General features: G+C 40.5%; 8 protein-coding genes and 2 long non-coding RNA genes across 16 annotated transcripts in view; 4 read left to right on the forward strand and 6 right to left on the reverse strand.

Moving 5' to 3' along the window:
- Positions 1–421: 421 nt before the first annotated feature.
- Positions 422–2,399, forward strand: LOC306840239. The gene is made up of 2 exons (XR_013781300.1): positions 422–1,465; positions 1,652–2,399. It is a non-coding gene; the product is annotated as an uncharacterized lncRNA (long non-coding RNA).
- On the reverse strand, positions 2,111–9,327 carry slc25a37 (solute carrier family 25 member 37). The gene is made up of 4 exons (XM_079369379.1): positions 8,995–9,327; positions 5,021–5,249; positions 4,635–4,691; positions 2,111–3,836 (listed from the first exon to the last, which is right to left on the reverse strand). The coding sequence occupies exons 1-4, from the start codon at positions 9,187–9,189 to the stop codon at positions 3,307–3,309; spliced, it is 1,011 nt and encodes a 336-aa protein (XP_079225505.1). The 5' UTR covers positions 9,190–9,327; the 3' UTR covers positions 2,111–3,306.
- Positions 9,328–11,754: 2,427 nt separating this feature from the next.
- On the reverse strand, positions 11,755–17,828 carry entpd4 (ectonucleoside triphosphate diphosphohydrolase 4). Of its 3 annotated transcripts, none has more exons than XM_079349956.1 (13): positions 17,662–17,828; positions 17,228–17,341; positions 16,936–17,133; positions 16,637–16,842; positions 16,326–16,476; positions 16,115–16,218; positions 15,742–15,801; positions 15,338–15,468; positions 14,586–14,752; positions 14,165–14,489; positions 13,934–14,019; positions 13,656–13,817; positions 11,755–12,958 (listed from the first exon to the last, which is right to left on the reverse strand). In XM_079349956.1, the coding sequence occupies exons 2-13, from the start codon at positions 17,233–17,235 to the stop codon at positions 12,724–12,726; spliced, it is 1,833 nt and encodes a 610-aa protein (XP_079206082.1). In that variant the 5' UTR covers positions 17,236–17,341; positions 17,662–17,828; the 3' UTR covers positions 11,755–12,723. The 3 variants fall into 3 exon arrangements, with proteins under 3 accessions (XP_079206082.1, XP_079206081.1, XP_079206080.1); XM_079349955.1 differs by having other exon boundaries at positions 15,314–15,468; positions 17,666–17,827; XM_079349954.1 differs by having other exon boundaries at positions 15,314–15,468; positions 17,662–17,827.
- Positions 17,829–18,116: 288 nt separating this feature from the next.
- LOC306827860 (uncharacterized protein) lies at positions 18,117–23,474 on the reverse strand. Its single transcript, XM_079349941.1, has 5 exons — positions 23,291–23,474; positions 22,084–22,377; positions 21,804–21,970; positions 20,169–21,367; positions 18,117–19,479 (listed from the first exon to the last, which is right to left on the reverse strand). The coding sequence occupies exons 1-5, from the start codon at positions 23,307–23,309 to the stop codon at positions 19,086–19,088; spliced, it is 2,073 nt and encodes a 690-aa protein (XP_079206067.1). The 5' UTR covers positions 23,310–23,474; the 3' UTR covers positions 18,117–19,085.
- A 2,787-nt stretch (positions 23,475–26,261) lies between these two features.
- Positions 26,262–26,455, reverse strand: LOC306831726. Its single transcript, XR_013780115.1, has 2 exons — positions 26,402–26,455; positions 26,262–26,335 (listed from the first exon to the last, which is right to left on the reverse strand). It is a non-coding gene; the product is annotated as an uncharacterized lncRNA (long non-coding RNA).
- Positions 26,456–27,205: 750 nt separating this feature from the next.
- On the reverse strand, positions 27,206–35,444 carry gda (guanine deaminase). Of its 3 annotated transcripts, XM_079366349.1 has the most exons (15): positions 35,371–35,440; positions 35,210–35,291; positions 34,427–34,515; positions 34,147–34,318; positions 33,833–33,920; positions 31,201–31,306; positions 30,519–30,546; positions 30,308–30,415; positions 30,033–30,140; positions 29,841–29,938; positions 29,498–29,565; positions 29,011–29,157; positions 28,610–28,728; positions 28,494–28,521; positions 27,206–28,404 (listed from the first exon to the last, which is right to left on the reverse strand). In XM_079366349.1, exons 4-15 carry the CDS (start codon positions 34,306–34,308, stop codon positions 28,331–28,333), a joined length of 1,134 nt encoding a protein of 377 aa, XP_079222475.1. In that variant the 5' UTR covers positions 34,309–34,318; positions 34,427–34,515; positions 35,210–35,291; positions 35,371–35,440; the 3' UTR covers positions 27,206–28,330. The 3 variants fall into 3 exon arrangements, with proteins under 3 accessions (XP_079222475.1, XP_079222474.1, XP_079222476.1); XM_079366348.1 differs by having other exon boundaries at positions 35,210–35,444; XM_079366350.1 differs by lacking the exon at positions 35,210–35,291 and having other exon boundaries at positions 35,346–35,402.
- Positions 35,445–37,517: 2,073 nt separating this feature from the next.
- cUnh9orf85 (chromosome Un C9orf85 homolog) lies at positions 37,518–41,728 on the reverse strand. The gene is made up of 4 exons (XM_079365732.1): positions 41,495–41,728; positions 41,201–41,307; positions 40,313–40,426; positions 37,518–38,698 (listed from the first exon to the last, which is right to left on the reverse strand). The coding sequence occupies exons 1-4, from the start codon at positions 41,594–41,596 to the stop codon at positions 38,461–38,463; spliced, it is 561 nt and encodes a 186-aa protein (XP_079221858.1). The 5' UTR covers positions 41,597–41,728; the 3' UTR covers positions 37,518–38,460.
- Positions 41,729–41,957: 229 nt separating this feature from the next.
- Positions 41,958–56,731, forward strand: abhd17b (abhydrolase domain containing 17B, depalmitoylase). The gene is made up of 4 exons (XM_079365719.1): positions 41,958–42,581; positions 44,096–44,572; positions 53,728–53,907; positions 54,307–56,731. Exons 2-4 carry the CDS (start codon positions 44,106–44,108, stop codon positions 54,524–54,526), a joined length of 867 nt encoding a protein of 288 aa, XP_079221845.1. The 5' UTR covers positions 41,958–42,581; positions 44,096–44,105; the 3' UTR covers positions 54,527–56,731.
- A 1,243-nt stretch (positions 56,732–57,974) lies between these two features.
- cemip2 (cell migration inducing hyaluronidase 2) lies at positions 57,975–81,394 on the forward strand. The gene is made up of 24 exons (XM_079347743.1): positions 57,975–58,227; positions 60,406–60,757; positions 60,864–61,004; positions 61,093–61,660; positions 64,863–65,032; positions 65,731–65,922; positions 66,755–66,924; positions 68,533–68,745; positions 69,816–70,021; positions 71,188–71,257; positions 71,901–72,029; positions 72,784–72,872; positions 73,789–73,920; positions 74,141–74,176; positions 74,442–74,597; positions 76,123–76,300; positions 77,330–77,545; positions 77,765–77,976; positions 78,151–78,333; positions 78,448–78,667; positions 78,762–78,863; positions 78,985–79,130; positions 79,302–79,408; positions 79,515–81,394. The coding sequence occupies exons 2-24, from the start codon at positions 60,424–60,426 to the stop codon at positions 79,712–79,714; spliced, it is 4,170 nt and encodes a 1,389-aa protein (XP_079203869.1). The 5' UTR covers positions 57,975–58,227; positions 60,406–60,423; the 3' UTR covers positions 79,715–81,394.
- Positions 81,395–97,294: 15,900 nt separating this feature from the next.
- trpm3 (transient receptor potential cation channel, subfamily M, member 3) overlaps positions 97,295–130,323 on the forward strand; it is a 136,864-nt gene continuing 103,835 nt past the window's right edge. For 2 of the 3 annotated variants that reach the window (XM_079347712.1, XM_079347713.1), the window contains exon 1: positions 99,859–100,611. In XM_079347712.1, the coding sequence (XP_079203838.1) occupies positions 100,411–100,611 (201 nt within the window). In that variant the 5' untranslated portion in view covers positions 99,859–100,410. Of the gene's footprint in view, positions 97,484–99,858; positions 100,612–130,323 lie in introns of those variants that run through there. The other variant, XM_079347711.1, reaches the window with a different exon arrangement.

The following is a 130,323-nucleotide window of genomic DNA, read 5'->3' on the forward strand; positions in this document are numbered from 1 at the left end:
TTTAATACAATAACATGTATTTCAGGGCCCTTAAATAAAGTGATGCTGGTGCAGTTAATTTTGTGTTAATTGCAGAGATACTGGACGTGAAAAACATGAGATGGATTCCATAAGAGCATAAGCAGAATAAAAAAAAAAAAAGGTGTTGGCAGAGTGATTAAAACTGGAAGTTCAAGGTTGTTGGTTCATACTGTGAAATGGTTAGAATAAGAGCTGAGAGGTAAACAGTGTCAACCTCTGTCCTTTAAACAATACTATACTGCCCTCTTCTGGAACTAAAGAGTTCCTGCAGGATAAAAGTTTTAAAGAATTGTTTCTCACAAATCTCAACATAACTATTTTATCCTTCCCTTTAACTTGATTAAGTTATGAAGATAGACATTAGTCTTTAGACATTAAGCTTTGTAAAGTGTACCCCACATATGCTTTTTGGTGCTTAGGGAACTTATAAACTCAAAGCAAACTATCGTCTATTCGTCTTTGAAGGTCATCCAGTCTAATAATATTTAGCATACAATTCAATGTAACTCTGTCTGTTTTGTCTAATTTCTTGTTTGGCTGGGAAACATTTACTTTAGTCATTTTCTGATTAAAGCTTCACTGACTGAAACTACTGGTGGCTGTGCTTACTGCGGCAAGTATAAAAACAACTTACATAATAATGATTCTGATGAAGACAGGACATAAGTTTAAATAGATATGTATATTGATTTAGATCACAATGAAACACAAAAAACAAAGCATGCCTCACTTGCATGTTTATTTCGGCTCCAGTGTTACAAACTGTAGCAGCATTATTACAATCATTTCATATTTGCATGGTCAAACTTCCAAGCATTCCTGTTGTGGAGATGGCAAAACAATCATACCAACTTCCACCTCCATCACTTGTGCGTACATAGCATTTAAATATTTACATCATGGATAACTTCACAAATATAATAATAGGAGCTCTGTCTCCTTCAAAATGTCAGAATCTATTACAAACACTACTATGACACAGTTTGAGAATTTCAATTCACTATCCTCGATGAACACCTCAACAGAGTATTGGAGATAGGCCAGCAGAGTGAGTGAAAGCACAACTCTGGTGGATTTATGTTAATGATCCGAACACAATGAAGGCAATAAACAAACCTGACTTGTTAGGTTTTGATAAATAATTGTATACGTCTATGGAATTCAGGCTGTTTCTCCATCTACATTCTTTAAAAAAACACTTCCACTAGTCTTGGGATATTCAATTAATTTAAATAGTCTAACCACCTTGGTCAATAAATTCAAAATCGGGCTACGTTATTTCGTAATTCAATTCACTTAAAGTTATTTCTATTCATATCTGCCTCCAATATTGCCACAGTTGCAGTATCTTGGAGATGTGATACCATAATCAATTAGTTTCAAAGGAATCACCAGGTTTCATTTAAGTAATCAATAAATGAAAACAAAGCAGAGCTGGCAGAACGTGTGATGTCAGACCAAGCTAGCAACATAACAGCAGTCAGTGTTTCTCCAACAATGCTATTCATATTTTCTTCTAATCGCTCATGTACTGGAGGGAAACTCTGTCCTAGTAAAGTTAGGGTCAGAATGGAATTGTTTTTTTTGTTTTCTTTTATATTCAATTCCGTCAAATACTTGAGTGAGGGAGCAGAGATTGTGCAGACACCATCCAGCCTGGAGAGCCATATTCAAGATGCAGAACAGGTTAGTGAATTAAAAAAGCACACACATTGGAGCAAAATGTCAAATGACAGCTTGCAAGTTAGCAAGTAACAGGCATCATAAAAGCAGGTTAAATGATAGCTCTATAGTACAGGATGCATGTCTTTGGTATATTAACAACGACTCTTCAGCGCAGGCAAATGTTTCTAAACGGTTTGTGAGAGGGATGGAATCTGATGAACTCTCAACTCCACCAAAGGAAATATTTAAAAAAAACCTCCAAAATTAAAAGCAAATAAATGTGGCTGCTTGTTAGATTACATCAATATTTGGAGGAATGTCTTGATTACTGAATGGAAAATAGAATTGAGGCGTCAGAGAGCAGATCACACAGGAAATATGGAACTACAACATGACGAGAAAAAAAAAACATAAAAAGCAAAGCCCACTTACAAGATGATTTAATCTTGTGGTTAAAGCAAAAAGTATTTTTCTTTTTTTTTTTTTTAAAGTTATGATTCCACATTTTTGATCACAGAAAGTATACTCATACACTTCTACTCTGAAAATATCATATATACAATCTTTGACTTTCAGGTCACAATATGACACATGAATGAACCAGGCCACTCAAAAGCTAAGATAAGGCCGTTTTCTCAAGTAACCGCCGTTTTTTTGATCCACCTTTGGATCTGCATCATGAAGTCTTATAAAATATATATTCTTTTTTTTTTTTTTAATAATCAATACATAAACAAGCTGCCAACCTTCTGTGACAGGTATGATTCTTTAAATAAGAATATTGTTGTGCGTGATTCAGAAACAGTGGTAGGGCTGCGTTTCACAAGGTAAATAATGCGGCCTCTACTGCCAGCACATCTTCATACCAGACGTGACATCTTCAGAGGAAATGGTGCTTTCAACATAAAGTATAAGAAAAAATAAAATAGAGCTGCAGCTGATTTTTTTCTTTAACATTTAGTGCAGAGTATTTTAAAACAGAACTCAGCAAAATGAGCTCAGTTTCGACAGATGCGACCAGTTACAACCAAAAGAACAGAGAATATTGCGCTCAAAACGATTTCCGTGTGAAACGAGAACGGAAGAGGAAATAAATGTGGAAAAATTACAAGCAGTGTTTAATATTTACGAGGCACTTGGAAGGAGCAACTGTTCCAGTAGCCGCGGAGTGAATGAACGGAATGTGTTGTAATGCGTTCTCTTATAAATACTCAAGCAAATAAAATAAACAGCACTGTGGGTCTTCCGCATCCATAAAATGCAAGCCTTGCAAAAGCTAACAAAAATAAATAAAAAGTTCCAATATTAAGAACTATAAACATCATTCAAGACCACTTCATTAGGTTGGAAAACAGATGAAAGAGTTTGGAGAGTTGATGTGTTTGTGGAGTGAAGGAGGAGGAAAAGTATGACCATTTCATCCTTTAACTGTCATCTAAAAGAGAAGTAGTATCTGTTGCATTCCCTGTGTGCAACTTCATCTTAACACACAGACTTAAGAAGGAGAACAATAAGGAGTGCCATTGTTTGCTGTTCTCCACCATGACAACTTCCTTGTTAGACATGGTCACTTCCTCTTCTGGTCTATTCTAGGTGTGCTTTTCTCCAGCACACGTTCCATTACACCTGTCTAGGTCCTGCTTCTGATTCCAGGTGCTGTTTTGTCAGGAAGTACTTGAAGAACTCGTACACCGACCAGGCGATGGCAGTGGAAGGCATCTGGTAAATAATCCGAGCCTGAACCCCTTTAAAGAAGGCGGCAAGACCACCAAGGCGGTACACAGTCCGGAAGGCGTTGATCATTCCTGATAAGTGTCCGCTGATGTTCACGGAGCTGAGCGCTACATTTTCCTGTGTGTTGAGCAGAGTTTTACAAACGTCAAGGGGAGTGGTAATTGCTGCAGAAATTGCGCCCGCGGCCGCTCCCGATACGATGTGGCTGCCAGGATGGTAATGTCTGTGTGGGTTAAGCTGTTCCTGCATCAGCTCATAAGTGATGAAGTGAACAGCCTGGAAAGGGATGTTCATGGCCAGCTGTGTGCTGTAGCTGCGATAGAAAGCTCCAACACCTTCGGTGCGGGTTACGGTCTGAATGCAGTCCATAAGTCCTCGATACGGAGAGTTGTACATCTGCATCCTCTGTTTTATCACTGAGGGAGAGAAAAAGAAAAAAAAAAAAGATTTGTGTTTAAATGCTTATCACGTACATTTTCCATGACCTGATCAGCTGTTAAATCACAACACACTCTCGTGACAGACCAAAGTCTGTGTGAATTGGGGAGTCGGAAAAAGAGCACGCAAATGTGGCATTTTGATGACATGATACAATACAACCCACCAACAATTAGCACATAACTCAAAGATGAAGAAGGTAGCAGCTGATCTACAGCATATACGTTACTGTGATGGTGAAGGATACAGTGATGGTGAAGGAATTCATTAAAACTTACTGTTGTCAAGAAAAGCAATACTACTGCTGGACATGCATGCTATATGTCAGAATAGAAACCTATGCTGTTATGTCTTTGTATTTTTTTGTCCCCCTTATTTAATTAATGTAAACTTGCTCATAGCCGTTATTTTTTTCTTTTTTGCTATTGATGCGGTTTATATTCCCTGTTTCTTGGAGCTGTTGTGACACCCAAATTTCCCCCATTGGGGGATCAATAAAGATTATCCTTATCCTTATGTGACACCTCCTCTGCTCATGGAGTGTCAACATACAATCTGAGTAACTATAGTTTTAAGTGGAATCACTGATTTAAAACAGCAGTCTCATTTTTAAAGCTCTTATGTGTCTAGTTTTCGTCTACGTTGATGATCCTCTTTGAACAAAGTGGTACCCTTTAACTCTCTTCAAAAAAAATAAAAAAAAATCTTTTAGAGAGTAACTTCAAGCTAATCCTGTTAAGTGTGAGAAAAACCTGTCTATGTATGTTTTGTTTTACCTTCAGCTGGGTTCATGACGGCATCATGGAGAACAGTTGCCACACTACCTGCCACACCTGTTAGAGCATAAAAGAACGGGTCAGGGCGAAATAAATTGACTGTGTTAAAAGGAATTCAAATATCAAATTCATCTGCCAAACTTTTGTTTCGGTCAGGTTGAATTCAGTTTCTTTTCCGGTAATTAAATGCCAAAAACCCCCTTGTGTTTGTATCTTCGCATCCCAGATTTAGACTTTCCATGTTTGGAAAATGGCGTTGTTTGCCACTGTAAACAGGACATGACATTCAAAATACTTATCCAAACTACACTGCTTGGGGTCATGGTTTTTGGCTTAGCTTAAAAGCAGTAAGTAGGACAACAAAGTGAGACACGGGAACCTTTTACCATTGGCTAAATGACTGTTGCCTCCGTTCTGAATGACGTCGCTCAGTGAGCGTTTGACCCGCTCATAGCATGCAAAGTAAAGAGCGTGAGCTGGTCCTGCTCCCATCATGGTGATGTTGAGTCCCCTGAGTGGCCTGAAGACCCCCTCTGTGTGGACGATCCTTTTCAGAGCCGAATACACGCTCCTGTACCGTGCATTCGGGTCCGGCTGCAGGCTCTGCATCCTTGTCTAAAAACATTTAAAAAAAACAAAGACGAATATTTAGATCCGTTTGTTATTTGTTCCAATATGGTTGGATGTGATAACAGTTGGAGAACCCCGACACGTGACTCTCAGCTGCTTTAAAAGTGGGCACCTGGTGTCAATAGCGATTCTGAATGTATTGTTCTCCGTCACATTGTTCTGACAGTAAGTGTTATTGGCAGCAGTGAGGTCCTGACTGAGTGATGCATGTCTCTCCCATAGCTGGTGTGCGAGGCTGTGGCAGTCTCTTTGTTTAACTCCACCATGCCAAGTTATCCACACACCACAAAGCATGTTTTTATTTGTGAAGAGATCTGGGGCTGCTTCAGGAGATAGGCCCAGTCTATCTCCCTCAGCATGTTCCCATGCGCTTCCTTCCTTAGGCTTAACAATAAAATATCACTTACATTTCCGTTTGGTACAGATTTGGGAGCTTGGGGCACACACGATTTAAGTTTTTGTGGCAGACTTTATTCACTGTGAATCACATTGTTTAAGTGAAGACAAGACAAGTGATTTCCTTCAGTCAGACTATGAAGAAAAGACAAAAGAGTTTAACTACTTTTTTTTTTTTTTAAAGATTTGTTTTTGGCTTTTCATGCCTTTATTATAGATGGAGGAAGGTGGATAGAGTCGGAAGGGGGGAGAGAGTGGGGAGAGACATGCGGGAGATGGGCCACAGGCCGGACGCGAACCCGGGCCGCCCGCGCGCGAGGACTGAGCCTCAATACGTGGGGTCGCGTGCACTGCCGCTGCGCTACCGGCGACCCCAAGAGTTTAACTACTTTTAACATCAGTTTGTTCTGAAAAAAAAAAAAAATTAGAGAATAGATTTTTATTTATTTATTTTTTAAAGGTAACACAAAGCAAACTCCTGAAAGTGTAAGCTATAGGATTTTACATTTTTTAAGTAACACTTGAGACCCAACAAAACATCTTAAGGAATTAAAAGCTTTTTACTCAAAGTTTAGCCACAACAAAATTAAATTACCTTTCTGGAAAAGACCATATTGCTAAATCATATTTAATGGTTAACATCCAAAGCTTGGTGGATGTAAAGGAAAGATTGTAGTTACTGATTTAAACAGCACACACAGCTGTTGGTTTGGTATTTCTACTGATCTGACGAGGGGTTTCTTGCATCGATTCTGAACTTCAGACAATAATGACAAGTTGGTTTGAGAAGACTTTTAAATTAGTGTCATTTATATCTCTTAACACTGATATTGCTTTCATCTCAAAAAACATTTATTTTGGCCATATAAAATGGGGACCCCACAGGTAAACTGCTGTGACGTGTGGTATGCAACTGATGACTGCTTGTGTCGAGAAATATCACGAAATTGAAAAAATATTGATAGTAATCTTTCTTTTTTTTTTTTTATTGTATAATTTATGATGAGGACTTGGCAAAAAGAGAAATGCCATTAAAATGTTGAAATAGTCAAAATGCTAAGCTGACAACATTATGAAGAAGAAACATGGGGCCAAACTATGGCTAGATGTTTCAGGATTAAATACAACAGGCCATTATGTCCAATCACCATTCGTTTCATAACAGAATGTTTTAAGTTAGGTTACGATCTTCAAGCACCAAATCAAACAGAGAGTTTTCTGTGACATCGACGGTCTACCGTTGGCTACAAATCCATTAAAGCAACAATATCTACTCCACTACGCGTCATGTCTTTTGTAATCACGTGAAGCATCTCAGTTCTGTAGCTGTGGCAGTTCACTAATCAACACAGCAGAAGAACAACTGCAGAAACACACCCATAACTGTGTGAGGCTGATTCCAAACGTGTGTAACACCGATAAGATTCGCCACCTAACATCGGTCTCCTCCCTAACTTAGAAATACAGTCAACCAACAAGTTATAAAACTCAACACAAGAAGTCCTCTTCTATGGAAAAAAAATGCACAGGATTGTGTTTGACATTTGTAAGAATTTCCATGTAGAAAAAGTCAGTCATCAGTTAAAAAGGTCTGTCATTTCAAAACGAGTTTGTTGTCACGTCCAGACACAAACGGATCGCACTGAATGGAGAAAGCTTGTGAAAAGTAAGAAATTCTCAAGAGGAAATGACAACAGTGCTTTGTGTAACAAAGGCACACGTGTCAGTTCTGAAAGATGATTAAGCGACTATGACACTGAAGCAAACATGATAAGACCGCTTTTTTGTTGCAGTGTGAAATGGAGTGGTCAGTGCCACGTTAAGCTTTTTGAGAAGCGAAATTCACCAAAAAGTATGACATTGTAAGGAAACAATAGCTGAGCAGAAGAGGAGGATTGAAGGGGCAAAGTTCACAACCACACCAACAGTTAGTAATTCATTCTGCATTGCAAATATAACTTGTAGAAGTTTAAAGATGTGCCAATCATTCAATTCACTTTTAACTTCAACAACAGATTTGAAGAACACGTGTTGTTATTTGTGCATTTATTTATTTATTTGCCAGACAGCAGTCATGCAAAGTGCTGCAGTCAGGTGAGGCCTCTCTGTCTGAACTCATGTGATCCCCACTTAGTGTTTGTATTACAAAGGCTGGTCCACCAATTGAACCTTAATATGACTGTATGAATGACATTAAACCACTTGATCCTTCGCTTGTTCAGTCATCCAGAACGCTTACAAAGATTTGTAAGCGTTCGGCCTATTTTATGCAACTCAATGTGCCAATCTCTTTTTAAAGGGGAAGTTTTAGTCGCAACATCAGAACAGACTTTTTTTTTTTTTTTTTTTAAATGTATCCAAGTTCAAACATTTTTCTCAGGATTTGGGAATTTAACAAGCTTAAGGGTATTACTTTTTGTTTACTACTGTACCACCTCCAGAACATGAAGGAACCAGGTAACATGTAGAGAAAGAAGGTGTTCCTCAAACAAATTTAACCTTCATCATTTCATTCATTTTTCTGTTTGCTAGTCCTAGTTTGCATTTTATCACCCATTACTTTGATTACAACAATAACACAGTTAAGTGTGAAGTAAAGTGCCTTGTAACCTCGGCTGGTTAAAGTAATACTTAAGATAAAATAACTTTCATGAATTTAATTGTTTTTAAAAAAGCGAGAGGCATCATGTAATATTTAACAACATGGTAAAAAAATGATCGTTCACCTTTTCGAGTGACGTCATGTTTTGATACTATGTCTTGACATGAATGACATAATTTACACTCAAGCCAGTTACTTGACCTTCACTTACCCTACATCAGTCTTAATAACTCATTGTGTTCACTTGTGTGTAGGAAGGAAGACGCTTTGACTGACGGGGAAGATAAACTGTGATTTACAGGAAATAACGAGCTCGTTATAAAAATGAAAAACACTTTATTTCCTCCACCTTCAGCTTGTTCAAATGTCACCTAGGTTAAATATAAGGTTACACTGTGTGTTCACTCAGGGGGCTACGTTAGCAAATGTATTGGGTAAGAAGCGAGGAGCAGTAAAACTGTACTGAACACAGTTTATATTTTATATAAATACTTGCATGTTAGCCTGATGAACTAGTTTGTTCAGTCTACTTGAAGGAGGGAGGCTCTCGGGCAGAAACAGAGCTAACACTGAGGCTAACTAAGGATGGGCAGCTCCAACATTTTGCAGCTAACGTGGGTTAGCAGGCGATAGCGGGCTGTCTCTCTGCGGTGCTTTTGAAGCTTGTAAGTAAATCAGCAACAATGACAAAACAAGTGCGAGTCGCTGCTAGGCTGCCTCTGTGTACGTTACCTTGACAGAGTCCACGGGGTACATCACCGTGTGCTCCAGTATGCCAGCCACCGCTCCTGCTGTCATGTGGGTCGTCACTGAGACATGAGGTGGCAAGCTCTCGTAGTCCCCGACACCATCGAAAGGTTCATCGTCTCTGCTTTCAATCTGCGACATCTCCAGTGCGACAACAACAGGCTCCGAGCTCAACTCCATGCGTGGTGAGCTCTCCCTGATGCTCCTCTGTGCAAGATAACATTAACAGAGAGAGGTGTACGCGGCGTGGACATCCACAACACCATCATATACTACTCAGTGGAGTTCCAGAGCCTGTGTGACGTGAACACATGGGGCGTGGTTTAGGGAGAACATGGACCAATCACTTTCAAACAGTTTTCAAATGGGCGGGCTCCTGGTTCGGCTCGTCCAATGAAAAGTTTTCATGCATATTTCTCTGACACTTCTTAGCCAGCCGCTGTAAACCACCGGTGACTGTGAGTTTTGAATGGGTTTGACTGAACTGAGAATGTTTGATTAGATAAGTAAGTTTGGTCTCAACTGTCCTGTTTCATAACTAAGAATTAGCTGAAGCTAGAATTATGGCGAAATGTTTGTAATTCATGGAAAATGCCCCCCACCTTCTTTACAATATGTTGGACCATTATCCGTAGAGCACATGTGCACCAGACTCATTCAGCCTCATTGTGCAAGAGAAGGGCTACTGAAAATCTTTCAGACCCCCCCCCCCCCCCCCCCACATACTGCCAATCCGGAACCAATAGGTTAGACTAATTATCATTCTGTAACCAATAACTCTTTTCTATGATGCCAGGGTACTTAATATGTGTGTGTATGATCTGTATCACCATCGGTTGGGCTATATATTATGTGAAATTCCCCTTTTTAATTAAACTTAAATTATAACCTGCCATTATAATTTCATAAATTTTATAAGGAAAATGCATAGCTTCATATTGTAGGCACAATGATACAACGATAATTATTAGTATAATGATAGGCTATAGTGACATGTGCATAAGGATAAACTTTATTGGGAAATGTGGTTGTTACAGCAGCTCTAATAAAACAGGATATATAAACAGCATCAATAGCAACAAAAAGTTTAAACAAAGAAGAAAGAAAAGAAAAGGCAAATATGAGCTCATTTAAATTAATTTAATAAAGGGAAATTTAAGATACATCCAACGTATTTTTTATTTTATTTTATTTTTTGCTTTTATTGGTCAGACAGAACAGTGGACAAAGATCAGGGAGAGAGAGTGGGATTGACAGGAACATAGGTTGGATTCAAACCCAGGGCGCTGGAGGCGCACTAACCTCTGGCCACCAGCGGCACCCTCGAACTTAATATTCAGGAGCACAGAGCCAATAATAGGTAAATAGCCTATTAATTTTAGGTACCACAAGTCACTATGCAGGATGAACTTTATTCCTGAGGTTTAGGCTATACAACAACATATTGGCAAATAATATATGCCTGGTTTGTTGTGCACTTGCATGTTAGCATCCATTTAACCCGGCATCATTATGTCATTTTCTAACTCATACTTTTGCATCATCTTTGTTCTGTGCAGCACATTACCGAAGTGATCACGTTCATTAGTTTCAGATCCTGAATAAGAAGAATTCAATTACAGTCACACGTTCAGACGTGTATAAGACAACACTACCAAAGTAGTTTGAATTCTTTACTTCCTTCATTTTAATTATTCATCAGTTGTTTTTGGCTGTTCCATCTCGTCTCCAGTTGCGGGCCTGAAGTTTATGTTTCACAGTGATATCCTCCTGGATGCCTGCTTGTGTTAAACTGAACATGCTAAAGATTCAGCGATTTATTCATGAATGCACCTACCTTTTCTATAGAAACATACAAAAGTGTAGTTTCCAATGGTTTGAATATCTGGATAATTAGATAAAATCTATCGGTTAATCACATTATTCAACTAAAATAAAACGATCCACGTGTCAACCACCATTAGCTGAAAGCCAATCTGTGGCCGTAAAGCTCACAGTAGTGTCTCTGTAGGCGTGTCAGGCAACAAGTGTGACTCAGCATTTTGGTATCCTGATCATAGAGCCACCATTTAAAGCAAGCTTTCTACAATTTAACCATGTTTGAAGAGAGAAAACGGAATTAACGCTGACTCTTTCCACTTGTAAAAGTACAGTATAAGTATTTTTTTAATAAATCGTTACTTGTTGTATCTTTTTGTTCCCGAAAAACAGAGCTCAAATATGACCTTTGTTGGGTAATAAAAGGTGTTTACAATGAAATATATTCACAATTAAAGGTTATGATATAGGCTAACATGATTAATAAGGTCAATGTAGCAATAGTTAACACAGAGCAAATTAATTAGCCTATATATGAATCGACTCTTGAATTATCTGAATTTGTCTTTATTATACACCTCTTTGTGAAATGGAAGATTTACCTTGGAAGTTTCTACCACAGCTGATTTATTTTGTGCACTTTAAATTGTTTATTTCTCAATTACTCTCTTTGAATTACCCACAGCCTTTTAAATAACTCATGGACATGCTCTGCCCTATGAGGGCTTCTCTCAGGATACCTCTGCACAGCTACAGCAAAACATTGGGATTACACCAATCGATTGATGCTCTAAAGCAGCACTTAAAATTACATCCAATCCTCCACTGAGATCAGTGATTACACTTTCTATAATAGGAAGGGTTGTGATAAAATGTCATTTTCCACTGACCATTGGTTAAAGCTTCATTCAAGAAATGTACACACCATTTTGTTGTCATGAAATGTAGTCAAGAAAGTGTACCGTAAAACCTTTATAGAGAACTTCAATGTGATAACATTTATTTAGAGTTCATCTGTGCAAACAGGTCACACGTAGACATTTCCATATAAATTAAGAGGCATGTTTAGAATGCCCTCACAGCAGTGATATGACAGCTTCTGAAAATGAAGCTCAACATAAATTTATGCAACAGTATCCAACCTCAAAGTTAGACAACCTGACACAAACATTTCAGCAGGGTTTTACAAAGGATTGATGCTCCTGACAAGAGAGCATTTGTGTTTGGAGAATTTCCCAACAGTGACAAGACATGTATTGCACTGATAGAGCCACTTAAGGCTACTTGTCTTGTTGAGGCAAAACAATTTGGGTCAAACACACGCGCACACACAAAAACAATAACCATTCAGGCTGGGAAAAGCTTCCAAACTGCATTTATAAGTGCTCCTTCCACTAATAATTAATCGTATTGCATTTGAGGATTCATCAGAAATGGCAAGTGCTTGTCATTTGACAAAAACAAGGAAAAAGATGTGAAAATACACTTTCAAAAAAGGCATAAATAAAGGCAAATGTCTCATAAATTACCCCGTTGGTACCAAGTATAGACTACACATTTATTTTTGATAGAATTTCAGCGAGCAGACGAAGTAACAATCTGTTTGTCTGTTTAATAAAGACAATAGAAGACACCTAGAGGCATTTGCCACTTGATGTTGAAAAATGGAGTTTCTGGCAAGAACATGTCTTCTAGAAGACATTTTAAAATAAACCAAATAACTTAAACAAAAACGTATATTCTTGGCTCAGGTAAGCCTGATGAAAAATCTTCCTCAGTTGTCCATTTGTCAGTCTTTTGTCCCAAGAAAGAAGTTGTTGTCAGGGCAGTGACCTCAGAGAGAAAACAAGGGGACCACGGGCTCTGCATAGTCACAGACGTTATGCTCTACAAACTTTAGAGGTTGATAGGGAGTGTGGGTGAGCCAATGCCCTCTTCCAACCACGTGACAGCGGAGGGACTGCAGCGCTGAGCTGTGCGCCGATGGATGCGCCGGAGTCGCAGTAAGTACAGCATAATAGACAACAACACAATGAAGAAACAAGCCAGGAACAAGTAGTGGTTGTTGACAAAGGAGAAACTGTGTCGCCAGTGAGAGTGCAATCCCTTCAGACTTTCCTGCTGGATGTCCCTGGAAGAAGCAAGAAGAAAAAAAACAAAAAAAAAACAATTGAATTTTAAGACTTAAGACACAGAGATGTACAGTAATTCTGTTCAAGTCATGTTCATTGTGTGTTAAGATCGAAGGTGATCAGCGTGATGATCTAACGAGTCCTGAATCAAATCCACCAAACTGCAAGCTTACACAGTGTAAGCTGATCAGAAGCGGTTCTTTTGTGTCTTTTCTTTTTTTTTTTGGAAGATTAACGCTACATGTGAGTTTATAATCTGATACGAACAGATTTTTTCAAGATTAGTCCACAAATAAAAAAAAACTGCAGGAGCATGAGATGGAAAGATACTGGTTTTGCAAAATAATGACTTCAATCATTTAAAAGGTTCAGTTTAATTTTGTCCTGGTTTATTAAAGAGCTTTGCAGAGTTTAGATTCGCAGTCCAAACATGTTTAAGAGCAGAGAAATGTCACCGCTTTTAATTACCTACTGTTACTTAATGCAACAGTAAGCTGCCCTCTGTAATAGGAATGTGCCGTGACCAATGGTAGCTCTCTAAACACTGGTCATTCCATAAACAACCATTGGTTTTGAGTCTGTAAAGATCAGCATGTGAGGCTTACAGGTCAACGATAGAAAATATATAACTATCATAACTTAAGGCCCTCATTGGTAGAACATGGCCTAATGGAGGAAAAAAAAAATCTCTCTTACCTCAAAGGCAGAAACCGTGTTCGGTAAAGAATAGCTCCCAGAGTCCACTGGACCTCCTTATCATAGACCAATAGTGCAGTCTTCAGGTTTTTGTAATTGGCGGGGAAAGAGAAGCCCGAGTGCAAAACTTCATACATCCATGCTGATTTGAAACACTGGTACCTGCAGGTGAAAAATCATAAAGCTGATGTTAATATTCCTGTCCATACTAGAAGACATTTTTGTCATGGGTGTGGTCAACTGGTTGGTTAAGCTTTAGATAATCCTGCGTGATTTACTTCAGTCTGTGAAGATCAGCATGTGAGGCGTACAAGCCAGAGGCAAAGCGTTCCCTCAGAGTCCTCCACTGGGTGGCACAGTAACTCTGAAAATGTGAAACCAGAAACATTGGAAGAGTTGTCATTGATAAGACATCAATAAAACAGTTACAGTACACAACATTCAAAGGGAATCTAGGGATGAATTGGATGTGAGCTACTCGTGATTGTTTTTTTTCATATAGTATTTACCTTGGCTGCACGACCATATTTGGAAGAGTTATAATCCCCGCCCATGCGCAGCACGTCCTCTGTGCAGTAGTAGAACTCGGAGAAGCCGTAGAACTGACTGTTGTTGTAGTCTATAGCCGGCTGGTAGATCCCACTGAGGGAGGTTTGGGTCTCATTGGTGCGGTTGAGGAACGGCTGGAGAATCTGTCGACATAGGTCGAAGTCTCCTGTGCCTCGCAGATGGAGCTTCTGTGTGGACGGCCCGATCTCATCCTGCAGGTCTGTGGGGAGACACGGGTCCAGAAGGGGAGACTCCTCTGTCTCTCCAATGTGCTGATCTAAAAGTCTGGAGGAATACAGAACATACAGTTTAACTCACGCAATGAAATCATGTAAATTGGTAGGAATTGTTCATTAAAAAACAAACAAACAAGGGTCTCACTTATTTTTGGTGGCAGTATTTTTGATGAGGTTCTCCTCATATCTCTGGCGTGCTGCATTTCCTCCAAAACCCAGGAAAGTGGACACATAAACACGATAAACATGCTCTGTTCGATGTGCGTCACACCCAAGGTTGAACTCAGCCAGTAAATTCTTTGCAACTTCCTCCTAGGGAGAAAACAAAAATCAGCCAGGGAATAACGCTTTAACACCTTTGTTATATGTACATGCAAATCTGACTTACTGTTTTTAGATGAAAGGTGTGCTCACATGCAAGACATCAAATTCAATCATTACAGCACATATGTGTGATGCCTTTTAAAATGACTGATTTTTCTTATGTAGTGTAATACATTTACATAGCTAAATGTTTAGGCTCTTTAATTCCATGAAGGGTGGAGAAATAATAAAGACGGCAAAAAGGACAAGCACTGTATGTGAAACCTGTTACTCTAACGCATGAGAAACTTCCAGCATTTAACAGTGTTGAGTACTCTCGATTTCAAAATCTAAATATCCTCAGTTTAAAAGTCCTGCTATGGAGTCATGCAGCAGGCTTACAGTATGCCTTCAATAGTGATGAATGGAGAGCAGATCATCTCCATGGCACAAAAATGGTGCATACAGGTTTAACCAGGGAATGACAAAGGTTGGAAGGAGGGAGAAGAACAAAGTGTGAGTGACCAAAACAAAGACAACACAAAAACAGAATTGGTTGTGGATAATAACCTGTTGTGGAGAAGCAAAGCTTACAGTTTTGGGCACTTCGTATGCAATTTGTGTAGAGACCCCGCCCATGTCCAGGACACCGGCAGTCCTTTTCCTCACTAGCGCCTCCTGCTGGTCACTGCCAGGGACATGAACCTCCACGACAGCTTCCCCATCTTGAAAGATTTTATCAGAGAGGTGACAGTGTTAGGCATCAGATGTATCATGTCATAAATCATGTGATTATTACAGAGCTACATTTGTTTTCATGGCACTAAAACAGCCACAAAAATTATCTTTAAAAGACGTCGGTTTTAAAGATAATCTCCTGGAAGGAGATTCTGTGACACAGCATTTTGTGAGAAACAAACTATGGATCATATGAGTAGTTTCATTTGTCATCTAAATGGCACACACCAACATACAGTAGACATTGCTTGAGTACTTACCATTGTGCACATGGTTAAACCTTCCAAGGACAAAGTTTATTCCAATCCATGCATAGACACCTGTATTGAAAGATGGCAGCTTGTTAACTTTATGTAGGCGGTTTTGTTTGTTTGTTTGTTTTTTTACAAGCACTGGTTTCAACCTTGTACTAAGATGTACAATACAATAGAGACTTCAAACCCCTAATTTAGGGAAATCAGAATTGTGTCCCATACTATTTGTTTTGTATGTCAGGAAAATCTCAACAGTAAGGAAGTCAATAATCACAAGTACATCTTACAAAGTAATCGATATTCAATTACGCTGTAACTGAAATATAATTGAGCATGCTCATTTTCAATCCTGTCTATTCTCATTACTCCCTTGATTTACCTTCCTGTTTCCCAGAAATGACTTCCACGTGGGAATCAGAGAAGAGGAAGTTGAAGTGGACAGGGATGTCTGTTCGCAGATCCTCAAGAAGTGCTTCTTGTTGACTAAAGTCAAAGAAAACATCCTCATTAAATCATGAAACATTTTGTATCTGGCACTTCTTGAAGAAGTGTGACATAATTAACAAGATGCTCATATAGCTCAACTGCACCTCTCAGGAAGGATTCTCATTCCAGCTGTGCACAGGATGTACAGTGGTGTTTCTTGGTGCTTATTTTTGGGTATGTGTTGGGCTGCAAAGCTCAACAGTGGGTAGATATAATCACTGGCTTTCTGTGGTGTTTTGGCCAGTTCGGAGATACCTAGAAGAAGAAAAATGACAACCAGCGGTTCACTGTTTTTCAGGTTACCTTATAATGGTTTGAATTCGCATAATATTTAACACATTTACAGGCCGGAAAAAAAGTGCTCTTTGTTAAACACAGTTTTGAGTAACAATTTGAAAAGGACTTTGTACTTTACCAGGTTTAATCTTCATAACCACTGGCTTGCGGTGTTGATCTCTCATTTGCTGAATGTCCAGCAGTTCATGGGGATTACCATTGTGCCTGGGCCAGCAGTACACAAATACCCTTGAGCCACTGCTGCCACAATCAATCACCAGGCCGTAGTTCAGGTTGGGGTTGCTTGTATCTGTTGCATCCACATCAGTTACCCTTGCCAAGTGTCTTTTGGACAACAACAAAAAAAACAGATTAACAAGGTTTGTGTGTGTGTGTTTTTTTGTAGGATAAGTTTTAAAGGGGAAGTTGTTAGTTTACCTGTGGAAGTTGTTTTCCTTTCTGGTAAAGCTTGCAAAACCCTTTCCACTGACTAGCAGCAGGTAGAGGAGTCCTATGAGGCAGAGCACCAGGCCGATGAAGAGCAGCTGTCTGAGCGAGGGGATGAGGAGCCGAGGAAGGACCTGCGATGGCAGGCTGAAATGCCATGAGGCTGGGAAAAGGCATGAAAAGCTGATCCTGTCAAAATGTAAAAAAAAAAAAAAAAAAAGGTGTGCTTAAAAATCAAACAGACAAATCCATCAAGTCTCCCTATAAATGAAAGCAGACCAACCTGCCCATGATGGAGATTGTCTTCAGCTTGTTGGGATATTTCTCAGTCTGCTGAAAGAGGGAGGTTGTGTTCGTTCAATGGCTCCATCCCGTTTTCTTTACTTGTCAACATGAGCTTTGGGACAAAATCAATCAAACATTAAAATTTGCAAGGCCACTTCTGGCCTGTCAAAACGATTAAAACCCGAGGTAGTTTAAGTGCTAAGATCTGAACATACTGGGTGCTCGTCTGGACACTGTTATGGGCAATTTAACTGTATTTGACTTTAAATAAAGTAAAGTTTAGTAATAGACAGTGTCCAGAGGTCTGTGATTAGTGACTGTCGTAACGTTACGTGTTTTACTGCAGCGCTAAAATAGTACAAACCTGACATCATATCACCACCCGGCACTAACAACACAGCATATCAAACATCTTAATGATTTCGTACTTACTTACAAAAAAGTGAAAGTCTCCGGTTTCCTGAAAATAAACACATTTTTTACCATGCCAGATGCTAACCGCTGGCTAATGTTTAGCGGGTTTGGTATGTGGCAGGTCTCCGGATAGTGACGTAGATAGCGACGTGAAGCGGTGCGTTTGATTTGAGTTTCTGCGCGTACCGCTGGAGCTGTACAGGAAACAATGGATAAACGCAAAACCGCCCAACGCCACTCTTCTTCTTTGGCATCTAATAGTTTGTCGCAAACAGCTTTATAGTGCACTACCGCCACCCAAGAGCTGACAAACACAAGACCCATCGTGTGTATATTCTTACAGCATACGTGTCTGTTTCCATGAGGTGTGTTTTGCTCTGTGTCTGTATTTTTATAACCGATAACCTCTCCATTTACTACATTTGTCTTTGGTTATGAATTCTACAGTTACCATCAAATCAAATTATGTAATGTATGTCTCAAGTTATCACATTTATTTTACAATCTTATGAAGGTAATGTGGTATAGTGGGTGGATTAGGTTTACCTTCTTTTATACAAACTACAGAACAGGATAAAACATAATTAAGTGACAACAGTAATCAAGAATAGTACTTTGTGAACAAAAAAACAAAAATAAGATAACATTAAGGTATACCCTGGATTAGTAAAAAAGATTCCAAAAAATATAAATTGGAATATACCAATTAGTAAAACAAGATAGGAATGAGCGTTCAGTTTAAGATGAAGGAAAACAAGATCAATTGTGCAAAGATCAATAAATAATCAATAAATAGAAACATTTGGTGATGGCAGATGGTACAAATCTATTCATGTGTCGCTTAGGTTTACAGGCTGGTACTTTATACCTACATACAGATGGGGGGAGCTGAAATGAACAATCTGTTGGGTGGGAGTTATCTATTCAAACAGAGCTGCACATCCTCTGTATCTGGAGTTACAATTATGAATTTCAAATACTTTTCTTTTCAAATCATATATACATGCAAAAGAAACAAAGTAAAAAAAATAAAATTGTTGTCATTGTCTATTAAAAATCCCCCAAAAATACACATACATCCCTTTGTGGGTGCTTGATCCAAAACAAACAGCCATAAAGAAACACGATCCGCACACCACAGAACTCCCCCTAAAGTGATTTATTTAGCCAACATGGGCATGTTGGCCTGAATTAGGAGCTCCCTGGTGTGCAGATCTTCTCTCTTCTTTACGCCAACAAATAATGCAAATGTTTCATTTTATGAATTTTTGGAATAATACTAATACTGATCATGCAAAAACCTAAATACTAAATTCTGTTCAGGAAAAAAATGATCATTACATTTTTTTAAATCGTTTTGTTTCATTACTTCTTCATTACATTTGTTGTTTTTATTTGAATAAGCAGCGTAGCTCTTGGGATGGCAGCTGCGCAGCTCTTAATTATGACCAGACAAGTTTTACTTTACTGGTTGTGACACAGCTGAAGCACTCCGCCTGACTGATTTTCCAGCAGTAGCTCACATCTATGCACTTCAGTCTTTTGGTCCGTTGCATTAAACTTTTAACTGTTGTCATCTCCACATCTGTCCGCTGCAGGTCAATGTGCTGAAGTTGCCCAAGTGGCATGGGAGGTACATCTGTAGAGTCTACATAAAGATGCAGGGCCAAGTCCCCTCTACGCAGTACATCCTGTAAAACACAGTTCAGAGGGCACGGCAGGGAGACCAACGACAGCTTTTCCAGTAAAGGAGAACCCGACAGGAGAGACTTGAGCACCTTCTTCAAAGACATCCAAGACATGATGGGCTTCATCTGGCTGTGCTCGTAGGAGAATCTGCAAATAAATCAGGAACACAAAGAAGATGAATGTTAACAAGCTAACAACTGGTGTAACTGGTTTTACCAATCAGTCTTAGATCACAAACCAAGGCTTGTTTTAAAATGTTATAGTTCAAACACTCTGTACTCTCATTACTTTGCACAGCATAAAGCAAATGAAAAGAAATCAAACCCAATTTTCTTCACACAAAATGAAGTTCAAACTTAAAAATCTTCAGATAACATGTAAGGACGCATTCAGAATCTTGCATGAGCAACCAAGATGTACAAAAATGGTCAGCTGCAATCCTCATATTTCTGCCAAATAATATTCCCTCCTTCTTTGCTGTACTGAGGAATTGTATCTACAAATATATGTGTCAAATATTTGATTAGAAAATCATAATTGTATTAAATCAGCCGGCCCTTGGCAACACAAGGTACTCCTCTTTCTTTTAGAAACACTGGAAGAAATGTCCCCGCAAAAATAAAATAAGAGTAGTGTAATTTAACAGGATAAGATAATAATCTATATAAGCAGATTTAGAGGTATATCCTATTTCACATGGTAGCGTCTTTAAACATGGCTATATTATGCACTCTGTTTAAGAATAAAAAGTAAACCCACTTATTGTGCATTTTCTATGCAGCCAGGCTCAATAGTTCCCATTGTTTTAAGTTTTTTAGCCATAACAGTAGCCTTACTTTAGTGTTAGAGAGCAGAGGTTAGACAATAGTGGAAGATCCTCCTCCTGTTCCCCCCTTTCATCTTCTTCATGTTCCTGTGGTGTGGTGGGAGGCTCAGCAAATATGAGTAGGTCTCTGAGTCTGGGACAGGCCTTGATGACATCCAGTAGAGGAGTGTGAGGGCTAGTTTTTACCCCTTCCAGGGTTAAAGAGACCAAGGCGGAACCTGATATTTCCAAGGCAGGAAGGAGATCCAGCACAGGGCCCAGGTAGTGCAGCGAGAGGTTCCTCATCTGGCCTGACCATGTATTGAGGCTTGCAGCTAACACTGACCATTGTCTTTTTCCTCCAGTAACTTCATCATCATCAATGTTTACAGATATGGAATGGATGTTTGGACACAACTGACTTAAACTGTCCAGAGAGTCACACGATACAGCCTTCGCGTCCTTCAGGCTTAGGATCAGGTGATCATCATCTGACTGTGACAAAACTCTTCCTCTCCTCTTTTTCTCCGTTTGGCTCTGAGAGAAATTTGGCCCTTCATCTCTGCTTGAATCCTCCTCACTGTCACTGCTATACCCCTCCCACAATATCTCCCCCTCTTCCTCCTTCTTTTCCTTCTCATCTTCTTCTACTTCTCTCTTTTTATTCCATTTGTCCATGACCTGTCTGTGCCTCCACACCTCCCCTAGCCTCGGTACTCCTTCTCTGTCAGTGAACTCATTTGTCTTGTTGAAGTCTCTGTTCTGGATCAGACAGCAGGCCTGTGCAAGACCCTCTATGGCCACTCTCTCCAGAAAGGGCAGGGAGAGAAGGAGGAAAGCTGCAGCAGCCACATCATCTCCCTCTTCTTTCCCAAACCCAATATCCAGAGAGATCAGACTGCAGAGGGAAGGCAGAGAAAAATGTGCAGGGAGAGATGGGAAAGTAGGGGATTTGGATGTCGAGTTGGAGACACTAGAAGGATGCCCATAGGACACAATAGAAGCCCCACCGCCAAGAGCAAGAAGTGCAGCAGGAGAAAGGAAATGACAGCAAGATATGTCAAGGTGGCGAAGAAATCTGCAGTGGCGGGCAACTGTCCTGATTACGCCTGCGTCACAAAGTGTACCAGACAGGGAGAGCGAGCGCAGGGCAGGTAAACAGATTAGGGTTTCTGAAATAGCCTTCGAGGGCAGCTGGTGGGCTCCCGAGAGGTCCAGATTCCTCAAACCCTGAGGGGAAATATAAAGTGATAAAGGAGTGAGGGGCCAAACAAGATAGCAAAAACAACAAAAAATGTCCAACTTTGCTGATCAAAGTATTGAAAGTTGTATCCTGTACTTATTTTTAGAAAAATATTGCAAGATTCAGCGCTCAACTTCAAGGAGATGTTAGGTGCCCAAGATCAAACATGGATTTCTTAAGCTGTAGTGTGTGTCTTAATTGTGTTTTGCTATAACAAGGTTTTTTTCTGCTCTCTTGGCCAGGCCCCTCTTGAAAAATACATTCAAATATTAATGACATTTACCTTGTTAAGTAAGTAAAAGTGTGTAACTTTTCTGTCTTTGATGGAGAATATGCTCGGCTGCAATAATGTTCCAAGTTGTGTGAAATAAAGATACGATTTAAACAAATGAGAAAACAGCAAATAAGGGGTTTCTGTCTGACCTGGCAACGTGCAGAAATGTGGCCACAGAGAGCAGAGGTGACCAGACCAGGACACTTTTCCAGAGACAGAGCACGGAGCTGAGGGACCAGCAAGAGGTGGAGAGCCGCTCGCGACAACTGCTTCCTGTTGCACAGCAGACGTGTCAGCTCCTCCACTAGCTCACCTGCTACAAGGATGAAGAAAAAGACAAAATAGAAGAAGCATTTAGGGAAATAAATTACACTGTATATCTCTTGACCTTTAGTTAAGCCACTAGTTGTTACATAAGCACTAGCTTACACAGTAAGTTGAAAGGCCCCATAATATGTCTGAAGGAATAGTGATCCAGGTAGTTATCAGCATAATCTTTGGCCCACATGTCATTCATGTTGTCAGCAAGGCTGAGCAAACACAGGTGTGTAAGTGGAAGTACAGAGCCGTCTTCATCTGTCTTCCTGCATATCCTCTTCCTCCTCTGCTTAGGACGCTGCTTTACCCCATCACTTTCCCCTGAAGCCCGAAATAGAGGCATCGCTGGGCTGCAGTGGCTGGTTGCACAGCTGAGGTGGATGCTGACTCCGTGTGAAGATGTATCTGATAGACAAGAAGGAAAAACAATGTCATGGCAAATTACTGTCAAGTAAAAAGTGAATGATAAACAGTACATGGTAATTTGTTTTAAAGGCCCAGAGTTTGGAAAACAGTGGTTAAGATTGTTATAATTGATGAGATGCTGTTTCCTAAGAAACTTAATAGGTAAATGACAATAGACTTGGTAGGCCAAACTGTAGACATTGAATTAAGGAGGACATATTATACCCCTTTTCAAACAGTCCCCTGTGGTCTAAATGAAACACTGGTGCTGTGCTTTGGTCAAAATATAACATGAATCAAGCTCCAGAGGAGGTTGTGACCCTGTAGAAACCTCTCTCTCAGAATGCTCCATTTTGGTGTGTGTGTCTCTTTAAATGCAAAAAAGGGGGGGGGGGGGGGCTTATTAAAAAGCAAGCAGTCCCCCCCCTTTTTTTTCCAACCAGAATCCCACTGTGATGTCACATGGAGAGCAATTTTGAAACAAAGCATTTTCAGTGTTGCAGAAAACTTTTGCAGACCACAAGCAAATGACTATGGGTTTATTTAAAAAATGAGAAAATGTCTGTTCAAAAACACTGTAAACGATTTACACATTAGTGATTTTTCATAATAAATCACCTTTAAAATAATCAGCCTCCATGACTTTTAGAGCTTAATTTTTAGACATAAACAATAACATACTTCTACTGTATGTTAGTTGTTCTTTTTTAAAAGAAGATGCCTACTTCATTAGGCACTAGGTTTATACTTTTTAATCTCAAATATGCAAAAGAAGTAGCCTAAGTTTTAACGAATATCTAGCTAATCTAACCACAGCAAGTCAATTCAACTGAGAAGTGTTTGAGAGGACAACAAATCATTTATTTAGCGAATTGCAAAAACATGCTATGTATTTGATTTCATGTAGACCTACCTGTCAAATCAATAAACATACAGTATGTCCTTTAAAGAAGAAGACATGAATGTAATAAAAAATAAATGTTTAACGACAATGGTGAAGTCTAACCTTTCCCCAATGCACTTCCTGACGGTGTTTGGAGAATGGTCAGCCCTGCATTCCGTCTTTCAGGCATCACTTCCTCTAAAGCTTGACGGACGATGTCTATCTAATCATGAAATAAACTTGAATGCTAATATTGATCTAAATACCAAACCTACTGTACATTACCAGTTCATACAAATTGACCTCTTTTTTTTTTGCAGAAGCGAAGTGGTGCAGTCCTGAAAGACTATATTTAGGGCATAATATACCTTTCACTACTGTGTTTGCATAATCGCTGTTAGAACTCAGTCAATAGAAGGATGACACCTTTTAACTATAATAAATAAATGACTGTCATGACATGCCATTATCACTGATCTTAAACACTTCCTCATACTGTTCAACAGAGCACGTTTACACAGACTCCACATCTAAATGAAGCTTTGTTGACTTTAAACAGCAAATAAGCATCATTCTGATGAAAGTGAAATAGAAATGGTCTTTCCTCGTATCTATTAAAAGGATTTTGGATTCTGTTCCATTTTATCTGCAGAGTTTATCTGCATTTAACATGCAAAGTAGTTCAATTTATATTTGTTCTTGTCTCAACTGGAAGATTATTAAAGAACCAACTCTGGCTGCCCAAGTTTTCAAAGAGAATCTTGTGTACATGCAACCGGGAAGCCTCTAAGACTGAAAATGGGTGTAAGGGAGAGTAAGGAGGACAGGCAACGGGCACTTCTCTCATTCTATAAACAGCAACATGAATGGGCATGTCCACTTCACTGTACCCTTGATGGTTAGTAGAACAGAGTTCATCATGTAAATGTATCCTGTTGCATTAATATCAATGATATGCCTTATATGGAATGGTATTGGTGGTTTCCTGGTCCCATCGGGTCGTTTGCCTGATATTAATCATTATATGAACATCTGCATTTGCTGTGCATTCTGTCTGCATAACATCTTGTTTCCAGTGTGTTATCGTCAGTACAGTATTCGTTTTTTTGTGTGTTCATTTGAGTGACAACAATAATATCCAAACTCCAGCTTGGATTCAGAATGAATTTTGGTAAATGTGCTACAACTCAGGTTAATGTCATACTTGATGATCCCATGTGACAGGATTGAGTCCTGCTGTTATTCATGTACTGTTTAATGAGGACCCTGAAGTGGCAGCAATTGTTGGACTGTCCTGATCTACACATGTAACACACAAACAAAAAAACTTTTACTTTGCAAAATTCCTGGACAGGTGTAACACCTTGTATAATCTCAGTTCTAGCTTGAATTTGAAGAATTTACTCAGGAACAGAAGGACACAGTGTCAGATCTTTCCTTGTCTTGGGATCTCCCAGCAGCCACTAAAACGAATCAGAGGTGGCTACATAACAAACTTCTTGTACACGCGGTCACTTTCTCCTGCTGATTTTGTGAATTCTTCTTCTGAAATTGAACTCATCCCCCATTCATCGATCAATTGTGTTTCAAGCTAAACAATTCTATCACATTGGCACATTTGGATTAAACGTCACAAACTAATTGGAACTGTAGGCATGATAATTACATAAAACCTAAACTCTCTTCAACTTGTAATCTGAGCAGGGAGTGGTTTGGTGTTGCAATATGCCAATAAGCAAATTATTTGGGTGAGATTATATTAAAATCAGAATCTTGAAGTATCGACTCGTATCAGATTGGATTTTGTCTCTAAAATTTCTGTCTCCATCAAAATCGCTGTAGCTCTAACACCACCTTTTCTAAATCAAGTAGATTTGGTGACTTGATGGTATGAGGTAAGATGTAATTCACAGGCTGCCGTGTTTTTGGCAGGATACCGCCTAGTCTGGCAACCCTGCAGACCAAAGCAATCCCGCCCACTGAGTTTGATGGGAGAGGAAATTGAAATGAATTGAATGATACACTGCTGGAGCAGGAAACATGAAATAATAATAATAAAAATAAAAAAAATAGTGAAATAAATGTGGGGTGTTTTTTTTTTTACATAGAATGGATAAACATTTTAAATAATTAAATTTTGTATTTCATAAATTATGTATTACTAATTTTAAATTAATGACACATTTCAATAATTATTTAATAATTTGATAACACAGATTTAATTAATTAAACAATTGTATATGTATTTATATATTTGTGTTTTTTTTTTACAATAATAATTGATGGCACGTTTAATGATTTAAGTAATTATATATTTATATATTTCATTTTGGAACTTTTAGTCCTCCATAACTGAGAACAGTTGGCTTAATTGTACTGTTTACAATATTTATGTATTTTAATTAAAACAAAAACAAAACAATCAGTTGCAGGAGACATCTGTTTCCATGTACATGATGGGGACAGTGAATAACTTTATGAAAAATATTAAGATGTTTAGATTTCAGATTATTTTAAACTACATCTAGGTTATAACACCAAAAATTAAACTCAAGGAAATCTTAGTCTTGTAAGAAAACAGAGATTACTATTGCCATCAGATCTGTTCTGTAGGCTTAATTTGAAAAGATAAAAACACAATTCAAATGGGCCTTTATCCTGTAAACCATACTCTGCAACAATTAGCAAAACAGAGGAAAATACAACAGAGCTGCATTTTTTTTCTTAAAAAATGGGAAAACAACACATAACTTTCTTTGGGTTATTTACGTGAAAACAAAAATAAAAACGGGTATGTAGGGAGAATTGTTTGGGGTCTAATAAATATTTACTCACTTCAATACAATTTTCAGAACATTTTACTTAGATTGTAAAACTAAATTGAGTTAGTGATTGGCTGAATAGCCTACTATAAATGTCCCTGAGGTTGAATCCATTGAACAGATGCAGCATAACGGCCGTGGTTCTAATCTGACAGACAACACTGAGACTCTATGCAGGCTAAAAGATAGACAATTTAATGATCATAGTGGATCTATTATATACAGTAAAACAGGTGTCACAAATTCCTTCCCACTTTAAGTACTTCTATACATGGTATAGAGAAGCGTGTCCACATGCTCTAACTTCTATTTGAAGAACAATCCTTCATTCCACTGTCAACTGAGGCCAAAGCTCAACCGCCTGCAGCTTGTCCAGAATGCAGCAGCTCGTCTCCTAACTGGGACAAAGATGTTAGTGTCCATTGGTTCTCTTTCACTAACTCTGTCTTTTACTGTAAAGCACTCTGGTTGGCCACTCGCTGTTTTAATTGTGCTATTTAAATAAAGCTGACATTGACATACATTATGCTTCAGTGTATCATATGCCATGCTTCTCTTCAAATATGGTCATAGCTTCTCAGAATGGATTGTAGCCTACTAACATCAAAGTCACCTCTACAAAGCGTACCCAAACTGAACTTATTCACAGAAATTCATACTATCAGTTCCTCATTCGTCTGTTGTGAACACTTTAATGATTGCAGATACGTGATAACTGGTCTTTTTAAGCACATTGTCGCCCTCTAGTGGCTGTGGCAGCTGCTTGATCTCCCTTCTGTTTTTTTTAATTACAGTCCTTACTGTCAGTGGTGTCAGACACCACCTTCATGTCTCATTTCTGCTATGTAACCCTCTCGACTGTCTGGTACAGATGGTGAAGGCAAGTCATTGAAAGAATCTCTTAGCATGCTGGAAGTGTCAGTTTACATTTTGTGAATTCACTTTCACACCCATGTACATCTTGAATGATAAAATGCGATTTGAAGCTGCCTTTTGAATAACTGCACATTAAAACGCTTATCATTAAATAAACGAAAAAATAGACTTGGTGGTATTCTTTTAATCTCTGATAATATGACACACCAAAGCGTACAACGGGTGCCTGTATATCATAACATCAAAGTGATTGTTTGAATACCTTTTAATTTATAAAAGACAAACAGGTGTGCATCAATCATTGCATTTAATTTCCCTTCATCTAGCAAAGATTCACACAACAGATTGTATTGATTACATTACATTTACATAATTATAAATACATTGTGGCATTAAGGAAAATCTACATTGAGCAAAAAAGAGAAACAATCTCAGCCATAAAGCTGTTATAAAAAAGCTAATTGATTCTGATTTTAAGGCACCAGGTTCAGAGAAATTTGACTTTCCACTGATCAAATCAGATGGGATTTGAAGTAAAAGTGAGCGCTGTGCAGAGTTAGGATGAAACATAAAATCCAAAGTAAGTTTAAATTTGATCTTTAATAGTAATTTTCTAAGACAATACCAAAGCTACTGCTGCAAATCTGGTTTTCATTTCATGAGAAACTTGACTGTGTTAAAGTGAAATCAAAAGATGAAAATGTGATCATGTGCCTTTGTCATTTTAAACACAGGATAGGAGTGTACTGTTAAAACTGAACGAGTGAGTTTTCTGATCATAAAACAATCGCAGGTTGTAATAAAGATCCATAAGTATTATAGAGGTGAGGCACTGCAGCCACACGTAGCACTTTTACAACACCAGGACAGAGTCCGACTTTCTTGAACCATTGCTGTGTTTTGATTTGTTAAGGCAAAACAATGTGATCTCCACATCAAATGGAAAGTAACACTCTGATGTCTACTTTGTCTTTTAAATGTGCTAGTTTAACTCAAAGATGTAAGTCTTAAGTCTACAATGAATGAACAAAAGATCCTTTTTTCTATATAGATAGTTCAGTTGAATTGGCAACAAGCTCACAAGCTGCAGTAACTAAGAGATACAGTTCACAGTTCTTGATAAGTCCCTTATTTCCTGTGGAAAATCCTGTAATCAGCCATTAAGACTTGGAGAAGACAGGATTTGACCACAGCTGACCAAAGTCTTTCTTGACCCTCACTGAACCTAATTTAAAAAATGTTCTGGATTTAACATGGGGTCGTTTTCATCACATTATTTTTGTTCTCAAAACATTATCACTGATGCGTTTTAGTTGTTCAGTCCTCCTTAAGTTAACTTTCCTGGTGGGTTTGAGGCAGAGGATCCAAGCGTTTACTCATTTTTGTCTGTAAAAGGCACCACCTTCCTGCCAGCGACAAACACCTCCACTATGTTTCGATCATCACCTGTGAAATAGGAAACGATCAAAAATTAAGCAAAGCAGTTCCACCACACTTGAGTCTGGAAACTTTAGCCCAAATAAAATGACACTCACCCAAATTCAAGAACTTCTCCAAAAGGATCTGAAATAGAAAAATAGACAAAGTATTTAACTGGAATCTTGTGTATGTGCATCAACTTACAATAACAAGTCAGTCCTCAATTACAAACCTTAGTTCCATCACACTGGATCAGGTCTATGGGTCCATCAGGAGCAGCTACATTCACCCTCAGAGCGTCAAAGTCTTTGCCCACTTCAAAGTTCCCTGTTTGGTCATCCATGGACAAGGCTAGAAAAAAAAACATGTCATAAAAGAAGCTGTTGTATTCCCCCTCCCTGTAAAATCACAATCGGTCATCACTGAAAATATCTTCCTGCAGCCTCTGGTGTGGTGAATCAGGCATTTCTGTAGCTCAAGTCTCTCATACAGACTATCTAAAGTGGGCAACGACAGCCAGAAAAACTGACTTTTGATACACAGTGTAGGCATATGGACAAAGACAAAAGTTGTTTTGTTTTTTAAGTTTCAGAATGCTACCACAGTGGTTGAGTGATATATGCGTTGTTATACCTTGGCTGCCTCCCAGTGTTGCCAGTCTGAACACCTCTTCAAAGGTTAATGTTTCATATTCCGGGTCCTGGATGGTCAACACTTTGGACGAGTCAAGAGCTCTCCTCACAGCGTCAAGCATGGAGGCTGAGTAACCCCCGGCAACATCTGAGCACAGGGCGGATAAACCAAATACAAATATGTATTGTGGGTATTAAAAGAAAAATGTCAGATCAAGGCCTGAATTAAAACTATTTAAGCCTCCAGTTGGACTTATAAACCAGCAAAGCTCCCAAAAAAACTGATCAGATGATGGTCAGCTGCCTTGTGTGCAAAACCTCTACAGACTACGTCCACGAAAACTATCAAATGAGTGACTGCTGCAAAACCAGACAAGTACAGAACAATGTCATTTCTAACTTCACTGCTGCTTTAGATTGAACTCACATTTCCATGTAAACAAGCATATTTTTATTTCATTTTTATTCGTGAAAAAATGTGCTTCTACCTGTTCCGAGCCCCAGCTTCACTTTATGTTTCAGGACATTGCGGACGTTTAAAATACCACTACACAACCTGGGCAGATGGAAAAAAAAGAGGTTTCTCATACAGTGTAATGATGATAATAAGAACTGTATATCATGTTTCCACAATGTCATACATTTTAGAGAGAAGACTATATTGCCATGACAACCCAATTTCATCATACGCATCATAACACTTTATCTGATTTACAAAGATATACAGAGATATACTACTAATTTTTAAACTGTAAAAAAACTGTTTTGAATAATCTTAAGGGGATTGTTTTCCCCATTACATTCAGTGTTTAGAAACTATGTGAAACTTACGAAATGTTGGAGTTTGGACAGTGAGACAAAGAGGCTCCTGTCTCTCTGAACAGAGTCAACTCTTCATCAGTGAGGTAGCAGCCATGTGCCATCACTGTCTGTAAATCATAACACCACAAGTAACAACCTTTTAAGGATATTGTTATATCAGAATTTGTATCATGTAGGATGATGTTAGTGTGTCTTCCTCACCTTGTCAGTGAGCAGGTTGTATTTGTGGTAGATGTGTGTGTAAGACTCTGATTCAGGAAACAAATCCTTTACAAGCTTCACCTCCTCAACGTTTTCACTGATATGACTCTATAAAAAATATATATAACAGAGGTTAAATTGTTGCTGTAAGTGGATGGCAAAATACTCAAAAAAGCATTTAGAGGAGCTTAATGTCAAGACGGAACACATCCCCCCCCCCCCAACCAACACTCCCCTGTGGACATAGCCTGGTTTGGTTGTCACAGTGAGCTCACCTGAATGTGCAGGTTGTTATTCTTAGCGATGGCTCCCAGCTGTCCTAGTAAGGCTCCTGTACAGGATGGAGCGAAACGTGGAGTCACTACCGGCTTTACCCGTGGGTACTACAGGGAAAAAAAAAAAACATTTAAAAAAAATCAGACAAACCTTGATTTTTCTTACATAACTGAATTGTTTCCCCATCCCCAATAACTATTTTTTTGTTACCTTTTTGTTTAAGAGCTCTGCAATGAACCTTTAAGGGGGAATAGAATAGGAATTGTAACTCTTGTAAGTCAGACACACATTACAAAATACTCATGTACATCTAAAATGTCAACACAGCTGAAGCAGATTGTGGTTACTATACTGTAAGTTTGTATATTTAAAACAGATGTGTCCTCACTTTAATCAAGAAACTTCAGTTTAAGAAGCACATATTAGTTCAGACCAGGGTAGCCACATAAGGAAATTTACTGTCAAGGCATGCACACTAAGATATCTCCGGGTTAAAAATGATCCCACACAAGGTTAATATAGCACTTATGTTACACTAGGAGGCTAACAATCTGCTCAGCAACACCAGTGACCAGCAGCAGCAATGAAAAAATAATGTAGGTGGTATGGGTCCTTCATGTGATGGTCCAGGTCTAACCATCAGATCATGGATGTAATAAAGACGAAATAAGTCTGTGGACATTTAAAAGCCTTGAAAAAAAGTTGCTACTATAGAGCGGATCCGAATTTGCAACCTCAGGATTTTAAGACATACAGTAAGCTTCATACATCCTGTTTCAATGCAGGTTCTTGCATTTTTTCCACCTCTTTCAGCTCTATACAATGTAGTAAGAGCTAACTAAACGTGCAGTGAGTTTCACATATCTGCTTGTATTAAAAGGTCTGTACCAACCTGCAGGTTTCTTCTTGAGACTCCTGACTGGTTTCCTTATAATGTTTCACAGCATTGTTTCTGTCCATGCACACCTTACCAACTAAGGCGCGCTGTCCAAAGTCATCTGAAGAAAAACAATGATGTGGGAGTCACAAAGATATCCAATAATCTTTTAAGTCTGTTTTCTAGAGAGTCATGCTTCCTTTAAAAGAGACATTTTTTCATCAAACCTTTGGTGTAAACTCAAAACCCAACTCATTTTTCACCAGATTAGCGACATTTAGGTAGCTGTTTTTCGGTTTAACATTTTGAGCATGACATTTAAGACCTCATTTTTTCCCTGATAGCATGCTGACACAATGTGAACAAGGGAAATGTGAATGTAAATTAAGACTGAATACAGACTTCTCTCACAGGACAATTCTGTGCAGATTATAGGCCACACTGTATACACTCAGTATCTGTCTGTGTTTCTGAACTTACACCTCATCAACAGTCTTCCTAATGTCACGTGTTTTTGTATTTCTTTGGTTCTTCACTTGTGTTGCAACACTTCAAGTCATTTGTATGTCAAAGTCAAATACTGTTATCACTCACATGCCCTAACCCCTGTTGTTTTACGAGCCAATTTAGACACACATACCATGCAAACATACAACATACATACAATGCACACAGTACATACATGTCTTGTACAAGTGTGTATGACTGGCTATGTACGCTGAGCTAATTAATGAATTGCAATGTTGTTGACCTAATTCATAAAATCCTTACACAGCCCAATAAACTGTCGTAATCTGAGATTTCCACACAATAGAAGGCTTCTTTTCACATATTTGTTTGCAAAAAAAACACAATAGTAAATGAAGATTTAGCTTTTAATTCTGAGCTGGGCCACTGTGAAACAGTTCACCTTTTTAAAGACAATCTGCAGACTATGTACGCTAAGCTAATATAAATCCTAATTTGACTGTGAGAGCCTGTTTCTCATGATGTGTCACTCACAGAGTGTGAGAGGGCTTTCGGTCATTGTGACCAAACATCTAAACTTAAATCAAGCAGAAAATGTGCCACATCAGTTTTCCCTGGGACCTTGAACTTTAGAGCGAGAGAAAATATACCACATTTGATTAGATCTTGTATGCAAACATATTTTTTCATTTTTTTACGTCACTTGTAAAGACTATATAAATTACATTTAAACGTTCGGAAATTGTTGCGAAACGTGCCTATGTACACAAAGGCTGAAGTTCAACAACGGATAGAAAAAAAGGGGCTAGCAGTGAGCATTGCACTGGGTCAAAAATGCGAAGAAATCAGGTGCTCTTCAAGAACAGGGTACAAAAGTCTAAAAGCTAATACAAAAAAGGCAACTGTCCTGATGACAAACAAAGTTTGAGGTGTAGAAAGTGTCATGGTTTGGTTCTGTTTCATATTGATTTAGTTTTCATTCTGTCCTTAGTGTTCTATTTGTTTCCTAGTGTTGATTGTTTCCCTTAATGTTTCATAGTCTTGCGTTATAAGTCTAGTCTTTGGTGTTTCCTGTTTTATTTTGTATATCTGGTTTTGGTTGTGTTGTCAGTGTTGAGTTTTACTTTGTACTTGTGTTCTTTGTTCCTTGTGTCTCGTTAGTCTCACCTGCGTCTGATTACCCCATGTCTATTTAGTCTCTGTGTTTTCCCTGAGTCTCTTGTCAGATCATTGTCTTTTGTTGGCGCAGTTTGAAGGTGTCTTTGTCTCTGGTAGTTCTGTCTGTTGTTTGGAGTTTGTCTGTCGTTTTCTTCTCCCTGTCTCCCTGGATTTTCCTTGTGGTTTTTTGGAATTTGGTTTTTCTTGTGTTTTTTTTTTGTCACTCGTGTTTCAAGACGTTTTGGATTTAGTTTTGTTTTGCCTTTTGTTAAATAAATGTTAGTTTCTGCAATTAGGTCCTCCCTCCCTGTTTTCCTACCCGAAACATGACAAAAAGACTGAAAGTTCGTGGCACTCTGATAGTGGTAACAATAGTAATGGATTTGCTGATCAGAAGAGGCCAAAGGTTTCAGTTCAACAACCCTGATTACACAAAAAAGACTGTGTAAAGATGCCAAAGCAAGTGCTCACTGCAGTGCAGTAGGACATAATCGTTACAGCTTTATGTGAGTGTTTCTCTGCATGTGTGTGTGTGTGTGTGTGTTCAGGGTTGCATAACACAACATCACGATAAGGTGTACAGGTAAAGTAAATAAATGTTTTTCTGAATTGCTTGAAACCACAGATTGAATCAGGAGTACTTTCAGTTTAACTGCTTTTAAAGTCATACATTTCAACTACTTGGCTAAATGAGATGGTCAAGGAGCAATGCATATAACCCTTTATAACCGACTGCTCCTTTTCCTGCACCTATAACAGATAGTATAATTTGGCTTGTTCATAATCAGATTTCACTTTTTTAATTTGGTATACCTTTGCATTGATATGCACGGTATGTGGGATTTTAAAACTTCAAAAAGAACTACTTTAGTCTTTCAACTCATGTGATATTTCACAGTATTATGGTATTATGCATTTTTTACTCAAAAAAAAAACATTTTAAAAAAAGGTCAGTGTTTTACAGAACAAAAAAACCACAACTTGAAATGTGTGTTTTTGTGTGTTTGTGTGGACATCTTACTTGCGATCTGTCCTAACAGTAGAGACGCTTCTGTATGTATGGTAGCATGATAACATGCAGTGGTTGTTCCATTTCTCAGAGTCCGTCTCTGTAAAGTACATGGTTCATGTTACAGGATTAACATTCAAAGATATGTGGTCTAACCGGAATTAATAATTTAAATCCCTTTAATTATTGGCAGTGTGACCATAGCTGGGGCCTCACAACATTTTTCAATAGTGTATAAATGTCATTCACTCCCAACGACATGTGACTGATGCACCATCAAGTTCACAGTTTGATGGTCAGTTATTACATGATGCAAGAAAACTCACCACAACTTGGGTGTAGACTTTGTTAGCGAATTCCAGGTCCTTGAAGTGTGACTCCACAGGGAAGGTGTATGTATTGAGCCACTGCAATAAGGGCATGTCCAGGGCTGTGCCAGCATAGCTGTACTGTGATGCATGGATGTGGGTGTCCACAAGTCCTGGCATGAAGAACTCACTATATTATAGGAACGCATTGAAATGGTCAGAACTTACAAACTGTGTAAAATACTATTAGCAGTAAAACTCTTCTGATGACTGTATTTTATTGATATGATCTGCTCACTGTGGTGCTAGCTGGGTGATGTTAGTCACACTGAAACCAAAAGTCTTAGACAGTGTGTCTACTTCTGAGCCTTTACCGATGAAAGCAATCTGAAAGTAGAAATAATAGGAATAGGAATCATCAAAGACCTATTAGATAGTGCAGAAAAAAACAACATATTAATTCAAATTAAAGACAGTAAATGTGTGTGTGTGTGTGTGTGTGAGGGGGGGACACTTGGAGTGTTTTTTTTTGTATTTGTATTTGTAACAACAAAAACATTTTCTGTTTGAGATTTTGTCAACACTCCTTTTGTGTTTTTGTGCTAAAGCAGAGTTTCTGCTTCCACAAACAGATCAAGGTCTTTTATAGTCAGATTGATTCCCATAATGCGAACACACAATATATCTTTACTAATAGCAAAAGTAAAAGTAGATTGAAGTCTCCAGTTGACGCATGATTTATGAATAGTAATCCCACTTGTATTTGAAGAGGCCACCTCAGACTGTCGAGATTATTGTCTGAAAGATGAGTGAGACATATTGTGAAAGTTGCTCAGCAACAGCTCACTATGAGACAATGGTATTATGTATCTATCTTTTCATTTTTCAGTCAACGTTTAAAAGCGCCTTTCTTTAAAATAATTTGTTAATCTATTTGAGTGTACCTACAATTCAAGTTTTTCCAACAAACGTAAATAAAGCCATACACACTCAGATTAAAAGTCATTAAAACAAATTTAATTTTAAAAAAAACAAAAAAACATTTGTAATCCGACAAAATCTGTATTAGCATGAGACGAACCTTTCCATCTGCATCCACTCCAAGGAGCGCATCTTCCAGGATCTGCAGCGCTATTTCCGGAGTCGAGTGGACAAATGTTCCCCTGTAAACGTTCAAAACGTCGGTGTGGGTTCTGTTTGCCATCTCTTAGACTGACCTGTTTCAGTAGAGTCGTGAGATACCTGCCGCAGCCACAGCACACCGAGGTTTTATTCTCCACGAACTCTTATCACCAAGACGCTGCAATACGCACGGCCCCCTCTGACTGCAAAGGCGACCTGCAGCCAATGAGAGGAATAGGTGTGTGCGCGCGCGTGCGTGCATGTGTATATATGTATGTGCGTGTGTGTGTGTGTGTGTGTGTGTGTGTGTGTGTGTGCGTGTCTATCGAGATTTGAAATATATCTGGTTCCATTGATTATTCATCAGAGTTGCCATATTTCAGCCAGTTCAGTCCTTGTTTAACTTCCATATAGGAGGAGAGTGAACAAGCACTAAGGTGACTTCTTATGGTTCCCTGAATCTTTCCTTATGAATGCTTGACTCTTATCCTATGGGTCCAAGTCCATGACTTACTTTACTTATAAGAATGGTTGTTTCTTACCCTTTTGATACTTTGTATTTATAAGAATGGTTGTTTCTGACCCTTTTAAAATGTTGAGTCCCTGACTATTTTTAGTCTAGGTAAGTATCTGTTTGTGTACCTGTAAAGCACTTTGGTCAGCTGAAGCTGTTTGTAAATGTGAAAAACCGCATGTGTATATCACCCATTGGCACAATGGACAGTTTTCCATCACATCCCGTGTTTCATGATTCTATGATGTGCTGTGCCATGAAACAGATATTTAAAGTGTAGGTCTATTGCACTACTCATGCACAGCAGAAGCGTTTTCCCCGTGCTCTTGCTTCTACTAGGTAGCCTACATTTTTAAGTCTATGGAGAGTAGAGTTAATGGCAAGACAACCAAGGGGTTAAACTGCAATGACATCCTTCTCAAACTATGCAGTCAGACTACTCACACAATGTACGAGTTAACAATAGCTTCAGGGTGTGATTGTACTTGAACTGGGGAACTTTTTTAATTTAATATTGTTTGAAGCACAACACAATGCTGACCTATCAACGCTGTTTCTAGGAAACTATCTAAATGCATCTTGAGAAATAAGATGCAAAGAAATAGTTGTAGATAGACAGATGAGACAGAAGATAGACCACAAAGGGGGGGACATCTGCCAACTGACATGAACAGGTCTTTCAATTCAATTCAACTAAAAAAACTTTATTTGTCCCACAGCTTTATTTTCAATATGTAGACGTGTTTAAACTACTTTTAAATATACAAGGGGGTGCACCAACTCATATAGCCTAAAGTTCCCTTTGAAAGTAAAATTTGGGGTCAGGAGCAGCTTAGATCACAAGTGTTTAATCAGAACAAAAATCATGTGAGAGAAACATCACACCCCGACTCGACGGGCATCCTATGAGCTCAGTGACTAATCCATCCATGTTAAATGTCACATATCGTAAAGGAGGAAGTATGGTTTAAAGTATTTTTAAGTTTGTCAACCCCATGATGAATGACAACACTCTCTTTCAATGTAACTTCAGGTTATTCAGTTACAGGAACTGTGAAGAGCTGCTGCATAACCAGGAAAAATAAGAACATGCCATGACACCAGCCTACAAAGCCCTAATTAGCAGATCTAAACCATAATAAAGACAGTGTAGGTCTGAAGTGAGGAGGCCTCATCTGCACTCCAGGACTGTTTTGAGTACACCATGTGGGAGCTCTTTGAGGAACCAGACATTGAGCTCCACACCTCATCAGCACTCTCTTATATTAACTTTTGTGTGAACATTGTGACTACAAAATATTTAAAGTATTTCCTTACCAAAAACCCTGGTTCAACAACAGTGTGCGAGTGCTCCTCAAAGCCTTTTTCCTGAAGACCCTGAGGTGCAAAAGACCTCCCAGTGATCTGTTGAAGAAGTTCTACTGCTGCACAATCGAGAGCATCCTGATGTACAGCTGTACAACAGCAAAAAAGAAGGATCTTTATCGGATCATCAAAACAACTCAGTGGATTGTTGGCTCCCCTCTTTCATACCTCAGAGACACCCAACAATTTTTGCTGTGCCACTGCAAATTTCTCACTTCCCCACTATTCACCTTGCAGAAACACTTTTCTTTATAACAGGTAAAAGGTTTTTTTCCCCTGCTGTACAGGATTGCTGCCAACATAGTTTTGGGTTCTTTTATACAATGACAAAAAAAAAAGAGTATCTGAATATAAAAAAATCTCTGAAAAAGTATGAGGAACCAATCCGTAGGTTATAATGGGACACGGTTTTCATTTTCAGTGACATTGAAACAAAACAGTTAAAAACTGTAACCAGCAAGAGCTTTCTTAGACTTTTTTAAATATTTTTTTTACAAGTGATAAAGCAATATTCCTCTTTAACACAATTTAATATCTGGAGTATTTTGTGTGACATTACATCCTAAAAAGCACATTTTGTAAACTGTTCCAGTAAAATCTCACAGATATTTTTTGCTGCACTTCTGCTGAACAGTCAATAAACAACAGAACATTAATAACTCTATGAAAATAAGAATTCATTGCAGGGCTCTTTTATGGAGATCAACTATTTTAAGCTGGTGTCAACATCTAATTTACTTGTCCAATAAGATAACCTAGTTTATATTACTAAAGTATTATTGTTATCAGAAATTGGACCGATCTGATCTAATATCTGTATCGTGTCTGACATTGACATACAGTGATTTAATGGACATCCGACTGATAGAGCTGATCCACGTCAGTGATCAAGAAAGATGGTTGGACACTTTAAACTTTCTCAACTTGCAGACTCGTCGTCGTTGTCTGAACGTCGTCATGATCAAACAGCTGCTTCTATATGATCACAAGTACATTTTTTACACTTCAGTTTAAAACATTTCATTTGAAAAACCTGACAGTTATTGCTGCTTCATGTTTGTATGTGAATCCAGCACCAAGTTCAAACACTTTTCTTTGGAATCATTTGAATTTTGTATTATTTTTTTACTCTTTGAAAAAGAAATGCAAAGTCATGTGTACGGCAGCTTTGTGTAAGCTTTCACAAATGACCAACAACAACAATTATCAGAATCAGTATTTGTACATAGGAATCAGACCAGAACTGAAAAAGAGTGGATCGGTGCATCTCTCGTTAAAGGCAGGGCTGGTAATAAAGTCTACTAAGTACAATGTAAACCTGCTTAATGTCTTTAGGCTTTAATCTTGACTCGAGATACATCTGGAAGCACATCAGACTTTTTCTGCTCCTTCTTTGTCTTGTCCAAATCCTCTCCTTCATCCTCATCTCCAAAGTCACTTAAGTCATCATCATCATCACCATAGTCATCGTCAGTGTCCAAGTCATCCGTGTTCTTCTTTCCTCGTCCATCTCCTTCTTTCTTTCTCTCTTCTGCATCCTCTTCGTCTTCATCTTCTTTTGAGTTTATTCTACATATGAAGAAGAAACAATACATCAGTTGCTATAGTTTGATCTTTACATCTTTAAGCAGAAGAAAAATGCTTCACAACTTCTTTCGAACATCATAATGTCCCCAAAGGAATGGACTACAATGATAAATGTGAAGAAATAAATCCCAAAATGTTCAATATATGTGAAGAGCATTTAATGTAGATTTGAGAAAGATGAGGCTAAAAATTCGGTCGGTTAACTGACGCCAATGAATTGTTGTAATGATTCTTATTGTCCTCAAGATGGCAGACTTCCACTGAAAGTACATATACTTAATAATGCATGAAACCTGGATGAAGTAATTCTTAATGAATCACAAACTAATGAGGGAAAGATTCCTTGAGAATAAGAATCTTGATGATTTACATGAGGTCACAACACAAAATGACTTGATAGTTAACCCTTTTTGCAGTTTTATTCATAAAGTACATTTCCTTACAGGTAAGCTCAATGTGCTTGACATTCAGGTTAAAACAACAAAGTGTTTTAACCTGTGTGGGGGTTGATAAAGCATAGAATCACAATATTCTGCATGGTGATATAACATCGTCTCATGGCCCTAAAGTGTCACAACTTTTGGAATATAAAAGCAAATATGCTTTTTAAATGTTCTATTGCTAAAAGGGTTGCACAATTAAATTAGAATAAGTTACATTGTTAAAAATGACTGCAGCTGTTCAGTCGTCCATACGTTTGTGTTTAGTTAAGTTCTGTTAGACTTACTACACCTACAGCTCAGATTGTGAGGTTTTACTTGGGGGCTTGAGTCCCACTGTGTAACAGTTCTTGATTTACTTTAATTTTGTGGACATAATATGCAATTAAAAATAGTTAAATTACAATATTTTGTTAGACAATTCGAAGCAACTTGCAAAATGTATTGTGATAATATCGCATCGTGATAATATCGCATCGTGATAATATCGCATCGTGGGGCCTCTTGATGAACACGATACAGGATAATAAATCAAATAAATATAGTGATACAAACCACAAAGTAAACATCAATAACCACAAAAGCTATCATATATACATACATACATTTACAACACATGAACAGTGACTATATGCTTGGGAGAATGATGGTTTTTGAGTTTTGCTTTAAAGGCAAAGACTGTGGTGATGGACTTTATTTCAGCAGGAAGTTTGATCCAGAGAGAAGGACCACAGTAACTAAAGGCTCCCTCCCCAGATCTAATCCTGGGTACGGTTAAAAGACCTCCACCTGATGACCAGAGCGGCCAGGTTGGCTTGTAGTGTGTGAGCAGGTCAGAAATATACTCAGGAGCTGAATGATTGAGAGCTTTATGGACTGTTTAAGGGATTTTAAAAGGGATTTCATGTTTAAATGTTCTAGCTTTACAGTAATCTAACTCGGTTGATAAACATGCATTGACTAATTTCTCTGCCTCAGTTTAGGATATAAATGATCAAAGTTTTGATATGTTCTTTAAATGGTAAAATGCTGCTCTGGTAATATTGATCATATTATTGACGTCAATACCAAAATAATGTCAAGATTCCTGGCCCGCTCACTGTATTTCTGCCCAGACAAACAGTCAGAAACACCTTATTAATAAAAGACCACTCACGGAATAACAATATCCTCTTTCTTCCCACACTTGCAGCAGATCTCCAGCTGAAGGGAGCAGGGCTTACAGATGATGTGATACGCATCCTTCACAGTCTTTTGGGAACACTTGACGCTGAAAGAGAAAAACATGCAATAGCTCCAATATATTAATTTCATTGTATAGCCTCGTCTTTTGTTCCTCCACAATTAAATCACAAAATACCAACCCAACACTTTACTGCATGTGTACAAATAAGATGCAAAGCCTTTATAAGAGTTGGACTGTTGTAATCCAGAGCTAAACTGATCAGTTTCTAGACAGCGAGTCCAACAACAGAAAAAAGGTTGTACTCCTGAATGTAATTTCCAACTGGTTTGAGTCAAACCTGAGTCTGTAACAGAAACATATCCATTTTGTGTATCTTAAATTGTCATGTGCTCTTTGTTTAATTAGTTAGCCTTTGTGTGTCATTGATTCTGCGAGCATTTGAGATCTTACTCCACTAATGTAGGGAACAAAACTATCAACGGTGTATTCAAATATAGATGTAATATTTCAAAAATAATTAGTAGATGCAATGACAGGGGAGAAGAAGCCATCCAAACCTACTGTAATTTGAAAAATATTTTGCTGGTGTAAATTATTAATTAGTAAGCATTATGCTGTGATGATTACCACCTCACCTGTTTGTTTTTAACTTCATAATGTTGTATTTTAACTTTTTACTTACATCCTGACACGTTATCTTTGGTTAAATGTTTAGTATAGCTGCACTGTCGTTCATTTACTGTTCTGTGTGCCTTTGAATGGAGTTGTTTTAATTGAATTTAACCTCATTATGAATCAGTTTAGATTTGTAAACTGCACATCTTTAAAGTGGAAATAATGCTTGCAGGAATTGCTCACCATTTACGAGGCTGTGTGAGTGACTTGTACTTGTTGTACTTCACTTTCCACTCAAGAACACCTTTACAGTGAAGACAGAGCCCAACATGGATCTTGGAGTTTGCCTTCTAGAGTAAAAATCACATAAACAGACACATGGAGGAAAGTTAATATTATCAACGACAACATAAACAAACATTAAATTATGAGAATAAAATCAAGTTGTGAAAGCAGAAACATTTCTATTGCTAATATCAGCTGAGTTCAGTTCAGGCTGGCTAAGTTAACCACATTACTACTTCAATGTTCACAAACCTTTACTTGTACATTTGCTCCATACTTGTCGTTTTTGAAACCAAATGCGTTTTGATGTTTCTGGCTGCGCGACCGGGAGACATTACCTTTCTGAGAACTCATTTTATCAAACAAATGTTATTTACACATGGTACGTGTGTACCCAAATCCAAAAACCACGAGCCTCAACCCGGAAGAAGAACGAGCATTTGATGTGACGTAAATGAGGTCAAAATAATACGCTTCATTTTTTTTCAAGTTCTGCTCAAATGATTTTCAAGACTTTTTTTAGAAGATGTTTATAGACTTAAAATTTCAAAATATCAAATACTTAAAAAAACCCGTAATAGAATAGTGTTTCTGACAATGACGTCACCAAATGTACAGAAGTACCGCAATCACTGCTGATTGGACAGTTGTTATCAATAGTAGCCACCAATTAGTTGTTCTACACGTCAATCAAAAAATCTGATCCCACCCTCGGACAACCCAAAATATTTCCACTGTCCTTACGATTGGTTGGCTCGTTTTATCAACAGCTTTCCTATTGGTCAAAGAATCTGTCAATCAAATTCGTTGCTTCCTTACGAAGTGAGGAAACGAGCGGAGTGATTATTTTTTCTCATCGACAGTAGTGATGTTTCGGAGGCAGAAGTGATACTGCTGGGAGCTGTCTGAAGACCCAATAAGGAGGAGTGACCCGAAGTAACTTTATTTTAGATATTTATTCACTCATGACGCTGAAGAGCTGTTTGGACCTGAATGTGGTGAATTAATCGACCTCGTTATTATTCAGGACCACATGTTGTTAAATCCCAAAGGAGGAAACAGACAGCAGTTTCTGGTGTCTGTCTGGACCCCGGAGGACGAAGCTGCTAGCTTATAGTAACTCACAGCAGCTGTGGTGCCAAAGGGATATACACTCCTGAAGTGACAAGACGCCAAACAGAGGATAATCTGGCCGAGGATAACCTTGTCAATCTCCCGGCGTTCAGAAGAAGATATATTAATCAGCTTGTTTTGAAGAAAAACACTCCTGACTCCAGCGACGTTTCCCAATACTATTTCCTTAAAATAGAAAGAAAAACAAAAACACACCACCGTCCAGGTAATGTTGCAATCATATTTCTGATGTCTTAATAAGGAACAAGTCATGCAGTGTTGACAGCTAATTAACACATCACAGTTTGGTGTGAATTGTGTCCGATCAGTGGATATTAAATCTCCTCAAACCAGCCAAGAGTCGCTGTAATCTCGTTGAACACATTGCTGCCTCCGACACCATTTTACAGTAAATCGCTGCGAGGCTCCATTCTGTGTCCATGGCTGGAGATTATGGACTATTTTTGGGAAGATATGGGAAGCAAATAGTCTCCACTTTGTATGTTGTTGTAGCTATGCCTCGACTCTTGCAGGAGTAGCATTGCACGTGGAGATTATTCACCCTAAATTATCCAGCTATGTGTTGATGTGTGCTGCACACAGGTGATGGAATAGAAGGGAAGTCACCCTAGTGTGATCGAGATGCCACAAGTGATGTCCTGCTTTTAATCCGTGTATATGCAAGCTTCACGCTTTGAGACAATTTTCCCTATAAGAATGTGACAAAGTCAGTAATTCTACAAACAACACCATACTGATGTTGAATACTTGATGAAGAAAAAGGAAAATAAATTGGTAAGTAAAGTGCTTCATTTCTGGACACTTATAAAGAATAAACACATCTGCAGATCTGCTTAGGGCAGTTGAGATAATTCAGTGTAAAAATAAAAGTATTGTCAAGTAAGGCTCCCAGGATTTACTGCAAACCTATCTTCTTTCTTTCTTGTAGCTTCATGGGTCAAATAGGAGATCTGCATCATTGGGACAAGGCACTGTTTTAAAACAAAACAAAAAGAACAAACATTATTTTGGTTGGATGCTTTTCTGCTTTTAGAGAACCGCAGAGCTTGCAAAGGCTGCAGTACAATAAATGAGAAACGTGCAGGTGTGTCCTGGAGGGGATAAAAAGCTGTCAGAGACTGTTAGAGAACTACAGTTAGATATATCCCTTTGTTTAATCTGGAAGTCTCATTGAGATTACAGTGATGCACGTGAGACCCAGACAATAACTCCAAAACATCAATAAATGAATGTACAACACAGGCCTAGATCTACTTCATGCTATAAACAAGGGCATGTGATGTGTGGTTATCTGGAGTCACGTTACAGATCCCTGTTATCTCTGGTGCAGGACACTGCAATTCAAAAGCACCTGGAGTATCTAAAAGGTTGCCTGAGGAGGGGATCGAGGTGCAGAGAGAAAAGAAGAAAGCCTTTTAAGTCAGTCCTACCTGAGAGGATGTGGAGTCAAACAGGGTCAGAGCTATGTCCTTTTTTATAGGACTGGCTGAAGCAACCCATATACTCATGAGAAGGGACTTCGTGGTGCTCACATTCATGTGTTTTCCGTGTGATCAATCTGCAGGGGATGAAGTGGCAAATTGGTGTTTAAGTTCAGCCCAGAGGCTGTATTATCTGATCTCTCTCTTGTTCTAAGGTTTTAAAGTGCAGCTCTTGAATTTTTATTTTGAAGGGATGTGTTATTTTAAATCTGAACCATCTTCATTTCCCCTGTTGCAGGGTTGTTAGGATGAATCACTTATCCTTAAGCGAGCTATGTTGCCTGTTCTGCTGTCCACCGTGCCCCAGCAAGATTGCCTCCAAGCTGGCCTTCCTGCCCCCAGAGCCCACGTACAGCCTCATGTCTGACGACAGTGGCAGCCGGTGGACCCTGCACCTCTCAGAACGGGCAGACTGGCAATACTCGTCGCGTGAGAAGGACGCCATCGAGTGCTTCATGACGCGCACCGCAAGAGGGAACCGCATTGCCTGCATGTTTGTCCGCTGCTCGCCCAGCGCCCGCTACACTCTATTGTTCTCCCATGGAAACGCGGTGGACTTAGGTCAGATGAGCAGCTTCTACATCGGTCTGGGTTCGAGGATAAACTGCAATGTCTTCTCCTATGACTACTCGGGTTACGGGGCCAGTTCCGGGAAACCCTCAGAGAAGAATCTGTACGCTGATGTGGACGCTGCCTGGCAGGCGCTACGCTCACGGTAAGGAGGGATGATGATGATGATGATGATGATGATGATAATGATTGAGAGAGAACCTGTACTCTGTTGTCGGAACATCCTGCAGAGAGTGGAATCAGTCATTGGTGATGAACACACTGATGATGCCATCAGACCTTCAACTTTAGAGTTTTCCTCTTCTAGATTTACTGGAACGTTGTAAACACTGACAGCATGAATACCAGCTGTAAATTTAAGCCAAAATTGCAACGTAGATAAGGCTCGACAAAGACTGTGAGAGTGACGAGTTAAGCCCCTCAACTTTTAAGAGGGGGGATCAAAGTGGATAAACACTTGAAATGTGTATGGCATGGTTAACTAGGAATGCAGAAAACGCTCTCACAACCCACATCTTAAGGAGTTAGTGACATAACACAGATTGTAGAAACCGTTTTAGCCTTACTGATTCTTGCGATTCTTTTCTGTGTCGCAAGACTCAAACAAAGCTGCTACTCGCTGCTGTTTACTAAGAGACAACGCTAACCTTGATTGCATACATATTGGTTCATATCATTCTTTTTGACAGCTACGCCATTGTCGGGAGTGAGGACGTTGTGATTAGCAACAATGGCAACCTTTCTCGGCGCTTGTGAACTCGACGTCTACAGCTCACAGGAGGCTTGTAGATGGAGACTTCTGCAAAAAAAACAAACCAAAAAAAAGCTGATAACTTTAAAATCTGAAAAAAACTGGACTGATATTGACAAAATAAAAAAAGGTATCATCTTGAAGTGAGAGGTAAAGATGTAGCGTGTGTCCAGAAGGAGCTGGGTGGGTGTCGTCCTGATGAGTTTGAATGTGATAACATCATGGGTGGGTGATGGTGAAGATTGGCGTGGAAATGTTATGTGTGTGTGTGTATGTATATGTGTGTGTGTGTATGTGTGTGTGTGTGTTCTTGTAAGCAATAACAAGACGTGTCTTTTTCTGCTGGTCAGCCAACATATGAAGGTGTGAGTGGGTGTACTGCAGCATCGTGTTGCTCTACAGGCTTTGAAAAGGCTGATACTTATTGGCTAATGCTCAACTTCAGCTGTTTCTGAGTCAGACTTAATTATTTAGTGCATCTGGTCGCTAATCTGCAGAAATATTTTGTCACAGCTTTGTGATGTTAATGCAACAAGTAAGGAACCCTTTATGTCTCCTGTTTACGCTGCAGATGGTCCACAGGGATTTACTGTTGAAATTGTTTCTGTCCTTTATCACACATTTGATCTTGATAAACAGATTTACTTCTGTTACTGTAAATTAAATGAGTCCCTTCCCCCAAATTAAACCATCTGCTGAAGTCCACGTCCCTCACTGTCTTCCCTTTCTTTAACCCTCTCATCATTGCCTTCTGGAGATGTAAAACATGAATCACGAAACCGTGAAGAATCCATTCAAGAAGGTGTCGAAGTTCACGTCGCTACTCTTGGAAAATGAATCGCAATAACATGATGGGCGTCAGCAGCTGCAGAGCAAGATTTAGAAACTGAGGATGCGCGACCATCTTTTAAATCGGGAAGGTGTGAAATAATTTTTGTCTTCCCTAATACAGAAAATAAAAGAGGTTGGAAAACGATAGACAAGACAAAAACTGTGTTTGAATATTGCAAGAAGATAGGGGAACTACAAAAGTAGCAAAACCGACATGATGCAGCATTTCATCGACACCACAACAAGAAGCTCCATTCACCTCCCCCTTTTTGAGAGACAACAAAAGCCACACTGACAAGTTAGCAGCCCCTAAAGGAGCCTTTTTCAGTCATAGTTTGTCTACTGTCTCATTTAAATCTTGAGAATCGTATCATTAACTCAACATCGCGACCGTGAGTTTAGTGAACTGTTACGTCGCTATTGCCTTCTTATTGTCCTATTTTTCCCACCATGTCTCTTTGAGGAGTGGGGCAGCATCTGTACACTGTACTGTGCCCATCAGATACACAACATTAACATGTTTTTTAGATGTGTCTAAATAACTGTTAGGGCCTGATAATCATGCTTCCTTGTAGAACACTTTGTTTTTGTCGCATTTTAGAGGACGCGAGAAGAGAGCACAATTGAGAGGGACAATTTAGAAAATATAAACATGACATGACAACACTATTGTGCTCCGCCTGAGTTCACGGCAGACAAATTTAAAATGGTGCCAAAGAGCTTTTTCTTTTTTTTTTTTCCCAATACACAGTACCGATACAAAATTGCACAGGAGCTGGATATTCCTGATGGGTTCATTGGTTGATCTTCAAAATGTTCCCCCATGCCTAAATAATTGTTGCTCTTTCATAAGTGAGCACTTACCCGGACACATCTGCCAACACTTCACTTCTCTCCTGTTCATGTAGAGAATACATTTTGTGTAACATCACAGTCTAAGTAATTACACAATGAATCCTCCAAATGGACCAGAATAAACAACACAACACAAAGTGAAAATCAAGTCAATCTTTACCTTTAATCACATCTATATTAAAATGTCATTTTAGGATTTGGGAAATTATTTTAGTAACAATTTTCCCAAATGTTCCTTGTTCATGCATATAGTCAAGTATGGGGTAAACAGACAGAATAATGACGATGATTTGCAGCACTAGGAAAAAGTTCTTTGTGTGAACCAAAGAGTCCGGTCACTTCTTCTGACAGACTACAGGATGTGCAGGAGTCCAGTGTTTGTGTGTGAGTGAACTAATGTGTCCATCATATTGTTGTTTATGAGGACGAGGGAGGAAATAAGTTAATCTAGTAGGCCTCCTTGTTTTTGTAGACTTCCTGCTGGAAGACAAACAAACGACTCTGTGAGGAGAGAGACGACTCTGGCTCAGGAAAACTAAAAACGGTGTAAAAGAGGAGCCAGAGCAGTTTAAAGGGGACATAATTGTGAAAAATCCACTTTGACAGTGTTTTTGAACATTTATTTGGATAACCTGAATGTCTATCTACCTACAAAATTTGAAATAAATCCCTCCAGTCCTTTTGTTTGTGGTCTGCTTAAGTCTTACCACACAGAGAAAAATGCTCCGTTTCAAATTTATTCAGTGTGACATCACAAGTTGGATTGTGGTAAGAAAATCCCCTCCCCTCCCCTGGTATCTCCACCCATGGAGTCCACCTCCAGCCTCGAGCTAAACTTTTGCACTGGTCTGTCATTTTTATTTTCTCTTCAGGAGTGATGTCTATAAACTCGGGGGGGGAGGGGGGGGGGGGCTCATTGCATTTAAAGAGACACGCACACCAAAACGGAGCGTTCTGAGTCTTTCTGGGTCACAAACCTCCTCTGGGGCTTGATTTAGGTTGTTTTTTTTGACCGAAGCACAGCACAGATGTTTCATTTAGAACACAGGGGACAGTTTGAAAAGGTGGGAAAAAAAGTATATATATGTATAATATGTCCCCTTTAAATTTTCCACAAAGACTATAAAGTAGGAGAAGTCCTCGTGCATCAACGCTGGTGTGGGTGGACGGGCTTCATTCTGCAGTAAATGAAGCTGTTGGCACTGCAGAGATTGAGAAGTGCTGATGGATAAGGTTGTTCGAGCCACTGGCATGAAATGTTTCTATTTCCTCGCTACTGACTCTTCCTGATCTCTCCCAACACTCATTTTACATTCCACACATCCACCAGAGCATCCTGAGCTGTCTTGAGTCCTTAAAGGAGAAAGCTGGCGAGTTAAACAGGAAACTCCTGATCATAAAGCTGAAGCATAAAAGAAATGGGCTGCCGTGAAAAAGAACCTGCTTTTCTGGTGGTCAGACAAGTTGAAACCTTTCTGCCACTTGTGTTTACAATTCAGCACACTTTATCGCTACGAAGAGAAACCGATCACCGATGTTTCTGTTGAATGGAAAGGAAAATAAGCACAACAAATCACACGCGTCCTTTCACTTTTCTTTCTGAACACAGTGACAAACTACTTGTCAAACTACTACTACACTCAGACTTTCAGCTGATGTGTGTTTTTCTTTTCATGTTATTCCTTTATTTCCCCGGTCCTACTGGCTCATAATTGTCGGTACACAGAGGAATCTCCCACTCCCACACACGGCCGTGGCTGGTTGCAGTAAATTAGCTTTGAAATGTCCTTTTAATGTGATCGACGCACTCTCCAAATCATATCAAATTACACTTGGTGAAATGTGTCTGGGGCAGGCGGCGTAACAGCCTCTCTTCACACAAACCTGGAGCAAACCCTGCGGCGCTTGTTATGTAAGCTTGGGTATAAATGACCTAATGTCTTCTCTTCCTCATCTGCTTCTTGAACACTTTTCCTCACTGTCTACATGCATCACACTGAATCATCGTTTTAAATGGTGTCTTTTATTGCAGTACAGCGCACCTAGTTTCTGTTAGTTTAATCAGCAAAGTAACTCACGCTGTTATCTGTGAAGTGCAGATGAGGAGAAGGAATCCCTCCTCGTGTACCTCTGTTGATCTACAATGAATACTTTGTGCAAATAATCCCCTGTGACCAGCAAAACATTGTCTCATAAATTGAATTAGCTTGTTTTATCCTTGAATGGCAGCAGTCTAAATCCACATCGCCGCTGCCTCATTTGCCTACAGGCCAAAGAAAGTTTGACTACTCATCCAGATTGGCGATCAGCCTGCTAGTGTTACTGAAGCCTTCAGGGGTTGTTAGTTTTTTAGCTGTTGTTAATCAGCTGTTTGTTAAAGCAGGTTTCCTGCTATAACAAAGACCCTGCCTCACAGCCGTGAAAAACCCCTGAAAGATCAGGCGAGAGGCTTTCAGCGGCGTAATTAGATAACTCACTCGCGTACATGCTGTAGGTCCCGTGCTTTGTGGTCTCGTGATTTACAGTCCCTTACTACACTTCATGTCAAACATAGGTGCATTGAAAACAGTTTGAGGACTGTTTGTTTCTCTCTCCATGCATCGCTTCTTATGCATTCACACAGTTCTTGCATTGTATGTCTGTAGTTATTATCCTTACATTTAAACTTGAATGGTTGCCTTTAAGTCAAAGCCGCAGAGACAGAGTGAGGCAGTGAATGGTTTATAGAGTTTAGTTTTTGATGTTTAAAAAAAAAAAAAGTGTGTGAATGTTTGTTACAGTATACCGGAGGGAAATGATGCCGGACATGTCTTTTATAGTTGAGTTGATTATGAGGGAAAATAAACTGTATGTCTCTTTCATAACGTAATCTGAAAACTTGTGCGACATAGTAACAGTGAACACGCATTTAAAATGCCAAGCCATTATACATGATAACACTTTTAAAAGCCATGTTGCCAATTTGTCCAGACAATGAGAGTTAAAAACATATAATTGAAACATTCAGAATATTCATTCAACACAGACGGATAAGGCTTCACGCTTTCACTGCCGCAGCACTAATAAAACGATGGTGATATTACATTCTAAATAGGCTGTCAGGATTGATGATATATGCGACTTATTTAGCCATGCCTCATCCTTATGTTTAAGTTTATATTCTGGCCTTCGATCTGTTGGCTTCATCAGTTCAATAGACACTTCAGTTTCCTATAAATCTTGTGCTACAAGTTTCCTCCACAAAGAATGAAATGAGGACCGATGATCGAAGAGTTTAATGACTCGCTAATGAAACTGTAGGGACAAACCGATAATAGCTTGGAAGTCTACTGTACGACTGTGGGTGAGCCTAACGTCTTTGTTTTTACAGTCATCAAAGCTCAAAGGCCTCGTTTGTGCTTCCTTTCTGTATCTGATGGTTTGAGGGCAGTGTCGAATTCATAATGAACTTTGCGTGTGACAGAAGGAGGGTACATCCCAGCCTTTTGACCCTTCTCAACATGAATCAAGTCGACTGTGTTTATCACATCAAAGTGTCCTCTCTGCGTGGTCTCCTTTTTAAATCGGCTCTGTACAATCCCTCGTGCATGTCTCTCATGTTGGATCAGAAGACGACAGATTCAGCTCTCTCTTTCTCTTCTTCTTGTATTGTTTGTTTTTGGACTATTTGACATTTTGAACACAGCACATCACATTTCTTTTAGCCTGTTTTAGTTTTCTGTGTCAGCTGCTTGTGATCCAGTACTCTACAACTTCGCTTTCTCTCGAGTGTCGACACACTTGCGTCGGCTGCTTTTGTTCAACAGTCATATGACGGAGGGTAGCCACCTGTCACTCACTTTGCTATCAGGCTAACCACAACTGCATGGCAGGCAGATGACGCACACGCACACACTGTTCCTGTGTTTTCTTGTTTATCCACAGTGGATGAGCCACTCCCTTTACCTGAGCAGGGAGTGAACCAGCTGATTCAGTTATTATGAGTCACCATGGTTACACACACACACACACACCTACACACCTCACACCTACACACACACACAGCCTCCATTATCATAGAAAAGATTACAGAAGGTGTTTGAACTTTTTTCAAATGGACTTAATATACTGAGTTAATATAACCAAAGTGTGTGTGTGTGTGTCTGTGTGTCTGTGTGTGTGTGTCTGTGATGGAGGCGGGCCAGCAGTCAATCCCGTTTGTCTAATATTGAGTCGTAGCCTAGCAACTGATTTCCAATGAGATTTTAGACCAAGGTCTATCCGCATATTGGCCGATAAAATCAAAGACGGAAAATTCACTTCCTGACATGAAATTCTGACAAACGTGAACACAGAGGCGACCCCGTCATGTTTATTTCTCTTAAACTGAGAACCCATTGACTTATTTTTATTTTATTATAAATGTCTTTTCTGTTTGAGCCCCTAAAAGATGTCCACGTTGTATTTAACTGTTGTCTTTAACTTGAACAATCAAGTACGAGATGGAAGAAATCAAGTAAGAATCGGCTACATATAATATCAGATTATTGGAGCCCTTTGGTGGTGAATCCCCCTGCTGTACTACAGATGGTGCGCTAATCTGTTTCAAACGCCTGCACATATGTTCAGGATGTCCTAAAATATCTATTAGTCATTGTGAGTAATATGGGCTGAGAATAGTTTTACTCTTCAGGGGGCAAGAGGTGGGCGGCCAAGAGGGAGTGGGAGACAGAAGAAGGGGACGAGGGAGGATGTGATGCATAATAGATTGAATTTGTGTCAGGAGGCCAAATTGATGAAGGTTTTGGGGGAGGGGTGTAACCATGGAGCACGGCTGGCTATGGCTCGGTAAGGTCTATTTGAGCTGAAATGAAAAAGGAGTAAATTGTAGGCTGGTGTTGGCCGGTCTGGAGGGGGTCAGATCCGGGTTGTATTTAGACTGTCGAGGTGATGTCTAATCACGAGTGCAGCTGTGTTGATCTACGCCACAATTGTGCTCTTATTTGCATCCTTGATCCTGAATCTGTGAGCAAAAAAAAGCAACTCATCCAACAGAGTCAAGACAGCAGCTAACATGACCTTGTAGTGAGTGAAAGGTCGCAGGTTCAGGATACAAATTATCCATTGTTCCACCGTGTGTCCTTGAGCAAAACTCTGAGCTCACACTGTGTTTGGTGTTAAAGATGTCAGCTGAGCATGTCGAGTTAAGTCCAGGAAAACGCCTTGCTGTGTTTACTGTCATTTATTTATTTATTTTATGACTCGGGCTGTCAAATGGTTTCAATTCACCTTCCTGTTTGACTCGGCACAAGCACGTCCATGTGCTCAGTGTGTCTCGTGATTGGCCCGGAGTTTGTGGCCTGATGTGCCAGAGAACACAGAAGAGATAAACGGAAGATAATGATACGATAACGATAAGAGTATGATTAAGTTGATGTGATAAAAGGATTTTAAAGGAGTAAACAATCAGAATCCAACGAGGTCACTGTGGAGTAGCAGTTTTTAAAATGAGTCCGAAAACCCGGAAATGAGTTGGCGTTTGAGCACAAAGTCATTGTGGATTTTGAAAGGGGTTTGTGATTCTCATTGTGGCTTTTAGTCTTTTTTCCAGACACTTGGTGTGCAGTTTGTTTCACATTGTGTCCCCCTCTTGCTGTTCTTCAACTCCCTTAAGCCGCTACATTATGTCCAATAATCCATGATTTGTGTATCTTGTGATCCACCGACCTTGAGTTGAGGGTAACAGTCGAAACATCACACAACAGTTTGCTGTGGTCCTTTCACATGCTCGCCTGTGTTTCCACCCCTATTTATACTCTGTGGAGGCCGGCTGACGCCAGCAGAAAACAGGTCCTATATGTCTGCTCACGTTTGTGCGTTTCCAGTTTCTATCTGCACTTAACGTTGGAGCAGTAAGTCCTCATTACTTCAGGCGGTCTCTTTGTAAAGGTTGTGCTACACTGTGACAGCCCACAGTGTTGTCAGGCTTTACAGTCTGTGTGTTGTGTGTCTAAGGAGTGGAGTGGCAGAGGCTGAAATGTTAAGCCTGTAATATTAGCGCTCCCAGTTTTCATAATCGAGTAGCACCACTGTTCTTTTTTTTTTTTTTTTTTTTTCAGCAGCACAGACAGTGATGCTGTGTTCTCGACTTGGTTTCAGGTTGTCAGCTGACCGCTCGCTCGCTGGCGAGACTGGGTCACGTTTGAAATAATAAGCTGAGGAATGTCTTCGCTTTCATTTGCCTGTCTCTCCCCTCACCCCTGATCCAGTATCAGTGAGTCTTTTTGCTTGACTGGCTCTAATCCTCCCTCTTGAGCTCTGAATCACGAGTCTCCAGTGGTGGTCCTCCGTGTTCTACTGCTAAAGAAAAGCTGCGGAAAACCAGTGAACCTTCTCTGCTTCCCCGTGTTTGTGTGCTTGTTTTAGGAGGCCAGATAATCACTGAGTCACTGTGACGTGAAGTTTCAGCCGATAACAGAGTGTGAGTAAGTCTCTGTTAGCTCACAGGTGTATGTTTGCTTGTGGAGCAGCATGTGGGGAGAAAATGATGGCAGACTAATTGGCTGTGTGAGAGAAATCACTATGTGATGTCTAAAAGCAGGTATAACTATAAGAATCAGGATAACATCAAGATACTATTTTTACTACAAGACAAACAACTTTTTTACACTAATTAGACTATTCAAAATAAGCTAGATTTGCTTTTTTTTTTCCTTTTGCCAGCCAAGCTGCTTTTTCCTAATTAAAAGAAGGCCGAGTTGGACGCCAGCCAATGTTTGGCAGAGCATTTACCACAATGCATCTGGCTGCTGATAGTGTAAAAATCCTGTTCACCATCAGACAGCGAGTGTGTGATATTCAGATATTGTGTGTTCATCTTGCAGGTACGGCATAAGGCCAGAAAATGTGATCGTGTACGGTCAGAGCATCGGCACCGTGCCTTCAGTGGATCTGGCCTCTCGCTATGAGAGCGCTGCCGTCATCCTTCACTCCCCGCTTACCTCTGGCATGAGGGTGGCCTTTCCCGACACCAAGAAGACCTACTGCTTCGACGCCTTCCCAAAGTGAGTCCCCCCCCCCCTGTATGGACAGATGGTACACGAGGAAGACGGGTCATTTTAGAGTAGACACACAGACACCTTGCACAATGTGTCAGAACACCACAAATACAGTGCATGTGTAATTCAAAACAAAGGAGGGTGTGAATGGCTTTGTGTCAGGAAAACACACACACATACACACAGATTTTAAAATTTTAAATAGACTTAGAAATATAGATGTCAAAACAATTCAGGAAATATACACGACAGCTCCCTCTGGTGGTCAGTTTTTAAATTAGCTCTGCTTTAATTATCTGTGAATTTTTAACATCCTTTTTTTTTTTTTTTTTTTTTTTTTTTTTAATATAAAATTGTTCTTGTTTTGATTTATTATTATTTTTTTCTCCTCTTGTCACACCAAAGCATCGACAAGATTTCAAAGGTAACGTCTCCAGTGCTGGTGATCCATGGTACGGAGGACGAGGTCATCGACTTCTCTCACGGCCTGGCGCTGTATGAACGCTGTCAGCGCCCCGTGGAGCCGCTCTGGGTGGAGGGTGCTGGACACAACGACGTGGAGCTCTACGGACAGTACCTGGAGAGACTCAAACAGTTTGTCGCACATGAGCTGGTCAACTTGTAGAAAAAGCTGTAAGAAAAGGGCGGAGAGGAGAAAAGGCTGGTTTGAGGATGGAAAAAGGGGTGCAAATGTTTCCCTTTTTTTTGTGACGTCAAGCAGGTAAAGGTGGTGTTTGTCTGTGATTTTTGATGGCAGTCTTCGCTCATTATCGAGCACCTCTCCCCCTTGAAGGACCTCTGCTCCACATGATGCATCTGTGAACCTCCAACCGCCCATCTTTTTTTGCTTATCGTTTTCCTTTTCATCTTTTTGAAAATTGCACATCTTAAAAAATGTGTAAATGAAAGCGAAATAGGCATGTGTTTAGACGACATACCACATGTACAAGACAGTGTGTGAGAGTGCCTGTGTGTGTCATATTTTTGCTGCCTTTTAGCATAACATGGTCCATGGTTCTTATGAGACCTCTTAAGCTTCTATGGTGAACTGCCTGTCTACAAACTGGACTGGACCAGACTCCAACTGAACTCCAGCTGACTTTGAAGTCAGATTTGATCCTACACACTGCAGTCACCATGATTACTCTTTTTTTTGTCTGAGTACTGTTGATTCTATTTTTTTATATTATACATGATATTTGCACGTTTCAGCTGTCACTGAAGAACTGTACAAGATGAACTGACATGTTATCTAGCTGTGCCAGTGTTGCCAAATGTTTAGTATAATAATGAGACTGAGACACACAAAGATCTTTGTACTTTGTGGAAAAAACATCTCTCCAAAGCTCTGTTAGGAGTCTCCACTTATCTGTTTGTTTAGCATTGAAATATAACCATGAGATGTTACACTCTGCAAGATTAAACATGGAGCAGCTCGTGCCACTTCAAAGACTGGAGCTGAACGTCACTGACCAATAAGATGAGAGTATTTCATCACATTTTCAACAGCTAGCATTGAAGTTTACCTCAGTGTGTATTCCCTGTCACTAAGTTCAGTCAGTCATCTTGATGTTTTGCATTTAACTTTTAAGAAAATTAAAGGCAGGATTTTGTGGACAAAATATCCAACTCTTCTTTAAAAGTAACAGATATCCTTATCATATATTACCTATTCCAAACCAAGTGTTGGCTATAGTTTATTTGTCTTCAGTTTTGAAGATATTAAGTCCATAGTTATTATTATAGATTGCATTTATGTAACTAAATCTTTTTATTATACAGATTAGAACTACCGTGACAGCAGCCAATGCTCTGTGCTCTGATGATGAAACCACTAACACAGTACCAACCAGGACAGCTGTTATGGTCATCACTGATGTCAATTAGTTTTCAGTTCAGGAAGACAGAAACAAATGAATATGTTTAGTGCATTTGAGATGGAAAATGAATTTACTTTAATCTGGGTTACACTCAAATGAACTGAGCTGTAATAATGTGTTAAGTCACAGTGGCACAGGGTTAAAGGAGTCATTTCAGACGTTTCTGTTTTTGTCTTAACTTTATTTTTTTGTCTGCATGGTATTTCTGGGTTCATTGTTTGACCTTTAATTCTGGGTAAGGCAAAATAAAAAAAATAAAATGAAAAAATAAGCCTGCCTGTGACTCCTTTAAGGCACTGGCAGAGTCCTGAGAAGTGAATGTCAAAGTGCTACTGCATGCCACTAAAGGCTGATATATGGCCCATGTAACAAGTCCAGAAGTGTAAAAGGAATCTCAATGAATTATTTTCTTACGGGTATGTCTAATACCTGCATTACTCTTGAGCCTGTTTTAACAAAAGGGGTCAAATACTGTTGGTAATGAACCAATAAGCCTATGGGTGCTACTGTAAACCCTCGGGTGTGATTACTCACAGGTTGAAAGTCAGTTAAATCCAGAGCAGGATTGGTAACCGTGGGGTGATCTGTTGTAATGAAAACTTTTTTTTTTTTTTTTCCCCCACAAATCATGTCTTATAAAGACGATGTTTCTTTATTTCATTTTCACTTTGTAAAAAATATTTGTACTGGACATGTCATTTTTATTTCTATTTTGTTACAATCTGTCAACTGTAGATCTTTTTACTTCTCTTAACTCCTGATAGACCACTATCAGACTACTTTAGGCCGACATTTAGGCTTTTAAGGTTGACTTTGTAACACGTCACTTTGACTAATGTCATCTCTAATTTGACTTTTGTATAACATATTTCATTTAAGATATCTAAATGTAATAATAATATAGTAACTCTAACATGGATAGAGAAAATAAAACTATCTGAGAATATCAACTCAATGTGTGACTGAACTGTTGATTTTAGACACTCAGAGACTTTTATCAAGAGTGTTATTGAATGAAATTCATGTTATCCCCACTCTCTCCTCCCAACATTTCCTGTCTCTCGTCAGCTGTCCTTTCCATGAGGCAAACACGTACTTCCACCCCCCCAAAAACATCTCTTGTTCAGATGTTGAAGTCAAGATAAAATTGTGTACGCAGTGTGATTATGTGGTCTTAAAACGCACAGATATAATGATTCAAAGCAGCTTCTGCTAAAAGAAAAATGAAAAGTTAATACTGGTTGAAGTCAGCGGGTCAGATCTGCTGCTTTGGGACAGTCACAGTTTATAGATGAGATTAGAAAATGACGGGTATAGAGGCAGATGTATTATGGCTACAATGAAAAGGAGAAAAGTCAATGGTAATAGAAAAATGTAAGCTATGCCCGACATCTTTGACTGAGTAAACTCTTATTGTACTCGAGTTATGACAAGTATTTTAATTTTTTTAATTCATACTAAAACGTCAAGGTTTTGTTTACTTCAGTAGTTATCCAGCAGGGGGCAGTATGGAGCACTTTCAGCACCTCCTCTTGGATCATGCTGCTCGATCGCTTCCTATGACGCTTTCACTGACTCCTCGGAAACTTACTTTACTCGAGACGCCTGTTCCATTTAGAGTAGAGTACACAGACACAAAAAAATAAAACTTTTCTTTTTTTTAAATTTTTTATTCACTTTATTAGATTTATATAAAATTGATAATAAAAACAACAAGTACACAAATAAAAGACCCAACAGAATGATTATAAAACTGCTTGGTTGGTTTTGTGTTACTGTCTGATAATAGAGGAATAAAATGTTTCTCAGTGTTTTCTCAGTTCACTTTATAGTTCAGTGTTTTATTTTTTGTTTTTTCCTGTGAAGGATTCCGGATAATATTGCAAATAGTTGTGAAGAGCCTGATGCTGCAGAGGTAAATTTTCAATTTTCAATCAAGTGAAAACATTCAGTAATTTCCCTGAGGTGTAATTCTGACCTTTATGAAGGAAAATTAAAAATGACGAGCTATTTGATGCCTAGACATAGCCAATAAATAATACATTTTTTAAGATTTCTCAAACTCATTACTTAGTGGTGAAATGTGTACACATACAAAAGGTTTGTCTCTGGGTAGAATTTTGCAATATAACAAAAAGCCAAGCTTTTACAGTTCCACATTTTTCCGACAGCATTTGAAAGCACCACCACTTCCTCTCTGCCAAGCCGCGCCTGCTTCCCTCTCTCTCTTCGGGACGGGGGGGCGAGGGGGGGAGGCCGAGCGACGGACTACAGCCCATCAGTGGCAGAAGAAATACACACCATGTGAAGAAAAAGGAGCGTTTAAAAGGGACACGGAAAGCTAACCTGCGGGGAGGGTGAGAACTTATTGTTAGGTCTCATCGTCTTCAACGGCTCGACAGAGAGCGGATGGACAGAGCGCGAGAGGAGCAGAGCTGCAGTCACGGTAACGGCACGAGCGTCTACATTGTGGGGTTACTGCGCGGATTGAGCTCGAGGACCTTTAAGTTGAAGAGGGTCGTGTTTGTTTCTCCTGAGGGGGTTTTAACCTGCCTGAAGAAGACACGCTTTTCTTCGTGTTTATCCACGCAAGTGTCAAAGTTGTCTTGCATATTTAGCTGCGTGACTTTATAACTTAACTTAAACTTCTGTCATCCAGGTTCGTATGCTACTGTGGTAATAATATGTCGGTAATAGACTTGACAGTACATTTAAACAACATGTAGTGTGCGAGTTGTTTGTTATTTTACTGTGATTGGAGTAAAAACAGTCAGTGAATCAACCTCTGCCACCTCAACTACTACCATTACTGTAAGTCTGTAAGTGTGCCAGTCTGGTAGTAATGTCAGTGTTTCTCTCTGCTGTTCCCAGTTAAAGTAGGAAACACGTGGCTTGCAGTTTGTCACATTGCCAGTCATGATCGCCAAAGTAAAGGGTGATTTTACAGCTGAAGAATGTGCAATGGTGTGTCCCACTTTGACTCCAGTGTGCCGAAAACATCTGTTTGATATCCAGTAGCTCTGAAATCAGGAAAAGATGGGAGGGAAGGAGGGAGGGAGGAAATTCACGAGGGTCCAAATGAAGCAGTCCAGTCCTGTGATTATTGTGTGTGCATTTTTCCATAAGAGCCTTGAGGTGAGTAAAGTCCTCTTTATGCTCTAACAGGTCAGTTAATAGCAGGGGAGCAGTTGGAGATTGGCCCTTTTATGGCCAGGAATGTGAATAAAAACATTGCCTAAGATGGGGTTATAAAGACTGATGCCTGGGGAATCATCCCATCACAGGACTCCTGCTGAGACCCACTGAACCCAAGAAGGTGAACATTCAAAACAAAGTGTTATCAGCGCTCCTGTGTTCTTGACCTCAGATGGAGAAAAATCAAGAAACTAGATGATTCACACTCAAGTGGACGCTGCACCCAGCTGACAGAAATGACTGACCCCCCTTGTCGAGCGGTCCGCGCTTTTGTCGACGAGCTGAAGAGGTTTTTTGTGCTCTGCTGTTTAAATGATGACAATGGTCAGTTGTCTTTGTCCGATGGTTGGCACAGGAGTGTGTGTGCGAGTCTGTATTTGTGTGTTTTTTGAGTACTGATACTCACTGAGATGATGTGAAGTCTGAAATCCATCAAATTCTGGGGTTTTCTTTTTTTGGACTTTTCCAACCTGGCAGTTTTTACAAACTCTTCAAAAGACCTGTGACCTGTGTCATGTGGCCAGAATCTGAAGTGTGAAGGCCTAAACCTGCTGAGGTTTTGTTTTTTTAAAGAACCATGTAGGAGCAGGCTGCGGTGTCATTTCAGACATACGTAGTGTTTGTTTCACAGAAAAGTGCCAATGAAGCCTCTTTTTTTTTTTTGCACTGTCATTTCCTTTACTTCCTTGTGTTTGTGTGTGCAGGTGTGTGTGTGTGTGTGTGTCCATATGGCCTTAATATGTGTCGGTGTGTGTACTCTTTACCTTTTACGTCTGTATTTGAGTGAGATAAGTCAGCTCAGACTCGGACTGGAGCTCTCTCCCGCTTCCCTACTGTAATCGCTGCCATCTGTTTTAGCTGCATTAACACAGTCTGAGGAATGTTTGCGATCCATTATTCACAACCTCCCGTGTTACTGTGCGGACAGGAGCAGCCAGCGTCACTCTCTGTGAGCCAAACTAACCAGGGGATAAGCTGTTTTTGAGTAATGGATTTTCAAAGCTGTCTGTCAGGATTGTTACCTCTCTGTCGGAGAGCGAGATGCTTATTGCCCCGTTTGCCTTTTATCTTCCTCGGCCTCCTGCGGCTTTTACTCCCATTTTGTGTGCTCTTTAAGTGTTGTCTTCCTCCTACGTGACCTTTTCTGTTTGACCTCTTTTTTTCCTTTACTCCTTTTTTACCCTTTTACCGTTCACTTCATTCTGCAATATTCTCGAGTACACAAACTCTTTCTTTTTTGGTAATTGCTGATAACAAACAAGGTCTTGAAAGATGAGCCTCACAGGCTCCCTTAAGAGTCACATTTCCTCTTTGTGTTGATACACTGTTAGATGTGACAGACAGGTGGAATGAAAATCTGTTTAAAAATGTGCACACCACCTTGACGGCGGTCCTCATCTCTTCTCCCTCGTTCTCTGTCACCTTTCAGGGGGAAGACGCTGAGACCATGCCGACGAATAATGGCCCTGGCCGCTTGCCGATCTTCGTGGCTCCACCTAATAGCAACTCGCAGAGGTCTCCAGGTTACGTCCCCGGGCGAGTGGCGCCGGTCCGCTCGCCGCCACCTGCCAAAGCTCCACCGCCTCCACCGATAAAACCTCACATACCTCCGCTGGAGCGACAAGCGACTTTCAGCGTGTCGGAGGCCAACCAGCGCAGAGATCGTGCGAAGAGCCTCCAGCAAAGGAAGAACACATTTATCTGCTGTGGCGTGTCCATCGGGGCTTTCTTCCTCACCCTCATACTCGTCCTCAGTCTCACCAGTGGAGATGTGTTAGATGGTCAGTGTTTTCAGTGACAAAGTGAAATGTCCTTTTTCTGACCTTCACCTAACCATATGCCGTCAAATGTATTAACTGATAACTAATGGATCAATAATGTTTGCAGAGAATTGCCCGGATCATAATCCGTCCCTAAGCGGCTGGAACCCTGGCCACCAGCCAGAGACGGCTGTGGTTGTCAGGAGAGGACATTTGTTTCGATTAGATGCTTCCGCCACCTTCCGCTCACTAACCGTCCAGTCAGGAGGTAAGCACATTCAGGTGAACCATGAGTACCATCTTCAGTTTGTGGCTGCATCCCAGCAGAACTGACGTGTGTCGCTGCTGCTTCACAGGTCGGGTAGTTTTCGCCGACAACAAAGACGGCACCAAAAACATCACCTTGAGGACGCGTCACATCCTCGTAGAAGCCGGCGGAGCCCTTCACATCGGCGCACCCAAATGCCGCTACCGTTCTCGAGCCACCATCGCCCTTACAGGACGCTCTGACGACAGTGCAGTCGCCGAAGTGCCCGGCTTGGGCCGCAAGTTCATCGGCATAGAGAGCGGCGCGACCCTGGAGCTACACGGTGCCCAGAGCGTTTCCTGGACTCTTTTGACCAGAAGTATCCCAGCCTCTGGTCTGACCACTGGCGGTTACGCGTTCCAGAGGAACTTCAGCCGAGGCATCAACCTGCGCGTGGTGGACCAGGACACGGCGGCTGTGTTGCTCTGCGAACGCTACGACACTCACGAGTCTCGTAACGACAGCCAGCGGCTCACCCAGCTGCTCCGCTCGCTGCCGGACGGCCGCATTGTCACGCTGGCCGTCGGAGACTCGGCTGTTAAAAGCCTTCTTGATGAAACCAAGAAAGCCATTGAAGACCGGCTCGGCAGCAGCTTTGTCTATGGTCTCAAATACAGGTAAATAAATCCTTTAGGGAGATGAGGGACGTTTGTAAACATGAGTTTATTTTGCGTTTGAAAGAAAACTAATCATGTGTCTGGATGTTGCTGTGGAGAGTCAGCGTCAGTTGTCGTTAGCGTATGAAAATCTGCCTGATTTTTTTTTTGATTTTTTTTATGTCTCAGCTCGGAGAGTTTGTATTGGTTCTCCATGGTTTGTTGTCTTTGTAAGTGTTTGGGAGTGTTTTGTTTATCCCTGGTCTCCCGGGGCCGATAAAGGAGCGAATGTGTTTTTGTTTAAGCACTAAAGTAAAACCCTTCACCTCAGAAGCCTCAATACTCGGCCTGACAATAAGAGCACTTTGTTCCATGTCCATCCTGTGTGGAAAGTTGTCCTCTTTCATGCGTCCTTCTTGTCATCAGGGATGTTCCCTTGAGTTGGATTTGATCTTCCTGTATCCGATGTGTTTGATCGTGCTTTGCCAGAAAAAAAGGGAAGCGCGTACAGGAAAGCTGGTTTATGGTCGGAGAGTTTCCAGGATTTGTGCAAAATAAGGTGATCTGAGAGATAATCCGTCCATCAGGCTTCCTGCAGCAGGACAGTTACGCTGTTTTGTCTTTTACTTCTCTGCACGGGGGGTTATACTTTGCGCTAAGCTCACAAAGTAAAACTCGGATTTTGGCGTTTTGTGACATTGGATCTTCTGAAATGTGTCACTGGAACACACGTGTTTCTCTCAAAGGAAAGTCTTAGCGCAGCAGCTCGCTCTGAGTTATTTGTAGCGTGGCCCAGTTTGGTTCTTAGTTGGCTGAAAAGCAAAGTGCTGAGCCAGATTCTCCAGTGTCACATTTCACTCTCTGGGGGTGGGTGCCAAGGCAGCACAGGTTTTTTTTTGTTTTGTTTGTTTTTTTTTTCAAACAAAATCCACGAAAAAAAAATCCACAGCAGTTATTTCAGTGGATGTGACGATAGAGCCCTCTGTGTGTTTAAAGGTGCTTGTTAGTTTGTGGATTTTTTTAGTGCGTCTTAGCTTCCAACCTTTTGATTATTTATTGGAGTGCGGATTTGGACTTGAGCTTTCTGTGGATTTGCTGGTGGTAGGAGGAAACGCACAGCACACATTTATGAGAGAACATGCAGCTTAGTGTGTCATTAAAGTCACAGTATGTTAGACTGAGGGACTGAGGTTGAAATAGTTTGGTGGTAAAGGCGTATGACCTGTGTGTGTGTGTGGACTGTAAGCTTCAAGCTCATGCTTCATAATCCTCTTTACATTTTTATCTTCAATTTGTGTTACCTGAATACCATTTCTTTACTCTAAGTTGATCTCAGATAACATGAAGGCTCCGACCTCCCACCTGTGCACATAAACACACCGTCTGCTGTGCGTTCAGCTCCGGCCCTCCACTCTCACTGCAGTTCCGGTCAAACAGCGCGGTCGTTAAAACGCTATTGAACATCAGCTGAAGGATGCGTCGAGGGAAACAGTAAAACAACCCCTCTCTTTAATGTCTCCTCTTTGTTTGAGTTCTGAAGTGCACACTTACAAACGCTGCACACAGGACAGAAATGAGGCCTCTGTGTATTTCTCCCAGCAGGATGTGCTACAGTACAGTCTGGAGCTGGAGCGACAGCACAGAGGTGATCCCCACATGGCTTCAGTTTGTGTATCAGTGGGGCGCACGGTGAAACGGGAGAGCGGCTTTCTCATCGACATGGGAAACAGTTATTATGAAACAGGATGGAGATTTTCGCACAGGAAGTTGAAAGCATCTGAAACTGATGCTAAGGATTCAGCAAATACAAGAGTTCTCAACTCACGATTCTCGTGTTGTTTTTGTCCCTCCAAAGAAGATTGATAACGGAGAGGATTGTTGTGTCTTTTGTCGCTTCAGTTTGGCGTTTACGTGCAGTACGGTAAGTTGCAGCCTTTACTGTCGATGTATCACAGTAAGTGAGGACGTCGAGCTGAAGAAGGTCAAAGGTGAATCCGGGGCGAAAGATTGTAAGACTTGTCCATTATTGTGTTCTCTTGGCTACCAGGCTCTGACTCCACAGGCCTAAAATAGCCCTCTGCATGGCTAAATGTCAGTTTGTGTTGCCAGAGTGTAAAGGTCATGCCACAGTTTTGAACAATGATCCTAAAATATAACTGGATGTGTGAATAGGAAAAAAAAAGGCCTTGAGCTGGTCTGGAAGGATTCTACTAATGCAGAGCAACAAAGAAAAAAAACAAAACAAAGAAAGGAGTCATTCTGTGAAAGCCAGGAGCGTGACATTTAAGAGAAAAATCCAAGGCTGCAACTTGGACTGTCTTGTTTAAGGTCATCATACGCCCACTGAAGCACGCCAAATCCCCATTTCCCCATCCACACCCTGAAGCTCCTGAATGTGAACGCTCTCAAGCTGTCCTTTGCGTTTAATCAATGAAATCACTTGAAAACTATCTTGACATCTGTGCTTTATGGAAAATATTGTGTGAACTGTGAAGGAGTGAGTCAGGATTTTAGCAAAAGGAAAGAAAAAAAAAAAAAGCTCAGTTTGAATAAGATGTATATATGGGTCATATCACACCCTCTCTGAAAAGCTCCGTCCTCCTTTTAAAACTCCCTCGACTTTTCTGACACTCTCATTGTCTTCTTATCATGATTTCAAACACACTCTGATCTGCAGTGTCGCTCTCCTCCCATCCTGCTTCAAGCAGCGCTTTGCTCTGCCCTCTACGATATTATTTGGGACTCCAGATACCCCACATGTTCCTGTAGAGTGTTCAGGCTCAGGGCAGGTTCAGCATTTACAGGCCCGTTACATGACAGGAAACAAAGAAATGCTGTTGCGTCGTTGAACTCTTTCGTGCTGTTTCGTCTCTTCGAGATCTCATTATCACTGTTATGATGTCAGTGCTGAGAATGAGACTGCTGCTGCCACCGTACATTTTCAGTGGTTTGACTGTGTGTGTTGATTCATATCCTGTAGTGGGGTCATTTTATGTGGAAATTAATGTTGTGATTATTATCATTATGACAAATATGAAACAAGTTTAGATATAAGGGCCCAGTACTGAGTGCTCACTGTGAGTGTTCAGTGACTTTCAGCCTCTCTTCAAGGTCGTATTTGTCGTCCAAAGAGAGTCGGCGGATTACTACATCTTTAGTTGTTCTTTGATGTCGATGTGTTGGACCGGCCCCGCTCACTCTTAATCATCCCGGGTGTCCTCAGACAGGCGTGGGCTTTGGTGTCAGTGGTCGGCGGTGGCAACGCGTCGTGCTCAGAGGACGTCAGGGAACATGAAAACCACGACACTGGAGGGAGAGCCCTGGCAAGGAGGAACTTCACCACCGTGGATGGAGTGGGCTTCTCGGTCAGCGCCTACAGCGAGTGGAAGAATGGTGGGTCCCAGTTTAATATGGAATCAATTTCACACCCCATGAAGCTTTTTTTATTATTATTATTATTATTTTTTTTTTTCTTCAGTTTTGAAGGCAAAACTAAGTTATTTCATAATCTACCAATTGTTTTTCATGCTTGGAATGTGCCTTATGTCAATATGCAGGTCCATCGGTCTGTAGTGATGGACAATAACAGGCTTCAGTATCATGGAAGCAGTCCAGGTGAAAATGGAGAGGCTTTTTTTTTTTTTTTTTTTAAAGCTTTGAAGGGGTAAACAGTTAGAAGAAAGGTTCAAGGGTGAAGTATGAGCTTTCCGACATGCCACCTGTTTAACAGATCAATCATCTGAGCATGAAAGACATTCTTGTGACGGTGTGGCGTGTGAGTGTATTTCTGACCCCGACATTTCGACGACTGTGTCGTTGTGGGTGTTTGTTTGGGTGAGGCACCAGCGCAACCTTTGTCTCTCTTAATTGCGGCTGTGAATGGCTGTGACTCACTTCAGCTGTAGAACATAAAAAAAGTGTAAAAAGAAAGTTGTTTCAGATCAGCTGCTGATTCCACTGACCGAACAGCATTTAAAACTCATGTGACAAACATTGACCGTCTGCTTGGTTACTGAGCGATTGAAAGCCAGGAGATTTGTGTTTACGTTACATAATCGCCCTTCTAAAAACATCACCATGTCTTCCCAAAGGTTTCCCTATATCAGGCTTCCAGGTGGACGCCGCAGACCAAGTGGTGTTGAACCTGCAGGATGAAGTGCAGCCGAGCTGGAAACCAGGGCATCAGATTGTTGTCGCGAGCACAGACTACTCCATGCATCAGGCTGAGGAGTTCACTCTGTTGCCCTGCCCCCAATGCAGCAGCAGGCAGGTCAGGATACAAGGTGAGAGCGTGGAGCCTACAGTTCCCCATCCTGTACTAAACTGAACGTGGCTTGAGCTGTGATTGTTTGAAGCCTTCCCCTTTAATGTGAAGCTTGTAATCGGACTTTTCTGTAGATCTGTCATGAGGGTTTCTATTCGAGCTGTTCACTTCCTGTAATATGTGACAGAAAGAGGAAGGAAGAGAGGACTCATCATGACACACTTAGCCAGTAGAAGACAAACAAGCTCTCCCTCAAATTTGTCAATAAGGTCCAGAAATACGATTAGCAGATGCGTTAATTTCCAGAAATCTTACTTCCTGTTCAGCTGTTACTTGATGTAAGATTATGGGCAGATGCTCAACAAGAGCTTGCCAGCTCAACTCTGGTGGTAACCTTATCATTGAATAACCACAGCAGTTTACTTTGGTTCTTTTGCTCCTCAACTCTGATCTGTTGCTGATACTTATCTATCTGAGAACATGTTTCCTGATCTCATCCCTCTTAAACAGCAACTCCCTTTCCTTGAAGGGTGTATTAAAGTGTGTGTGTGTGTACTTCGGCCATGAGGAAGGACAGAGCAGCTGGAGTGCTGCTGTGCGTTATCATTGGCAGCTGCACACCGTGGGCAGGGGTACTTCCCACATAGTCGAAGAGCGGATTATTTATTGTACATTTGGTTGCACGTGCTTGTATGTGTTTTAGATGCGTTTGTAACTAGATGATTTCCAGAAGTGTTTTTCTTTTTTTTTGATTGCTGTCTTAGGCTACGATAAAATGCAGTGATTGACATTTGTCATGACTCATTTGAGTTGTGAATATGACGGAGAATCTCCTCGTCTGTTCTGCCCAGGGAAACCTCAGTACAGTCACGTGGGAGAAATCTTAGACGGGGTCGATATGCGTGCTGAAGTGGCACTGCTCTCCAGGAACATTATAATCTATGGAGAAATGGAAAACTCATGCTACGGAAACAACAAGTGCCAGTTCTACAACCATGACACCTTTGGAGGCCACATCAAGGTGTGTGTGTGTGTGTGTTTAGCCTGTACTCTGTCTGTATTTGGTGTTTGTATAATTTGGCCTTTTTCAGCAGGACTTCACATCTTCATTAAACGTCCCTGTGTTTGCAGTAATGTGCCTGACAGTTTCCATAAAGCAGGGTCAAACTATTCGTACACTGAATATGTATTTGATACGTTGTTCCAAATGAGAGGATTCTTAAGTTTCCAGTTCAGTTTTTATGACACGCTGCTATTTCCCTCACTTTTATACAACTTTGTTTTTTTTTCCTGAAGTAGATTTATGTTGACTCTTCTGTCTAAAGAATATGTGCTTTCTATAAATCTAAACAAAGACTGCAGACATAAGCTAGGTGAGGGTCAAATAACTGCAGCATCATGTCCTCACTCACCCCGACCTACATGGGCCTGTATACTGGCAATGACTTCATTATCATTTAGCTAATGATTGTATAATTATATTCACTTTGGTGGCACACACACACACACACACACACACACACACACACACACACACACACACACACACACACACACACACACACACACAACATTCCTGAGGCTTTGTGTAACGGATCCCCCCCCTTGAGCTAAACAAACCACTTTTGTTTGACCACATTAATCGTCCCCACCCGAGAGCTTTCTCTCATATTACACAATCTGCATTTAAAAACGACTGACCTGCCCCAAACTAACCGACCTTAACGACCGAAACACACCTCAGTAATCTCACATCACTCGTGCTCTGCCCATCAATACCGTGTGTGTGTGTGTGTGTGTGTGTGTGTGTGTGTGTGTGTGTGTGTGTGTGTGTGTGTGTGTGTGTGTGTGTGTGTGTGTGTGTGTGTGTGTGTGTGTGTGTGTGTGTGTGTGTGTGTGTGTGTGTGTGTGTGTGTGTGTGTGTGTGTGTGTGTGTGTGTGTGTGTGTGTGTGTGTGTGTGTGTGTGTGTGTGTGTGTGTGTGTGTGTGTGTGTGTGTGTGTGTGTGTGTGTGTGTGTGTGTGTGTGTGTGTGTGTGTGTGGTTGAGTTCCAGTTGGCTGGAGGGATTGGCCAATACTTCCATAACAGGAACCAGACTGTTTTGGATTATGCTATACCCACATGAAAAAAAAAAAACAAAAAAAAAAAAACACACGAGGCAGTAATGTCTATCACATTAAGATCGGAATATTTGTTGACTCGGCAACTTATTTGCTCCTCAGGACATTTGTTTTTTCGCATGTGAACATCCTCATTTGACTTCAGCTTTAAATGTGTGCTTTTACAACTCACGTCTGTTATGATAGAAAGGAACAATAGTGGTTTTGGCACAGTTTGACTCACCAGGACATGATGCCAGTAGAGCTGTAGTTCATATCCCAGTGGGGTCATAGACAAACAGAAAATCCTCTAACTGCAAACCCAAAACTTTTAATTGAACCAGAGTGGCTCGATGGTTAGCCTACTTTTGGTGAAACATATGAACCTTGTGTTACCCTTCACAAGGCTGAGGTTACGTCCTCTAACTTTGTGTAGTGATTTATTCTTCTTGTTGGATAAAATGGCTCTCTCTCTCTTTCGTGACTTACCCCCGCCCCCATGATGACATTTCATATCCTCTCTCTCTCAGATCTTTGGTAACTTCTCATCAGTGCATCTGTCCCACGTGGAGCTGAAGAACATGGGTCAGCAGGCTAAAAATGGCCACTACCCCCTACACTTCCACATGTGCGGGGATGTGGACCAGAAAGGAGGCTACCGGGAGCCCACTTATGTGGACGGACTCTCCATACACCACTCCTTCTCCCGCTGTCTCGCTATTCACGCTACCAACGGTTTGCTGGTAAGGAAAGCTTGAGTAAGTGTAAAATGACTGCGAGGGCAAAGAATAGACAGCTGTGGACATATGAAACACATTTATGGTTGAAAGATTTGTGAGCTCTCACTAACAGCTACCATGTGATGTACGATGTTGAACTCATCAATGACTGGAGCACAGAAATGGCCCCATTTCCCGTCCATCCCTCTCATTCTGTTCCTCATCCTCTGCCATGAAACCCTCCTCTTCTTCTAATTAATGATGACGAATGATTCCCCTCTGATAAGTCTCTTAACTCTTCACTAATGTAAACATGTTCCTTGTTTACGTTCTGGATCGGTGAAATCACAAGACCTGTTTACACAAGTGTGTCTCTGTCAACTGCTAAGCTAACCCTCACTCATAATGTCTTTTGTTTGTGTGAGAGGAGTGTCCCCTTGTTGACGTCAGCCGGTGATGGGTCTTACTTTCGTCCTCAAAGCACTCTTCCTGTCTGAATGAAGGAAATGGAATTCACACAGTTTTGGATAACATTATTTGGCTCTGTTGTTTTTCCTGTGTCGCGCCTCTGGCACAACGAGCATGTGAATGCTTTTTTTTCTGTCTGTGTCCAGAGCTCTCTTAAGACCATGATTTTCTACATACCTTATTATTGATTAAATAAGAAACGGTCTCAGTGTTTACGGAATTTGAAGCATTTAGGAAAGTAAGGCACATCTCCCAGTTGGAGCGAACTGTATTTTCCTGTGGCTTTTTGATGATTCCAAGATGTACTAAAATGTTGTCTTAGCCCTCGTGTTTACCGAGGTTTTCTGCATATTTCCATCAGTTATAAACTACCTCCTCCTCATAAAACTGAGGATTACTACAGCACTGTATTTATTTTTCTCACCTGTGTAGAACTCTTTAAGCTCTTTCTTCTGTTCCTTAATATATTTACATTTTTTATTTAACCAGGAAAGAAAACTCAATTGAGATTAAAAATCTCTTTTTCAAGAGTGTCCTGGTCAAAACAAGCAGCAAAGTAGCAGAGTTTCAGACAGACAACGAGTAGCCCACCATCCACATTGTTCCTGCTGTTATTTCCTCCTCAGGTGAAGAACACTGTAGGCTATGACACCCTGGGTCACTGCTTCTTCCTTGAGGACGGCATCGAGCAGCGGAACACTCTCTACCACAATCTTGGCCTGCTGACTCGACCTGGGACTCTTCTGCCGACTGACCGCAATGACACGCTGTGCACCAGCATCAAGGACAAAGTCTACCAGGGCTACACTCCTTCACCCAGCACAGAGTGCAAGTAAGAGATTTATGACCACGTCGTATGTCTCTACTTAGAGATATGAGTGCAGAACAAATCAACTCAGCCCTCAAAAGCACGTCTGGAAGTAGTTCCAGTCGATTACAGATTTGTGTTCGCAAAGTGTGGGTGTTAACTTCAGTGATTTACTTGTGTGTTCACACCTATCTTAGTCAATTTAGTAGTTTTGACAGGTTTCAATTCAACCACAGAGACAGTAAAAAGGTCTCCGTAGGTACACACATGCAGCTGTAACTCTTTCATGTCCGGATCATCAGACCGCTCCACTCAGTGTTTGGACCCTTATTGACTTTGTCACACGTTCCAACAAAGTTCTGTCCTTGCAGTTATACATGCATCGGTAGTGCAGACGTTAAGAACCAGCGTCACAGATGTGGAGGTCGAGTTTCAGAGAAACAAATAACCTTTCAGAACGCCTTCTCCATCAAGCAACAGCAGATGATAGTAGGAACACTGTAAAGACACTTCCTCAACCCTTCGCTCTACAGTTTGGTTAATATGTTGATTTTAAAGATGCTTTATATTTATAGATCCAGATATAGCAGACACAGAAGGTTATCTTTGAAACCCTTTCAACAGAGTTCAAATCCGTCCACACTGACGAGAAGCCCCTCACTCTCTTTGGTGTCTGTGTGTGAGATAGTGCAGACGGCGTTTGAGAGAACACAGAGAGAGCTCCGTGTGCATGTGAAAGAGATACTGTAGTGAGCGATAGTGTGTGTGTGTGTGTGTGTGTGTTTGTGTGTGTGTGTGTCAGGGATATTGGCAGGGAGGTTTTATCCAAGCAATAACAACCTCCTGCTCTCCACAGGATGTTTTTATGTTTAAGCAAGAAAAAGAAAAGAGCTCCTTTTCAGCGAAGCAGCAAGCCCTGTTTCCATGAGTTTTTCAGTGTGTGTGTGTGTGTGTGTTGGCAGAGTTGTCCCTGTCCTGGGTTTATGTTGGAGAGTTGGATTATTGAGGGAATTTTTGAAGGATTACAAGACTCTTTGATCTCTTCGTGCTCATTAGTCATCGTCTCTGCCATGCCGAGGAACTGTCTTTTTTTAATGTCTCTTTTAGCTACCTTGTCTGATATCTTCTATATGTCTGTGTCTTTGTTTGTGTGTGTGTGTGTGTTTGTGTGCGGTGGGGGAATTTTCCAGGGCAGTTTCAACCTTCTGGATCGCCAACCCCAACAACAATCTCATCAGCAACGCAGCTGCTGGTTCTCAGGTAATAACATCAGACTTATCAAGAAAAACAGCCTCTAATGAACCTTTTTTTTTTTTTTTTTTTCCTTTCAACAAATGATTATAAAAAACAAATGAACAACCAAACTGGAAGAGACCCTTATTGAAACATGAACAGTAGGTACAAAGGTTGAGGCTGTGCTGGCTTTGGTGTTCCTCGCTCATAACTATGTGATCCGTCAATAAAACGGGGTTTACCAGGCTTTAGTGTCTGATATCAGAGTGAGACCTTTTTATATGAGAGTCAAGAAGTGAATCCCCTCATCTCGTCTTTTTATTGGCACAAACAGTGTGGGGATCAACTGGGGAGAGCTGTAACATGCTACTTATTGGTAGGGGGTAAGTGTGTGATTGATTACGCTTTCTCTCAACATCTATTGAAGCATAAAATGTAATGAGGGATTGAGCTCATATGAACTCTTGGTTTATTCTTTTTCTTTGGGACTTGGCCAACATGTAATATGACATCCTGGCCAGTCCTGCTCATTGCTTTTCTCTGTTGCCTCAGCCTTCCACCTAAAGGATGCTGTGTTCATGAGCCCAGATAAAGACGTTCCTGCTTTACCCTCAACATGATTTATCTTCTTTTAATCTTCTCGTTTGTCTCCTCGTGCTTCCTGTTACAGGATGCCGGCATATGGTTTGTGTTCCACAGCTCTTCCACCGGAGACTCTCATGGGCTGGTACCAGAGACCAAAGCAGAGCTCACCCCTCTGGGCATTTTTTACAACAACCGTGTACACTCCAACTTTAAGGTATCACCAGCATTCCTTATCTACAAGCTCTTTTTTTTTTTTTTGTTTCCAGGCTCAAGCCAGCTTGTTCTCGTATAGAAACATGTCTCTTTCTGTATGTTTGTTTCATAGAGACGAGAGCAATGCAGTGATTTGAACTTGTAAAACATATTGCTCATAATTCTCTGTTTACTCACATGGTTCTTGCTAAAAAAAAAAAAAAAGAAGAAAAAAAAGGAGCGAATAGTGCTCTGTGGTGTAATGACAGAAGCCGGGCAGGTGAACTGTAAGGTCTTTGTTCAGCCTGACCACAGCAGCCTCTCTTATAGAGGAAGCAGCCCTGAGGTTTGAGACTATACCTCGCTTATACCACAAGACCAACTCGGAGCACAGGTTTCCATAAACATAAGCCACGCACAAATATACACACAGCATTTTTTCTCCTTATTTTATCATATGATACATTTTTGTAAATATACAGAACTAATCCGTGTCTTATGGAGGGCGTATATACTGTACATCACATGTTCACATACATTAAGGAAAATACTCACAGGAATTCTGTTTACCTTTTTCCTACTTTCCACAGTATCCTGTGCAGCGTTGACTCCATAACTCGGTTAGCCTCAGATTTAAATCTAGCACATTTATTATGGCCTCAGACCCCACACTGTCAAATATACCTGTAGTCCTGTTTATTTCAGGCAGACAGAATTTGCATGCATAGTTTAAGAGAAGATTCTGTATTGAAACGTATCATCATACTCTCTCTTAGGCAGGGCTGTTCATCGATAAAGGAGTGAAGACCACCAACGCCAGTGCTGCTGACCCCCGGGAGTACCTATGTCTGGATAACAGTGCTAGGTGTGTATCTGTATGTAACAGTTCACTTAACTCAGTTTATTCATTAGTCCCAAGTGTCTGTGAATGTTTATTGACAGCTGATAGTCACTGTGCACTATTAGAGGCTCAATGGCTGCTGTTCAGTTACATGAAGCTGTTTGTGCTTAACTAGTGTATTTGTGCGTCGGGTTATTTATGACTACATCTACGAGGATACGACCATTGACTGGGATAGATAGCCAGCCTCGGACTCTATTGCTGCATTTTAGTGGAAGGTCCGTCAGGTTTGTGTTGACAGAGAAAACAAGGCTTCACAGATAGAGTTTCCTCTCTGCAGCTCCCTACCCAAATACAGCCCTCAACTCGATGGAAAAAAAAAAAAAAAGCTTGCGTGTCCACTGAGACTGCTGGAAAATCTGCGTGTGTGCTCGTGGGGGTGTGTGGGAGCAGAGGTATTGAGTGGGAGGATTTTCAGTTTTATGTAATATGTACATTCATCATACATGGCGGGTTTAGGGCACATTTGTGTTGAGTGGATGTCAAGAACTCTCACCCAGAGGATACAGACAGAGAACAATAACCTCTGATTTAAGTCACTGTTTAGACTTTATTCACATTCTTCATATGATCTAATGGTCAGATGGATCTAAAAATGATATTGTCACTTTAATCCTCCATAGGGGGATAAATCCTGTCTGTACTCTGTGACATCATGTTGTCTCTGTAATGCCACCCATAATGTGCACAGTGGGAGGATATAAACGTTGACGCCTGCAGTCTGACTGTGGGGTTTAAGATTCTCTGCAAACTATGTCAGTGCAGATTTATAATAAGATGATGTTATGATGATCAGATCTAAATGAATAATGTCAAAGGAACATCAAAAAGAGAATGGTGACGTCAATATTTACTTGTGTGATTTATTGATTTGTATCAGATTCAGACCGCACCAGAATGCCGACCCAAGCCTTCCTCGGGTTGCAGCCGTCATCGACACTCTGATCTCCTTCAAGAACAACGATTTAGGAGCGTGGATACGGGGAGGGGACATCGTCATCGAGAACTCTGGGTGAGGCTTCTACGGGATTAGATGCGACTCATTTATTGTCTTCAAGAGAAGCGAGGACTTTCTGTTGAAAAATAAATTGATGCTTTCCAAAGAAATAAAGAAAAATGTGATGTCATTTGTTCTGTTGGTATGATTGATGTAATCCTACCACAGCTTCCTTTTGTTGACTTCATCCACTGGTTGTGACATTGACATTTTTGTTCCTTCTTTCTTCAAACAGCTTTGCAGACAATGGAGTGGGATTATCATTTGCCAGGTGTGTGTTCATTGAATTCTGCCTGCTCATAAAGTCTCATTGTATTCAGACCTGTATGCCTTCCTTCTTTCTTTGCCAGATGAACTTGCCAAGATAACCTCCTGATTGATTGCAAATAGCCTACAAGCACTCTGTCTTTCTTTAGCCCAATGCTTGTCTTCTGTTTTTTGTCCCCAAAATTACATTTTAAACATGTTAACATATTGGTTTATCTTTTTGCTTTTTGTTACTCTTTGCACTTTTCCCTTGCCTTGCACTTCTTCAGTGATGGGAGCTATCCAAAGGATGAAGGCTCGAGTCAGGAGGTGACACAGTCTCTATTTGTGGGTGAAAGCCAAAACAGAGGAACGAATGGAGGTCAGAATAAATACTGGGGCCCAGGAGGTGCTGATGCCAAAATGAGAACACTGCCCAGAAACAGGTGAGGGCTATTTCACCGAGGATGAAGTATACAGTATATGCGACATGAATGAGTAACTGAACAAAACTCCAATCAAATGTAGTTTTTTTTTTTTAACCCGAGTTAGTTGGCAGAGGTAACATAACCAGGAAGAGAGAGGCAGTCAGGTAGTGGGACAGATGGACGGCTGAGGTCCTTCCAGCTGCTTCAGACTGCGGGTGAAAGGACGTTCTGTTATGACTGAGTGTCCTTCAGTGATATTTTTGCCATTTTATGAACTGTGAGGCAATATTTGCTTTTTTAATTTTTTTTTTTTTTTTTTTTACTGAACCATTTCTCATAATAAAATAAGATCACTAAAGAAGGAGGGGATGTTTTATGGCACAGAGCTCCCACTGTCCTCTCTTTGTTCCTCTCCTGCTGATTCCCTGTGTTGTCACTGATTAGTCATTTAAACAGATCTATGTGTGCCTTGCTGACTTTACCAGAAATAAGACACCTTTATAGTGCAGTAAATAGATCTTCTCTATGAAGTATATGCCATCACTGACTAAGGGGACAATAATGTAATGAGAGGAGAGTTTAAAGACGTGTGTCTCCTCGGGTCTTCTTACAGTTTCATCAGTTTCTTATTCAAAAGGAGAGCAACATGAGCACAGACTGTTTGCGTAGTCTTCTTTTTTTTTTTAGGTTTAAGAACCGGGCTTTATATCAGTTTGTGACCACTATCAGTGCTGTGCCAAGCTTTACAGACATTTTACAGGCGTCCTGACCGCACACTGACATCTGACTCAGCTCGTCCGTCGTCATCTTGATCACTGCCAGAACTGCTGACACCCTTTTTTCCCTGCTTTATTAGAATATACCTTTACTTAAACAGCTGGAAATGTTGATCCTTCAGATAAAACAAAGGTTCAGTTTTCAAGATTAGTAAAAACAGTCTTTCAGTTTTGATAAACACCCACAGCATGAAAGAAAACAGCTGAAATTCTGCTGTTTAATCTAAGATTCTTTTTCATATCTGACACAGTGTTGGGGAAAATGTTTTTGCTTCACTGCTGTTGATGTTTACATTTTTCACTTCACCGTAATCTCAGAACCCTTCAGCAACCATCGCCTGATTGACCATATACTGTGTGCCTCTGGGAACCCAGGTTCATTTCTTAAGAATTGAACAGAGCAAGAATTATTCTTCTGTGCAACATTTACCCCTGCAGACTTAACTTGGTCCCCCTAATATAATGGTAGGGGAAACACAGATGTTACTGATTGTTTAAAGTAAACATTAAGGCTTTGTCAGGATAAGAAAACTCCTCTGTTTTAGAAAGTAAAGAAATATTTGTTTCTTTTAATGGATCACATCTCGCTGAGACCTTTGGAATCATTCATAACATGTATGAGTTTCCGATTGCTCATGTCTTCACAGTGTGATTGTTTATTTGATCGATGGTCTCTTTGTCCCGTCCCTGAACATGTATTCTTGTGTAGATATTGCCATCACTTGTCTTGCTGAACGTGGGTTATACCTTCTCTGTGTACTCTGCAGGACTTTCCCTATCCGAGGTTTCCAGATCTACGACGGTCCTGTGCGCCTCACAGAGAGTACATTTCGCAGTTACATCCCCACACCGGAGCGTTATACCAGCGCGGTGGGATTCAACCTGAAGAACACCTGGCAGCTCACCCCACGAAACAACCTGTCCCAAGTCAACTTCCACTCCACAGTGAGTAACGCACAGAGTCCCACATGAAGCAGTTACTCCTGAAATAGAAGAGCTGCCCAGACAAACTAACTCCATCTGTCTCTCTCTGCTCATGCGTATAAACGTTTTATAAACATCAGAGAGAAAAGATTGTTTTATTCATGTTTGGTTTCCATTTTTTTTCTCTACTACGATTTCGAGTTTTCTCTGAGGCAGTTTGCACCCGTTTGATGTTCTTCACAAATGTTTCCATCCTGCACTGTTTATAAGATCAGAACTCAGATCAGAGTAACAGAGTTTGAACTTAAAACATCAGACATATAAGACAGAAAACGGGAGAATAAAAGCACCACTCTCAAAGTCACAACCGGTTTAGAAATACATTGTTAATCACTGGTGCCCTCTTGTGGTGATATGGAACAGTGCAATACCTTTACTTGTATCATTAAAAACAGTGTTATATCATATCTTGTGCTCATCTTATCTGACCTTTACTACCATAATGTCCTCGCTATAGTTATATATAAACATTTACAGTCCCATAAGTTCCTTACCTAGAAACTGTAGCTCCCTGAATTGCTCTATGAGAAAAAACTGCCACAACTACTTTTTTGCTTTTACAAAGGAGTGTGATAGGATGATTTCTAACCAGACAACAAAGAAAAAAGATTAACTGAAGAGGAACTAGAAAAAAAAAAAGTTAAAGAGGCTTTATTTTTTGTTTGTTTTCTCAACTTAAAACATGTGATAAAAAAAAATGTTTCATACAGCTGGGCTTTCAGTTTCTCACATACAGGATATGTAACTTCAGAAAGACAATTAATTACGAGAGTATATTTCATATAGTAATCACCCAGAAAGACAGACCTCATCATTATGGATCTCATGAAAAGCAAACAACATCTAAATGATGGAAAAAAAAGCAGAGTGCTTTCACAAAAACATTGACTCCCACACAAACGTTGACCAGAAGCGATAATGGCCTAAATGGATCCATTTTGCTAAAATGTGTATGGTTGTATAAGACTCTGTATAAAACACTACCTGCAGGTGGGTCTTCGAGCCTTCTTCGGTCGTCCTGGGCAGTGGTTTGAAGACAACGATCTGGACGGAGACAAAAACTCGATCTTTCACGACGTGGACGGCTCAGTCACGGGCTACACAGACACCTACGTCGGCAGAGCAGATAATTACCTGATTCAACATCCTGCCTGTGTGAACATGTCCCAGTGGAGCGGAGTGATCTGCAGCGGCCGTTACTCTCAGGTACAGCTCGTCAGGTCCTCAACCTTTAGTTATTTTAACTCAAAAACGTTCATCATGTCTTCAATTACTATAGGCGTTTTTGTTTCTTTTTTCAGACATATAGTGTCAGGTATATCTACTCTGATACTATATGTCTGGAAAAATAAACAAAAAACACCTTTAGTTATTTTAATATGATACGTCCTCCTGATCATTTCACTTTGTTGCATCCTCCCACAGGTTTTCCTCCAGACCCAGGGAGCCCCCAGCCTCAGTTTATCCATCAACAGAGATGAGTATCCATCTGCTCCCTTGGTACTAAGGGGTACTAACAGCCAGGGGGCAACCTCTCAGCAATACCAGCCCGTCCTGATGATGAGCAAGAGCTACACTCTGCACTGGAATGGACCTGCACCCAGAGAGATTGTTCTCTCTCTCATCAACTTTGACAAGTAAGTAACCAGAGGTGTGTGGAGGAGTGTTTGTGACCACACCTGCTGCAACCTTTAGAAAAAAATACACATTTCATTCAGTTATTATGTATTTTAGGTATCTCTTTAGAACTATATTAACCTAAAGAAAAACCTTCTCTGTGCCTGCTAACTTGTCTCTCTTCTCTCGGTCAGAGATGATTGGGTGCTCGTTGGACTCTGTTACCCAGCAGACACCACATTTCAAATCATGGCCGACATTTACGATAGGCAGAGCAACACCTTCGATGACATCACAGACTACGGCACTGTCGCCTCCCTAGCAGAGCTAGAGAAGAGGCCGATGGAGAGGAAGTACTACTTTGATCAGACTGCTGGGTAAGAGTACAAAATACACCGTACTTTTATATTTTGAGACTTTAAAGTCCCTCCTCGGCGTCCTTGCCTCTGAACATTCATGAAAGTTTCCTCTTGTTCTCCCATCACAACCAGCTTGGTGTGGCTCTACCTCCGAGCCCGGCATGGTCGTGAGGGTCACAGCTACTGTTCATTTAAAGGCTGTGAAAGAGTGAAGGTCACGGCCACAACATCCTCCAAACAAACGTGTAACTGCACAGCCAAGGCCTACCCAAAGTACTCCAAGACACCCTCAGCAGTGGTGCCTATGCCCCCCCTAAACACAGAGCCCTGCAAAGGCTGTGGTGCTAAACAGGTTTGTGTTAGCACTATTTGTCTAATAGTACGAGATTCCAGTTGGGATATACGACACAGGCCAGTACCGCTCACTGCGTTTGTGCTTGTCCCAGCTTGTGTTTTCTAGTGAGCCATGGACGTCCTACCTCCAAACACAAATCAAGTCTCTCAGCAGTAAAGAGGAGCAGAGGGGAGACACGAGCTCTTTTATCACTGTGAGCGGTCCAGTCTTATATTCCAAAACAAGTCCAAACACATCTCCTTATCTTACTGAATGTGTAAATCATTTGACCTTTTTTTCATTTTTTTCTTTTTGTTTTGTCCTGAACCTGCCAGGTGAATGAAGTGACCATGTCCTTCTCTCAGCCCGGGTTTTTCCTGGTCACAGTGGACGCCTGCTCTGGAAAAGTCACCAAGAAAACCTCATTTTCCAAGATGGACACTAAGATGGAACAGTACCTAAAAACTGGAATAGCAAAAAGGTGAGCCAGGGGAAAAATTGGAAATCCTGAACAGCATGTAGATCTCTGACGTGGACACGCTGCGGTATCAAATTGTCCTTGTCTAAATATAGTAGGAATACACAACCACCCTGTGTAGAGTAATTATCCTCACTCCTTGTGCATTTTCTAAGCCTGTTGTTTTTGCTGAAGGTCCATAGTGCTGATGGCAACACGAGGTCAACCGGTAGGCCTCACTGGTGTAGCGCCATATCTTGTCTCCTTTGGTTTGGCAAAAGCTGCTGATCTGCACGGTAAAGGTTAGTGAATATCTTCTTTTTTTTCTCTCTCTCTATTTCTTGTCTGTTTCATCCCTGATTTTTTCTTCTTCATCTAACACACTCTCATTTCAACCTCTCATTACAGAGAGTCTGGCACTTTGGGGCTTCCAGAGTGGTTCTTCAGTCCCTCCGTGGGTCTCGCTGCAAGCCGGGCAGGGGGACGAGGTCCTCGGGCTGCAGGAGCGGTACATGCCCCTGGGTTTAGAGGCTTACGGCTGTACGCCACCTGCAGCTCAAAAGCGAAAAGATCTGGAGCTCCTCAAAAAAGCCACAGGACAACAATGACCAATGTGAACTTTACAACTTAACTACCCAAACACTCTTGCACACAGACACACAAACACACAACCAGCTGATGAATGTGAACTGCTGAACCTTTTAATTTATTAACATTGGCAAAGATGTTTACCAATTTCACGTGGATCACGTATTTTAATATGAATGGGGTGAGTATTTTTATAATTAGTGTGTGTGCGCGCGCGCGTGTGTGTGTGTGTGTGGAAGTATGCCCTGGGGCTGTTGAGTCAATGCACTTTTCTTTTACAGACACGACTTGCCTTATCCACCAAAGTGATCAAATGGAGCTGTACAACAAACTCAGTTCATCTTTGACAGGGGAAAAAAAGAAACTCAAAGAAGCCTTTAGCAGCTTCCTTCTGCTCGTATTATTTATTATGTAGCAAATCAAAACAGAATGAAATGGGTGTGATTACAGAGTACAAAGCATTAGACACACAAAGGCCTGAAGGAAATGAAGAAATTGAATGGCCTTGTCCCAGAAATGAGACCGTTTCTGAAAGTGAAATCAAATGGATTAGTTGTGCTCAAGTCAAAGGGAAATAAGGAAAATAAAGGCCATTGCATCTGATAATTAAACGGTAATGTTAAGCCAAAAATGAACATGAATCATAGTGTAAAGACAGACTCAGTGGGTTATCAGTGTGCTCATAAGATCTATGTGTTTTAACAGCCATATTCATCACAATGTTTCAGTGGTTAAACACAAAAAAACTGTTTTATAGACAAGTTATAAAAACATGCTTCACCAAAGCTCACATACATTTGAAAGATCTTCAGATGATGTTCTGCAATAACTGAATCTTTGACTGGAAAACCTCCTGTGTAAATCGTGCAGCTGTTCGACTACAGACTTTAAGCACCTTTTAAAGGATTCCTCCGTGGACTAACTGGACCTTTTCTATATATATCTCATATTTATATGTCTCTTTCCAGTGATGATGTCTCAAGTGCTAGCCACATGTGCAGCAGTATAATGCATATATGTATATATATTTTTAGTTTTTTTTTTTTTTTTTTAAACGGAACTGAATGTTTTGACCTTTTCTCTGCCTCATTCATGATCTTTTCATGTGCATTTTTGCCAAAATGTGCCGTTGTGCAGAGCTGACATCCTGACTGCACAGTAGTGAGCAGCATTTTTCATACGGACTAGATACCAGCTGTAGTTTGTGAGGCTCTGTGTGGACATTACGTTCTGTTTTCAAGGGTGTTCGGTTGTGAGCAGGGCTCCCCCACTGTGCGATGATAATTACCTATATGTGACTGTGTGTGAGTGAGAGCATGTGACTGACCGTGTGTAATAGGAGAAAGTTCCTCTGGAGGACAATTACCCTGTTGCCTTTTAACCACTCTACTGTTCAAAAGAGCAAAAAAAAGACATTTCCAATCCTTGCCTTTTGTTCAATTAATGCTTTGAAGATGCACAGCCAGAGTTTGTCATTTTTCTAAATTGGAGTGAGCTTTGTAAATAAAGTGTTTTATGTAATAACTGAAATAGAACATGTAATGGCAATGTCTCAATGTCGTTGTTACTGTTTCTACACTGTTTGTTTTTGCCAATTGAAAAAAAGCTGATTCTTTAAACATGAAACTCAGCATTTGATATGAAGTTGCCAATTGAATAAACTTTGTTTGCTTTGTGATTAAATCACATTTCATAATCCAGTCAGTGCTGCAGCTAGAAGAGAGTGGCCTCTCTAAAATCTGCTAATGTGTCTTTTTACTCAACTCATCTTGCTTTAATTATACACATCAACCACTTGGGGGCAGCCTCGTATTTGATGAATTTCTGCCTTCTACTTTGAAATGCATCTTTGCAGAAACCTGCATTTTACACTCTAGATTCTAAAATAAAGCTGTGCCAGTAAAATGTATACAAGTGCACGGGGAAAAAAAAGTGTAGTACTTAATATTACTTTTGTGTAGTTTCTGGATCATTATTTTACTGTCTGCTTTTCGGCAAAGGAAGCTTTTAATCACCACCCAACCGTAGCCTCTGGGCTTATTCCACAACACTGGTTGAGAACACTAAGGGAAGTGGACAAAGGAATATTGTTTTTTTAATGTGTCTTTCAAGCTGGATGTTCAAACCTGATATATACGCACATGGAACTCAGCTGTACTGAGACATGGCAAGAGCTGTTGTAGCCACTATAAATTCAAGCGGAAGGGCAAGTGACACTAAGAAAATAATAGTTTCAAAATCCTCAAAAAGTAACATTTTCTCAAGTCAGAAGGTTAAACCAGGTCAACAGGTAAACATGGGTTTATAAGATTGCTACCTCATCAAGCTGGAGAAACCTGTGTCGTGGTATGTAAGGATCCTTGACTTAAAAGGGCATTAAATCTGTTTGTACCAAAAGAAATGTGGTTCAAACTGACCACATCCAAACATATGGCTCAGATAGTAAATAAACGTGTACATAAAATGGTCTGACCACAAAGACTGTGTGCTCCCACACACTCCATGTCACAAGACTATAAATGAGAGAGGACAGATTGGGGTGACACATTTGCAGTCACAACGATGCACATGAGGACAGCATGTCTCTCTCTCTCTCTCTCTCTCTCTCTCTCTCTCTCTCTCTTTGACACTATAGGCTTCTGCCATAACAAAGAAAAACAACAGTTTACCCATTCTAGCCACTAATTGTCCTGTTCTGTTGAAGCCTCTGTTATCAGATTGATATCAGAATGCATTACTGTACAGAGTGTTCTTTACAGATGTGTTTTAATTATGTGACACGCTTTTGGACTGTGAAAATACAATTAGAGAAATGCCAACACTAAAAATATGACACTGTAGAGGCTCCTGAGTGTGTGCTGGAGCGTGGGCGGTATAGCCTTTAGCGATATACTGTATATTGTGTTTATAAGAGGGTATAGCCATAGCAACAAGCAGGCTACATTGAGACATATCAGTGAATATCTTTTTCTTTTTTGTGCTTTTATAGTATTTAACACTGCCTGGCAACTATTCCTTGATTTTTTTCCCCCCAGCTTTTATTATTCTTCTAAAGGTTAAATGAGCTAAAAGAAAATAAATTGCAGAAAAAAGGGGGGAGCTAATGGAGACTAATCTGTCCTTCAGAGGCAGAGAGCATGCATGAGGGCAGAGTAAGCTGGATAATTAAGGGTTTTTAAGTTTTCAGTTTGACACAAGTAAACTCTGTAACACATCGGTAAGATGTAAATTTCTTCCTTCTGCTCGTATTATTCATTATGTAGCAAATCCAAACAGAATGAAATGGGTTTGACTACAGAGCACAAAGTATTAGACACACAAAGGCCTGAAGGAAATGAGGAAATTTAATGGCATTGTCCCTGAAACAAGACCGTTTTTGAAAGTGAAATCAAATGGATTAGTGGTGCTCAAGTCAAATAAGAAAAGTAAAGGCCATTGAATCTGATAATTAAATGGCAATGTTAATACATTTGGTGTCTTAGGACCTAGCAAAGAACTGATCAGACCTAAACACTGCACTTAATATGAAGGATGTTCACAATGACAACTTACAAGATGTGTTTTTTAGCTCGTATTTATTATTCATAGAAATATTCCCAAAAAGCCATTTAACATGTATTGATTTATTTTTGTCAACATTTCAAGCTTTCCGCTCTGAATAGTAAATGCCCAAAGAAACAAAGGCTTAGATGGCTGTTTATAATTGTGTACCAAGCTAGCATAGCCTATTGTTTTCTTCCGCCATGACTGGTTACTACTTCATGTGGGACAAAATAAATGTCACTGCCAACAGTGTTAAGGCAATATCTAGTGTATTTTTTGTTGGGGATAAACTTGCTAACCTGCTAACTTTGAAGATTTGATGTGGTTTATAGGTGTTTGTGATAATTGTTATATTGCGTTATCTTTTAAATCAAACATTTCTACAAGGTGTGTTTTTCAGTCAGGGCACATCTTGGTCACATAACATCTTTTTCCTGTGCAATATTTCAATTAGATTAAAGGACAAATTAAAGGACATGAACACTGGCAATTTAAGACAAGCTGTCTGCCTGCCTTAAATGAGTGGATATGTGCTGGTTTGGATAGAAATGAATAGTGTTGTGCGGAGCAGCAAACGCTCATTAACTCTGTCCACCCTGGAGCTTTATTGCATTACAGTTCAGTGTATTCAAGCTAAGTTTATCTGGATTCCCCAACTCGCTACATCGTATAATTTTTTAATCTCACCATTCAGTCGGTTCAGCAGCTCCAGTTGATTTCCCGCTGATGCTCAGTGATGGTGGTCCTGAATAATTAAACAATTCTGACAGCCTTGTAGGGGTCCGTTTCCATGACAACCCCTCTCATGGTGTCCCTGTTTTCCTGAGGAGTAATGTAAATCTGTCTTCTTAATGTCACAGTATCAACAGAATTACACACGATGAACACTTGGGTTGTGCTAAGCGGGAACTGTTGATTACATGCAATGGCCTTGGTTCCCTTTTGGCTCTGTTTCTTCAGTGGGAGGGATGTGTAGTACCACCTGTGACCACATGGGAAGGAGGTTATAAAGGCTGAAACTGGTGTAAAAGTGAGTTAAAATAAAATGGCTATATCCAGTTTAAATAAGCCAATGCACTCCTGCATCATAACTCGTAATTTATTTTGGTAGTATAAAAAGTAACTCCAAGCATCTCCACTAGGCTATGAACAACAGATAATTCAGTTTATTAATACGTAGTTCTACACAGAGGGAATATTTTATTTGATGTCTGTAATGTTCTTTTTTGATGGTAATCATCTTTGCTTTGGAGAGTGATACTCCACAACACACAGAGACGCACACTGTCCTCTCATGCACAACAATACTCAGCTACAGTCAATTACCCTTTAACATCAAATGCTTCTTCAGTCTCCCAACCCATCAGAAAGTGAATTAACCTTATCTACCTGCTGATAAAGAGGTATGTGAGTGATGCTTATAGCTCGGTCCCCGTCAGAGCTATTATGAGAAAACATGTCATGTACTTTCCACGCAGCATGACGCCGGCTAATCAGGTACTGAGAAATGCAATCAAAAAAGGATTATGAGGCATTTTTTATTGTCAAAAGTGATTATTCCAACGTTTAATCATTTTGTGAATTAATATGTGGCTACGTGTTGTGTTTGGGGACTTGAAGCGGCTGAAAAATGTTAGAATGCTTCAACCCTGCATGGGATTTTTTAAAGGCAAAATGCCAAGTCTCACTATGTTTCATGAGTCAAAGGATCCAGAGAAAATGAAATCCCCCCCCGCCCGCCCCATGTGTTTAACATTAACAGATGCTTTAATTTGGTTGAATGTAACGTTCACTGAGCTGAGCATGTGGAAGCTGGGAGGACTTAAATGTGTTGCTTTGAACAACAGCACAGTTTTGTGGCAGGGGAGAGGACTAACTGAAGGTTGTTGGGTTTTTTTGCCACTGCAGTTATGTGTTTGAATAAAATATTTACTCACGAGCCACCAAATGTTCATGTAAGTCCTTGGACAATGGTGTTTGGCAATCACCATGATGATTACGACTGTGAAAATGAGGACAATGATGGCAGCGAATCCACTTGATGCTGCCAACCTCAATCTCCAACTAAACTAATCCTCGCTGTGAAACCAATTGCCTGTTGAGGCAAATCAAGTTGAGACATGAAGTGTGCTCACCAAACCAAGATAATCATTACTCCCTGGAGAAAAAGGAAACCCGATTTGTGTCTGCTGTGACTGACCAAACACACGGGCCAAGAGCTCCAGGCTGTCACAGACGCATCTGATCCTGCAATCAAGCTTAAACCAACTTTTGTCAACACCCTAGGGCTCAAAAGTAGATAAATCACAGGCATGAGACTGAGCGAGTGTCTCTAAGGATTTCCCATGTTAGCCTGAGGACAGCCTAAAGACACAGTTAGTAACTAGACACCTACTAACTTTGATAGCCTTTTAAACTGACTCTCTCTATATGTGAGTGTCCCCTTATAACCTGCCTAGTTTTTATATTTCAGATCTTGTTGGGGGAGAGAAAATGGTGCCATCTGTCAGACCAGCAAGCATCACCACACTGTATGATTGGATATAGATTTTGTGTGTCCTCAGGTAAGAAAAGTACATTTTACATTGTCTGCTTTTGCACAGTTTTGATTGAGTCTCTATAAGGTCCTCGCCCCTTCAATCATATATAAAACTCTTAACAAGATAAACATCTTTCAAACAGCATTTACATGAAACGACTTCTCAGGTATGTTGTGTCTTGTCAGTACACAAGACACAGAGTGTATACTGCATTGATTTACCTTCATCACCTTGGGCATTTATTTGATTATCACAGCTGACAAATGAGAGATGTTTTGCTTCGTAGAAGTTTTCGTTTATTTTGATCAACATTAACAACTTTTCCTCATACAGTAAAAGTTACATACAACAATGACAAACAGATGCATTAAGGGAATAAACTGATCTTATAGTTTGTAGGCTAAGGCTTTCGCTTGTTATGCCCACCCTTTTTACTTCTCAAATACTGTATTGTTAGGCAACCCAGAGGTAGGAATTTTAGTTTTTTAGAAAACAGAAAAAAACATTCAAACACTATATACAAGAAAAAAGGTCTTATCCACAAGTAAGGAGCAAAATAAAGCACAATCCTCAGTTCTGAAAATTGCAAAAATATTAAACAATATATATACATATATATATTATCCCTTCTTTTTTTTACATTAAGGTCATACATACTTTGTAAAGTATCTGTGCAGTTTTAAGGTCAACAGAAAACACACATTTTGGAGCACATCATTTAATAAAACATGACAAAAATCTTCTTCGTCCTCTTCTTTTGCTTTATGAAATTTCAGGCTCAAGGATAGTCACAGCTTGTCACAACCCCCCCCCCCCCCCCCCCCCCCACCCAAAAACCCATTGAAATAAATCAGAAAATCAAACCAGAGAGTTTTGTTTATGAATTGCAATAGTGGGACGATAACACGTGCATGAAGAAATGCATGTGGGGCTTCCACTGTGGTTCAGATATGTTTCCTACAGTGTCTCGTGTCCTATGCTTTTTCTTTCTCTTTGCGTTGGAAAGGTATTCATTATCTGCACACCAACACACACCAACACACACCAACAGTTACATAAAGATGAACATGGCTTTTTGTTCTTTGCTGACAGTTAAGTGGCATTGTTTCCCATTAGTGTTAAAAGCCCTTTCCACTTAAACTAAGTAGAACACTCGGTCCTCAGTTTTACGACTTAAGGTCAAAACATTTGAAAAGATTCCTATTTATTTTTTCTCTTCACTGTCCACACCGATCATCCTCCACCTCTTCAACCTCCTCTTCATCTTCCAGCTCCTTTTTACACAATTATTCTCTCTTCTTATTTGTGCCTTGCATGGGTTCTGTGTTTTAATGAGTGTGTTGAAGACATCCACCCACTCACTGTTACTCACACTCAGGTAATTGATCACTAATTGCCACACTGTTCTATTGTGTAAGATGCTACGCCTCACACGCTCTTGTCTTCATCCTGTCTCTCCTCACTGATTGAGCATTTTTTAAGGTTTATGGTTATTAAGCAAAGCTTGAGGAGGCTTGTGTTCATGGTATGTGCGTGTGTTTATGTGTATGTGTTTGAGCAGCAGGTGGGCACATGGCATGATGGAGGGGTGTGGAAATAACTGAGGCCTTGATCAGTACCACTTTATGCCTGATATGACAGACCACAATTTGAAGAGTGGTTTAACAATCTCGTCCCTACACAAGGCCATGATGGGGAAAGAGACAGAGTGGCAGAGGATGGTTGAGAGTTTTAGTATGAATGAAGCGACAAATTATGGCAAAAAGGAGGAGGCAAAAAAAACCTGAAAAACTTAGAAGATATTTAAGACGAAAAGCAGTGAGCCAAGTCGTTAAACATTATGTCATGCTCATGTTTCCAGACAACAGAAAGGCATCTAAGGGCTCTAAATCAGCAGCTTTACAAGGGCCCCTCCTTGTCCCCTCTGTTGCTGTGGCATCTGAGCGATCTCTTCATTTATTCATAGCAGAGTGCCCTACTAAATTAGCACTCGTTAGCCACCCGCTGTTTACTTTTCTTTATTTGCTATCATTAACCCACGTCCCTCCAAACTGTGGGTGTGCATGCGTGCGAGTGTGTGCGTGCGTGTCCGTGCTGTCATGTATATACGATAAGGGGATAAGTAATTTGGGGTGAGAATCATAACAGCCTCACCTAGCAACCTGCCCCTGGTGAGATGCTCAAAGGGTCAGGATCATTGGGGGTGACACACACACTGAGTCTCCCACCCTGCAGCCATCAAAGAAACTGTGACTCAGGTGCTTTTAGTTGGTGACGTTTCACCTGCCAGATGCTCATCAGGCCCCCACAGCAAAGAGATATACAGGAACAGCTCCTTCCTTATTTTAGTTTTTCTTCAACCAACAAAAGCTGAAACATAAGGTCTTGTGACAGCACAAGAAGCAAGGCGCAGACTGATGGGCCAAGGAGGAGAGATGTTGGGCTCCACTGATTCTTCTTCATTACCTTGGACATTTATTTTATCTTCATGGCTGCCAGATGTGTGAAGTTTCACATACAGGTACAACTCCAGAGGAGGATTCCCGTTTTTGTTCTTTTTTCTAACATATCCGATTCAAGCATAGACAAATCTTGCCAGAGCAAACGTTAAAACCAATCAGGATACCCAGTCAGAGAGAGACCAATTTTTAAGATTGTACAAGAACTTGAAAAGATACAAATCTAAGTAAGGTTTGGTTAGTATTGATCTTAAGGTCTGTGACGACATCACAACGGAGTATCTGGATCTTCACTTTCTGCCCGTCATTCTTCATGGACCTACAGATGTGTTGTAATAGAGACTGACAGTCAAACACACACACACACACACACACACACACACACACACACAGGCTGCGTCATGCCCTGTCCTTCATCACGCCTCCAGTAGCAAAGGGGGGGACTTGCCCACCTGTGGCTTCTGACTCCTGGAACCAGGCATCTTCTCTCAGCCACCATTACTCCCTCTCCTTCCAATGATCTGGATTTTGTTCTCTCTTTCCTCATCAGGCTTTTGAAAAACCAAGTTATTTAATTGATTGTTTGAAAATTATTTTGAAGGACAAAAAGAACTTGGAGGAAGGAACTCAGAGGAAGATTCAGAAGTTGAAGACTCAAGAAAAACAGTTTCCCAAGGAGAGTCGGACACCTTCAGAGTGGTAAGTCATCGGCCATTTTGAATTTGATCGCTCTCTTGGGGATTTAGCTTGTGTGTCAAGTAATAAAAAAGGTCAACAGGGATGTTCATTCTAAACCTACACTGAAAGTTGAATGAAATCAAAGTTGAGTTGGAGAAAAAAAAATAGTGGAAACAAGGACACTGTGACTTTTGGGATCACAGTTGTCTGGAGTTTGGTCATGTGTTAAATTTTGATTGGCTGATGATAAAAAAATACATCATATAAGTCGAAGGAATAGATCAATGCTATGCAGTGACACCTTTTAAATAAATTATAGCTCTCTCCTCATTTTTGCTCTTGTCCTTGCTTTGCATCTCCATCTGTTGGCTGTTGGATTCTCTAACAACCATATGCTCTCTATGTATAAATCATACACAATAGCCCGCTGCCTGCTAGTCTGATAAAACATGTATTTAGAACATTTACAGAACAAGCCTGTGAGGGCTTAGCTGTCTCAAAAGGAAACGGATCATTGTTTGTATTAGTCTTTGCTTAGATTATTAAATGTTCTTGTCTCTGAGAGCAGATACATGTAGTAATGCATGTTTAGTTTCTTCCTCATACCTTTTAAAGTTTCAACGACAACACAACAGTATTTTCTATCAAATTAGATGTGTTCACAGTTTGATATCGCTGGGCAGAAATAGCGGGATATAAAAACATGGTTTTTATGACCTTTGTAATTCTCCTTTTGGAAAAGTTTATTCATTGTGGAAGTTTCTGGTTTTGTTGTAATGTGTGTGAACGGAATACTGTCTTTTCTCCAAGATTTACCGAACAGCGACTTATCCTCTTGCTTGTCCGTCTCTGTCGTCCACACAGATTAGCTGTCCCTCATTACTGTCTGTGGCTTGTACACAGAGCCAGCACTAGTAAATCATTAAAACACACACACACACACACACACACACACACACAAACGCAAAAATCACAATTGCTTCGTTTCGTGAGCATATTGTGTATATCATGGGTTTGCTGGCTGTCATTTTGACTGTTGTCAAACAGCTCGTGAGATGCGTGGGAGTTTCAGCAGCATTATGGACAGTTTTGGTGACACTTCTCCACAGGAGGCTGCATTTGCTTTTGGCTCATCTGCTTTTCCACCCTGACAGCTTGTAGAGATTTCCCCAGCTGAAATACATGCAGACACGGAACAGTTGAAACAACAGAAAACAAAACATTGAATCTAATGTTGTATTTTTTTTGGTATGTAAATGGATTCTTCTGTCTTTTTGAGGCCTGTCTCAAATAACAAACCCTATACATATTGTACGTGCAGTGTGTTGTTTTTGTAGATCTTTCTAACCATGGACCAATAATGTTCCACTGGAGTATTATCTATAAATATCTACTGTACAAACTTGAGAGAAGTCCACAAATTCTGGCAAACACAAAAACACATATTGTCTGTGGATGCTGTATGTGAATAATTGATAGCATCAGCCTGCTTAAAAATGCATCCCCAACCTTTCTGTCGCACAGAGAGAGGAAGCAGTAATTAGTGTTCAGATATGAGGGGAGAGAGAGGCAAATTATCAGCAAGGTAAACACAGCAGCCCTCGTCCGCTATTGAAATAATCACATTGCTTAGTTTTACCTAAATCTGCACAAATATAATGCCTTCAGGCTGGTACACAAAGCCCCTATATTTTGGCTCAGTTAGTTGTCATAAAATTACCTTCTATTTAGATTTCATTGGAGTGAAAGGGTACTTGAAGATGCAATAAGGAGAGGAATGTATTTTTCTTCAGAATAAAGGCTCAGAACAGTGGATAAAAATAGGTGGTGTTGATGTGTTATTATGAATGTGAATGTGTTATTGAATTTCCCTCGGGATCAAAAAAGTATCTATCTATCTATCTATCTATCTATCTATCTATCTATCTATCTATCTATCTATCTATCTATCTATCTATCTATCTATCTATCTATCTATCTATCTATCTATCTATCTATCTATCTATCTATCTATCTATCTATCTATCTATCTATCTATGTAGAGTGAGAAGAAAGCACTTATCAAAAGGACCATCCATGTTCGAGGATAAGACCATCCTGAATTCATTACGACAATTTTCCACATTGATTCGCCTGATTTCAGTGAGGCGGCTCGGTGCCAGACACTCAGCAGAATGTTTAAAAATAATTGTTGAAGGAATGTACAAATGGAAAGTAGGAATAGTTGCAGAGGAAATAGAGAGTAGGAGGAGAATGTGAATAAAAAGTTTGACCTGATCTATTTCATGGTAATATAACTTGAGAAGTCAAAACTTGTCAAGGAAACACATGTGACAGATGGAGACTGAAACCGTGTGTCACTTGTTTGGTGTCATCACAACTACCTCAATCTGTTAAAACCGTAGATGATTTGGTAGCAAGTTTAAAAAACACATTTTAGAACACAATAAACCGCCTTTTGTCCTTTAACCTGTCACTTTATTACCTTTCCCCCTACTTTCTTTTTCCTTAAGTGCCTATTTGTCAAATGGGACACACAGAAATGTGTCACATTTTGTAATTGTATTTGATTATTTTGTATGAATAATATTCTCTAGTATCAGTATTTTTGTGAAAGCGATTATCTTAAATTTGTTCCTTAAAATGCCACAAGGGGGCAAGACTTACACTGCTGAGCGGGCTGTGTAGTCTTTGTTGCACTCTGCTTCAGTTTGACAGAAGCGAGCTACAGCGTGCGACTGTATGCTATAGGTTAGTTATTAAAGTTTAAAACACAAAACTTTAGCTATGTGATTTAGATGTAATCCAGTAGGCTAAATTGTTTTTTTTTTGTTCATCCTTTGTTTGTAAAGAGTGTAAACACATTTTGAGTGCTAGCATGCTAAGTAGTCTAAAGTGCCTTGCGCATGATCATAACTTCAGTTTCACTCCTTTCTGATTTTGAGTTTGTTAAAAACACTCTTGACACGATGTAAATGATAGTAATACATTTAGTCATTCTGTTTATGTAGAACATTAAGCATTTTGTATGAGTTAAAAATGATTATCTTTTCTGGTAGCTCTGTTAGTTAACATGGGTTTTTCTATTGAAAATATTGCTTAGTAGCAAAATGCTATTTTATCCCACACCTGTTACAAGATCACTTCTGCCCTACAGCTTGAACTGATCTACTTATGCTGATACCTTGGACTAAGAATTACCAGATGATCCCATCTCAGGTTGCCTTGCTGTCAAGTGATAAAGATTTTTATTGTCGCTTGCCTTTGCTTTATGATCATGCTGAGTGAAACAGTTGAGAAGTAAGAGCTGCACTGTAACTTCTTCACACACAAATAAAAGAGACTGGACAGATGAAAAGTGAAAGACAGCGTCGCTTGTGTCCTGTCAATTGCCAAAAGAACACAATGTGCCAGGTATACTCAGGTTGAAATAGATGGAAATCAGTCAGACATGATACAGCAGTTGGCAAAGAAATTTACAAAGCTGACAAATATTTTTGAACTAATGAAACAGTCATTACAAACACAAACGCTATAGCAAAATATTCAATTCCAAAAAAGCTAAGTAAACTATCTGTGAGATATACCATATGGATGGGAATGGTGTTTTGAGCTAAATCATCCTCCAATGTTTTCACAGCGGTGAAGAAGACCCTAACCTTTCAATCACTCTACATTTTCTAGTTAGCAGTTTTGCATTGGAGAGGCAACTTTTGGTTTTATTGTGCTGGAAGAGTTGACACAAGAACAGCCACAGTAGTTAATCCGATCCCTCATCAACCTGCTCTGCAATGCCACTCCCTGAAGAAAAGACGGCACTTCTGGTGGACTTCATTCATTCTGACAAACCGTCATTGCAATGTGAATGCCTACGGACTGGCAGGTTGTCTGGGTAAAGTTTGAAATCTCACTTGATTTCAACCTGTCTGAATCTTTCTTCCTTTTTTGAAGGTGAATAACGCATGACTTTCCGACCTTGATGTTTTTGATGGTCTACTGGATGTACAGAACACAAAGAAACCATATACAGCAGTACCTACGTAGAACAACACAAAACAACCACTTTCATGATTCCAGGAAAACAGCCATTGGCAGCATTTACTGTATTCTGTTGAAAAAAACATTTTGTGAGAGGCGTCGTCGTTGCATTCTGTTGTTGATAAACATGAACCCGGTTGAAAAGTCAGAGCACACAGTAACTGTCATTGGTGCTGTTTCAACACCTACCGACACAGACTTATTCCCATGGCAACCTCCAGTTGAGCTCAGTCTTCTCAATGACGAACAACAGGCTAAAGTTAGAAAAATGGCTGATGAAGAAGCTGGAGCTTGGCTCACAACAACACTGATATCGGATGCATTCCCAGTTTACAAATGTCAATCAACCTAAAATGTGATTTTTCCTGTTCAAAGAAGCTACTCATCTTTTCCATAACCACCTTTAAACAGGTGAAGGAGTATGTAGCCTACAGATGCTAAAATGATGGATAGTTAGGTCCAATACCCGTGCTCTGCGCCAAGAAAAGATGGCAGCTTATGGCTATGCATTGACTACTGCCTCCTGAACACAAAATAGTGTTCCTGATCAACATCCCCTGCCTGGTTTAGTATTCTGGATCAATTAAAAATGTACCACCAGTTTTTTGTGTCTTAGGGCTCACGGCAGCCTTTACAAGTCCATGAGGTCTCTATGAATGGGTCCGTCCACCATTTGGACTCACTGCCACACACACAATTCCCCTGCCAAATTTCAACGGATCATGGAGGACCTGCTGGTGCTCCTCAGAGATGAATGTTGCATCCCATACCTTGATGATATACTTTGTTTAGCAAAAACTTTCTTTGGGTGGCGCCGATAGCGCAGCGGCAGCGCGCGCACCATGTTGCGAGGCATTGCTCCTCGCGCGGGCGGCCCGGGTTCGCGTCTGGCCTGTGGCCACTTTCCCGCATGTCTCTCCCCACTCTCTCCCTGTTTCCGACTCTATCCACTGTCCTATCAATAAAGGCAAAACGGCCAAAAATAAACCTTTAAAAAAAAAAAAAAAAACTTTCTTTGAACATGTTGAGGCAATCCAAAAAGTTTTCCAGGCTCCAAGAACACTTTGTAAAGCTCAGGTACGTGGGCCAGATTATGTTAGCTGAAGGAGTCACAATAGACCCCTGGAAACCTAGATACCGTCCAAACCCTAGCATTTTAGACCCCACACACTGTTGGTCAGGTGAGGAAGTTGACTGAGTTTCTGGGGTATCATTCATATATCCAGCGAAACTGAGAGAATGTTACATCTTGCAAGGGAGAGATTATTTTGGCCATTCATGGCTAAAGATGTTGAGGCCTACTCACTCCAAATTTTCTGTGTATCATGTCGAAGAAACCAGTTTCACACAACCGAGCTCCCATGGAATATTCCAAAATGTCATACCAGGTATGGAGGTCCAGGTTAGGAGGTCCACTCGTGATCGAAAACCAAGTCAGTTTCTCACCTATGAATCACTGGGTGAGCCATCACTCCAATCGCCTTGAGCTATTTCCTTTTCTGTACCAGCCTGTAAACATGTTCATTTCTGCTGTAAAAACAGCTTTTTTGCCAATCAGATGTATGATACTTCCATTGCTCATGGAGCCAGCCTCAAGCGGACACTCGACATTCTGCAAGATTTTGCACTTTCGCATTGGCTTCATTTCTGAAGACCTGAAGTTCACCGGGTTTTTCCCATTGAAAATATTGCTTAGTAGCAAAATGCTAATTTAGGTGATTTGAACATCATGTGTTTGTGTTTAGAATACTGTTTGTTTGAACAGTACAATTAAATTTTGTATTAAGGGTATTTATCTGAGTGTCTGAAATGCACTAAAAGAAACAACATATTTAGTATGTTTTACAAATGAAAAATGTGTTCAATAAAAGTCTAGCTAGCAGAGGCAAGAAAAGAGTAAACATCTACAGCTGACTCAGTGTGTTTTCTTTTTCTTTTAGACATTCTTTATGCTGTTCTGATGGTTCCATCCTGCACCTGTCACTCAAACTTTGATTTATATTAAGTGAAAATGTGTTTCTAGAGAAGTATACAATGTTATACATCAGGATATGCTTCCACGGTACAGACAGTGTGGTCAGTATAAGAATGAGCAGAGACAGAGCAGTTCTAGAACATGGCTCCACATAAATGATTAAAATATCCTTTTAAATAAGATGAGGAAAATTCACATGATTTCAGTTGTATGAGTAAAGCTGTGCATACTAAAGACCTCTGTTCTTTGGTATGCACAGTATACCAAAGAACAGAGTATCTTTGTACCTCTGTTGTACTGTGTTTCTTATCTGGTGTTTGTTTACAACAATTGTGGGGACGATTATCTCTTTTTGGCCGATAGAAACCAATAATTACACACGTTAGAGTGTGACTCCAGGTGTTATTTTTCTTAGTAATTGCAAGCAGTAGGTGGTTGCATTTTAGTAAGGATGTTAATTAACAGAGACTGAAATATTTTCACAACACTTGAAACTAACATCTTACAAGCTGTAAAATAATAAATGAATATCCAATAAAAAACAAAAACAGAATTGACATTTTGAAAAAGTTATATCTGCAATGAAAAACGTCAATTCTTATCTTGTGTTTTGATGTTATTTCAGCTGTTACAAATATAACAAATGAAATCAGACTTTATAAAAGGTTTTTTATGCTAAGAGCATGTGAAGTAAAACATATAATGTCTTGACTGATTATCTGTCCTCACTTTGTTCCACAGAGAAACATGACGAGGAAATCTCACACCAGACGAGTTCTGACCCCGCTCTGCACAGAGTTGAAGGTAGGCAACACTCCTTCATTCCGCTGGGTTCTGCACTAAAATAGACCGATTTTGATTTCATTAAACTGACAAGAGACAAAATCCCAAACCCTACTCTTTCTCAGTATCACCAATTTATGAAAAAAACAAAACACAAAGTAAGCTGCTTAAGATTGGAACTGCTTTTGGAAGCTCAAATTTGTCTAAACGTCTGTTTTTACTGCGGCTAATTAATCTCAGTGAGATGCTCTGTCTTATAATTTATTGCCAGCTTTTCCAGGTACAAAGCTCTAACGTTATCTGAGTCTAAGAAGATCAAGGTTTTCACTTTGTATTATTTTCAGTTAAAATGAGGTTTTTCACAGAAGCAGCTTTGTGTTTCTGGTGACAATAATGCAGAGAAAACTGTGATGATTTCTATGCTCAAACTTAGAAAAGACTCTTGATAATATAAGTCAGAAAATTCTGCTGCACCGCTACCTATTAATAGATTGATATACAACTTGGTTTATGTTTTTCATACTGTGAGTGTGAACAACACACAACTTGCCTTAATTTTGCTATATCTGTGGTAATGAATGATACAAAGCAATTCAGCATTTCAAGATTTCTTGTATTTAGTTATTGACTACATATTGAAGACAATGTTTGTTTTTGGGAGATTAGAAACTAAATGACACATTTTTTGAAGTATTTTGTTATTCATGTGTCTAATGGCTGCTCCTTTTGCAGTGGCACACTTTTATTTATAAACTCTGCACTATCTCATAAAACATAAAAATGATCAGACAGCCAATTACAAACCTGTTCCAAAATTGTCCTTTTTTTATTTAAATTCATTTCTCATATGTTTTTTAATATAAAATCCCTTTAGTGCTCACTGTCAGACAGCAACATCTGCAATGTTTTACAAAAATTGTTGGCAATTAAGGAATACATAATTGATCCAGTAACATTGTTTGCATCACAGTGTATTTGTGTGTGTGCACATAAAGGACAAAGATATGAACCTGGCAGTGCGTGTGCTGCAGGTGTCTGTGTTGCTGCAGGGTTTGCATTTAAATGGTTGTAATGGTGTGAAATCCTTCATAAGTGCCCATGATGATACACAGGAGAGTTATAATGAAGCATTTATGATGTAACTTCAAAGTTTTTCGGGTTAGTAACCATGGCAACCACACGACCCTGTGTAGGTGGATGTCTTATGTTTTAAGAAAGGGGTGCCTCTGGGAGGCAGGAGAAAGGAAGATGCGGACATATGAGAAATGTCTCAACTTTAAACACATTAGTAACACTTCCTAAAAGCTGCTTGATTAAAACCTCCAACTCTTTTCTTAATATTTGTTTTAATAATAATAATAATAATAATAATAATGATAATAATAACAATAATAACAATAATAGCTTTTGTTTTAAGAGTGTTTAAGAGTTAAGTAAATTTGAAAGAGGTGGTTTGGTGCTAGTTACTACCCTTAACTCCATCCACATTTCATACATATCCAACAAAAGATATACTATTTTCAGGGAAACTGCATTCACATCTGTAATGGACGGTACAGTGAGCTGATAAATGCAGATCGGTTTTGCTTTAGGGATTAAAATATTTTGGATCAACTGTAGAAAATCTGCATATTTGGCCCTGGCACCTCCTATAGGCGTCATAAAAAAAAGACATGCAGTAGACAGTATCTAAGCTCGTGCAAGAGGGACAAGCAGGGAGAAATGAGTAGACCTCAGGACGCCTCAGTACCGTCTACTGTAATGTAAAGTCAGGTGAGAAAAAGACAACACGAAAGTAGTTTACTTTAAATGAATGTTTCTATGTTAAGATATGTTTTGTCAAACTTGTCATTTAGCCACAACTTAAGCTGAAGGTAAGCATTAGCACACAAGCTAGTTTTTGTTGAAACGTGATGGACTTGATCAGAATCGGTTTTATTGAACATTCACTTTACATTGTGAGAAATTTGAGAAATGAGGATTCAACAACACCTGTGCCAAAGATATAAAGTTAACCACAAAACGGGTCCAACACATTTTCTTGAAATTAAATAAGCTTTCAATCAAGAGCTGTAACAGGCTGACAAAACACTTTATGTTCTATTATACTTACAGTTGTAGGCTACAGCTTTTAGCAGTTAGCAACCATTTACAGAGTGGGGCTAATTCTAGTTGAATACTTAGATTTACACATAGACAGTTTATTTTTCACAATCACATTATTTAAATGTATAGAGTATAAAGTAAATGTAATAGAACCACAAAGGCCCATAATACAGTGGGTACGGAAAGTATTCAGACCCTTTTAAATTGTTCTTTCTTTGTTTCATTGCAGCCATTCGCTAAAATCAAAAAAGTTCATTTTATTTCTCATTCATGAACACTCAGCACCCCATCTTTTTGCAAATTTATTAAAAAAGAAAAACTGATATATCACATGGTCGTAAGTATTCAGAACCTTTGCCCAGTATTGACTAAAATTACCTTTTGAGCTAGTACAGCCATGACTCTTCTTGGGAATGATGCAACAAGTTTTTCACACCTGGATTTGGGGATCCTCTGCCGTTTTTCCCTGCAGATCCTCTCCAGTTCTGTCAGGTTGGATGGTGAACGTTGGTGGACAGTCATTTTCAGGTCTCTCCAGAGATGCTCAGTTGGGTTTAGGTCAGGGCTCTGGCTGGGCCAGTCAAGAATGGTCACAGAGTTGTTCTGAAGCCACTCCTTTGTTATTTTAGCTGAGCTAATGACTGCATTGTTATGTCATTGCATTAATTTATTCACAATGGATGGACACTTGGATAGACTGCAGCCTACTACATTTCTGGTTTGTCCATAAAATGCCCAAATATTTGAGCACAAAGTTACGATGAATGCCTTGAGTTGTTGAAGCAAATTCATTCTTCAAAGCCATTTCCAATTTAAGCTTAAGTGTTACATCTTGCATTTTGATTCAGATTTTATGATGAAACATGTTGTAATTGGCAAAAGGTAAATGATTTTGTCAGTGATTCGGTACAGTAGGGAGGTTGAACTTTGAAGTCTCCATGATGTCGCTCCAGCTTTGATCAAAAGTTTTGGTTATCATTTTACATCTATCCTTCGGTCTCTCTCCTATTCGCCACGTCTCCCTCGCAAGCTATTTCTACTTGCATCCTTTAGGGAATTTCTGTCTTGCTTTCACTTTCCCACACACACACACACACACACACTGTCTAACGTGCATAAATACATACACGTGGAACTCCCATGGCATGAGTGGTTGCTTGGAGTGACAACAAGGTCCCTGGTGTTCAGACACTGTCCCCACTCTTACTCTGCAGCCTCCACATCTCTTTGTTCTCTCTATCCGTCCCTCTTCTTTGGTTTCTCGTCCAGGATAACTTTTTGTCAAAATAAAGTTCAGAAGCATTTTTTATTTTATTTTTTTATAACACAAGCACTGAAGAAGTTAATCAATATCTGGTTTTCCTTGGCAGCATTGCGTGCCTTTCATCACTGCTGCAGGCTGTGTGGAAGTGTGAGGAGGACAGAAGCAGAGGATAGAGCGGTAAACTTAAAACAGATAACAGACCTGTCAGCCTTTATTCCTCAACTGCAGCAGAGAAATGGAGGCTCATGCGGCTTCACTTGTGAGTCGATGAACAATGTCGCGGAAAGTGGATGAAGGCAAAGAAGAATACAGAAAAGAGATTTGTTCCCCTGCATTAAGAACGAGAGAGAGTGAGGCTGTGCACAAAAGCTCAAAAGCAGGAGGAGACAGAGAGAGAAGGGGGGGGGGGGGGGGGGGGGGGGGTTGAGGTTGAGTGACTCCTGGTATTCAAAGCGCCGTGTTCACAGTGAGAGAGCAACTGAGTGAACAGGTTGCCGGTCTTGATACGTCTCAGTCAGCTTAAAGCGGCTCTGCACAATGTTCAACAGACACCCTTAACCCTAGAGACTCTTGCCTGTCTCTGAGGTGTCTTGTCAGGTAACCTTTTCTGCATCCCTCTCTTCACCTGCTTCACGGCACTCGCATTTCTTCCAGTAATTTCTCAGCTCTCTTTTTTAAGCTGCTTTTCTTTATTTCACCCAAATCTGCATATCGTACCCTCTCCCCCCCTTCTTCCTCTCTCTCTCTCTCTCTCTCTCTCTCTCCTCTCTCTCCTCTTCTTGCCTTGTTTCCCTGTTTCTCTCTCTCTCTCCCCCTCTCTCTCTATCTCTCTCTCTCTCTCTCTCTCTCTCTCTCTCTCTCTCTCCCTCTCTCTCTCTCCCTCTCTCTCTCTGTCACTGGGAGGAGGGAGAACAGCATCAACGACCAAGCCACAGTAACAGCACATGCAACAGGGTGCAGACAGCACCTTCTGCTTCGTCGCCTCTCCTCTCTGACTCTTGTCCCTCCCAGAGGAAGGCTGCAGGGAAGAAAAGGAGTGAAGCGGAGCACGTGACGATCTGTCGTTCAAAACATCAAAGAAGGGAAGGAGAAAAAGTTTCTGGGAGAAAGGAGTAGGACATTTCTCGTACATGTTCTTTTACAGAGAAGAAGAGAACTTCAGGAAAGAGAAGAGACAGAGACTGTATAAGCCAGGGAACTTGAGTAGGCGGCATAGTTGAGTAAGAAGTGAAGATGCCCCCTGTGGCATTAGTTTGATAAAAGACCAGCATTGTTGACTCAGTGTGGCTGAACTGCTTCTAGCACCTCTACAACCACATTTTCAACACCAATGGCTTCTAAGAAGTGGGCTGAGCGGAGGGAGTTGCGAAGGGACCGGCCGTTCTCCACTCGGGATGATTCATCTGTTGCGTCTGGCACATCTGGGCCGGGGCGTCCCACCACCAGGGGGCGTTTCTCAGAGTCGTGGAAGAGGCTCAGCTCCAGAGGGGGGTCCACCAAGAGAGGGGGGCTCAACTCTCAGCAGCCACCGGTAAGATGTGTAGAGGATACACAGGCCCCCTGTGAGCCCCAAAGATTAATCAATGAGCTGGGTGCTGGTGGGGAAATGGGACAGGAAAGGCTGTTGTCACGTAGCCCCTTGCCTGGGAGGGTGTCAGGGTGTCATTAGTAAGGCATTAGGAGGTATACTGGACACTTTGTTAATTTGTAATAAGTAGATAGAACACAAAGAGGTTTCATTTAAAATCTCTCCTTAACTCTGAGCATCTGTTTTTAGTTTTACACATTACTCCATCAGCTGTTACCATGGAGACCACTATAGCCAGAAAGAGTGTTGTGGTTACTTTCGGGTTTGACATGATCTTCTTTCTTGGATACTTCGAATTAACCTTAGCTATTCTTCATTTCATTTAATTCTTCTAAATGTTCGTGTTTTTAAAAAAAATTGTTTTTAGATAATGCAAGGTAATCACTGGTTGTCAGCCACTGATGTGTCACAGTACATTTTATCCATCTAACACTTTTGTTGATTATAGTGTCTGTGCCCCCTGCACATAATGAGTAAATTGACCACAGCCCCCCCCCCCCTTCCCCCGAGCGCCGAGCAGATATTCAGCGGAAAAGAAGAAAAAACTGAAGCACGCCCTAGTGATCCAATCTGTGAAATAACTGACCCTGTATAAGAGTGAGAGATGTGAAGAAAGAAATATGTTTTATCCACAAGTTAGTCATCTTTTGAAAGGAGGCCTCAAGTGTATGGCTTTTTGAACCGGTGCATAAAGAACAGCGCTTGATGAGAAAGTTCTATCTTTATTGATGCTCAGAGACAGCTGAAGTCTGCCATCACAGATTCTCTAGAATGATTATAATGGCAACATAAGAAGAGCTGTGTTATTCTTTTTCGTTTAGATGCAGTGGTATTGAGTAATTGTGTAAAGTTAGCGATGGAGGTTGACAAAGTGGAAGCGAATATCAAGAAAACATCATTCAATTAAAAAAAAACTTTATTTGTCCCCAGGCAGCAATTCCAATGTGTGAGTATTAATGTTGTTGAATAACCACAACCTGCTGGTTCATTGTAATCAGGTAATTTAATTCAATAACCCATGTGACAGCTGGGAGCCTTTCATGACTACGGCTATCTTCAGAAGAGAAGCTTTTGGCGTGCTGCAAAATCACATTTGTCGTGAAACGTTGCTCTTTCTAAACGAGCGAATGATTCAGCTGAATACAGTACTTCTGTTTGTAATTGTTAAATTACCTTTACATGTTTGACAGACATAAACATTGAAAGTTGATTTGTGAGTTGGAAAGGCGGAACCACTGACTTCTTTTGAAAACTAATGATGAACATAAAGTCAATCTCTGTCTTACTCATCTCTGTTGTTGTTTTACTCTTAAAGACAAAAACAATTGGTAAAGTGTGTGTTTGTTCGCATCTGTCAGGCTAACAGGAATAATTCTCCATTGTGGTCAGAAATAAACTTGACCTGAAGCGTGTAGGGTGTCATCGGGTCTATTTTTGAAATGTAGAGGTTCACCCATGTTTATGGATTGAGGTCAGAAATACTAAAGCTGGCTGTTCGTGGACTATCACTCTCTGGCGATCTGTGGGCTGGTAATTGGCAGCGATATCTGAGCGGGGAGATGTGTGGGAGACAGAGATATGCACGGTCGGAGATGTGAGATCCATTCTGGTTTTCAGTCACGTTCCAGTGACCGGTGCTATTTTGTATTGCACACATATACTGACATATGAATCTGAGGGTGGAAATCGTATTTTTAGCAACCCTTACTATGAGGAAACCTACTGAAATGTCAACAGGTTAAGTCAGAGATGTGATTATAGGCTTGTGATTGTGAGAATGCAAACATGGGTTGTAAAGTTGAAACCATGTAATTTATAGCAGCTGAACAAGAATGAACACTTGTGTTTTTAAGATTGTGTGTGTGTGTGTGTGTGTGTGTGTGTGTTAGCACATGTAGAAGCTTAGCTTGGTCCTCTGAGGCTTCTGTTGCTTGGATATGAACCACAGTGATACTACCACAACACCTCAAATCATCAGACACTATAAATCATTAGCAATTTTAATGGCCAGGAGTGTGTGTGTGTGTGTGTGTGTGCGTGTGTGCATTAAAGTGTTTGTTACTGTGCGTAATCTATCCTGTGTAGTGCTGCAGTAACAGATTGTTTCATCAGAAGATTTTTCAGTTAATCACTTGCTTTATTCAAGAGCAATATTATTATTATTATATTATAATACACAAAACCTAAGAACAAAACTAACGTAACCAATCGACGTGGTAGGTCAGAGTCTTTAGGCATGGTATAACTCTTTGCTTGCAACTTGTCAAATATCTTCAAGCTCATTAATTGCCAGTTGGCTTCTCATGTAACTCATAAACCCTGCTGTGTACGAAGTCTGGCAATTTATTCCGGCAGTTCATTATTTTTTTTGTTGGTCCGTCACTTTCTCCTTTCTCTTACTCTCTAAACCAAAATGTTTCCACACGTCAGATTTAAAAGCCAATGGAGCATCCGCAATTTCAAAACTCTTTCTCTCTGTTCTTCTTCCCTCTAACAGGTCCATACTTTCTATGGCAGAACTTTTATAACGGCAATAATTATGGCCCAGGTACATAAAGACGCATACAGACAATTTTTTTTCAATCTTATAAGTTTATTACAAGTCACACTGTACCACACGGCTCTCATAATGTTGGATGTGCAGCTTCATTAGGGACATCAGAGTGCAGCCAGCTGAGCCCCTTTTCTATGTATTCTGTAGCTAAATGGTACTGTACAGGTTTAAATAATTAACTGTGGTTATAACAGTGCTGTATTTCAGCTCCAGGCGCTGCACAGCACAGCTGGCATGCACACTGTCCCACTGATTGTCATTGGGTTATTGTTCACACAACATTAACATAGGTAAGCCAAAATAATCTTGTGGGCCGGACACTATTTATGAGGTCAGAATTCAAATTAGACCTGTTTCCTGGTTTCACAGAGATCTACTATGAATCATTCATTGTCAAACTGTGATACGAGTACCACTGGTGGTATGTGGTATCCCTCTTGTGGTGCACTGGGAAATCTCTTATCTCTTATATGGAAATCTCTGATTGTTTGAATTTTTTTAATAATGGTGTTCAGGGTTTTTTAAGTCACCTTGTGCGTGTTGGTTTTCTTAGAGAAGGGAGAGAAGAGACTCAGGTTCAAATTGAACAAACCAGAAAGTTTAATGAAGCAAGGAAATACAATGCAGATACCGAGGGCGTTGTCTCAGCTGAGGGTCTACCTCGCTGACTCGCACGTTAGCTACCAAAACCAGAGAGTAGACCCCGAATGTAAGAAATCACAGGATTATATACAGTAGTAAGGTGCCTCCTCTAAAATCTTGGTGTGCTGTGTCAGCAGAAGTTTTAGCAGAGATGGGGTTATGTTTGTGTTAGCTCCACACACTTGAGATGTTACACCTGGAGAAGACAATAGAGAGTCTATGCTGCAAGTTTAGAGCAAAAGGAAGAGGCCCATATAAGGATATACGGAAGAGGCACATTGGTCTAACAGTACAGTAATTTGTTAAATGGTTACATAATGGTAAAATAAAATGGTTGATAAACAAAGCAGGGTGGATACGTCGAGCATCACAGCAGAAACGGACATCAACGACAGTGAGCTCCCTCATGCTGAGGGAAAAGAGACCAGATGTGGATGCTAGTGTCGCTAAGAGAGCTTGTCATAAGCCTTGTTGTTGTTAGCTTATGCTTTCACCAGTTCTGATGCTGATGTTGTTGCACTGATTAGTGTGTCTTTTAACCCTTTTTAGCCCACTCATTGAAATACTTTGAAATTCAAGTGTGAGAGTGTTATTGGGGAACATAACAGAAATGTATATCTTTTAAAACATTTTTCAAAAAAAATTTTCAGTTTCATTTAGAAAAATAAACATTTGCAAAGTTACCATATTTGGTTCAAATGTCACAATCGCAGGATCTCTTCTGATTGGCTGAGTGAGGATCACATGCTTCTCGACCTTACTGAGGTGCAGAAGGGTGGCCATATGTAATGTGTACCGAAATGACCAAAAATAGCCCGATAAAGGGTTAGTGCAGTTGTATTTTTCGCTCGTTGACGTAGCATTCACATTGTGAGATCAGTTTCCTACATTTTTCACATTGTCAGATATTGTTGCAGGCTATCATTTTTTGCAAGATCGTGAGATCGGCCATCTTTAGTCCTCTTACTGTTTCATAGCCTTGTCCACTGATCTTGCCATGATGTATCATCTTTTATTTGGGAAAGCCCGAAACCGTACAGTCTGTAACCTGTATAGTTTCAGTCATTTTAGTGAGCCTGTAGACACAATTATGAAGCCCAGTTAGAGCGGAACCTCAACAACCTACTCAAACCTGTTATTAGTATTGATTACACCTGTGCTTTTCCTGCACTGCCGGGGTGCCCTCGAGCAAGGCACCAAACCTGCGCCATCTCAGGGAGCGCGTTCAGTGCAGGCAGCTGCCGCACTCTGATATCTCTCCATTAATGCATGTCTACAGGTCTTGTGCATGTGATTCAGGCCTGTGTGGGTGAGAAGCATGTCTCTACAATAACAGAGTGCGAACCACAATTTTCCCCTCGGGGATTAATAAAGTATATAAAATAAAAAAAATAAAAAATAAATAAGACTATTTTTTCAGTCTCTTTCTCAACACTAGGAGGAGTACATGTTTTGCAGTTGTTGCTTATACACATGTTAGAGTGAGTTGCCATGGGTATTATGAAGGTAAACTTATATTGAAATATTGAAACTAATACTGTAGTATCTAAACTAATGTCGAGTTCAGACATGCCTCCAGTTTATGCTGTATTTGTTGAAACAATTATTATTATTATTTTTTTTTTTAAAGATTTATTTTTGGCCTTTTTGCCTTTATTGATAGAGTCAGAGGACAGTGGATAGAGTCGGAAGGGGGGAGAGAGTGGGGAGAGACATGCGGGAAAGAGTCCACAGGCCGGACGCGAACCCGGGCCGCCCGCGCGAGGAGCAAAGCCTCGCAACATGGTACGCGCCCGCACGCTGCCGCTGCGCTATCGGCGCCCCTGTTGAAACTGTTTTGTGGAAAAGTCTTGTTTTATATAAGCCACAGCCCTTATATAAGCTCTGCGTAGCACTTCATGTACTAGAATGTGGAGGTTTTTCATTCTGTTATTTTTCATGAATGACACAATGTCTACACTGACTGCAGCTGAACCACATCACAGAGCACACAGTTCTCTGTCTTTTTCTCATCAAAAGACAGACGAATCAGAACAACACTACTTTTCTCAGTTTACCACCTGCCTGTCCGTCTATTTTGTGCAAGTGTGAGTCTGTGAGTGTGCTGCTGAGATCAAGTGTGTGATAAAATGTCTCTTCTTCGTTCATTGCCATTCAATTGCCCTGCAGTATATCTAGCCATCTGTGGATCACAGAGACCTTCTGCTCCGTGCAGCCACAGAAACTGCCTGATTCTCTTAGAGAAAACACAGAAATGTTAGTTTATACATGTGGGATGTTCTTGAGTGATTATTTTGTGTGCTTGTCTCTGTGTGCATTTTATACATGTCTGAACCAGACTGTCATAAGGACTCATTCTTTGAGACCTAAGCATTTTGAAGAAGAAAGGATTGAATCAAAGCTTTGCAGCTCACAACAACACCCTGATAGCTCTAATGAGCCTTAACTCATGTCACAGTGGGACCACAACCATCTTGAAAACTTTCTTTACACTGATCACCACTGGCATGACTTCAAAAGTTCCTATAGTTCTTACGCTCCCATTCCCCTGTGGTCCTACAGCATGTCACTCTGATAGTCTGTCTGGAAGCGCCCCCTTAGCTGGTGAGGGTTCAGTGCCTCGCTCAAGGGGCTGTGTATTTCTTAAGTGCTGTGGTTCTGATTGACACACTAAAGTTTTGTTAAATGAGTCACAACAGTTCTTTAGTATTAACGATGTGCCAAATCATATTCTAATAACCTTGTGCCAAGGGACCACTTGTGGTGAAGAACCTGCTGCTCCCCTCTGCTTTGTAAAGTTTTATAATGAGTTTCAGCTCGTTTTGGTTCACTGTCGTCACTCTCTGAGTGCCACTTTTGGGTGCAGTAGCTGCTTATCTCACTGCCAAAGAAAATCTCTAAAAACTGTCTAACAGACCCAGTTAGCAACTAACTTGTGAGAATAATGGAGCATATGACATCTGAAGAGCCAGACATTTCCCTCAGGCTGGTAGCTGGTAGAAACCGAAAATGAGCCTGAAGGAACATTCATATTTGACTTATTAGTAACCTCCAACTAAATGTCATTTTGGCTCTGTAACTACTTGATATGCCAATATGTGACAGCCAACAGGTTTGCCAACTTGACTTAAAAGTTCATACTGGCATGCTTGTGTTGTGTTAACAGCTTGTTTTTAAAGTTGGTTACTTCATGTTTAAATATGTGTTTGTTTAAGCTTGTGTGAGAGCTCAACTCAAACTGTACAAGAACATCTAACCATGCCTTTATATAATATAGTTAAAGCAAATAACAGACTCTCTATCTGACTTCTGGTCCCTATTCATGCTCATACACTGGCACAGGAATGAGTCCTTAAATCTGGAAGTGGGTTAGCATTTAGTGCTATGGGTTCCTAACTCAATGGGGATTTTGAATGGTTTTGTGTTTAGACGCCTGAAATAAGGTCTGTGGTGAACACAAGCTGAAGAGATGTTGACTTTTTGTTAGATGAGATAAACTACGTTAGCTGAGACCCCCACTTGTGAATTTTAAAGTTTTTACGCAAATTTAAAATGGCGGTCGCTAACAAGTGGCTAAATGAGACTACAGTGGTTGTCATGGAGACATTGAATGTCATCACACCGGGAACTGTCTCACTAATCCGCCTCACAGCCTCTATTCATGTTTTTCAGTGCTCTTGCAAATATTAGGTTAACAAACAACTTATTAAGTTACGGTTTCACTAGCAAAACTGCTGATTAGATCGAACGTCAAAATAATAGGTTTGTTTGTAGCATAACGTGAGCTTTTCACTTCTCTCGGCTGCATTAACTCTTCAAACTGTTCATCTGTAAAGATTATCTCGCTGAACAAAACAGCTGTGCATGATTCAAAATTCAATGCAAAAATCCCACAGGGGACCTTTCGTTAGAACCCATGGTGAAGCTACTTTTGTGTTGGCCTACAAAAATACGTCATCGCTATTCCAGTCTTTTACATACAGTTTCATAAGTTACATAAAGACATGTACTTATTTCCATTTCTTTTTCAGTAAGAAGACACATTGGCAGGTTTTGTTTTGTTATCAAATATTCGATTTTTGGGCCTCCCGTCCGCAAAGGAAACAAAGCTACAAATCGGTGCACATTTGGATTCTCATTACAATGAACCCAAGTGTAACATTACTTCATGAGAGCAGCTCAACGAGCGGAAAAGAGTTTTGTCGGTTTCTATGGAAATGGTGGAAGGTTCAGTGGTGTGTGCTTTTAGAATAAAGATCAGTGGCTGGCTGGATAAAAAGTTTATTCTCTGACTTATCTGCTTGGCAGCAGGATCAATGAAATGTGATTTTTTTTTCAACACATTGTAGTTCTGAAAATTACAAAAAAAATTCTGTTCAGCTTGGAAAAACTTCTCCCAACATGAAGCTGTTTGATCATACATTAAGGCTTACCTTGTTTTGTGCATTGATTAGAACAACAGTTCGCAGTAATTTCATTTTGCATTATTTAAATGTATAATGAGAACCAAAACAAATGTATAACCAATTATGTGTAATCACACATCTTGACAGGGCTCAGAGAGATGCAGTCATCTTAACCAACAGGGTGTTTTTGCTTGAATCGTTTGGGATAAAGTGTGAAACACAATCTTTAGCTGTAGTTTTTTCTTTTTTTTATAATGAATATGCATATAAACCATAACACTTCCTAGACTGTCCAGACTTGTTCGATTGACTGTACAAGAACATTTAACACGGTCCACCTCATTTCTGTTAATGACAGATTACAGTGTAGGGGGGAAACAACTAAATTTTTATTTTTGTAGATTTTTCTGCCAGACTCATTCTGATGTTAGACTCTTTTGAAAATGTTTAGCGTGGGGTTCCAGAAAGCCTCATTTCTGTGGTGATGTTTATTGGCCTATATGCAGAAGTTAGAGTCGTAGCCGCAGTGATAATAGGTTTCAAGGTTTCAAGGTTTTCTTTATTGTCAATTCCAAAATATGTCAGACATACAGTGAAATCAAAATTACGTTTCCCCCCTCCCCACGGTGCAATGTAGATAAAAAAAGGTACGGTAAATAAAATAAAACAAGGTAAAAAACATAAATAAAGACAAATAATATTTACATTAATAAAACCTAAATATGCAAAAAGTACAAAGTTAAATAAAATGGAGTATAAAACAAGATTAGAAGAAAAGTGAAACTTGTGCATGCGTGCAATAAGTGTCCAGGGTTCTGTTTCAATGTTCAAACAGGAGGAGGTTCCAACGTTCAGTGTTCATGGGGGCAGAGGGGAGGGAAGGGAGGGAAGAGAGGGGAGAGAGTTCAGCTTCCTGACAGCTTGGTGGAAGAAGCTGTTTCTCAGTCTGGTAGAGCAGCCCGCAGGCTGCGGTACCGTCTCCCCGATGGCAGGAGGCTGAAGAGGCTGTGTGAGGTGTGGGTGGGGTCACTCACAATGTGGGTTGCTTTGCGGGTGAGGCGGGTTCCGTAGAGGTCCAGAAGAGCGGAGCGGGACACCGATGATCCGTTCAGCTGCCTACACTGTGCGCTGCAGGGTCTTGTGGTTGGCAGCAGTGCAGCTCCCCAGCCACACAGTGATGCAGCTGGTCAGGATGCTCTCGATGGTGCCTCTGTAGAAGGAGCACATGATGGGTGGGGGTGCTCGTGCTCTCTTCAGCTTACGGAGGAAGTAGAGGCGCTGCTGGGACTTCTTGGCCAGTGATGTGGTGTTGGCTGTCCAGGAAAGATCCATCCTCTGATGTGGACCCCCAGGAACTTGGTGCTGCTCACTCTCTCCACAGCAGCACCGTCGATGGTCAGTGGGGGTTTGGGAGTGGGGGCCCTCCGGAAGTCGACAACAACCTCCTTGGTCTTGTCGATATTCAGGAAGAGGTTGTTGTCTTTGCACCACGTGGCCAGTTGGCCCACCTCCATCCTGTAGTGCGTCTCATCGTTGTTGGAGATGAGACCGACCACTGTTGTGTCGTCCGCGAACTTCACAATGTGGTTGCTGCTGAAGGATGGAGTGCAGTCGTGGGTCAGCAGCGTGAAGAGCAGGGGGCTGAGCACACAGCCTTGGGGGCCCCCGGTGCTCAGGATGGTGGTTTTTGATGCGTTGCCGCCAACCCGCACAGTCTGAGGCCTCTCGCTGAGGAAGTCCAGCAGCCAGTTGCACAGGGAAGTGCTGAGCCCCAGCTGGTCCAGTTTGCCGATCGGCTTTATATCAATCAATCTTTATTTGTATAGCGTCAATTCACAGCAGGTGTTATCTCAAGACACTTCACAAAAAAGCAGGTAAAGGACCTTACTTATTGTTATATTACAAGAGCCCAGCTTAATCCGTCACAGCGTGGCAAGAAACTTCTCTTTAACGGGCAGAAATCTTCAGCAGACCCGGGCTCATGACGGAACAGCCATCTGCTATACTGTGCTGGGCTTAAAAATGGGATGGGGGAGATGGGACAAGATGCAGAAAGAAGGATAGGATTGGGGAAAAAAAGGGCAGGCCATCCTCACCAACAGTCCTCAGGAACCTAAGAGAGCTCAGGAGCTCTCAGAAAAAGGAGAGGTTAGTAAATTTAAAGATAGTGACATGAAGTAATATGATATGAAAGCAGAGAGAGAGAGAAAGAGAGAGAGAGAGAAATAAGAGTTCAAGGTGCCAGTTCCAATGGTAGTCTTGGCCTATAGCAGCATAACTTTGAGCTGGTCTATATCTGAGCCAGCCCTAAGTATAAAAGAAAAGTTTTAAGTCTATTCTATCCGGTCTCCACTATTTGCTACCTGTCATCTCCCACTCTGTCCTCAATGGTTCTATCCAATAAAGTCAAAGATATTCCAAAATATCTTTGTTTGGACTTATGACCAGAAAGTGGGCGGCAGAAGCTCAGTCCTTAGGGACTTGGGTTGGGAACCAGAGGGTCACCGGTTCAAGTCCCGATGTAGACCAACAATACGGAATTTGGTCTGGTAGCTGGAGGGTACCAGACCACATCTTGAGTACTGCCCCTTGAGCAAGGCACTGAACCCCCACCAGCTCAGGGGGGCGCTTCCAGTGGGGGCACTCGCCGACATCTCTCCATTAATGCAGACTTTACATATCTATATAAAATAATGAAAAATGAAGAAGCTTTTGAATGTATGTAGTCTGGGAAATAATTACTGAAAAGTAAGTAAAGCTGCTGTAATTACTACTACATGTAGTAATCCTGTTGCTTTAAAAATATGACTTGATTAAAGTACATTTTAATAGTGATTCACAGTATTGGCTGACTGATCATGTCTCCCGCTGTCTCTCTTCTTTTTCCACTTTTTGTTCACTGAAAAAGTATTCAACGAGGGTAGAACATCTTACCAAAATGAATGACAGAAATGCAAGCATGTAGGAAGCTGTGTGCTGGGACTCTCCACTGTGCAAGATACAAAACAATCTGATTTATACTTTGGAATGACTTTCAACATGAGATGCAACAACCTTCTTTTCCTTAATAGAGTTTAAAAACCCAACAAACAAAAATTATTCACAGACCTCTGGATGCCGCAACATACTGCAAATTACATCGTAACAGAATTACAGAATACATGTTTTTCTTTGTTTCGTCTAATGCACATATATTGAGGTTACTTTGAAAAAGAACATGCACTCATTTCTCTTTTCAATACCCAATATTTACAATATATATTGCGTTCAGTTTAAATAATAGTATCCCCTCATTAGCTCATGATGTCCAGTATGTGAGTGAGAAACAGAAAGAGTGTTTCCAGACGTTATTAACTGCACATACTGTGAAACAGCAGTAAGGCTTCAGCTGCACTGGGCTTTTATCCAGTCTTATCCAATGAAGCTCTATCTCTCACCTGCTCTAAAATGGAAATGGAGGATTTTTACTGGACCAATTATCCCTGCAGCCATATCACGCTGGGTTCTCAATGTTGTGTTTTTGGCAGCACACAGAATCTGACTGAGTGGTACCCGTGCATAAACAGTTTGATAAGGGGATGAAACAGAGGCCCACCTGAGTGCAGTTGTAACTCTGTTGGTTATGTTCCTCCCCTGAAGTAATGCATCTTCTACACGCTCCGCACGCACACACACACACACACACACACACACACACGCACACACACACACACACACACACACACACACACACACACACACACACACACACACACACACTCACTCTCAAAGGGACGGCTGTGACTGCTCAGTCGGTAGAGTTGTTGTCTCTGAGCTGGAAGGTCGAGGATTTGATCTCCACCTCGCACAGCAATGTGTCCGATGTGACCTTGGGCAAGACAAACAAGCCTGAATTGCTCCTTATGCTTCGTTGGCGCTTTGTGAATGTGTATGAATAGGATTAGTTACTTCTGTTGCTCTCAATGCTGTACATAGCAACCTTTCACAGTGTGTGAATGTGTAGGTGGGACGTGGTGTAAAATCACTTTGAGTAGTCAGAAGACTAGAAAAGCAATATATACACTCAAGTCCATTTAACATTTACCATTTACTCTGTGATAAAGCCATGCCAATTGTTTCCAATATGGATTCTTTCATTGAGATAATTATCAGTCAATACTGTTTTTCGCATGGTCCATTCTTCAACAAGCCTATTGTAATACACCTCATACTCATTTAATACAAATTAAAAAAGAAACTGAAGGGTAGTAAATTGGAGTAGAGAGCCATCTGGAAAGGGGAAGTGGGTCTCAGACAGACGGAGACAGATGTGAACACACTCGCCTGCTCAACACAACACCCGCTCACCCCTCTGGTGACCAGGTATACAAAGCTGCAAAGCTGCAAAGCCAGAATGCCAAAAAGTGATTTCTGTTTAAATATCAGACTGATAATAATAGTAGTAGTAGTAGTGGCGGTAATTTACCTCTCTCAGTCATGCCACAACTGAGACTTTTATTTAACTTCTGTGAGGCTGAGTCATGACAGACCTGAGGCTGTATGCCAACACTGCTAAATCCTCAACATTATAATCTCCTTAACACACATTTCAGTGGCACACCAGTAGTACAAATAAGCTTGGTTATTTGATGGAAGCGTTGGCTATGTTTGTGTGTGTGTGTGTGTGTGTGTTTGTGTGTGTGTGTGTGTGTGTAGGTTGTCGACTGACATCCGTAGCAACAGTAGCTTGGAAACAGCCCGAAGTATCATGTAGAGTTTGGTTAAACAGTGAACGCAGTGGGAGTTTTCAGATGGTGGGACAACATGCTGAGGAGACAAAGCATCTTAAAGAAGGAGGAAAGAAAGCCCCTTTTTCATTTACAGTATGTGATTGTGTCTTCATGTGTGCTGTGAAAGTGGCACATTTTTATCTCTCTAGCATCTCAGTGTCTATTTTACCGACTCACTGCAAGAAAAGCTTTTCTCTTGTAGATATTCTCCCTAGATACCACTGACGGAGATGATGGGGCTGGTGAACTTTCCTGGCGGGGGGAATGGAAAGGCCAAAATGAAGTCTGGCCATTAAAAGAAAAAAAGAATAGGACAAGGTGTGATAAGGTCAAGTAGCAAACTGTTGTTGCTGGGGCACTGATTTTTTTGTAACTCTCCTGGCTTGCTGAAGTAATGACGACTGTTGACCTGACACTATCTGTGTGTGGGTTTGTGTGTGTGTGTGTGTGTGTGAGAGAGATTATTTTATTTAGAAACATGTGTTGTGACCTTACACACCCTCTCATCACTCTCTGTGCTGCAGCTCACAAAGAAAACCTGAACTAATTGTGAGTTTGCCAGAGTCAACCTTGTCTGGTGTGAGCAACCAAAACAAGAAAGTAGGCTATATGATTTTTAGAGGAATCAGCATATCCTTTATTTTTACTTTCAGAAAAGCGAGTCAGAAATGAACACATGCTGGGCGTCAGGAAACGTGATCAGGCTTCATCAGAAGTACAGATTAAGATGGGCTTTTATGTATTTCTTCTTCTCTCTGTTTTTATCTTACCAACCTGCAGATCCATTCATCCCCTCTTATTTCTCTCCTTCTGACTTAAGAAAGAAAAGTATTATAGGGGCTCTTTAATACTTTCCCTCTTCAAGGCTTTTGCAGAGAGAGAGGATCATTTGCTGAGGGGAACTGTGAGAAAACACTGAAGGACTAATGAATTAAATGTAGAAGCCCTTTATTATTACATGACAGTGATTGATGTGTGCTCATAGTGTCGTTGGGTAAGCTCCGTCAACACTTTGTAATCAAGGTCTAGTGCATTATATTTGAGTGGGAGAGATGCAGAAGTGAAAAAACAAAAAAACAAACTTGTTTAAAAACACATTTGTTTCCAAAAAAAAACAAAACGTTACTCTGCAGTGCAATATTCAAACTAGGTGTTGGAATCTACTGTTGGGTTAAAGAACACATACACACGTATTATGTATAGAAACATACAGAGGAAGCCAGATCACTCAGTTTGAAGAGCTGAAAAGAATAAACACAAACTCATGCACAGTCTGTGGTGCAGGGGGGACTTGCAAAAGCAATATACATGATCCTACAAAGGACCATGGTTTGAGCTGCTCCCCTTATGGATTTGTCAGATTAGTGTTGAGGGTCCTGATCAAAGCTTTTTAAAACCCTCCTCTAAGCAGCCTTGCTCTGAATTCCTTCTGCTAATTTATCCTCACTCAGACAGATGAGGAGAGGAAAGAGAAGCAGGCAGAAACATTTAACAGATGCTCTGTCATGCCCCAGCCAAAACAGCTCCCATTAGCAAGTTAACATTAGATTAAGGGTTTTGTGTGCAGAGAAAATTCAAGTCGGTTTCGTTGGCCCGTACTCCTTCCAATAAAGAGGGAATTCTTTTCACTCATTTGTTGATGTTTTTAACAAAGCTTGAATAGGACACTCCTCATGGCCAAACAGCAGCAGATTGTTTAACTTGAGATCTAGATTACACATTTCTTCTGCCGATAACGCTGCTTTTCACACATTTTCAAGGTGAGCTTCAAGTGGGAATGCAGTCAACTTTTTTTTTTTTGGCAGCTGTGGTAAACATTGTTATTTTCTTTTTTTTTAGAAGAGCCCAATCGGATTCAGTGCCTTACAGAAACCTGCAGAATGCAGCTCATGTTCTTTATGTAAATGTTGACAAAGACCTACAGAAAATGAATATAGATGTGTTGCAGCCTCTCTTTGAATTCTGGCTTTGAAGCTCCTGGGATGACACCAGCTCTGGGCTGAGAGGCCAAATGTATCCTTGCATGCGTTTCCTGGTGTAGCAGTGCGGCAGTAATGTTTGCTATAAAAGCCATTACCAGGGGCCCCGGGGCCATTGGGCTGCAGGTCTAGCTTCATAACACTGACCCGCAAGATGGTAATTACAGTACACTATATCCACGTTGCTACGGCAACACGAAGGTTCCCAATGAATAATGCAGAATTTTGTTTTCATACACATTCATAAGTGTGTGTCTGTGTCATTTTCTTGCAGCTTCACATTTGTGTGGTTTGTGAGCCCATTTCTCAACAGAAGCTGATTTAATAAAAGGAAGGGGGTTGACCCATTAGTTGTACCTTCCACTTTTTCACCTGGCTGCTTCCATTCACACAGCCGAAGCACTGAGGGTGGATTTTTAGGACAACCTGGAAACAAACGCGACATGTCAAACAGTAGCGAGCAGCTTTTAGTTTTAGCCAGCCCAAACTAGACCGATCCAAACTCTGCCTTCTAGGCCAGCGGGGATCCATCCTCATAAAAATCACAGGAGCCATATGGCTTGTGCTTGTCTAACACAAGCTAATATTGGCATGTGCAGGATTAGTTGAGGAAAGTGGGCTTTCTCTCAAGGTAGGAATGATCTGAATAAAGTACGGTATTCTTTCCACGAGCCTCTACGAATATCATTCAGCCAGTGAGAGTTTCATTAAAAGTGCTAAAGTTTGAGACTTTAGGTTTAAGGAGAGGTAAGTCTACTCTGCAGCATTTGGAAGAAATGCGGGACTTATCAGCATCGTGGCTTTTGCTACAGAGCCATGACTGCCTTGCTCTGTTGACTCTGTGAAGATTAGATCAGCAAGCACTAAGGCTAATCTGGCATTTATTGATTTCTGTGTGTGTGTGTGTGTGTGTGTGTGTGTGTGTGTTTGTAAGAGAGAGGCTGGCTGCAGAAGCATCAGAAGTCACATACACACCCGTTTAGTTTTTTTTTTTTTTTTTTTAATGCAGAAATGAACATGACGACAACATGACTCCTTTGATAGCTCCTCTGTTTAGATTTTATAAAAGATAAGTGTTACTCACAATAAGTCACAGAGCTGACCTGACTGACAGGGTGGCTCAGTGTAGCTGTTCGTCATGAGTTTTAAGACCCGCCTCTGCTTTAGCTCTCAGCCTGTCGCCTGAAAGTGAAAAAGCTTTTCCAGCATGGCCACTGCCATCCACGGGCTTCCAAAGCCCCCTCCAGAAAAAGATGGGTGACATCACTCAGGCTTCGCCCATTAATATTTACAGGCTATGCACTAAACTCAAGGGGTCTTTGGGGCTTCAGGTACTACTTGAAAGGCTCTGGTCTGATCTCGAGAAAGAAAGACAGCCTGAAAAAAGGAGACAGAGTCGCTCAATGCGTGCATTGCCACAGTAATGTGCTTTTGAGGATGACCCTCGTCTTACTTTCAAAAAAGATTTTGTCTTGCATTAAGAAGTGCTTGTATGGATCTTCGACCAGCCTGTTGACAGCAAATCCTGCAGTAAATCAGCATATTTGAAATAGATTATCAACAGTATCTTTTTTCCTGCCATGAATTGTATCTCAACTGGCAACAACAACTCCATCATAGCCCATTTAGCCTCTGGAGTTTAGATGGTTTACATTTGTTTTCAGCCAATCTTATCGTTCCCCTTAAGGCACAACGTATGTGGATATTTTATTATCATCTGTTTTAAAGAGCTTAATAGTCCCTACTGTACCAAGCAAACTCCCTTACCTGTCATCTAGGTTCTTTCTTTTTATTAAAAAACAAAAAATACAAGTTAGCTTTATTGCTTCAGTCTAATTTAAATTCTTCAGAGTCATCTTGATTGGCCATGAATTGTGGTTTTATATCAGATGGTCCTTGCAGTTGCTCTGACACAAAAGGTCTGCCTTTGGCCCTGATTCGAGTGCTAATTGGCTCTTAGGTTTCATAAAAAAAAAAAAAAAAGCATTAGCACTTACTTTCTACTGTGGTAATTTTCTCCTAACTGGAAACATTGAGCAAAGGGTTTGACAGAGGGGACCAGAATTTAAGTGAAATCCAGGCACTGTGTTTCTGAAATGGAGAAAGGGATTTAGCAAGACGAATACGTAATCAGTCAGAGAAATACATTCTCAGCAGGTAGAGTTAGGCAAGCTTTCTTAATGATCTGTTATATTGCTACCATTTAAAGGAACAGACAGTTTTTTAATGGGCCAGAACCAGACTCCAAGAGAATTTCTACACAGGGAGGCTGAAGTATGAATACCCACTCAGAGATGACACTGTAGGGACACGTTTGTACTGGTATGGACACACATGAACAGACGTACACAGTCAAGTATATTAAAAGTGGTGATTCTATCAGTGAAAGAAGTTAGCTACTTTCATTGTGTGCACTAATGCCTTGTAAAAAAATGTTTGCACTTGAGGTTGTACGAGGTGTTAAAGCTATGTAAAAGTGCTGATGAATTCCTTGATGGTTTTGGGCTTCATAAAGGCGTAATGAAAGGCACTCAAACCCAAATTAGATTGTGTTTTGAACTATGCATCACATTTTGATATGATCTTAATTGGCCTGGCTGACACACACTGTTGTTGTTGTTGGCGGTAATCACAACACAAATAAATGATATCCCAGTGTTTGTTCTGCAGAGACATTCAGACGGAGGATGTAATGTGACAGGCTGAATTTCTTCATCTGCTTTAACGTGAGCACACGAAGCAATGAAGCTTCGCTCAACACCGTTAATCACTGTTGTAAGCGAGTTTAGGACAACGTTAATGGGGAGGTTTAGTCTTCTCCTGTCTTTGTCGTCTCTGCCCTCGGTCACTATGACATACAGTGTGTTTGTCTCAGAAGGACTACAGGGACGTTCCTGTGCCACAGTGTTTTGTCACACTTCTTGGCTTCATCAGTGAGAGGATGGAATCAATGTAAACTGTTCCCTGACTTCCTGAGAAACCTGAGGCTTAACATCAGATATGTTTTAGAGTCTTAGCTTATTTAATTAAAAAATAGTGTATATTTTTATAGTGCAATCTTTACGTCTAGACACACAATCTAAATATCTGTATTTTTAATCTCTTTCTTTTCCGGACAGCTCTGAAAAGCAGAAACTGACCATGATGTGTTCATCTGGTTTGTTTGGCCTCATTGAGCAAAATGGTAAAAAAGATGAGAAGATGTAAGTTTCAGATATTCTTATTCTTGTATCTTCAGACCCAAACAGTGACCGTCCCTGGGCTCAGCCTCTTTCTGTGATGATGCTTTGGATACACAACAACACAGAGATGCTCTGTTCCTCTCACTGAGAATTTTGGGTCCCAATATTTTGTAAAACATTTGCATGTCTCTGTACCAAAATAAAAATTCTGATATAAAGAGTTTTAGCTTGACAATGATGCTTCTCATTTGTGACTTTCTCATGCAAATGATTTATCCCATTTTAAAACCACCACCTGAAGGCACCAGTGTGAGAAGACAAACATGCTGGTAATAGTAATACTGTTATAACATAAAATCAGCTCTGACGTTCTTTGAGATGAAAGAAGTCTTTGACAGAGATTCGTAATCAGGAATAGTTGCTCACCATCAAAAAATGCACCATCATCCTGTGCTACCAATTGACTGAACATTTGACAGCATCAGTCAGAGTACATTGTTGATCCATGTTATACTTGAATGTTAGGTGGACAGCTCATAGAGCAGGTGGCATACTGTATCATTATAAATCCATTCCTTCTTCAAGAAATGCCAGTCGTCCTTTTACACAATTCATTTCCAATTACAGGGACAGAGTTTTCATCATTGCACCGCGCTGCCTGCTGTTAATGCCTCATCAGTTCTGGGAAGGTCTGACATTAGTTTATTTTTTAGTGCGTAAATTGCCTCTTCGCAATTAACACAGGCAGACTGTGCATAGCCAACACTGTGCCCGTGAGTATAATTGTGTCATCAGTTATGATCTGCAATTTCACCTCCATGCAAGTTTCATGTTGCTAAAAGAGAGAGTCCTCATGTGAAGTATTTGATTCTTCCCAGCCGTGTGCTTGTCTAGGATCAGCCAGGTTGAAGGACAAGTGACAAGATACAAGACGGAGCTCTGGTTACAAAGTCAATGTTTGGTCAAGTCTTTAGTTAAAAAATGCATTTTGATGTATTTGTTTTAGCCTCTAGTCTTTTTTTGATAGATGACATTTAGAGTAGGACTTGGGGAGGAGAGAAGGAGGAAAACATCTGTTAAAGAAGCCAAAGGTCAGACATGAACCTCCTCTGTACAATGGGGCACGACCTAACCGCTAGGCCATCTGCATCCTCCCTGTAACACATTCCTTTTAACCAGACAGATGCAACAAGCAGTATCTTAACCATACATCTATCTAATGGGGCATCTCCTTGTTCTACAGCGATTATGAAGGCATGAGATATTTATGGCTTCTATTTTGGGCAACCCCAAATGCCACATAAATAATTTCTGCAGCAGAGAAAAGAAGATTGACACTTGCTGTTTCTTTGTCAGAAGACCTCACACAGCATGATAATAAAATAGGTTGGAAGTGACATGTTTCTCCTTTTTCCATGACTCCAAACTTTTTTGTTTTCGATATTCTCCTCTGCCCTCAGTGTCACTGCGCGCCTGAACCCTGTCTTATAAACTCCTCTTCAGTGTTCAACACACTGATGTATTGTATCTCTGTCACATCTGCTGTATCTTTATCTACATACAAATGTTGGTATACTATCTACCTCTCCTGCGGTCCTCGATCAGCACTGTGCTTTAAGTTTCACTTGTTTACACACTCAGGGTCTGATTTACTAAGGGTCTGCGTGTATTAAAACGTGTGCAAACTTGATACCACCAGCAAAAAATGTGCTGAATTTGATCTACTAACAGCGTGCAGTGAGGATTGCGTCTTTCATATGAGCAAAACAACACGTATTGTCCGTTTAGTATGTTTGTAATGAATATGCAACATGAGGCGTTTCTGCCTCAGTGTGCAAAATACTGGGAGGAGAAAATGCAAAGAAGTGAAGTTAGTACACGCAATGTGATTTACCAAACCAGACAAAAATTGTCTAAATTTAACACCTTTGAAAGGAACGTGCTAATCCAGGAGCTCAGGGTTACACATAACAGGCTGCAGTTAGGAGGAGACATAGGCTCAATCAAAGAAAGTGTAAAGATCGCTTTTGTTCCCCTTAGACACGTTAATGTGTTTCTGTGACCGAAAAATAAATGGCATGCATTTTTGATTTTGCTTCAATAATTCTTAACAAACAGAAACACCATGATTAAACTAAGATTATTGAACATTCACAATCCTGTCTGAAATACTACCGCCTCCACAAGGTTTGTACCCGTTATCATTCACCCAAATTTTCTTAGTAAATCACCCACAACCCAAACGTGCAGTTCTTTGGAGTGAACATGCAATTTAGTACTCTTTAATTGGGATCTTAGTAAATCAGGTCCAAAGTGTCAGAATGGAGAGTTCCAGTTAGAAGTAACTGAAGGCTGTTAGCTGGCAAAGCTGTGAAATATGGTTTAACAGTGATTACATGGTGATAGGGTTGGGCGGAATGGACTAATAATGTCAGTAATATTAATAAATTAGACTTGTATAGCACTTTTTCGAAATACTCTTTAAAAAGGAATGCCAACACCCCCCCCCCCCAAAAAAAAAACAAAACAAAACAAAAACAAACAAACTTTGAGAACAAAACAACAAAGATATAATGTAAAAGAAGAAGAAGGAGGATGAGAGTTCGTGGTTGCAGGCAATGTCTAAGAAGTGAACTCTTAGGGATTTCTTGAAGGAAGTGAGTGTGTGGGAGACTTGTATTTTGGGAGTGAGTTCCTGCGGTTTGGAGCAGCAGTGGAGAAGACCCTGTTCCCCCAGGACAGGGGGGGGGACCAGGTTATGGAGGGCTTTGTACGTGAGTATGAAAAGTTAGAACTGGGAAGCCAGTGCGGTGAACCGCTGATAAGACTGTTGCAGTCGTCTAGACTGGAGGTGATGATGCCATCAGTTTTTTTTTAACAGATGATTTCTGTCTTCCATTGTCCCTCTGTGGATGTTGTATATTTATTTACCAATATTCATCAGTGTTTTGCAAAGATTGTTGCGTGCCCCTTTTCTAAATAGCTGTGGTCCCCCAGGCGAGCGCCCAGGGTTTGAAATCTGACCTGTGGCTCCTTTCCTGCATGTCGTTCCCCACTCTCTCTCCCTGGTTTCTGACTCTGTCCACTGTCCTATCTCTACAAGGCCCAAAAATACATCTGAAAAACGAAACAAAATGAGAAACGGCTCATTTCTGCTGCTGCAGTGTTCATTAACCAAACTGTTGTTGTGACACACAGATCAAGGACAGAGAGTGAGGTATGCTGAAGAAGCAAAAATTGAACAGAAAGCAACACTTTTTAAGATCTAATGGCTGTGTGTCAGTGTGCTCTCGTGGTTTCATCCTTCAGAGTAATAATCATTGCCTCTCTCCAGATGGGAGAGTGTACCCAGCACAGCAGAGGGCTTCCTGCTTCCTCAGGGCAACAGACATAGGGGGGTAATGTCGTGTGTGTGTGTGTGAAACAGTGTGTGTGAAACAGTGTGGTGTGCATAAGGAGAGAGGTATTGAACTGTCACAAAGGATGAGCAACACACAGAGAGGGAAGAGGAAGCCAAATTAGATTGAAGCTTTTGGAACTTTTTTATCCCATACCTTCACCGGACTGACTGAAATAATGACGTTGTTGTTGTTTTTGTTGTCTGTAAACTGTGTGTGTCTGCTTTGTGTTGGTCAACATCACATAACAATACAACATGAACCAGCGTCATTGCAATCTGACTTTGCTCGTGAACTGGTCACTGGCGAATTCCTTTCGTTGCTTGTACACAGAGCTAAGATGCAGGACAAGAAAATGTCTTCAAATGTTCAAAAATGTCAGTCAAATAACAAGGATCCTTTTGCAGGAAGATGATGATGTTTTTTTTTGTTCAAAGTGTGTGGCTCGTGTTTCGTTTCGCAGGCTGCCATCTTGCTCAGGTTTACCATCTGTTTTGCCTCTGTGTAAATGTAACGCTGACTGGACTTATGATATTTGATTGAATGTTTCACATTAACCAAACAAGGGGGCGATATTCAACGAAAAATAAAAGCACAAACCCTTCCTGGCTTTTTTTTCTGAAGGCACACCAGAAAACAAGTGATTAACAGCAAGTTTGTAGCTGCACTTTAAGAGAATATACAATTTGATTTCAGTTTGAAGTTAACTGCAGGCTTTGATAAACACACCTTTTACTTTCTCTTTCTTCAGTTCAGCCTGTTTGGTACAATTGATACATTTCATTTTAATTTGCGAGGACTTCAATTCCATTCTCGTGAGTCCAATCCATCTCATTCACTCAGACAATCTCAGCTTGCCAGTCCCTCAAAAGACTTCAGCAGCTTCTCTTGCACTGCTGGCTCTGCTTGAATGACAGGTGGAAATGGGCTTCTTTCTCACTGCTGTCAGAGTGCAGATGTCACCGGGTCTACCTGCGGCGAGGATGTCTCTGAGAAGAAATGGGTAACAGAGAACACCCACTAATACGTTATTACCTCACACATAAACCTGCTCAGACAGTCACTTGTACATACGGCAGATAACAAGATGTTTTTTTTTATTTTTTTATTCAGGACTTCTTATTGGTCGTGAGTCAATTATTCACATGTTCACTGAGACGCACACATATGTATTCACACATATTCTTGAATTTACATAATATCACATGAATCCAGATCTACAGGAAGCAGAGCAGATTGACTTTAGCTGACACTGTTCATATTGAGTGCAGGGTGGTCTTAAGTTGACAGCGTGTTCAGCTGTGATTCATGCATAAAAACCTCCAAAATCAGCTTTCTCTCAGATTTATAAATTCTTCTTCATCATCATCATCATCATCTTTTCTCACTCAAACTGAAAACAGGAGTGATTGAACTATTTGTTGTTGCATTTTTATTGTTTTGCCTTCACCTTGATACAAGCTCTCAATGCTGAAACGCTTCTGTTATTCACAGTAAATTGCTTCCCTGATCCGCCAAGTTAGGTTCCCATGGGGCGAAATGAATCCGTGTGACAGAATTAATTCTCCTCTTGTCTGGTCTTGTTCTTTGCCAGTGCTTTAATACCTTTTAGAGTTGTGATAATGAGTGAAGCCAAGACGAGTAAGAGGCTTAAACTCAAGACAAGACTCTCTGTCTGCAGCAGGTGTGTTGATCTGCTGCCCCCTGGTGGTTGAATTGATTGTGTAGCTTCCTTTAAATCATTCTCATACAGACCTGATTTTGATTGGCTCCCTATCCTGATGAACTGACAAATTAAAGAGCATCACTCTGGGTCTATTGTGGTACAAAGGCTGGTAGAAGAATCAGTAATACATGGGGCAGCCTTTGTAAAAGTGTATCTTTGACTGAGAGGGATATTGTGCATTAGAAGGCTGCCATCTACTGTCCATATGCAGACAGTGCAGTGTGATGCACTGACCTTGCAGTGTGTGGTGAGCTATTGTATGTGGTGAATTGGAAAAGTAAGATCTAAAAAGGCTTAGGGGAGAAAGGAGCTCCTCACTTTCTACCACCCGCCCTCCTTACAAATACACATGCACACACATCTCCACAGTGACTAGCTCTCCCATAGGTCTCAGGGGTCCCTAGGGGGAGCTGGTGGCCAGTGAGGTGGATATACTTAATGTCAGCCTCAACTGTCAAGCTGAAACACCTGCACACTGTGAGAGGTTCACTCAAGACAGTCATTAGGACTTACACATCCAACATAAGATACAATATAAGAGCATATGTTTTAGATTGTTTGCCAGAAAGGTTCTGTTTCAGAGCATTATATCCTGTTGTACTGCAGCAGCTATCTTAAATTAAACAGAAAACAAAGTTAATTTCCCATTCCTTCCATTCCTTCCTTTACTCTTCTCACTTGATAACCCCAGCAGACAGCTCAATCAATGATGATGTTTAGTCACTATTCTTTAGTGTAATTTTTCCTTTTGTGAGTGCTTATTATCAAAGAAACGGCTCCCTTTGTATTCTGTTTACATGTCAGCGTACATTTTTATTGGTACAGGTGTGAATTGCCTCAGCCAGGATAAAGAATATGTCTCGCAGGTATATTCTGAAGTCTCAACTCCAGCTCCATTCATAGGTATATTTATGTGAACCCTTTTTAGGTATTCAGCACGTCTTAGAGGTGACATCATGTGTGACAATCTGCACATCAAGACCTTTGGTGCTAACTCTACGAGTTCACTAAATCTCACTGAATTCATCCCAAACCAGTTCAAACATGACAGATCCATCCCAAAGAGAACTGGTCATTTGTGTTTCGGATCTCTTTTTACAACACACATTTGGATGACAGAAGACAAATACAGATTCACAAGAAATAAAGCAAACGTTCCTGCTTTGTGTACATTAGAGTAGTCTTTGAGTGCTGCTCTCTACACACATTGTTTGGAGGGCAGATTGTTGTCGAGACATCACAATTCATTTAAATTTTTGATTCTTTGGGATTCGATATCAACTCGATTGCATATTGATCAATATGCTTCAGAATCAAGTCAATAATACACATGGATGACAGAAGTGGGGCCTCTTTACAGCGGGGAAATCACAGTGTGGAGGCACCAACAGTGTCCCGACAGGAGTGGGGCTTTGGTACAACGGAAATTTTTAGATTTTTAGGATTTTTTTTGGGCTGCATTTACTGTTATGAATAATTTAGTTCTGAAATTAACGCTTTTTTTTCTTTGCTGTTTTGTCCCTTTAGACTCACCGTGGATGCAGTTTTGCAATGTCTTGGTGTAGTCAGTGATGTGAAAGAACAACACTGCTGCATCTTTGAATGAGTTACTTCACTTGATAAAAGAACTCAGCGGACGACTCACATGTCAAATGTTTCACTTGTTTACTGTTCCTTTCTTTCTCCATTACAAAGTATTTAATTTTTCTGTGCTTAAATGTACAGTATGTTGCTTTGCATACTAATGTTTACATTAAAATATCTAACTTAAATTAAAAAAATGGACTAAACCCATGTTATATATTTTACAAATACATTACCTCAAATATTTCCAAAAGTTATCAAAGCCAGAGAAATACATCCTTTTATAGTTGTTACGGGACTTGTCTTGTGGGTGGCTCTCATTAAAGCTGCCACGACAGGCACGAAATGTTAATCGTTGTCAAGGAAACACCAGATGTTACGTCAAAGACTGCTGTTTAAGCTAGCGCTAGCTGCTACTGAAAGCTGCCGTTCTGTTGCTGTATGTGCTGCTTTGATAAAAACGTCCTTTAAATTATACTCAGATACAACATCAGTACATATTGTGTTTCTCCGGTCAGTTTGACCCGTGATTGATTAAACACAGAGTTCAATTGTTATTGTTTTGATTGAGAGCCCCCTAATGGCGGATTTTACATTCTGTATGTTTAATTTATTTTTATAACCTTCAATCTACCAAAAGGTCCTTACTTTATTTCAAAATAAAAAGGCTGGGCTGAAATCAGACGGCAAGAAAAGTAAAATGCTAAATAATAACGTAAATTGTGATTAATCGTGATTAACTATTAAAATTAAGCCAATAATCAAGATTAAAATGTAATTGTTTGAATGATATCTATATTATGACTAAATGGGTGGACTCCAGGAAAATTAGTTGCTAGCGTGGTAGCAACTAACGGAGGTCCTTTGAAACAAATAAATCTGTGATGCTATGTTGCCTCGACTTGTTGAGATATCAGTAAAATTAAGGCCATTTGATGCTTGTCTGTAGAATGGTAATACTTTTAAAATAAAAAAAATAACATATACATATAAATTCATATAAACTATCATGTTTTAAATTTTCATTAGAGTCTCTGTTTGCCCTAATCCTGCAACAGATTGTCTATATTTACCCAAGTTGGCTGGATAAGAATTTCTCTATTCCAACATTGGTTAAAAAAAGAAAAAGAAAAAAGAAATACCTACATATCAGAAATAAAATGAGTTAAAAAAACAGTGCTTATCATCTTAGAAGTTCAAGTGTTCAGTAATGACATCGACATTGTTTTAGGTGACATTCACAGGTACATCCCTGTGGGTCTTATCATCATGTTTACTTCTTTGAAGAATTCTTTCTACTACGTTGGCGTCTTTTCTGCTGAAATGATAATGCTGAACATTCAAATTAGTAAGTGGGTCGTCCTGCTTTTCATGCGCTTCCACCTGAATACGCTCTATAAGATGGATTGTTGACTCCACTTCACCCAGTTCTCTTTTAAACACCATACAGTGCCTCTTCCCTCTCTTTCCACTCTCTCCATCTTGCACCCTCTCTCATCATCTCTCTCTCACTCTCTCCATCTCCCCTCTTGTTTTTCCTGTGCGCAGAGGTAGTCTTTTTTTTTTTTGCATCCAATTCTCATAGTTTCACTTTCTGCTCATCATTTATATTTTATGTCTCCCAATCCCCTTGCTCTCTCCATTTTTCTGTCTCTCATTCTTCCCCTCTCCCTTGCTCTCTCACTCTCCCATCTTAGAGATAGTAGTGTGCATGCAGCCTCAATTCTAAGCCGCTGCCTGTCAGGCTGCTCCGTTTATGCGCTCTGCGCTTCTCTCCTCTCCTCTCCCCTATGCGCTATACTGCACTGCACTGCACTGCACTGCCCGTCTCTCCTCGCTTCTCCATCTCTCCTGCTTGTCTCTCCTCTCTCCTCTCTCTTTCTCCACTTGCATCTCTCTCAACCTGCTGTCTCTTGATTTTTCTCTTTGATTTCTCCACTCTGATCCATTGTTTGGGAAAATCCTCTACACTCTGGGTATTTCCGCAACAGAGCGGAGTGTACCCTGGCTGCTGGTGAAGGAGGATTTACTGCTCCTGGTGCTCCAGGTTTGGCTTTACTTTGGATCTGTGTGAGCCGAGAAGAGGAGGGATCCAGGAAGAAGGAGAGAGTGGGCAGGAAGCTGCCCAAGTGAGAGCTTCTTCTGCCTGGGGGGGAAGTTGAAGCTTCAAGGCGCTGGCGTTGGCAGCGGCGGTAGTGGTTGATGGTTGTCCGTGGAGGGTCATGCCCTGGGACTTGTGTGCTTTTTGGCTGTTGGAGTTGGAGACCCTTTCCCATTCTTGCCCCCCTAGTGGGGCAGCATTGATCCTGGTGCCGGTAAAAGCCGCCAGGCACCAGTGGCTGCACCGCGAAGAGTGGGCACCATGAACCAGCTGGATGCACCACGGCCACTCAACTGGACCATCAGAAAACTGTGCCATGCAGCCTTCTTGCCATCTGTACGCCTGCTAAAGGTAAAGGAACTTGTGGGGAGGGAGATTGGGAATGAGCAAAAAAAAAAAAAAAGGTTTCCCCCCGAGATGTGTAGTAAACTCTTGTCAGGCAGCCCTTTTGCTCTCCTGCTACTTTCTAAAGAAAGGTAGAGATGAAAAATGTGTGAATTGTGCTTCAAATGAATTCTGAAAATGCTGCTGTTCCATATCAGTGGGTTGCTTCAAGTGTACTGAGTGCAAAATCCAGTGGATGCGAGGCAGAAATAAAGACGTGAGGAAGGAGAGGATGTTGTCACAGATGAAGAGAAGTGTGGCAAAACTGCCAGCAGAACGCTTGGAGGGGAACATAAAGCTCTTGAAGTCGGGGGGATGCGCAAAGAGGGGGAAGACAAAAATGGAGCAGGGGCATGATGTCAGAGAGAAAGCACACAGAGTGAGAACGAGAAATAGAAGACGCTGTCACAAGGACATTGCGTGGAAAGAGAAAAAGTCAAGGATTTATGAAAGATTTAGGGAAAATAAAAGGAAGAAACACGAAAAGAGAGAAATCACAAGGTGAGAGTGGATTACAGGAGGTCCAGGGTGGGAAGAAAGCAAGAGGCTGAATAAACCAGGAAAGTGGAGAGACCCCGCGTGAGAAACGAGCGAAGCGAAAAGCACAGGTAGACGCTGGATGAAAGAGGAAGAATAACAGAGACGAGAGGAATCAAGAAGGAAGGGATGAGCCAGAATGTTGGAGATGACTGAGAGGATTGAGGTTCAGGATAGAAACGGATGGCAAAGTTGAATCTCACTAGACATTTGTAAATGACTTGTACAGTCACCTTAAAGTGCAGCCTCCCATTGGTCCTCACTTTATCCAAGTTAGCCAGGTTGAGTAGGCAGACCACATGTCACCTGAGCAGAGGTGTATCATGTCTAACATCACAGCATTCAAGTTGATCAGAGCGCTGGATTGGATTTGTGTTTGTGTGTTTTACAGCCTCTGTGAATCCACGGGGCCTCTGTACTACTTGTTTACTGTCATATGTATTCTTCAACCTCATCTTTATTCATCCATGTGCTTTATAAGCCAGTTACAGGCTCTCTGTAAGTAGTACTATTGTTGGAGGTCCTGAATGCCTGTTCTTCACTCCCCTTTGATCGGCCTTAATCAAAGTGTTGCTCTGATGTGAAACGACACCACCTGAGTGCACTTATATTTGTAAAGCCTTGTTAGATGAATATCATTATTGCCCATGATTCAATGCTGTGTGTGTGTGTGTGTGTGTGTGTGTGTGTGTGTGTTCCTCTGTGCATTTGTATGCTTAAAAACACGATCATGTGTTTTGTGAGTTCACCTGTTGGCTGTTCACTGTAGTTTTTACAGGAATATTCACAGCCAAGGAATTTAATTTAGCGGCCGCTTTTTTAAACAAAGTTCATTTTCCGTGCAGGATTTTTTTTTTTTTTAATCTGAGGAAAATGTGGACGCAGCCTCATCAGTTTTTTTTTTTTCCTGCTTTTCGTCTTTACATTTTCTGCTTTACATGAAGCGCTCCCGAGGGGATCTTTCGGCATCCATGTTGCCAAGCAGCGGTGTACTGCAGACTTAACAACACAAAGGCCAGGCATACTGTGTATACATGACTACTCACATCGTAGCCATAAGCTAATGAAATCCATTTTTAGATTTCTTAAGTGTTTTCCCTCTCTAAGTACTGTGAGCATCTTTAAAATATGATATCATCGAGTGAGACTTTTTAGATCTAGTGCCTTTATACTAAATAAGTTATGACCTCCGTGGGCTCCTAACGAACCAAAAACACACTTTCTTTTAATTAAGAGCCTGAAGCTGTCAACGGAAAACGTCTCTAAAACATATTCCCTCTCTGAGCCTCTGCCTCAGGAAACCCTTTAAAATCAGCGGTTTAATGTCATCAAATTGATACATGTGATAATAATAACATTAACCTTCATTTCATTGATCTGTTCTTTAGAGCGTAAAACAATTTTTTTCCATTCCGTCATTAAATTCCTGCAGGGTTGTTGTCGGTCGTCACAGCCTCGCCTGTTTTAGCACCCTAGATGTAGCCTGCAGAGGATTATGGGTCCTGCTCTTGCCGTGCACATTTTCCCAGGGAGACATCAGGCTGTCAGTGTGAAATTATCCTAATAGGCCTGTCATTATTATTGGAAAATTCTGCACAAGCAGCACTTTTCTCCCATGTCTCTTTAACTTAGTACCTGCCTGCTGCTGCCGCCGTCCTCTTACTTGTGTGTGTGTGTGTGTGTGTGTGTGTGCCAGTGCGAGTGCAATTTATAGGCTGTCAGAGAAGGTTTCCTGTCTTCCTTGCGCAGGAGAATATGTCCAACAGATTGTGTGTGCGTAGGTGTGTGCTTGTGTCTGTGCACGTGCTTTTCTATCAGTATGTGCATTTATAATGCAGTGCCACGGGCACATTGTAGCTTATACTCTGCAAGCACCTGTGAGCATACGATTTAAACTCTGCGCCCTGCTCACAGTGGCATAAACAGCTACAAAGCTACGATGTAAGCATTTATGTTTGGTATAAAGTTGACATTGTTACTGTTTATGTAAACAAATGAACAGACACAACCACCTGCAGTAACTGCTCCCAGCAGAGCTTCTTTTGTTGCACGCGGTCAATCAAAAAGCTATTATCAGTTGCTTCATCTTCTTTACCCATTTCCATTAGCCTTAAGCTGACCACATAACAAGTGAAAGCTCATGCGTGTGCGTGCGACATGAAGGCGCGCTCAAATATTGATCATCTGAAGACATCATTTTCACAGCGGGGGGACCGAAAGACTCCCAGCATTCATGTGAAATAGACTCTGATGACTGATCCATAAGAGAGCTGCAGCCCACAGGGTTTAAAGATGTGTGTGCATGTAATATTTGCCAGTGTGCAGTTGTCCTCGAGGGCTGTTGGATTTACAGTTTACCTGAACAGTTTGATTTTACAGTACAGTTTTTTTTT

The sequence above is a fragment of the Symphodus melops genome (assembly GCF_947650265.1).
Source record: "Symphodus melops genome assembly, chromosome: 1".
Lineage (NCBI taxonomy): Eukaryota > Metazoa > Chordata > Actinopteri > Labriformes > Labridae > Symphodus > Symphodus melops.

What these genes read in the sequence shown, in the direction of transcription:
- slc25a37 (XM_079369379.1), bottom strand. Translation starts at nt 9,189, where the DNA reads ATGGAGTTGAGCTCGGAGCCTGTTGTTGTCGCACTGGAGATGTCGCAG. An exon ending in ACCCCGTGGACTCTGTCAAG is followed by an intron (nt 5,250 to 8,994) that starts GTAACGTACACA and finishes AAATGTTTTTAG; the next exon opens with ACAAGGATGCAGAGCCTGCA. An exon ending in CGTCATGAACCCAGCTGAAG is followed by an intron (nt 3,837 to 4,634) that starts GTAAAACAAAAC and finishes TCTCTCCCTCAG; the next exon opens with TGATAAAACAGAGGATGCAG.
- entpd4 (XM_079349955.1), bottom strand. An exon ending in GGTTATGAAGATTAAACCTG is followed by an intron (nt 16,477 to 16,636) that starts GTAAAGTACAAA and finishes TTCTTCTTCTAG; the next exon opens with GTATCTCCGAACTGGCCAAA. An exon ending in GCTTTGCTTCTCCACAACAG is followed by an intron (nt 14,753 to 15,313) that starts GTTATTATCCAC and finishes TTTTCTCCCTAG; the next exon opens with GAGGAAGTTGCAAAGAATTT.
- LOC306827860 (XM_079349941.1), bottom strand. An exon ending in GGGGCCTTTCAACTTACTGT is followed by an intron (nt 21,971 to 22,083) that starts GTAAGCTAGTGC and finishes TCATCCTTGTAG; the next exon opens with CAGGTGAGCTAGTGGAGGAG. An exon ending in ACATTTCTGCACGTTGCCAG is followed by an intron (nt 21,368 to 21,803) that starts GTCAGACAGAAA and finishes ATTTCCCCTCAG; the next exon opens with GGTTTGAGGAATCTGGACCT.
- gda (XM_079366348.1), bottom strand. Translation starts at nt 35,332, where the DNA reads ATGGCAAACAGAACCCACACCGACGTTTTGAACGTTTACAGGGGAACA. An exon ending in GAGTGGATGCAGATGGAAAG is followed by an intron (nt 34,516 to 35,209) that starts GTTCGTCTCATG and finishes TTCTACTTTCAG; the next exon opens with ATTGCTTTCATCGGTAAAGG. An exon ending in TGTCCAAACTCCAACATTTC is followed by an intron (nt 29,566 to 29,840) that starts GTAAGTTTCACA and finishes CCATCTGCCCAG; the next exon opens with GTTGTGTAGTGGTATTTTAA.
- cUnh9orf85 (XM_079365732.1), bottom strand. Translation starts at nt 41,596, where the DNA reads ATGAGTTCTCAGAAAGGTAATGTCTCCCGGTCGCGCAGCCAGAAACAT. An exon ending in GAGCAAATGTACAAGTAAAG is followed by an intron (nt 41,308 to 41,494) that starts GTTTGTGAACAT and finishes TTTTTACTCTAG; the next exon opens with AAGGCAAACTCCAAGATCCA. An exon ending in CTCACACAGCCTCGTAAATG is followed by an intron (nt 40,427 to 41,200) that starts GTGAGCAATTCC and finishes TTTCTCTTTCAG; the next exon opens with CGTCAAGTGTTCCCAAAAGA.
- abhd17b (XM_079365719.1), top strand. Translation starts at nt 44,106, where the DNA reads ATGAATCACTTATCCTTAAGCGAGCTATGTTGCCTGTTCTGCTGTCCA. An exon ending in TGGCAGGCGCTACGCTCACG is followed by an intron (nt 44,573 to 53,727) that starts GTAAGGAGGGAT and finishes TTCATCTTGCAG; the next exon opens with GTACGGCATAAGGCCAGAAA. An exon ending in TGCTTCGACGCCTTCCCAAA is followed by an intron (nt 53,908 to 54,306) that starts GTGAGTCCCCCC and finishes GTCACACCAAAG; the next exon opens with CATCGACAAGATTTCAAAGG.
- cemip2 (XM_079347743.1), top strand. Translation starts at nt 60,424, where the DNA reads ATGCCGACGAATAATGGCCCTGGCCGCTTGCCGATCTTCGTGGCTCCA. An exon ending in AGAACACTGCCCAGAAACAG is followed by an intron (nt 74,598 to 76,122) that starts GTGAGGGCTATT and finishes TGTACTCTGCAG; the next exon opens with GACTTTCCCTATCCGAGGTT. An exon ending in TGCTGATCTGCACGGTAAAG is followed by an intron (nt 79,409 to 79,514) that starts GTTAGTGAATAT and finishes CTCTCATTACAG; the next exon opens with AGAGTCTGGCACTTTGGGGC.